The 144,179-nt window shown below is 37.0% G+C and overlaps 1 pseudogene; it reads right to left on the bottom strand.

Annotated features, from left to right (window-relative positions):
• Positions 1–13,589: 13,589 nt before the first annotated feature.
• LOC145009940 (uncharacterized) lies at positions 13,590–16,275 on the bottom strand (annotated as a pseudogene).
• Positions 16,276–144,179: the final 127,904 nt, after the last annotated feature.

Here is a 144,179-nt window from a genome sequence, read left to right as displayed (position 1 = left end):
ATTTTGGTTTTGATTTCAGGTACCTCTTCGTCGAAGGGGAAGGAGCCGGCGGTGTAGCAGCGCAACACACACACATGTTTCCGCAAGAAGTTTTTGGGACAGTACTATGATTTTACATACTTATGATGTTATGGTTTGAAACACAACATTATGATTTTGTAATGAAATGTTTTATTAACAATGTTTTGGTAAAATGTTTATTAAAAGCATTAATTCAAAAATGAAATTTTTGGCCTTGAAAATTGGGTCGTTACATGTTGTTACAAAGTTTGTCAAGTTGTATGAAACTCTTGGTCCGGAGGTTGAGAAGATGGTTGTTGATGATGTTCAAAGTTTTTCGAATATTAATCAGTTGTTGGTTGAGTCGAAGGGTCTGGTGCTAAAAACAAGTCTAGTTTCATAATTGTTAATAACTCCTGAGCTTCTTTCACAGAAGTTTTCTTTGCTTGAATTAACTATTCAAAAGGAGTTAGCCCCTCTGTCGAAGTTGCTAACTATTCTGCCAACGGATGCCCTACCTGTTTCCACAGAGGTGTAATGGGGATAGAAGATTGGTGTTGGCAGGGGATCTGTGTTCGGAACTTGTGGTAGCTCTTCAAAGAAAAATAACTAAGATGCGGAGGTATTGGGAAAAGTTTCTTCAACTGAAATTCCTATTTCATTAGTAACTGTTTCAACAATTTCGACTTCCACAACAACAACAACAAGGTCTATAACAAAAGAAATCGTTATTGGTGGTTTTGTTGCTAGAGGATCAAGTTCAAAACCTCCTCCTACCACATGACAGTTACAAAGTAAAGGGAAGGATGTCTTACATGAACCCTTAGCTGGAAAGAAGAAATCTGTCATAGAACAAGAAATGGAGAAACAAAGGTAGACCCAAATCATACTTCGAATTAGAGAAAATGATCCTCTTGGTATGAATAAAGGTGATACTGCTAAGTACTACAACCATGAATACATCAAAGCCACAGTTTTTTCGGGTGAGATGCATTCATTTAGCAAAATACCTAAAAAAAGTTATGACATTGAGAACACTGAAACCAATCAGATAGATTTCCCAATAAATCTGATGATGTTTCGTGATGAGTAATTCGAGCTTGAGAACAATTTCAAGGATAAGGAGGAGTTTAGATGCTTGAACTATCGATTCCATGTTGTGTTAGGAAAGAATGAAGATGCAGTTTGGTCCTCAGTTAAAATTGTTCGAATTCTTAACATAACCAAGGGTATGTTAAAGAATTATCGATATGTTGTAGTAAGGGCAAACAATGTGGTGTTCGACTTATCAATTGCTGACTTCCCACTGATGAACCTATATGCTTTTATTAATTGTTGCGAATATCTTGAAGTCAATTGATTATTCGAAGATGCAAAAAGTAAACAAGGAAGATTTCATGATAGGTTTTGAACACCTGAGGTATTAATTGATGGTTACTATAGAGCCCCTAGCCATAGCTGATATTGATCTTGCTACAACATTAGGAAAGGAAGTTACAGTTCGCAAGTCAATGATCAGAAATCAGTCTTTTCAAAGGATTACGAAGATAGGGAGATTTTCTTGAATCCCTATGGATTTTTTCGTGGGAAAGAATAAGAAGGGTACAAAGACAAAATTTATGTTTCAAATAAACGATATTGAAAGATACACTTCTTCACACTACACAAATTTGCTGATTCGAATGAGAAGCTGTGCAAAGAATAATAACTAGGAGAAAGCATAGATTCAGAAGATTGTCAATTGGTACACTGAGATAAGGAGGGTGTTACATCAAGCTACTCAATTGTTCACAACCTATATTCAAGACTTATCACAAAGGGGGAGAATGTTGGGGTTCGAAGGTTGTGATGTGTCGAAGGTGTCTAAGTTGTTTTGTATTGTCGAACATTTGAGTGTATTTTATTTTAAGGACATACATTTAGATTTGAAGCATTAGTGTCGAATGTCCTTATACTTTTTGTGCTTTCAGTTTTCCCTATAAACATGGGAAGGATACAATTAGGGGTTAAGAACATTTTTCTGATTGTAATATTTTTCTCTCAACCTCTTGTATTCAACTGTCAAAACAATAGTATCGTGAACAGATTATATTTAGATTACGTGTTGTAAATCATTGCATACTCTGATTCTAGTATAATACTCGATTCAATCATCTCATCACTTTATGCATGCAAATTATACACATAAAAGAATCAAATAGACTTTCGAATAATAGATCCTACCCTAGGACCACAACCAAACAAGGAACAGGAAAAAAGGCCAAATCAATCATTCTAAGGCTCTAAGCTCCTAACCGTACACAATTTTAAAAGCGTACACATAACAAGATCCATACAATTATCATAACTCAAATATCAGTATAACTTGGCTAACATGTTGGGGAACTACTTACTTGGTTCGGCCGATCACGCACGTTGCATTCTCCCCTTTTCCCATTCTTTAAAAGTTTTAACTTTTATTTTTATTTTGAAAACAATTTTACCATTTCCTTAATTTGAGTCCCGACATACCCCAGGGTGTGCCTGAATCCCTCAAACCAAGGCTCTGATACCAACTTGTAACGACCCAATTTTCAAAAGAATTTTTTCATTTTTGATTAACTAAAATACTTTCCACAAACCGTGAAATCCCAAGTACAATTGTTTTCAAAATTCTTGTCAAGTACAATTTTATTTCAAATCATCAAAGTGTCCCGTGAAAACGTCTATGAGAGAGTGCACATCACGCCATCAAGCCTTGACCTTTCCCTTGGCTCAGATGTACCTTAAAAAAATCCATAAACTGTAAGCTAATGCTTAGTGAGTTCCCCAGAGCATACCCCACACACAATCCACATAACACATATCACATTAGCTATAAAAGTTATATAAATCACATAAGTCATGCATATAACATATAAGGAATCCATGGAAACCCTCTAGGGTCTTACACCTAGTACCACTAGAACCCCCAAGTGGTCTTACTACCTGCCATGGGATCCCCCACATGGTCTTCCTTCCATGGGAACCCACACATGGTCTTCCTGCCATGGGAACCTCCACATGGTCTTCCTACCAAGAAATATCATACTAACTAATCATGCAAATATACTAGGATGCCATGGAAACCCTCCAAGGTCTTATATCAAATGCCACGGGAAACCCCCCCCCCCCCCCGGGGGGGGGGGGTCTTCCATACAAATATCATACTAACATAACACATAATCAATCGACAATCCACATATCATAAAATGGGTCGGCCTTGGTGCCCTAGACCCATTGGTATGGTGAGAAGACTTACCTCACGAATGTTGAACTGATAAGCTAAGATCAGATATATCTCATGCACTTCTCCTCCTCAGCTACCTATATTCAACATGTGATTAACTTGTCACAATCCCATAAATACCCTCAAAGGTAACCCTGGTCAACCCCAGTTAAAGTCAAGGTCAACAGTCCATGTCAACCTCAACTCGCTGAGTGCATCCAGCAACTCGTCGAGTTCCTCCCGAGTCCATTCCACTGAATCCCAAGTCAACTTGCTGAGTTATCATAGTGACTCGTCGAGTCCATAAAATGTCCAGAAAACATAAAGTCAATTCAGACAAAAACCCCAATCCTAAGTTGTACTCAATCAGAACTCAAAAACGGGTAAACCCTACCCCGACTTGTCGAGTCAACTAAGGGACTCAACGAGTTTCCTCAGCCACTTTTATGTTCAGCCCTTTTCAGTGAGATGATCTATGGTCCCAAACTTCAAATCCAACCTCTCCTAGTGTAGATACCACGTAAAGTTGCAAACTTTACGTGCATGCAAGTTTCTCCAAGGTCATAACATCAAAACTAAGCTTCCTACATGGTTTTAGTGCATGGAAAGGGCCTAATTTGGATAAAGTGAGCAACTTTATGGAATTAGGGACCTAGAGAGGTCCAGATCTGGAGCCATATCCTTGTGATAAGTCCATATCCGAGTATGACTCTATTTTGCACCCAAAAGTGACCATATCCTTCCATGAAATGAGATATAAGAAAATAGAGATCAAGGTGGTAACTTTTTACCTCTAAATGGATGCTCACAACCAGTAGATGCTGGATCCCAAGCCTGCTTTTCTCTTTAAGCTTCTCAACCTTCATGTTTATTCCTCAAAAGCACAAGTTCTACTCTCTAAGACTCATACATACTCAAGGAAGCTCAAATATGCAGCTAGGGTTTCTTTATGGGTTGTAAAGATGATGGGGGAGGCTACAAATAAGCCATGAATCCTTTAAATATGGTACAAACCCCTAAAAATTAGGGTTTCTCTCTACAAAGCCTACTTGTAGAGTCGGGGCTTCCGACTCGTCGAGTAGGATTCAAATCCCGCGTCCTCCTAGTAGTCCCTACTCGAAGAGTCAGAGCCCTCCCACTTGGCGAGTCCATGCACAAACCCTAAAATATTAAATAATTTAAGCAATACATGGGACAGGCGTTACACATCGTCTTATGGAATCTCGTTCTCTCATGCTACATATTTTACCATCCTTGGCTACTCTAACGTTGATTGGTCTTGATGTATTGAAACTCGATGCTCCACCTATGGTTACTCCATATTCCTCGGTGGCAATATTGTCTCATGGAGTGCAAAGAAACAACCAATCGTGTCTTGTTCAAGCTGTGAGTTTGAATACATGGCATCAGCTAACACTGCTACTAAAATAGTTTGGGTTACTCATTTACTTTGGGAACTTTATGTATTATCAGTAGGGCGTCTTACTCTCTTGTGTGACAGCCATAGGGCCCTCTTCTTAATCCAAAACCCAATCTCTCATAATTTATCCAAGCACATCAATGTTGATTACCATTTCATGCGGGAGTTAGTTCTCTCAGGAATGCTTCACACCCGATACATTTCTACGCATTTGAAGTTAGCTAAATATTTTTACCAAGAGTCTTCCATGTCCTCTCCTTGAAGACTTTCAGTCCAAGCTTCATGTTGGTCCTCCTTACTTCGCTTGCGGGGGGTAATAGGAATGATTCAAACGAGCCTTAGATAATAAGATAATAAGATGGGATTTTATATTTTTTGTTTGTTAAGTTTGTTGTATTTGTATTCTATATGAAGATTAATACAAATCTCTCACAATTAAGGTGTGATTTCATAAAACCTAATACATATTAAGGCATAAATGGATTTTGGATCCATGCATTCCGGTTCTTTCTAACCTTAGCGTTTCCAAACCAAACCAACTAAAAGAAAGTGCAATGATGTTATAAAAAGTGCAAGGTTTTTGATACTTGGGTTGACTAAACAACAATGTGTACCGATATGTCCAAAGAACCCGATTGACTGTCTAGAAAACTGAATCCATGGTCACATGCATCACATGAGTTGTAGAAAGACCATCAATCCACTAAGTCATATCCACAAAAGAATCAAACTCATGAACAACAATGTCCACCGCAAGCAGCCACTCAAATTTACACCTCCCCATCTAAAAAAATACCTGAAGAATAGATGATTAACATCTTTTTCATCCTCTCTGCAAAATAGGCACAAAAGATAGTCAATATAAATACCTCTTCTATCAAGATTCACCCGCGTATGAATATGATCTAACATAACCCTCCAAATAAAGACATTAATCTTTATTATAATCGACCTATTCCACCGAGTAACAAAAATTTATACATGAAGATTGGTATCATCAATATGAAATCTGGTTGACTGAACTCGGAAATCTCCAGTAGGGTCTAGCTCCTATCCCTACCTATTTGGTGTCAACTGCAACTGAATCAAGTCCAATATAGGAAGAAAATATGAGAGCTATGTAGACTTAACTTATCTTCTAATCACATGACACAAAATAAAACTCTAAGTGTGAGTACTCTAAAATTGTTTTACCAACCCTTGATGATTGTTCAAAACTGTATACAATCTAGGATGAATAACACCACTATCATGTAACTAATTAATAGAGTTGACTATATTAGACCATGCACCACTACTAATTCATAAACTTAACACCAACATCAAACCACCATCCTTACCATACAAAACTTTAATGAACCTAACTTATATACATTTATTATTGTTAAAAAGACGCCACCTCCACTTATACAATAATACAAACTTAAATTCCTTAAGACATCTAACATCTTGGCCACCATTTTGTATAAAATTAAGAAAAATGCTCTATTTCAGCCTAACTCGTTTGTTTATCATGACTATCTGATCCCTGAAAGAACTGAGCTTTAAAAGCCTCCAAAATTCACCCCAACCCTACAAACATTAAACATAGACACATAATAAATAATCAATCTTCCCAAGACGTACATAAGAAAATTCAAATGCCTACCCATTGAAAGCATTTTATCCTTTCATATGGACATTCACTTTGAAATATATCCATAACCACCAGACGTACTCTCACACGATCCATATTAGTTCCCGCTAGATGCCCCAAATATATAGAAGGAAAACATAGCACTACAATCAGTAAATGAATCTAAAGCATGTATAGAAGTTGAATCAACTCCAACACCCTAGTAAATTTGATTAAGGAGATTAATACTTAAATCAGACAGTATATAAAAACACCCAATGATACGAATGAGTTTCTAAACATTATGTTCATCCCATGCACCAACAAATAGAACGTTGTCATCATAGAATAACTGAGACAATACAATCCTCTCATTCCATATACTCGTACCTTGAAACAATCCGTAAAAAATGGCACCCTCCATAGCAATGTGCCATCCCTCCATAACAATAATGGAGAAAAAGAGACTACAAATCTCACTGTCTCAACTAACTATAAAACTAAAATTCCTCCTAGGACTATCATTCAAGATAACAAATTACCAAGCTTCTCAACAAGTAGCACAAATGCAAGACCGCCACACATCACCAAACCCAATAAATTGTAAAATTCGATCCAAATACTTCCAATTTAGTGAGTTATATTAAAAACCACTTTAAAAATCATAAGTTTCATCCTCTTTTCTTATACCAAGTCACCGTCTAATTAACCATCAAAGGCCCATCCATAATATGAGAACATTTAATAAAGGTTGACTTCTCATACCGAACAACCTTATAAACATCCTTAACAATCATATTAGCTAGAAGGTTTGCAATTACATTATATTGTAACCTAATTATATTGATATGATGATAATCCTTAATAAAAGGAAGTTTACCTGGCTTTGGAATAAGTGTGCCAAATGAAGAATTAAACCATATGGTTATAAACATCATGTGAAAGAACTCATTCTTAAAAGCAATGACATTGTTACTGTGACAAATAGAAAAAATAGGACAACGTTCATCGGTTAAACCATCATAAGCCTTCTTGTAATAGGACCTAATGTACAATCTTCCATAATTTTTAATGCAAATGAAGTTATTACACTTAGACTTGCATGCGAAATACCATTTTTGCCTCCAATGAATTTTAGTCACTAATGAACGTAACACTATTCATAAAATATGAGTATTGATTTTTTTAACCTTAAATGAGCACTTAGTTATCACAGTACAACAAGTAAGAAGGCAAACGGGCAACAAGTTGCACCGCTAAGCCTTTTCGTATGGTAAAACCAATTGTTTTGAATACTACATATGTAGCACCCCGACTCTCCGGTGTAAACTTTACAATGTTATTTTCAATTTGAGAGGTCTACTCAATGAGTTGGATGTCCTGAATCATTGAGTAGGAACAGATTTTGCCACATAATTTAAGTGACCAACTTGACGAGTCGGAGTACACGACTCGACGAGTTGGAGTTCGAGGATGAAACCCTAATTTCCAGGGTATTGCACCCTATTTAAAGGATCATTTTCCCCTTTAGCCTCCCTTACAGTCGCCTCTTGAGTCCAAAAACCCTAAAATCGTTGCTTACTCTCCATTTGTGTGATTTTAATCTTTAAAGGTGGTTGTGGAAGGAAGATCTTGAAGCACTAAAACTTGGAACAAGGAAAAGGTTGCGGATCCGAGTCCTACTTCATCTTAGCATCATTTTTGAGGTAACATGAAGTCCAAGAAAGGAAAGAAAACCTTAAGTCAAAGTGGTCAACTCGTCGAGTCTAGGGAGGAACTCAACGAGTCCGAGCGGGATCCGGATCGAGGAGTAAGTGACCGACTCGGCGAGTCGGAGAATGGACTCGGAAAGTCTGGTCTGAATGAGAAAAACCCTAATTCGGGAGTTTTCACCCTATTTAAGGAACATTACACCCTTTCCCCAGACTCTTTACTCCTCTTTGAGATCCAGAAGCCCTAGAACCGTGAGTGAGAGCCATCGGAAGCAAATTGGGGCATTGTTAAGTGTTTTGTGAAGAAATCTTGAAGATCAAAAAGCTTGGACCAAGGAGTTTCATGGAGATTCGGATTCCTTTTCAGTAGGAGGACGTTTTGGAGGTAATGAATCATTATCCTTGGCTTTACCCTTTCTTGATCCATCTTTCATAGAGTTTTAGGGTTTCTTTGAGAGTATGTGATGAGAATTTGGTGCACAAGTTATATTTGGAGTTGAAACTCCAGATCTGAGATCTATTTGGATCATAGATGCAGAAAGCCCTGTTAGTTGCTATGCAAAAGCCATCCCCCATGGGTTAAGTTTCTTTCTAGATTAGTTTTTGGTATTAGGGGTCAAGAAGCACATAAAGGTAGCAACTTTATGTTGCTAATGGACTATAGAAACCCAGATCTTTGGTTTGGAGCAAAGGAGTAGCTCTGTAACTCGAGATTATAGGGAAGCACGTATGGACTCGGTGAGTCAGGCTAGATATCAGACTTAGAGTCGCGTAGGAACTCGACGAGTCACATGGGTGGACTCGGCGGGTTGGATGAAGTTAGGCAGCAACTCGACGAGTTGGAAGCACAAATCGGTGAGTCTGTTGAAGATTGCCTTGGACTCGACGAGTCTGTTCTTGGACTCGGCGAGTCAAGTCGTGAAACCCCAAACCCTTCAAGTTAAGACTCAGATCAGTGAGTTGGGCAGGTCAGGACTCAGAAATCGGTAGACTCGGCGAGTCAAGGGATGACTCGGCGAGTCGAGTCGTGAATGAAAGGATTCTGTGCTAATAAACTCGGCGAGTCAGCAGGCAGACTCGATAAGTAGGGTTGACCTGGAAGGTTGACTTTGACCATAGTTGACATAGTTGACTTTTGGAGATCAGTTAAGTTAAGTGGTATATGTTTTGATATTCGTAGCTCAGGGAGCTAGTGGAGCAGCGGTTCAGGGAATTATCAGTCAGTATCCAGAGGGGTTACTAGCAAGTTCAGCAGTACCAGGTGAGTTTCCTTCCAGTAGGAACGAGTCTAAGGCCATAATGCCAGCCCGTTTAGCTAGCAGTAGTTTCCGGACTCCGATCCGATGCAGTAGTTAGTATGTTTGATGCCTTCGTGGCTCATACAGGATTTATGTGTTATGTGTTCCTGGCTATGGCCCGATGCAATATGCGCTATATGTGTGTTCATGCTAATTGATATGTTTATGTTATGCTATGTTCAGTTAGTTCCGAACTTCGGTCCGATGCAGGGGACAAGGTCCCACTCACTTTCCAGACTTCGGTTCGATGCAGGGGGCAAGGCCCCAGTTAGTCCGGACTTCGGTCCGATGCAGGGGACAAGGTCCCAGTCAGTTTTCCGGACCTTGGTCCGATGCAGTGGGCAAGGCCCAGTTTGTGCTTTATATGTTACTGTATGATATGTGGTAGTTTGGGGGAGCTCACTAAGCTTCGTGCTTACGGTTTCAGTCTTTGGTTTCAGGTACTCGATTTTCAAAGGAGGAGCTCGGAGAGAATGCAGTACACACACCATAGTCAGCTAGCCTGGGAATGTTTACTCTGATAATAAGATTATGTTTTGGATTAATACTCAGAAATTATGTTATGACTTATGATGCGGTTTTTATAAATATGGTTTTAGTCATGTTTTAAAAGAATTTTTTAGTCGTAATTTTTGGGACGTTACATAACAAGTCATTACCTTAACCTTCCTTTAGCTAGATCTATTCATGTTTGAGATTTAGGGCCATTTTAGCAATGTTGATGATTCATTTTGGGTATTGGGTATGATATGAAGTCGCAACTTCAGATCTAGACTCATCTTGGCTCTTAAAGTCATAAAGCTTCAGTCTTTAATAAGTTAATGCCTTTTCCTTACTTAGAACGTCATCTTTAGCTTGATCTTGGCCCTTATCACCTTGCGTGTATGTATAGTTTGCAACTTTACGTAAAAAGTATATTTTAGGAGCTTAGATCTACAATATGGAACTTTGGGGTGGCTCATAAGCATCTGAACGAAGAAAGGACTGAAGGGACTCGACTAGTTGCATGGCCAACTCGGCGAGTTAGATGAATATTAACCTTGAGGACCTCTGTATGGACTTGACGAGTCAGCGAGACGACTCGACGAGTCAAGAAGGGTTTTCATGACAATTGGACACGCATGAACTCGACGAGTTGCCTGGGAACTCGGTGGGTCAACTAGGGTTTTCATGACTACTCAAGTTCTGGAAGGACTCGACGAGTCAGTGAGCTGCACTCGAGGAGTTGGGTCAACATGGACTGTTGACCTTGACCGTTAACTTTGACTTTGACCAAGGGCTGACCAGTTGACTTCGGGGGTATTATGGTAATTTAGGAACTTATGGAATTGGATCGTTGGTGGATATAGGCGTTGGTGTTGGAGCTGTATTTGGAGGAGATTGATACTATCATTTTGAGCTACTTGAGAGGTGAGTTGTCCTCATTACACTAACAGGGTCGAAGGCACTAATGCTGACCCTTTTCGGATTTGTATTCGGGTTATTGCATGATATGCTTATTGATTTACATCCTGGTAGTTAGGATGGTGATATGATTAGTGACCATGTTGGGTCAGTATCCTGGTATATATGATGATGCTATGTTAGTGACCGGTTAGGTCTGTATCCTGGTTATAGGATGTTGTTATGATTAGTGTTTTGTTAGATCAGTTTGACTGTTATATATGCTAGCATATGATATTTATGTGCACATGTTTGTTTGATTGGGGTTGGGTTGATACGGTCCTGCTTTGTGCTGAAGGCCAACATACCCAGGGTAGTCTGGATAAACTAAAGGCCCTGCAAAGGGATTCAGTCAGGCGGAAGGCTCGGTGAGTGGTCTGGATAGGCTGTAGGCCCTGTGAGGCGGTCCTACTTCATCTTAGCATTATTTTTGAGGTAACAAGTCGTTACCTTGACCTTCCTTTAACTAGATCTATTCATGTTTGAGATTTAGGGCCATTTTAGCAATGTTGATGATTCATTTTGGGTATTAGGTATGATCTGAAGTTGCAACTTCAAATCTACACTCATCTTGGCTCTTAAAGTCATAAAGCTTCAGTCTTTAATAAGTTAATGCCTTTTCCTCACTTAGAACCTCATCTTTAGCTTGATTGTAACACCCTGTTTACTTATTATATAAATAAATAAATTAATGAGTGAATGGTAGCCCTAAAATAAATAATTATATATCAAAGGATGGTCTTGAAGAGCTAATTGGCATAATTTATAACTTGAGGGTTAAAAGTGTAAGTTACAGACTCAGTTTATAATTATTTATGACGTCAACGGCTCCGTGGTAATTATTTGTATTTAATTTAAAAGGAAATGAGGTGGAAGGGCTAATTACGTCATAATTAAGATATCAGGGGCTGTTTTGTAAATCACGAACTTAATTAGTAAAGATTTTAAGGGATAGGGTTTAAATGGTAAGTTTGAGGCTTAATTTGTAAGGATCGTATGGGGTAGGGACCAGACTTGTAAATATGCTAAAGTTTTAGAATGGTCGGGGTTTAATACCCGCCACCCTCATCGTATCGAACCCTAAACCTAAATGATGCAATCGCCGACCTTATGACTCCCCCTCTCTTCGGGAAGGCGAAGGAGTGATCGTACCACTCCTCATATTTTATGATTTTTATGATTGATTCTAGGATACTCTAATATTATACTATTTTGGAAACATGTTTTGTAATAATCTTTGGTTTTGAAAATGTTTTTAAAAGTTTAAATTTGGCATATTTTCATGAGTGTTACAACATCTATAGATCCAGGGGATATAACATTGCTATGCATGATTTATTTTACTCTATTAAGAAGCTCCACAACACCCGGCACGAGGAAACCAAACATAGGAAACACAAATATTATGCACACATGTTGATTTTCCATGCACAATGTTGGTGCATGGAAATGCTCCACAAATAATGAGTGTTTATTAGCTTGTATTTTCCCTTTATTGTATTTATGGTGTAAATACTCTCCCTCCTATATAAAAGGAGAGTTGGTCATTTCTTACTTTAGCTAGCTCACTTTTTCTTAGTAAGAGATTAGAAATGCACTTCTCAACATGTAATCTCTATAGAGAGAAAGTTGGTGGGTTCTCCCACCCAGGGAGACTTTCTCTCCCACCATGTTATTCATGAATATTAGTATTATCTCTTTTTGTTCTTAGTCTTCTTCAACGAACTCATAATATGTTCTTCGTGTTCATTCTTACAAAAACACAATTAATCTCGAGATATCTTACTTCCGCATTCACGGTTCGTTATAAAATGGGTCTCTACAATTGGTATCAGAGTCGTACCTTGAAGATCTCACGATTAGTTCAAGGGAACGACTCCCGTTCGGTGATTATCTTGTGATTTTTCCGTGTTTTTGCAACAAAATTTTTCGGGTTTCAAACCGGATTTTTTTTTTATAAAGTTTGTTCTTAGTTCTATTTTTCTGGGGTGATTCTATCTTAGTAAAAATAAAATGTTGATGCTGCTGCTCATTCTATTTGTTGCTGAAAAAAGATGTTCTTAAAAGTTATTATTTTTGCTGTTGAAGAAATGAAGAAAAATGGGAGAATAAATTAATTTTGTGGTCTCTTAAAAAGTTGAAGATGTATTCGAGGGAATTCTTTTTTCCTTGGATGAGAAGATACAAGATAAAAGAAATATAATAACTACAGATAAAAGATAAAATCTTTTTGTAGTTTTAATTTTTTGAAAAATAATAAAAACAGAAAAATAAACAAGAATAAATGAAATTAGTTTTAGAAACTCTAGAAATAAATATAAAAGAGAAAATAAATCAAATAAAAAGCTTAAAAGAACGTTTACAAAGTAAGCAGCCGAAACCAATCCTTTAAATAAATGAAGCGAAATAACCCGAGCGTTGAGTTCATTCCGGTTCCCGAAAAATCCGGAGCCGAAATAAGCCGAGCGTTCGGTTCATTTCGGTTCCTGAAAAATCCGGAGCCGAAATAAGCCGAGTGTTCGCTCTATTTTGCTTGTCTTAATTTTTAGTGAGTGGTTAGAGGTTTCGGTACCGACTCTGCTTCCATCATCCCTAAAACTTATAAAATTTTATTGAAGGTTGTTTCTGGTAAGGCTTTTGTGAAGATGTCAGCAAGTTGATCAAAGGACAAAACGAAATGAACTTCCACGTTTCCATCTTCAACATGGTCCTTGATGAAATGGTATCTTAGTGCAATATGCTTTGTCTTTGAGTGTTGCACCGGGTTGTGACAAATTCTTATTGCGCTTTCAGAGTCACAGTAGAGGGGTATTTTATTCATACTTATTCCATAGTCCCATAATTGGCTTTGTATCTAGATTACTTGTGAGGTACATGATGCTGCAGCTATGTACTCAGCTTCGGCTATTGAAGGAGACACACAAGTTTGCTTTTTAGATTGCCAGCTAACAAGTTTGCCATCAAGGAATTGGCATCCAACAGTTGTGCTCTTTCGGTCTAGAATGCATCCTCCAAGATCGGCATTAGAGAAGGCTTGAACAAAGAATCCGGATCTGGCAGAGTACCAAAGACCGAGAGACGAGGTTCGCTTCAGATAGCGAAAAATGTTTTTCACAGCTACCATGTAAGGTTCTCTTGGATTTGCTTGAAACCTGGCACAATAAAAAATAAAGAACATAATATCTGGTCTACTAGCCGTTAGATACATAAGAGACCCTATCATTTGTCGATAGAGTGTTATGTCAACAACAGGTTTCGCTAGGGATGAAGTTAACTTCGTGCCAAATTCCATGGGAACCTTCACCTTCGAATCTCCCGTCATACTGAATTTTGACAGCAAATTTTTCGTGTAAGCTTCCTGGTTGATAAAAATGCCTTCTGGTCCCTGTCTTATATTCAATCCAAGGAAAAAATTAATTGGACCCATTGCGCTCATTTCAAATTTAGTCTCCATCAGCTTCCTGAACTCAACTATTAAGTTAGGATCTGTGGAGCTAAAGATGATATCATCGACATAAATATGAACTATCATTAAATGTTCGCCCTCTTTCTTTCGAAAGAAGGTTGGGTCAACCGAACCTTGCTTGAATTTTGACATTTTAAGAAAGCGAGTTAACGTTTCATACCAGGCCCTCGGTGCTTGCTTTAGACCATACACAACTTTATCCAACACATAGTAGTGATCATGGAATTTCTCGTTCATGAACCCAGGAGGTTGTTCAACGTACACTATTTCTTCTAGTTCTCCATTTAAGAAAGCACATTTTACATCCATCTGGAAAACTTCGAAGTTTTTATGTGCAGCATATGCCATAAATATTCTAACCGATTCCAAGCTTGCCACCGGATCGAAGGTCTCCTCATAATCTATTCCTTCTTCCTGACAGTATCCCTTCACCACTAGCCGAGCCTTATTGCAAATGACGTTGTCCTCTTTGTCCAGCTTGTTCCTGAAGACCCATTTTAAGCCGACCACAGAAGCATCATTTGGAGTGGGAATCAGCCTCCAAACTCGATTACGTTCAAACTCATTGAGTTCATCTTGCATAGCTTTTACCCAATCAACGTGATCAAGTGCATCATTAATCGTATTCAATTCGATTTTGGAGACAAGCGAATTAAACATGCATAATTCAACATGAGAGAATAGAGCTGCTTGTTTCGCTTTCAATTGAGAGCGTGTGAGAACTCGCTCAGATGATTTACCAATAATTTGTGTTTTGGGATGATCCTTTGTCCACTTTGTTAGAGGAGGGTAATTCGGGTCATAGACAGAATCCAACTCTGCGTTTACATCTTCTTCAAATTATGATCGATCATCTTCGTCATTTGATTTTTCATTCTCCCCCTCAAATGGCAAAGCGTAGTCCTTGTCAGGTTCAAGATCCTCACATTCGGTTGGAGTTGGATTCTCCCCCTCGGTTGATAATCCAGTTGTATGAGATACAGATGAACCCTCCCCCTTGAATACTGAGCTGTTATTTGGAGGGTCAGGTGAGGATTGATCATCAGTTGGTTTAGAAGAAATCTTTTCCATGTCTTTCGCAGCATCATCGGTGATCCTTTTCAGATGGTTGATTTTGTTGTCTGATGCATTCACCTCTGAGTGTATAGCCTTTTTTGGTTCATCAAATAGCCTTATGTACTCTTCAAATAAGTTGGAAATTGGAACCGAGACTTGTCCTGATTCTGGAAATATTTCTCCCATGGTATGTCGCTCAGTTGAACCTTCTTCATATAGTTGTCATCAAAGGTTACATACTAGGTTTCTTCAATACGTTTGGAGTGTTTATTCAAAACCCTATAAGCCTTTGAAATGAGTGAATAACCAAGGAAAATTCCCTCATCAACTTTAACGTCGAACTTGTTTCGGTTCTCTTTGGAATTGAAAATGAAGCACCTGGAACCAAGCACATGGAAAAACTTAACCTTGGGCTTTCGATTATTCAGAATCTCTTACTTAGTGATGGAGAATCGCTTGTTAAGTAAGTGTCGGTTCTAAGTCTAGCATGCAGTTGCAACAGAATCAGTCCAGAAGTATAGTGGAAGAGAAGCAAAGTTTATCATGGTTCTAGCCGCCTCACATAAGGATCGGTTTCATCTTTCAACAATGTCATTATGTTGTGGAGTATAAGGAGCAGAGAAGTTGTGAGATACTCCCTTTTCGGCAAGAAAGTCTTCAAAATATTTATTCTTGAACTCAAGCCCATTATCGCTTCTAATGTTCCTCACCACCTTTCGCAGCTGCAATTCCACTTGCTTGATAAACACCTTCAACTTGGGAGTTGCTTTTGATTTCCGTTTAAGAAAGTAAACCCAGGTGAAGCGTGAAAAATCATCTACTATGACAAGTATGAACTTACTACCACCGATTCTTTCAATAGCCGAAGGTCCACACAAGTCAATGTGCAGAAGTTCAAGAGCTTCAATGATCTTGGTATTGATTCATGTAGGATGGCTCTTTCGGCTTTGTTTGCCCATCTCACACGCTGCACATAGGTGTTCCTTATCAAACTTGAGAAGAGGGAGGCCCCGAACATGATCACCAAGCACTAACTTATTAATATCTTTGAAGTTCAGGTGCGATAGCTGTCTGTGCCATAACCAACTTTCGTCAGAGTTTGCTTTTAACAAAATACATATTGCTGGTTTCCCTCGAATTGAATTGAGATTTAAAGGATACATCTCTCCTTTGCGTTCAGACTTCAACAAAACCCGTTTAGATTGCTTTTCAATAATTTCTGATCCCTCATCATCGAATGAGACTTTCAGTCCTGTTCCCACAACCAATTGAGATACACTGACGAGGCTGTGCTGTAAACCTTCCACATATGCCATTTTTCGAATTGTGAACTCTCTGTTGGTTATCATTCCATAGCCTTTGATAGTGCCATAAGAGTTGTTGCCAAACTTCACACATCCACCATCCTTAAGGGACTAGAACTCCCTCAACTCTTCCTTCCTTCCTATCATGTGACGTGAGCAACCATTGTCTATGTACCATTCGTCATTAAATTGCTCGTCACTTATAACCTGCAAATTCAAGCAGATATAGGAACCTAAAGTCTCTTGGGCCCTGGTAAGTCTTTTACAGAAAAAGGAATAGCAATAGATAAATCAACCAAATAAGTTCTTTTTATTAGAGTGGTTTCATCTTTCCTTTTCATAGTATAAACTTTTATTTTATTTTTGTCTTGTTTAAACTGTAATGTTTTAGATGGTGTTTTGTTAGTTGATTTTGGGATATTGTTTTGAGTTGTAGAGTTAGCTAACTTTTTCTTATTATTGATGTTAGAGTTTGAATCAAGCTTTCCCTTTCCTTTAACATCCTTCGCAGAATAAGGATTTTGTTGACTAAGTGAATGACTAAAACTAGACTTTCGGTTTTCAGCCTTGGTGTTGGGACTGAAACTTGAAGTTCGCTTCTGAGATCTGGTGTTGGAACCGAGACTGGATGTTCGGTTCTCAGATCTGGGATTGGAACTGAGACTAGATGTTCGGTTCTGTGATAATTTGGGACTGAGACTGGGCTTTCGGTTCCGAGAATAGTAAGAGTTTGGACCGATACTGGACTGTCGGTTTGACTTGTCATTTCATTTGACATTTGTTTCTTTCTTGTACGGAACATAGTTAGGGTTTTGAGACTGCCAAAATCGTTTCCGCTCATGCATATTTTTCATGTATCTCTGATTTCTCTCCCGATTCTGTTCAACCAACTGATTTTGAGATTTATGAATATTGAAGCTTGACTTTGGCTTCTCCTTGTGAGCTTCGATTGTCTTGGCGGTTACATTGGATGCTTTCTTTAATTCTTCTGGTATCTCTTTGGTTCCACTTGAGCTTGGTTTATCAAAACTTGAGGGTTTGTTGATGGGTTCAGCCACATACCTTCCCCTTACCCTCCACGATGTTCGCTCTGATAAGCCGACAGTTTCATGTGCATTATCGATAGGGGCGGACCAGAAGTAATCGTCACACCCTTCGGCATTGTCTGTGTCAACCAAAATTTTCAATTCTGTTGTTTGTTTTTCTGTGACACCTTTAACGACATACACTTGATCTGGCACCGTTTGAACCTTTTGATAGACCATTGCTTTTTCTTTAAGTTTCTTTGATTTGTTATTAGACAAGCGAGCATATTCAACCGAGTTTTCAGATATGAGGGGTTTTTCAGTCTTGGTTTCGCTCTTCAAAAACTCATAACAATCAACCACATCATCCACTGAGATATCACTCATCTCACTTTCCTCTTTAAATTCAGACGTGTTTTCTACATTTATTTTATATTCTGAACATAATTTGGCATTTGACGAGTCAAATGTTTGTATAATCTCAGACTTAATTTTCAACCTATCATTTTCATCCAAAAGATTTTTAAGCATACATTTGTGCTCCTTGGAGTCAATGAAGGTCTCAATCTTGTTTAGTCCATATTTGTAGGCGACCGAAATCTCATTTGAGGACATTAATGATTCACATTCAGTAATGACTTCATCCTCCTTAAATTCAAGGAAGGGTAAAATCATTTTATGAATACTTTTCCTTATTTCACAATCTAGGTGCAACTGAGTTATATTGGTATATAAATGTTTTGCAATCAAACAAAAAACATTTTGTTGTTTCAAAAAATTTAAGTTGTCTCTTTGTAAATAAATAATCTCATCCCTAGTTCTAACTAACTCCTGCTCCTTCAGCTGTATCCATGCCCTCCTTTCCCCACTTTTGGAAGATTCCCTGCTAAGTTGGTTAGTTAGGTTAGAATTCGCTAGGTGAGTTTGCATGAGACTACCGCTTAAGTTGGAAAATTCAAATTTTAGTTCTATTAGTTCTTCTTCATAATTAGTGACATGAACTTTAAGTGATTCAAGGATCGTTTGTACCTTTTTGATTAGCTGGTCGCAGTCGTTGATCCTTTCACTCACGGGCTTGGCTGCAAAACACTTATCCTCAGTCAGGTTCGGCTCATTATACTCATCTTCGGATGATCTTCCAGCAGTAACCATTAGACATTTCCCAGCCGAACTAGTAGCTTCCTCTCTTGCCACATATGCTCTTCCATGTGAGGGTTTTCTCACTTCTTCATCCTCAGAATCGGTTGACCAGACTTCAACGCCACCAAACTCATCTTCATCCACATTTTCCTGCACAATCAGGGCATTCATTGAAACATTAGTTACCTTTTTTTTCTTTAGTTCTTCCAACTTTTGCATGTAATAAGCTTCATCATCTTCACCATCCCTTTTCTCAGCCATCTTTCTCATCATACAGTCCTTGGCAAAGTGGTTCTTGCCATGACAATAGTTACAATCATACCCTGAATCTCCCATAAGCTTGCTTTCTTTCTTTTCATCTTCCTTCTAAGAATTGCTCTTTGTCTCTTCCTTCACATTCTAAGAACTATAACTTATTTTCCAGTTTATTGGATGGAAGCTTCTTTCGAGCAAACTTCTTTGGGTTTGACACCATCAATGCGTACTCCTCATTGGTTAGATCACATTCTGACTTGTCAGATTCTTCTTCTTATTTAACAACATTTTTTCTTTGAAAGCAGAGCCAGAGAACCTACACCTGACGCAATCTTCGCTTCTTTAGTAACTGTGCTTTCATGTGATTTTAGGATGCCCATCAGTTTCGCTAGTGAGTATGATTTAAATTGTTCATGAGCCTTTACTGTTAAGACCAGTGCCATCCACTCAGGTCTCAAACCATTCGATAACGTTACTTTTTGTTCGATCTCCTTCCTTTCAATACCATGCTTCATCATTTTACTCAGTAGATGATTGTAACGATCAAACGTCTGAAGCAGTGTCTCTTCAGGTTTTTGTGCAAATGCTCCAAACTCAGAGAGCAATAGGGGTTGGATCGAATTCTCTACATCCTCGTCGTTTGAATACAGTTCTTTCAGCCTATCCCATATCTCATTAGTGGTGGTGCATGAACTTACCAGACGGAAAGTATTTGCTTGTAAGGCAAATCTGATCACCCTCAAGGCTTTGAGATTACACAACAACTTATCTTTTTCGTCTTGTGGTATCTTATCTACGTCCACCAAAAGCTGATTATACTTTTTTGAGTCTTCACTGTCCGGTTTGTTCCAACATGAACAAACGGACCAACCGTGATAGCTTCCCAGACGAGATAACCATTATCTTCAGATCCAATTACGTAATCTTCAAAGTGATATGCCCATACTTTGTAATCTTGGGTGTAGAGAATAGGAACCCTTGTAGTAGATCCAATGCTGTTTGAGATGTTAATGGGATTGGTTTGAGAATTGTCGTGTGACATGATGAACTTATTCCTTATATCTGCTAGAATCAGACTTGTAAACTTGTGATTAGGGTTTTATTAAACACTAGAAATACCGTCGACAAGAAGAAGACAACTTTAATATATTTGACAAAAGCGGAAACCCTAAAGTATTCTTCACACAGAAGGAATGTGTATGAGTAACAAAGTCTCCTGCTCAGATACCAATTGTTGGAATGATATTCCTTAGAGATTGATAGATTCAAGCAGAATAATGAACGACAAAGCAATAAATAACAAAATAAAGAAGACTGAAATGGTTTAACCGGTGTTGAATGATTAAACTTTAACACCTCAGAAGAGCTCGATTAAGAACTTCGACTGTAGAGGTGTTTAGGGTTACAAAGCAATAATGAGAATAATAATGACCGTCGTATCTAAGGAATACATGCATGCACTATAAATAATGTAACCCTAATCTAAAATCACGGATGGACAAGTCTAATCCGGATATACAAAAATGAGCCCATGACGCAACACTAAATACCCAACATGCTTGATGAAGAATGTTATTTTACAGTGGGGCCTTGATAAACAGGCATATTTTGAGACCTTGAGGTAGAGATTGTGCGAGGATCCAATTCTCACTCTTCCCGAGTGTACGGATGGTTTTGTGGTTTATTTTGACACATCGATTTTGGGATTGGGAGCAATGCTCATGTAGAGGGATCATGTGATTGCTTATGTTTCAAAACAGTTGAAGCATCATGAGGCGAACTACCCTACACATGATTCAGAGTCAGGGGCTGTAGTTTTTGCCTTCATGATTTGTAGGCATTACCTATATGGGGTCGGGTGTGCTATTTATACCAACCACAAGAGTTTGAGGTATCTGATGGATTAGCCAAACATGAATATAAGGCATCACAGATGGTCAAATGTGGTGAAGGATTATGACTGTGAGATTTTGTATCACCAGGGGAAGGCTAATGTTGTGGACGATGCCTTGAGCCGCAAAAAAACAAGTGAACCTATTAAAGATCTGTGCCCGAGGATGGTTATTCTCTCATCTTTGTTAGAGTTGATAAAAAAGGAGCAAGTAGAAGGGTTAAAGAGGAAAATTGGAAGGAAGATAGGATCAGGGGTCATATTCAGTTATTTGATAGGGATATTCATGGGTCATTGACTTAATGTGGTAGGGGTTGGGTTCTGGTTGTTGGTGGGGTTAGACAAACATTATTAAAGGTGGCTCATTATTCAAAGTTTTTGACCCATTTGGGAGTCACAAAAATGTACAAATACTTGAGATTAAGTTATCGGTAGCCATGTATGAATAGGGAAGTAACATGGTTTGTGGAGCAGTGCTTGACTTGTTGGAAGGTCAAGATCGAACATCTGAGACCCCATGACAAGATGCAGTTGTTACCCATTATCATGTAGAAATGGGAGGAGATTGCCATGGATTTTATCAAGAAGTTACCTAGGACAACACATGAGGTTGATTCGATTTGGTTCGTTGTTGACAGATTGACCAAGAGTGCTCATTTCATCCCTATCACTAAGAGTATATCTGCTGAGAAGTTGGCTGACATCTACATCAGTGAAGTGGTGATTCAACATGAGGTTCCAGCTTCAGTGGTTTGTGATGGAGACATTCGCTTCACCTCCCGATTTTGGAGGAAATTTCATGAGGAGTTGGGTACTCAGCTACATTTCGACACAACATACTACCCCCAGACTGGTAGACAGAGTGAACAAACTATTTAGACACTTGAGGATATGCTTAGAGCATATGTGATAGATTTTGGTGGAGGTTGGAATACTTACCTTCCATTAGTTGAGTTCTCTTATAACAATAGTTATCATAACAATATCAATCGACCTCACTTCTACATGCTTTACAAGAGAAAATGTCGAACCCGAGTTTGTTGGGGTGAGGTCAGACATCGGTTTATGGGGAATACAAAGGTAGTACTTAAGACCACCAAGTTGATTCAATAGGTGTGAGGTCAAATGTAGACAATGCAGAGTCGCCAGAAGAGTTATGTTGATCGTCAATGATCAGACCTCGAGTTTCAGGTGGTGGAATATGTGATTCTAAAGTTGTCACATAGGAAAGGTATCATCTGATTCCAAAAGCGGTGCAAGCAGTGCCCCGGTATATTGGCCCCTTCAGGATTACTGCTCGAGTTGGAAAGGTTCTTTACCGATTGGACCTTTCTGATGAACTCAACCAAATCCACAACACATTACACATCCCTCAGTTACAAAAGTGTCTAGCTGATGATTCAACAATGGTTCCATTGGTTGATATTTAAGTCGATGAGCACCTGTACTATGTAGAGAAACCAATTTCTATCCTTGATAGGAAGACGAAGACCTTGGGAAACAATGTGATGGGCTTAGTTAATGTGTAATGGCAGCACCAGAAGGGTTCAAATTGGACATGGGAACCTGATGAGGAGATGAGAGAGCATTACCCTAAGTTATTTGCACCTATGGACTTTGAGGATGAAGTCTTATTCAAGTGGAGGAGAACTGTAACATCCAAATCCATAGGTACATTTCATTCATTTAAATTTGGATGTTTGGAGTTGCCACGACGTGGTGGAGGTACCATGACGTGGCGAGTAACTTTTGGAATCAAATTTCATTTAGTCAACCACGAGATGGCATTCTATGGGTCACAACATAGCCACCACTTAGTGGTTTAAACCCCAATTTTCCGACTTTGCACCCCATTTAAAGGAATGAAGAGGCTAGGGTTTTTCCATCTTCAGCCTCCATTACCCTCATAAGCACTAAAGAAACCCTAATTCATTTCCTCTATTGTTGAAGCTCATTTTGGTGCTTTTGGAAGACATTGTAGGAAGAAGGAAGATGAAGTGGGCCAAGATCCAACAAGCAAGTTTCCATTCCTTATCTTAGCACACTTATGGACCTCTTTAAGTATACAAGACTCCACCTTTATGTTATAAGGTTTCTAGATCTTTAGTTTTGCCCCATATTCTTCTTGTTTTTGTTACTTTGGATGTTGTGATCCTATAAAGTTTTCACCTTTTATGAATCTCTGGGATGTTTGCAGTGTCTGATGGTTTGGATCTGAAGTACGGTTGGATTTTTGAGCCATGCATGAGATTTTTGGTCATAATCCTTATTTTGACCTAATATGAGTTTAAGACATGCATTGGACTTACATGTATATAAAGCACCAACTTTTAGGTTAGTTTTGGTGGTGGAAAATCTTCTGGAGTTGATGAACTAAGAACTTTAGAGATTAAGTGCTTAATGGTTAAGTTCATGTCATATTTTGCCTTTATTGGACTTAGGGTTTGAGATCTTGATCTCTTGGAGGGTCTTAGGGGATAAAGTTGGAAACTTTATCAATCTAGATCATACGAAGGACCATATATGAGCTTTGGAGCTATTGGGATTGAAGGAAACAACTTAACCCATTAAGCTATTAAGAACCTAGTGTAACAATCTATTATTTTGACTTTATGTAATAGTATATATCAATAATAAAGAGAAATTTTGTATACTATGTGCATTTACATATCGACCATCCAAAATGAAATATTAAACAAACTTGCTTTGGATGAACATAGTGGTAGAAATAGTGTCAAGGACTCCAAAAATATAAAGAACACCCAATTCCGAGTTATAACGAACAAGTTATGACCTATCGAAAATCCGCGACAAAACCGACAAAACAGTGTTTAACATAAAAATTGAGTTTTCAATAAAATACTTTTTAGCCTTAACTAATTAAATGAAACTTATAGTATACGTTAAACTGTGAATGTCCATAGAAAGAACGTTCAAATATGACTTCGTATGAAGAAGTTATGGTTTTTCTAAGTTTCAACATAGCGGTACACTGCCTGAAATTCGAAATAAAAATTGAACGATATTTAGCCGACACAACCTAAAAGAGAATCGAAGGTCTTGTCAATAGTAGTACAATAGTAAAAAGACAGACGAAAACGGACTTTGGATGAAGAAGAGATGATTTTTTAACGAATTTCCCTGTCCCGTTCTGTTAAAAATAATAATATTAAAAATAAAGTCAAAATTAGCCGACGAAGTCTAAACGATAGTTGTAGATTATATTCTCGCCTACGCGTGCATCTAAAGAACGTCAAAAACGGAGCCTGCATGCGAAAGTTATGAATTTCAGAAGTTTTGACTCAAAAATCGAGAAATCCTTGAAAATAGGATAATTTTACATGAACATTAACTGCCATGTCACCTCGCACCCGCATCCGCCTAGTGTTCGCCTCGTGTAAGTCGTTGATTTGTCCGAAGCCGAGGTCCAATGGGAAACTGACACGCCTCGCATCGGCGACGTCTTCCGAGCTCGGACGCGTGTGCATCCCTTCTGTCTGACATGTACTCCCTCCCTTCATATGCAATCTGACGCATGGCCTGCCCCTCTCTTCTGATCCGAAACTTAGGCCCCTATAAAGGCCCTGCGAGATCTCCAGGTTCTTAACTCATTTTCACACCAAATTTCCTTTATTTTCACAATTTTCACCCCTTTAAACTTCTTTACACCCCCTGAAGACCCAGTATCATATCTAACACTCAAATAACACCCCGAGACGCCAGAAGTCTGCAAAAATATAGTCTTTCGGTTTCTAAACCTGAACCCTCGCAAGAAGTGTACTCAATTCTTCACTACTATCAAGTGAGTTCATAACACCGTATTTACATAGTTTTTATAGTTTATAGGGGGGGGGGGGATACAAGTAAAACACAATAAAATTGTGTTAATATCATAAAAGTTTTCAAATGTTTTTAGTACTTTTAAATTGTTATAATTGATAAAATTACATATTTATATATGTGTAAATTATATAATTTGGATTCAAAAGATTCATAATATGTAGTTTGACTCCATTTCCTGTTCCTTGTTTGGTTGTGGGCTTGGAGTAAAGTTATTTAATCGAAGGTCTAATTAATCACAATTATATAAATATTACATTTATATAAATATAAAATGGTTTACAAACTATTTGATAATACATGGGTAGAAACAGAGAATTTCATGGAATAACAGTATTATAGATTCTTACAGTAAAACAAACAGCTAAACTATAATAGGTATAGTTTAGAGGACTCAATCATTGGTTTTCAAATATCAAAACACATAATAGGAAAATTAACATAATACATAACATAATATAAATAGAAAACATGATGGAAAACAAACAGAGAACATTATTAGAAAACAAACAAAATACTTTACTAAGAAACACACATGTAAACTATATTTTATATAGTTTATGAAACTTACATTCAAGTATAGTTATTACAAATTAACTTTTTGTTCTATATATAATCATCGATATAGCACTTGTGAGACACGCTTCAAGTACTTATTTAAGTATAAAACAAAAGTCCTAAAATTTAGAACAAATTACTGAAATCGTCCCTATGGTTCGGTAAAAATCACTAGTATGGTCCCTAATTTTTTTTTCACTCGGACCGTCCCTAGGTTTTGGTCTTATTACGTCTTTCATCCCTATTACACATGAAAAGACTATAATACTCTTTTCTATTTTCTTTTTCATTCATTTATTTTCTTAGAGTTATTTATATTATTCATACTTTAAATAGGTCCCACCTAATTATATCCTTACACTTAACATCCCCATCACCAACACTTCTAACCCTAACACCACCATGGAAATCAATTCTAGATTCTCACTTCTCCGGTGAACAACCATACGCCACCACCCTCTCCGTCGAAAAATCTCTTGCCTCCGGCAAGACCACAACTCCAAGGAGACTAGAACACCGACAAACAATAGATTTCACTCCTATTTTTTCTTCATGTCCATTATCAAGTCTGATGATAGAACACCACACGCCACCACCATCAAGTCTGATGATAGAACACCCTCATTGTGATTTTTTCCCTCTGGTTCCTCCATCGGACTGCCAAAGGAGATCTTAAATCGAAAATGGAGATCTACAATATAAGATCTGGAACTCAAATCAAAGATCTTCACTGAACTTGTATCTCAAATCTCATATCACCATCACCGTCTTACGGAAGTTAGAGCCATCACCACCATCGTGTTATTGACCGGGTGATTTTCTGAAATAGGAATCATCACCGCCATAGGTGGAGCAAGGTACCAGAGAATGAGAAAATCGAATTGCTTCCTTCCACCACTGCAGGCGGTTGTTTCCTTCCACCGTCGCAGGAGGTTGTTTCCTTTCACGAGCACCGCCATTCCCTTAAAGAAATTCCAACCACCACCATCTCTTTCACTGCAAACCCCTCCCCCGTCATCTTCATCAAAAAAAACTTTGAAATTGGACTGCCAAATCAAAAATCACAACGAGCATCGTTCCCCATTTAACGTCGTTTATTCCGAAATCGTCTTTCATTTTTGGGATTTCATATGATTTTTCTTTCATCAACCATTTTAGGGTAGGTTTTGGGTTTTGATTTTCTGATTTTGGGATTTGATCTTGATCTGTTTTTGATTCTTATGATTTAATCTTTGGATCTAAACTGATGAAACTGATGACGTTAACGGTGGTGGTGCTAGAATAAATGGATGGTGGTGGTGTTGGTGACCGGTGTGGTGCTGGAATAAATGGATTGTAACGCCCGTAGATCCGGACTAGTCAATTTAGAGATAATAGGGGTCGAAATCGACTTTTCGAAAAAAAGATTATTTAGAATAAATAATCTTAACCAAGTTGTAGAATATGTCTCAAGGGTTCCGTACATACAAAGAGCGCCGAAATCCGAGTTATAACGAAGAAGTTATGACCCGTTGAAGTTTCGCGACGGAACCTGCACGACACCGGGAAGACGTAAATAGTGAATTTATGATAGAGTGACTTTTAGCCTTAGTAATCTAAATGAAAGTCGTAGAATCTATTAACCTGAGAGCGTCTATAAAAAGAACTCCCAAATCTGACTTCTTATGAGGAAGTTATGATTTTTCGAAGTTTCGAGTTAGCGGTGTACAGCCAGAAGTTCAAGTATTAGATCGAACGGTTTTTAGCCGACACAACCTAAATGAGAATCAAAGATCTCGTTATTAGTAGCGTAATGATAAAAAGACAGACGAAAATGGACATCAGATGAAGAAGTTATGAGATTTTAACGGACCAATCCTGCCCCGGCCTGTTAAAAATAACTTTAAAAATAAAGTCAAAATTAGCCAACATAGTCTAAACGAAAGTTGTAGAGTACGTCTCCACCTATGCGTGGATATAAAGAACGTCAAAAACGAAGTTCGTATGAATGATTTACAAATTATAATAGCATATTTATGTATTAAAATAAAGTATAAATCATATATACGTAAACATATATATACATATATATATATATATATATATATATATATATATATATATATATATATCATTAGAAAGGTATCGACAATGCGGTTATTATAAGACTAACGTTGAGTTCTTTCGACATTAGTTTAGTACAAATATTGTTAAATCTATTTAAAATAGTATTACTAAGGGGTGTTTAGTTGTTTATATAACTAAAAGGTCATTAAGTAATTATGGAGGGTAGTTTTTGAAAATTCAATTAGTATAAATAAGAGCATTGGGCTGTCATATTTCTTGCACCATTCTTTTGACTCAAGCGTCTTTCTCTCCTTATCCACCGAGCATTTCGGTCCCTCGTGATTCGACTTCTCTTTCTGTAGTTTTTAGTATAGTAAGGTGAGCGTTGAAGCGCTGCACAAATCTTTCTTAGAAAGATTCAGCGACGAAGTTCTGCCCCTGCAGAGCCCGACTCCTAGCTAACATCCTCTTGTAAGTAAGTTATGCTTACCCTATTTTAAATATAGTTTATATTTAAAATTAGTATTGTTATTATAAATTTATAATAAATATTTGAGCTATTATTATGACTTATATAAGTGTCGTTATAATATCTTTTTAGCTACTCGCGGTACGAGGAATCTGGTTCAAAGGGCCGCATAGGATTGTTGGATTTCAGAAGTGCTATACGCCAAAATGGTCCTGCCCTCCGGTGTTTTGTGTCTGGCTCCTGTCTGTACATAGTAGTTGGAAAGTATTGTTTAAACGCTTATATAATAATAACAATAATAATAAGACTAATAATTAGTCACGGTAAATATTAGACTAAAATCTAGTGGTAATAATACTAGGTTTCGTCGAAAGAAATTATTTTAAAGTAAATGAAGCGCTGTCCGAATACCGAGTCACCACCTTCTTAGGTGAGTGCATAGTTACTTTCATCTTACACATAGATATGAAGTATTTTATATAAACTACGTGCTATGTGTGCATATTATATGTATATTTGTTGTCTATGCTGGATGAACGTTTTTTTATACATGTTTTAAATGATTTGAACTGTATGCGTATTTTAAATATACAAGTATGTTGTGTATGAGATGGGTAGATGAATGATGAGAGATAAAAGATGATGTGAGTAAACATTGGTAGCTATAGACTTAGTGCCTAACAAATAACATCGATAGCTATGGACTTAGTGCCTATTGGATAAACACTGGTAGCTATGGACTTAGTACCTATTAAGAATTGGTAGCTATGGACTTAGTAACTATTAGATAAACACTGGTAGCTATGGATTTAGTACCCGACAGCTATGAAATTAGTGCTTTACGAATGAGCATTGGCAGCTATGGATTTAGTGTCAGTCCTATAACTCTAGAAGCAAAGGACTTCAGAATGAACGAATGCGGGATGGGTGACTCTTAGGATAGATCCTTAAGAGTAAAGAAGATAATGGGGATGGGTAATTGGGTTGATTGTTTGATTGTTTAAACATAATAATTATATTATTGTGGGTTGAAAACCCTATGTACTCACCAGGTTTCCCAACCTGACCCACTCAGTTTATTTATATTACAGGTGTTGAGATGAAGTCACATTACACTGAGAGATTAAAGAGATGTAGATTATTAGTGTAAATAAATGTAAGTTCTGTTTATGCTTATGTTTCTGTATTGACGATGACATCCCAAATGTTTTAAAACGAATTAAAAATACTTTTCTTCGGAAATGCTTTGATAACGTATTTATCATGTTTTACTGGGAACAAATTACGCAACATTTTTATTAAAAGAGGTACTCTGATTTTTATAAAGCATAAAAAAATCGTTCTTTTCTGGCCATGAAAATGGGGATGTCACATGGATGGTGCTGGTGTTGGTGATTACCGGTGAGCAGTGACCGATGGTGGTTGTGCTGCAAGTGGGAGTTGGGTCCTAATAAATCACTTAATTGATTTTATTAAATCAATATATAATTAACAAACAGAAAAAAGAAAATGCAAAGGGTAATATAGTCTTTTCAATTCTAAAAGGGATGATATACCTAGGGACGGTCCGAGTGCAAAAAAAAAAACAAAAAACTTAGCGACCAAACTAGTCATTTTTACCAAACCATAGGGATGATTTCAGTAAATTTTCTAAAAATTATAACCAGAGTCTCCTTGTGTGCGAGCATGACATTTGTTTTTAAATCTATACGGGACTGACAATCCCGCACCTAAGCTGCTTGCAACTGCTAGGCTGGCAAGCCTGTGGTGACAACTGTCGTACCATATTTCGATGCCTGACAAATGTCGTGTTTTAGGCAATCCTAAGTCATCAAGCATAGTTATGTGTAGTGCCTAGTTCCTGGTATGTAAATCTTAATTGAGTATTTTTCTTTTTTTTTAAGCCTTGGACTCGGCGAGTCATAGGTCCGACTCGCCGAGTAGAGATGAGACCCGGGACACGTTTAAGTTGGTGACTCGGCGAGTCCATATCCTGGACTCGGCGAGTCACCGCTGTTGGATGAAACCCTAAGTTTCAGGGGTTTGCACCCTATTTAAACCTCATATCCGCCCCATGCCAGCCCCCATTCACCCCCAGAACTCCCAACCCTCGTTCTAAGCTTGTTCCTTGAGAGTTTGAGGCTATTGTGTGTGTTCTTGAAGGCTTTGAGGCAAGAAGGAGAAGTAGATCAAGAGGAAGGAGAGCCATCCAAGCATCATTGTGTTCTTTCAGTAGTTTCATTGAGGTATACCCCATTTTCCCCCTGTTTCTATGCTTAAGGTTTCATTTAAGACATTCTTGAGCCATTCCCTAAGCTAGTATGTGCATAATGTTTCGTAATAAGTTTTTTGGCCTCTAGATCTAGGCAAGATTGAGCTCCAGGAGCTCAGATCAGTTAGCCTTATGGACCCATGTGGCTTGTTCATCCTAGATCTACCCTTTTGAGGCATTTTGAACCCTAAAATCCATATTGGTGAATATCTACACGTAAAGTTGGAAACTTTACGTGTGATTCGTGTCCTAGAAGCCCAGATCTGTGAATGGCATGGACTGGAATCGAACAAATTGGTGTAATTAATGGGTGCATGGCAACGACTCGGCGAGTCGTTCATGTGACTCGGCGAGTCTGCTCGCGAGTCTTCGAGTTGTCCCCTTTTTGCTGTATCGAGTTTGAGCAGTGAGTCACAGGGTGTGACTCGGTGAGTTGGAAGCTGAACTCACCCATGGTAGGACTCGGCGAGTCATGGCCTGGCTCATCGAGTCCAAGGCAATCTTCATAGATCAAGAACAGACTCGGCGAGTTGTTCATACAACTCAGCGAGTCTAAGCATGAGTGTTGATCAGATGAAGATGAACTCGACGAGTTGTTCATACAACTCGGCGAGTAGGATGAAGGACTTGAACATCAGTTTGGATGGAGAACTCATCGAGTCAACGCCTAACTCGACGAGTAGGAACAGAACCCTGGATAGTCGTTTGGACATGGACTCGACGAGTTGGATAGCCAACTCGGTGAGTCGGGTCAACTGGAAGTTGACTCTGACTTTGACTTAGGGCATGGTGGGGGGTAAAAGGGTCATTTCACCCAAAATGGTAGTAAATAGTGATTGATTGTGTATGTGTGGGAATTACATCCGGAGGATTTCCGGAGTAGCAGCAGCAGCAGACAGTCGGTTCCCCCACACACCAACAACCATTTCGAGGTGAGTTTCCTTTCAGTAGTAACGGGTCTAAGGCACCAAGGCCGGACTGTATAGACGAGACGTTAGTATTAGAGTGTGGGCCGAGCCCGTATCTCTTAATTGAGTGATTACGATATATGCTAGTATGATAGAGCTATTTATACTTGTTGTCTATGTGATACTTGTACGATATGAGTTGGCGGTTGAGTGTGGGCTAGGCCCGTATCTCTCCGAGAGTGGAGTGTGGGCTAGGCCCGTATCTCCCAGATAGTGAAGTGTGGGCAGGGCCCGTATCTCCATGAGTGTGGGCGTGGCTCGTATTTCCCAGATAGCGAAGTGTGGGCAGGGCCCGTATCTTCACGAGTGTGGGTAGGGCCCGTATCTCATAGTTGAATGTTGTTTGTTATATGCTTGCATGGTATGGGGTATTATGGGGGAATTCACTAAGCTTTGTGCTTACGGTTTGCCATTTTGATTTCAGGTACATCTTCAGCTAGGGGAAAGGAGCCGGCGCGGTAGCAGCATATCACACATACGCCTTTTGTTTCCGCATTACATATTTTCTGGGATGTACTCTGAATTCTGATTATGATGTCACCGGTTTTTCAGACATGGATTTTTATCATGAATGTTTGTAATGATATTTTACGTTTTCATCTAAATTAAAAATGAAAATTTTAACCGGTAATTTTTGGGGCGTTACAAGTTGGTATCAGAGCCCTGGTTTGAGGGATTCGGACACACCTTCGGGGGTGTTTGAACTCAAATTGAGGGATTAAAAGATTTTGGAAGGAGAAAATGTTTCTAAAAGGGTTAAGTAAAGGGTTTTCAGAAAGAATAATGTGTGTGATGTGCGCAACCGGCCGAGCTCAAGTAAGTATTCCCCAAAATACCCATACAAGTTTATGTTATGTTTATCAGCTTTTGTAGAATAGCATGCTAGAATAGGAATAAGGATCTAGGAGTGATGACCTTATGAGCCTGCTTTATGTGCTTAAGTATATGAAAGAATTGCATGCTAGGTTTGAGTAGACAGCAGTAGGGTAGCCTGTTGAGGTTATTCCTAATAGTACAAGTTTAGCATTGTATGCTAGTTTAGTGCTCTCGGCAAGGATAGAGTGGCTTGAGAGTATTTTCCTTATGTCCAAATGTTGTTTGCTTTGTGCTATGTGGGCCTTGAAGTGATGGGAGTTAATTGTTAGGTGAATACGCTAAAGTCACATGTGATCAGGGTCGTATAAACTCAGAGTGTTGGATTTGACCCTATTGCGTAGCTCTTGTTTGAGTCTTAACCGTTGTAGGGATGAGTCCCTTACTCAAAGGATTATCCAAGCCTCATCACATGTGATTGTGTTCAGGTAGTAGTTAATTGACATCACCAAGAGGCCTTCAACAACTGAGGACTGGTTTGGGTGAAGTCAAAGGTTTCCTAGGGTAAGCCTAGGATAAAGAGTAACAGTGATTAGCAGTAGTGGAAGGGACCTGGTGGAGTTAAGGCAGTCCTTGAAGAAGGTACGGATAGATGTGGAAGGTAGTATGGGCCCGTACTACTGAAAGCAGAGGATCCGCACCCGAACCAAGGAAGGCCAAGATGAGACCGGGAAACTTGTAGTGAGTAGGATCCCTCCAGGGGTATTAGTATCACTAACAATTGTTATTTCTTGCATTTCAGAATGGTGGTACTATGCCCGAGGCCAGCGGTTGGCAGTTCAGGAGAGGGGTCGAGTTCGGGATCAGGTTCCGAGCCAGTTGATGAGAAGCTGCGCGAGTTCATCGCGTCTGAGATCACCAGGGGTATCCTTGAGTCGACCCCCATTATCTTCGGGTCGATCAAGGAAGGGATCATCGAGCTGATGGAGGATCGCCTCAGGGCATTTAGGAGCGACATGGCATCCGGCCAGTCGGGATCTCGCACACTGTCCTTTAAGGACTTCTGGGGCAGTGGTGCGCCGGATTTCCACGGGGTGAAAGACCCCATTGCCGCCAGACGATGGATTGCAGACATCGAGTTTGCACAACTGACTAGTTTCTGCCCTGAGGGGTCGAAGGTGAGGTATGCAGCAGGGTGTTTGCGGGATCAAGCTCGAGACTGGTAGGAGTCAGTGGGTGACTCGTTGGGAGCCTCAGCTATCGAGGCTATGACCTGGTCGGACTTTGTGACCAGGTTTAGGGCAGAGTTTGCGCCGGCGGTCGAGCTTCAACCGCTGGCCAGGGAGTTTTTGGATATGAGGCAGACGACTGAGACTGTGGCGGAGATCACCGCCAAGTTCCGAGAGAGGGCCTTGTTGGTGCCCCAGTATGCAGGTGACGAGTATATGAGGAGGACCCGTTATCTTGATATGCTCCGGGCTGACATCTGAGAGCATGTTAGTTTTTTAGCTTGCCCTGCCCTGGAGTCCATGATCACTAGGGCGAGGGAGAGGGAGATTGATTTAGAGCATATTCGGAAGAGGAAAGCAGAGGCGGGTCAGGTGATTGGGACTTCAGGAAAGAAGTCCCGAGGATCAGATGGGAGGCCGAAGGGCCAAGGGGGACCGGGCCGCTGCGGGAAATGCGGCAGGACACATGAGGGAGCATGCCAGCGGGGATCAGAAGGCTGCTACAAGTGTGGCAAGACAGGGCACTTTAGCAGGGATTGTACTACTCCCGTTGCGGCGATACGAACATCTGAGTTACTGTGTTTCCACTGCAACCTGAGGGGCCACAAGAAGGCCGATTTCCCCCAGTTGACAGGTTCAGCGCCGGTAAAGGCGCCAGCTGTAGCGACCCTACGGATCACAGATGGCCGACAGGGCAAGGCAGAGGCTCCAGTGGTGAGGAGCCGAGCATTCCAGCTGACCACCGAGGAGGCACGCGCAGCACCCGATGTGGTGACGGGTATGATTCTTTTCCTTCTTGTTTATTTATATGATGTTATGATATTGAGATGTGCCCGGTATATGTATATGTGTTAGGATCGTTCCATGTGAATGGTATCCCAGTCCAACTGTTGTTCGACTCGGGTGCATCCTGATCGTTTGTGTCCCTTGCGCTTAGCAAGAAGTTTCCTGAGTCTTCGGGCATGCTGGATTGCCCTTTGGAAGTAGAGATTGCTGATGATCGATCGGTGCGATCATCGATGGTATTTCGGGACTGCGTATTGCGGTTGTTCGAGGAGCACTACTTGGTGGATTTGGTTCCCATTCCGTTGCGTGGGAACAAGGTGATCATAGGTATGGACTGGTTGAGCCCTAATAGGGCGGTGATAGATTGTGCGCAGCGGCTAGTGCGAGTCAGGACCCCGGGTGGGGGAGAGTTAGTGATTCATGGCGAGAAGCCATAACGCGGACCCGCTGTATGTTCAGCAGCGAGGGCTAGACCTTACCTTCAGCAGGGATGTGCAGGATACGTTGCGTACGTAATGGATACTCGGGAGGCGGGTAATTCGACCGTGAGCAAGGTTCCGGTGGTGCGAGATTTCGCAGATGTTTTCCCAGAGGAGCTTCCTGGGATACCTCCCGAGCAACAGGTGGAGTTCAGGATTGACCTTGTTCCTGGTGCGGCCCCGATAGCCAAGGCACCATATTGGTTGGCTCCTCCTGAGATGCAGGAGTTGTCTACGCAGCTGCGGGAGCTGCTAGACAAGGGATTCATTAGGCCGAGCAGTTCACCCTGGGGAGCCCCGCTTCTGTTTGTGAAAAAGAAGGACGGGTCGCACCGGATGTGTATAGATTATCGGGAGTTGAATAAGGTAACGGTGAAGAACCGTTACCCACTCCCGAGGATTGATGACCTTTTTGACCAGCTTCAGGGAGCATCTTGGTTCTCCAAGATTGATTTGCGTTCGGGTTATCATTAGATGAGGGTCAGGGAGGAGGATACGCAGAAGACCGTGTTTCGGATGCGCTATGGTCACTATGAGTTCGTGGTGATGCCGTTTGGGCTCACCAATGCTCCTGCCGCATTCATGAACCTCATGAACCGCTTATGCAGACCGATGTTGGATCGGTCTATGATAGTCTTTATTGATGACATCTTGGTTTACTCCAAGACGCAGGAGGAGCATGAAGAGCAGCTGAGGGAGGTTTTGGAGACCCTAAGGAGGGAGAGCTTGTATGCCAAGTTCTCCAAGTGTGAGTTTTGGTTGCGCGAGGTGCAATTTCTCGGACACCTTGTCAACCAGAACGGGATTCTGGTCGATTCGGCCAAGGTCGAGGCCGTGATGAGATGGGAGGTTCTGAATTCTCCATCTGAGATTCGGAGTTTCCTAGGATTGGCGGGCTATTATCGGAGGTTCATTCGGGATTTCTCCAAGATAGCTGTACCCCTATCGCGGTTGACGAAGAAAGTCGTGGTCTTTCGGTGGGGACCCGAGCAGCAGGCAACATTCGAGACACTGAGACAGAGATTGTGCAAGGCGCCAATCTTAGCCCTGCCAGAGGGCGTGGAGGACTTTGTGGTTTACTGTGACGCGTCTATTTCAGGGTTGGGCGCGGTATTGATGCAGAGAGGGCACGTCATTGCCTACGCTTCGAGGAAGCTCAAGCCTCACGAGGCAAACTACCCGACGCATGATTTGGAGTTAGGGGCAGTGGTTTTCGCCCTCAAGATTTGGCGGCATTACTTCTACGGGGTTTGATGTACCATTTACACGGACCACAAGAGTTTGAGGTACCTCAGGGATCAGCCAAATCTAAACATGAGGCAGCGTCGATGGTTGGACGTGGTGAAGGATTATGATTGTGAGATCCTTTACCACCTGGGAAAGGCCAACGTGACGGCCGATGCACTTAGCCGCAAGGCGGCACCGATCAGTGGTATGTGCATGAGGATGACTGTGGTGACTCCCCTGTTGGAGCAGATCCGGGAGGCTCAACAGGAGGCTATCAAGGAGGAACATAGAAAAAGCGAACGTGTGGTGGGTCAGGTTTCCTCCTTCGATTATGATAGCCGAGGACTATTGACACTGCACCGCAGGGTGTGGGTGCCGTATCATGGAGGCGTGCGTCAGATCTTGATGGTGGAGGCGCACAAGTCCCGATTCTCTATTCATCCTGGGGTGACGAAGATGTATAGGGATCTTCGTCTAGATTATTGGTGGCCCTGCATGAAGTGGGATGTGGCATGGTACGTCGAACGGTGCTTGACTAGCAGGAAGGTCAAGGCCGAACATCAGAGACCGCATGGGAAGATGCAGCCGTTGGACATCCTGTTGTGGAAATGGGAAGACACCACGATGGATTTTATCACAAAACTTCCCAGGACTGCGCGCGGAGTAGATTCGATTTGGGTCATCGTGGATCGATTGACCAAGAGCGCCCATTTTATTCCGATCCAGGAGAGCATCTCGGCCGAGAAGTTGGCCGATATCTACATCAGGGAGATAGTATCGCGGCACGGGGTGCCGGTGTCAGTAATATCAGACCGAGATGTGCTATTCACTTCCAGATTTTGGAAGAAGTTTCATGACGAGTTGGGCACTCGCTTGCATTTTAGCACCGCCTTTCACCCGCAGACGGATGGTCAGAGCGAGCGGACCATCCAGACTTTGGAGGACATGTTGCGGGCATGTGTGTTAGATTTCGGTGGTAGCTGGGATACCTATCTTCCCTTGGCATAGTTCTCATACAACAACAGCTACCACGCGAGTATTAACCGACCACCATTCGAGATGTTGTACGAGCGGAGGTGCAAAACCCCAATATGTTGGGGTGAAGTTGGCCAGAGAGTCATGGGAAGCACCGAGGTGGTGCTCGAGACAACCAAGAGGATCCAACAGGTTCGGAGCAGACTTTAGACTGCTCAGAGTCGGCAGAAAAGTTACGCCGACAAGCGTCGATCCGACTTGGAGTTCCAAGTCGGGGATATGGTTCTCCTGAAGGTGTCGCCTTGGAAAGGCGTCATTCGATTCAGGAAGCAGGGCAAATTGGGCCCGAGATTTATTGGACTGTTCAGGGTGGTAGCCCGGGTGGGCAAAGTGGCGTATAGATTGGAGCTGCCAGTCGAGCTCAGCCAGATCCACAACACTTTCCATGTTTCTCAGCTGCGGAAGTGCCTAGTGGACGATTCAGTGGTAGTGTCGTTAGAGGATATTCAAGTTGATGACAGCCTAAATTACATTGAGCGCCCAGTCGCAATCCTTGATAGGAAGTCGAAGGATTTGAGGAACAAGAGGGTGGAGCTAGTGAAGGTGCAATGGCAGCACCGCAGGGGTTCGGAATGGACTTGGGAGCCGGTGGACGAGATGATGGAGCATTACCCCGAGCTGTTCCAGGATCGAGCAGCAGACTTCGAGGACGAAGTCTAAAATAAGTGGGGGAGATTTGTAGCGCCTAGTTCCTGGTATGTAAATCTTAATTGAGTATTTTTCTTTTTTTAAGCCTTGGACTCGGCGAGTCATAGGTCCGACTCGCCGAGTAGGGACGAGATCCGGGACACGTTTAAGTTGGCGACTCGGCGAGTCTATATCCTGGACTCGGCGAGTCACCGCTGTTGGATGAAACCCTAAGTTTCAGAGGTTTGCACCCTATTTAAACCTCATATCTGCCCCATCCCAACCCCCATTCACCCCTAGAGCTCCCAACCCTCATTCTAAGCTTGTTCCTTGAGAGTTTGAGGCTATTGTGTGTGTTCTTGAAGGCTTTGAGGCAAGAAGGAGAAGTAGATCAAGAGGAAGGAGAGCCATCCAAGCATCATTGTGTTCTTTCAGTAGTTTCATTGAGGTATACCCCATTTCCCCCCTGTTTATATGCTTAAGGTTTCATTTAAGACATTCTTGAGCCATTCCCCAAGCTAGTATATGCATAATGTTTCGTAATAAGTTGTTTGGCCTCTAGATCTAGGCAAGATTGAGCTCCAGGAGCTCAGATCTGTTAGCTTTATGGACCCATGTGGCTTATTCACCCTAGATCTACCCTTTTGAGGCATTTTGAACCCTAAAATCCATATTGGTGAATATCTACACGTAAAGTTGGAAAGTTTACGTGTGATTCGTGTCCTAGAAGCCCAGATCTGTGAATGGCATGGGCTGGAATCGAACAAATTGGTGTAATTAATGGGTGCATGGCAACGACTCGGCGAGTCGTTCATGTGACTCGGCGAGTCTGCTCGCGAGTCTTCGAGTTGTCCTCTTTTTGTTGTATCGAGTTTGAGCAGTGAGTCACAGGGTGTGACTCGGTGAGTTGGAAGCTAAACTCACCCATGGTAGGACTCGATGAGTCATGGCCTGGCTCGGCGAGTCCAAGGCAATCTTCATAGATCAAGAACAGACTCGGCGAGTTGTTCATACAACTCGGCGAGTCTAAGCATGAGTGTTCATCGGATGAAGATGAACTCGACGAGTTGTTCATACAACTCGGCGAGTAGGATGAAGGACTTGAACATCAGTTTGGATGGAGAACTCGTCGAGTCAACGCCTACTCGACGAGTAGGAACAGAACCCTGGATAGTCGTTTGGACATGGACTCGACGAGTTGGATAGCCAACGCGGCGAGTCGGGTCAACTGGAAGTTAACTCTGACTTTGACTTAGGGCATGGTGGGGGGTAAAAGGGTCATTTCACCCAAAAAGGTAGTAAATAGTGATTGATTGTGTATGTGTGGGAATTACAGCCGGAGGATTTCCGGAGTAGCAGCAGCAGCAGACAGTCGGTTCCCACACACACCAACAGCCATTTCGAGGTGAGTTTCCTTTCAGTAGTAACGGGTCTAAGGCACCAAGGCCGGCCCGTATAGACGAGACGTTAGTATTAGAGTGTGGGCCGAGCCCGTATCTCTTAATTGAGTGATTACGATATATGCTAGTATGATAGAGCTGTTTATACTTGTTGTCTGTGTGATACTTGTATGATATGAGTTGGCGGTTGAGTGTGGGCTAGGCCCGTATCTCTCCGAGAGTGGAGTGTGGGCTAGGCCCGTATCTCCGAGATAGTGAAGTGTGGGCAGGGCCCGTATCTCCACGAGTGTGGGCGTGGCCCGTATCTCCCAGATAGCAAAGTGTGGGCAGGGCCCGTATCTTCACGAGTGTGGGCAGGGCCCGTATCTCATAGTTGAATGTTGTTTGTTATATGCTTACATGGTATGGGGTATTATGAGGGAACTCACTAAGCTTTGTGCTTACGGTTTGCCATTTTGATTTCAGGTACCTCTTCAGCTAGGGGAACGGAGCTGGCGCGGTAGCAGCATATCACACATACGCCTTTTGTTTCCACATTACAGATTTTCTGGGATGTACTCTGAATTCTGATTATGATGTCACCGGTTTTTCAGACATGGATTTTTGTCATGAATGTTTGTAATGATATTTTACGTTTTCATCTAAATTAAAAATGAAATTTTTAACCTGTAAATTTTGGGGCGTTACATTATGATAACTCACAATTTGGTATTGAATAAAATGATTATTATCTGAATAAGTGACACTTCATATAGTTTTATTAAATTATAAAAATATCTTACAAGTATAAACGTGTTATACTATTTCAATTTAGAGAAAACATACTCTTAATGGCCTTATGAGAACTAAAACCACATTTTACAAGTTGTTATTACAAAAATCATTATACATCCTGCTTATAGCATAACATAATAGAAAATATAGCATTTTTCGGGAAAAATATATTCACTTTATCAATACACAAGAAAACATATTTCTAGTTGCCAACATACTTATGAACTCACCAACTTAATTGTTGACACTTTTTCAAAAACTACTTGTATTCTCTGGGAAACAGTGATACAGGTACAACCACAACTTTTTGAAGACGGAGATTTATAAACTCGTGTCTTTTAAACTTGTACTTTTGAGTTCATATACATTATATGCTGAACACAGATGTAAAGTTATATTTCATGAATGTAATGAATGTTGTACTATGATTACTATTGTGCTTTGTTGTGATACTAAACACGACGTCCTCCGCCCCCGAACGTTTTCTGTCGTTTCGGTTTTGGGGTGTGATACCTAGTTCCCACGACGTGGCGTTTGGGGAATCATCAACTGTTTTGTAATTAGTGGGCCACAACATGGTCATGGATGGCCACGACATGGCAATCGATTGAAATCATCTTTGATCGTTTACTTTGATCATTGACTTTTTGACTTGAGTTGACTTTTGGTCAAACTCCTGGTTTTGGAAAGTAGGCTATGGGTTTACCTTGTGTGAATGCATAGGTGGTGTATAGCATATGTACTTTTAGCAGTAAGAGCAGTAACAATTGATTATCGTTTGAGATGTGAGTCTTCTCACTATACTTATAGGTCAACGACACTAATTTCGGCCCACTGGATTGTGTTATGTAGGGTTCTAGTTGTCTTTTTTAATACTTGCATGGAAGACCCCGGGGTAACCCATGTTATTTGTATGAAAGACCATGGGAGTAGCCCATTGCACTTGTGTGTAAGACCTTGGGGTAGCCAAGGAACTTGAAGGGAAGACCATGGGGGCAACCTATGGAAATGGTATGAAAGACCATGGGGTAGCTCATGACAATTGTATCCAAGACCATAGGGGTAGCTCATGGAAATTTTTGTATGATATGTGGTATTTTGGGGAACTCACTAAACTTTGTGCTTACGATTTTGTGGTTTAACATTTTCAGGTACTTACAGTTCGAGAGGGAAGAGCCCAACATGATCGCACAACATCCCCTTATGATTTCTGCATCGACAATCATTTTGCTCCGATGTTTTTGATATATTTGTTTTATGATGGTTTTGAGACACATGATGTATTGTTTTAACAATTTTAAAAATGAAAAATTCTATCACTAGTTTTGAGATGTTACACCATAATTCTCACACAGTCAACATAAACTCCAAGTATCCATATCTACCTAACAATTTGTCAAGTAGTATAATACATAAGCATTATCCATTACATTTACATCCTTCACAACCTTTATATTTCCAATCTTCCACTCCCATCTATCTTTGATAACCATTCTCGATTGGAAATCCAATCAAATGACCCGAGATACGATGTGCTTTTCTTTCCAATCAGTCTCGATGATCATCCCCCATCCCTATATTCAAACCACCATAAGGTATTTTATTTGTAAACAAGTAGTCAAGTATAATAACCACAACCCCATCCCACTGGAGTTACACTGGAATCCAAATTTAATGTTGAGAAAGCAAGAGTCGTTGAGGTCTAGGTTTTTTATCTTCTAGTTTTTAAAACTATAATTTACAAAGATCTAATATATATGTGTGTGTTCTTGTATTCTTGAGTTCAGATCTTCATATTCATCAAGTTCGGATCTTGATTTTATGAGTTTTCTGTATTTGGGTTTTGTATTTAGAGCATCTTGTTCAAACACACAATCCAAATCTAGGTTTGTTCTTCAAAGCATCTCGTCAACACATACAAACATGCAATCACAATTTGGGTTTCCTTTACTCAACACCACATTCCTTGAACGATTCCTTCTCTTAACACCAATGACAAGTCTAAATTAGAAAACCACGTGGTTCCCTAACTTAGCTCAACCGGGTCGGTTCAAGAGAAAATCGACCTTAATCGGGCCGACACAACTAGAAAAATAATAATTTCAATATGTATAAAAGTTAGTAGTGAAAGGACCACGGTCATTCTTTAATTTTATTTTTTACTAAAACCAATTTATACTTGAAGTAAGATGGTCTAAATCACGCCTTATCAAAGCTTATAGTGTGAAAGTATGAAAGATCAAACATATATATATATATATATATATATATATATATATATATATATATATATATATATATATAATAAAAAATCATCACCACTTTCTTTTTGAAATTATGTGGGACTCCGTCATGCCAAAAATATGATATGCACTCTCTATATTTTATACCTCATTTTTCTTTCATTTTTTCGCCAAAAAGTTAAGATACTTCAATCAAAGTATTTAAAGTCGGCCCTAAATATTTTTTTTATATAACATATTATAAATATGTTTAATTTTGGTGAGTCAAGTGACCCACCTTATCACAAAGTAGCCTCTGACCCTTTGCTCAACACAATGAACACACGATTTTCTTGTCCTTGTTCTTCAAAAATCGATTTATGGGTTTGTTCTTCATAAGTCACCAAATAATCGAATTCTTCATCCCTTTTAATCGCTACATTGGATCAGCTTCAAGACAAGAATGAACAAAGAACATGAGATTATTTTATTGCCAGAAAATCATGTTGGTCGGAGATTTTCTGAAGAAAATGACCGGATAATCGTTAGAGATGTCATTGGATGTGAAACAATTTGTTTTACCTAATGGTATATTGTGAACATCATAAACAAATTCAATGATAGATTGTAAAAAAAATATAATGATATATGTTGAAAACCATAGACAAATTCAATAGTAAGAAGCGTACAAAAAAAACTTGAAGTAACTAACTATATTCATATAATATTCTTATAAGTGAGTATCCTTGTTTTTATTATTATTGACATTTAATTCTATTATTATTGACTATTAGTTTCATTTTGTATCTATTCAAGGTATTCATTCTATGTATTCGTTATGTAATTTTGTATACTACTTTCTGAATCTCACAAAGATTGGCCATTTTACTTCAATTATGAGATATCATTGTTTCATTTTTCCATCAGACTTCACATGTATATTTGGTCTCACATGTTATGTGTTTATTTTTCCTATACTAGTATTTATTAACACAAATTTATTGATGTACAATGCACATGCAAATTCCACTGATTAGTGGGATTTACATGTGATACTGATTTTGACAATTAATCCTTATTTTCATGGAAGCTTCATGTGATATCATGCTCTAATTCTTTTAGATCAAAATTTAATCTGATATTATAACATATAATTATTACTATATAATTATTGAAATTGAAAAAAAATGATCAGAATTACATATTTAATTATCTATAAACACAAAACTACTAATTAAATCAAATGTTGATAAAACAAAAGATGAATCGATACGATCCAAAACTTAAAATACATATTTTATAGCATTAATTGTTGTTATTCTTTAATATCATATAAAAATAAATTATTATTTATTCAATATATATGACTTACACTTCTATAATACATGTTATAAAAAAACTCTACCATAAAAAATTTAAGATTATATAATCTTCTACTACACACAACCACATAGTTATTGCTAAACAAGATTATAAAATATACATACATTATAAAACACATAAGGTTCGGACACAAATTACATTTATAAGTTATAACACAAAGAATTAACAAAAAAAGGCAAGCAAAAGAATGCACAATCCAACAAATGGAACCCTTAAATTTGTACTCGAGTGAAAAGAGTTGATCACAACAACCATTTAACAAGATTCTCTCACTAGAATTAAGAAAAAGTCTACAAATATATCTTTAACAAATATTCCTACGCATTAAATTGCGAAATAGTCATGAAAATCAATTAATTTAAGCTCGGTGGACTAACTCAAGTATTCGGCATATTTTCATGATAAGGTATTGTCCGGTGACAAAAAATCAACTCTTAGATATTGTTTATTAAGTTTTAAAAGAGGTATGAAAAAAGTAACACGTTGTGTGCATATACCAAAAAAAATATGATACATAAGGTTCAATTCGATACATCACTTGTGAAATTTTACATCCTTACCATCGTAACAAATACGTAAAAACCAAAATTTTGATTTTTAAACTATACTAAAACATGTTTATCATTCAAGGAAACCCATTTAGCTAATAAAAACATATTATAGTTCCACCTTTTAAGCAAGAAGTCTTTGATTAGAAGCAAAGGTAAGAATGCTAAATACCGAAGAAAGTATGAATATTTCCATTTTTTTCATATAACTTCCCCTTCAATTGATTACTTTTTCCAAATGGGGAAAAAAGGAAAGAAAAAGCATGGAACAAGAATTCGATTCTAACTTTATATTATAAACAAATAGATAAATAGAATGGGAGTTATGCTTGGAACTTTCTTGAGAATATCAAAATTACCACATTGTTAGTATCTTAATCTTAATTAAATATCCTTCTATTTTTTCTTTTTTAATTATCTTCGTACCTATATTTCTATAGAGAAATTAAATACCATCCTACCTTTTGTTCATACTTTTGTTCCTATCTATTTAAGATGATGATAAGTGTATAAATTCATAATCTCAATCAAATTTAAATTAAATTTAATGACACTTATCACCATCTAAAATAGGTAGGAGGATATTAGGAACAAAAAGTAGGAAACTATTTAATTTCTCATTTCTATATTTTCTTGTGATTAAACTGTAAATTTGGTCTCCGTGGTTAGCAAAAAAAATATATGAATGAAATCCAAAATCTTTTTGACTTGCATTACTGTTTTAAAATCCGAAACTTCTTGTGGTTTTGATCATTGAAAAAGTTGAAAAATACTATTTTGCCATTCTATTTTTTTTTTAGATTTTTTATATTTCGTTTAATGCAATTTTAATTTATAACTAAAATAAAAGAAGTTGGCCCTACCCTACGTAGTGGCCGACGTTGTGAGCCGCAAGGCGGTAGCGGCCCCAATTCGAGACATATGTCTGAGGATGATAATGATTACCTCATTGCTGGAGTAGATCCGAGAGGCGCAAGTTGATGGCCTGAAAGAGGAGCGTCGTAAGTGCGAGCAGATCATAGGCCAGGTGGCCTCCTTTGATTACGAAAATCGTGGATTGTTGACCCTGCATGGGAGGGTCTGGGTACCGTACTGGGGCGAAGTACGAAAGATATTGATGGATGAAGTCCACAAGTTCAGGTTCTCCATCTATCTCGGGGTGAGAAAGATGTACATAGATCTTTGTCCCGATTACTGGTGGCCCTACAAGAGCCGGATGTAGCCTGGTGCATAAAGAGATGCATGCCCTGCATGAAGGTCAAGGCAGAGCACTAGAGGCCTCACGGCAAGATGCAACCATTAGACATCCCCGTGTGGAAGTGGGAGGACATTACTATAGATTTCATCACCAAGCTTTCTAGGATCGCACGTGGAGTTGATTCGATATGGGTCATCGTTGATCGGTTGACCAAGAGCGCTCACTTTATCCCGATCCAGGAGAACATATTGGCCGAGAAATTGGCCGAGATTTATGTGTGAGAGGTTGTAGCACGACATAGAGTACCTGTCTCGGTGGTGTCAGATCGAGATGTACGTTTTACTTCCAGATTTTGGAAGCGGTTCCACTATGAGATGGTACTCGTCTCCACTTTAGCACCACTTTCCACCCCCAGATAGACGGACAGAGCGAGAGGACGATTCAGACTCTCGAGGAAATGCTTCGTGCATGTGTTTTGGATTTTGGTGGCATTTGGGATACGTATCTTCCGTTAGCGGAATTTTCGTATAAGAACATCTACCACTCTAACATAGACCGACCTCCCTTTGAGATGCTCTACGGGAGGAAGTGTATGACCCCAATCTGTTGGGATGAAGTCGGTCAGAGGGTCATGGGGAGTACTGATGTAGTACTCAAGACCACAGAGCGGATCCAGCAGGCTTCAGATTGCTTAGAGTCGGCAGAAGAGCTACGTCGACAAGCGGCGTTCAGATTTTGAGTTTCAGGTGGGCGACATGGTCCTCTTGAAGGTGTCACCTTAGAAAGGTGTCACCCGGTTCCGGAAAAGGGGAAAGTTGGGTCCCAAGTATATCGAACCCTTCAGAGTCATATCCCGGGTGGGCAAGGTGGCGTGTCGATTGGATATTCCAGAAGAGCTCAAACAGACCCACAACACTTTCAATGTTTCCTAGTTGTGGAAGTGCTTAGTGGATGAGTCAGCGATTGTACCCTTAGAGGATATTTAGGTTGATGACAGCCTGAATTACATTGAGAGACCGGTTACGATTCTGGATCGCAAGACGAAAACCTTGAGGAACAAGGTTGTTCAGTTAGTGAAGGTGCAGTGGCAACACCGTAAGGGTTCATAGTGGACTTGGGAGCTTGAGAAGGAGATGAGGGAGCACTACCCGGAGTTGTTTCTGATGGGTTTTTTCCATAAGAACATCCTATGTGCTCATACAAAATCTAATGCTTGGATGTAGGTTTCTCTATTGTATATGCAATTTATCCAAGACTATAACCCTAATTCTAGCATATGATAATCGACATGAACATGATGATGGGTTTAAGATGTTACCTTGACTATTATGTAGCAATAACAATCACAATTCCTTCTTGTAATGACTTTAGAAAGCTTAGAGTCACAAATGTCACTCCTCTAATGGTTCACAAACACCAAGAGCAAGAGGATGAAGAAGAGAAGAGAAGGAAGCTGCCCAAAACCCTAGAAGGAAGCTTGTCCACGTTTTTGGGGCTTAAGGGTGCTATTTATACATGTAGGCTATTAGGGATTTAAACTAGGAAACCCTAATCTGACTGCTTAAGCCCTAAGCAGCCCATGGATTCCTTTCCTTAAAGCCTTGGATGATTTCTAATGGGTTTCCCCATAGAATTCATCCAACCTTATAATATAAGGTAATCCATAGCCCAATTGCAATTATCTTATAATTACAATTCCAGTCCCTTAAGTTCGATTAATCTCTTTTAGTCACAAACTTAATTCTTATTAATTCTTGACTAATATTAATTAAACAATATGATTTCTCCTTTAATATATTATTCCCATAATATATTAATAAATCATATTTAATCCTTTCTCTCCATTATTCATCCTATCAAGTTGCTTCGGTGAAGGCAACCCAAAAGGACCATGCACCATCGGGTCAAGTACATACCAAAATAGTTATGGACTTAGACACTAATCCAACAGTCTCCCACTTGGATAAGTTTAATAACTATTATGGATATGACTTCGGATCCTGATCTGCAATCATAGCTTTCCAAAGCCGTTGTCAACTCTGATCCTATCAGATACGCGTGTCCTTTAGATAAGGGATCATATATTCCTCTATTCTAGATATCGTAAGACATGATTTCTAATCATTATCTATGTACTATATCTCGACTTCCGATTTATGACGACTGACTAATTGAACAAATCAAATTAGCCCTAGCCCGACCGAGCATTTACATTTGTCATCACTAAATCATCGAGGGGCCCAAAGATATCGCTTTTATTATACTTTGGATAAAAGGAACGGATAAACTTTGACTCAATGCTTGCTTGCACTCACTCACCGAATTACACACAACAATATGTTTTATAACACCAAGTTACTGGTGCGTTTACATATCATCAATATGCAACCAACTCGCAAGATACAACTCACACATCTCGGTTTCAAGAATATAAGATGTTATCGTCTCACCAATCACTCGTGATACAATTCATAGAGTGATCCAAGTGAGCGTGGGTTTAATCCAATGCTCAAATCATATTCATAAGCACTCATGAACGTTGCAGCAAACATTTGCTTATATCTAATGCTCTTTAGTCAATCTACACACCAATTCACGACAGTCTTCATTCATATCTACTTTCAACATATGAACGACTGTGGCCCGTTTGAATAATTTGACTGTTCTTAACCAATTAAATTATTCAGGAAGTCAAAACATGCAAAGTGAAACACAAGAATAATACTAATCACATATGGCCTCAAACCTTTGAGTATAAATAAAACACCTTTTATTTATCACCATATCGATTACTGATTATTTGTCGTTTCGGGTAATCAACTTCTTACTTGAATTATAATACTTGCCCATGCTCTCAGCATGCACACAATGTTTACCTATGGTTCTTACTTTGTGAAATAGATCAAATGAACACATTTGCAATCATACTCATTTCACAACTCCAAATCCTTTTATTTTCATAAGTGAAAGAATATCAAATTCTTGCCACTTATAGAATATGTTAGATTTTAACATTTTATGCAATGATCCTTTTCGTAATGTCATAGCACAAAAGTCATAAAGACTATTGCCAATGATATTACAAAGTCCTCTATCGGAGATTGTTACAAGACAATTTCATAAATGTGATGCCTCTCACTCAAAGTACATTTCTTTGAACATCCTTTTGCATAAAGTTTCTAATCTAGACATAGATTCTCAATATCTAACTCCCAATATGGAAACCTTTCCATACTTACCATATGACAAATTATTCTTAATAGAATCTTATCTATTATAATAAAGTCGATATACTCCATCCAATAGTATACTTCCAACTACTCACAAGCGACCAATCCTCGGCAAACTTTGGATTGTCCTTTGATAGTTGTTTAATTATCTTAGTCAAAACCGATTCTTGTCCTTTTTCCCTCTAAATGCGCTAGACATTTGGAAAATTTTAGAATGGTCAAATATTATAGTATTTGCAATCGATCCTATACCCGAAGCGTATGGGACCCGATGCATAACGTCTTACATGAAGATTTGATACTTTATCAATCTTCTAACATAATATTTTATGTGCTACGTTCTCAAATTTTGAACTATGAAGAGGAATGCCGTAATCATAATCGAAATTTGTGAACACACTATGTTTGCTTGAATAAATTATTAACATTCCACAACCTAATCTTTTAGATTTGAAATGAAGTAAAATATTCTCTCCCTTAATTATAGCAAAACAACTATTCAACTCTTACAACTTTGCAAGGTATGACTCTTGTTTTTTATAATTAATATTGCTAACTTGCAATACTTGCCTTAATAATCATACAATCATAACATTTATGCTCCCACTATCTTGATGATTATTATAAACATAACACTTATGATCCCACTAGCTTTGACATGTATTCAGAAAACAGCTTAACTTACAGAAAAACAATGCCTATTGAATTTCTTAAGTTCATGTTTCTAATACTTAATGCTTTGATAATCCTTTATCAAGGCTTCTTAATCTCACACACCTTTATCTAAGATATCTCATATGCGTCTTAAACAATTAAGACTAATTGCCAAATCTCACAATTCGAATCATGGAGAGGGATATCGTAACCATAATCAAATTTGAGAATACAATTTTACAATTGCTATCTTCTTAAAATCTCTCTTAGTGAAAGCATTTCCTCACAGTCATTTTCATGAAGGAGGGAATCTTATGACACTTAGATTTTAATTGTGTATGTGTGTGTTCCTATCCATGTGAATTTGTCAAAACCAAAGTTTACGACAAATTCAAACTCATATGGACCGAACATTCTCAATGTTGATTTCTTGCTTTATGGTAACACGGCTGCCCACCATGTCTTCCAAGCAGTTAAGCAGCTCACCCTTTCCTGTCAATGTACTTTTCATTGATTAAGGTCCTTGCCTTTTATGCATTCAAATGAGAACTCATAGAACTCACATGCATAATTAACTCAATTGGAATGGCACAGAAACGAAATAACGTCAACACGATAGGTTATAAACCTCAAGTCGTGTGCTAGTGATGATCAATGAGGTCTATTTTGAGTTGTTTTTGAAACCTTTGAAGATCATTAAGACTCCCACTGACTCTTCGACATATAAGATTGTCTTGTCTATAAACATTTCTTGACAAATATTCAAGAGTTAGTGTAGTTTTTATCAAAACACTTCATAAATAGGTCCTAGTTGATCTTTGTCTTATCCAAGACACAACTTTCCTCATTTGATGAATGTTATAAACCTTCTTATTACTCAATGTCACAAGCTTAACTCTAAGACTTGTTTTGGAGTGAAGTATGATTGACTTCTTGATTTAATCATTTCTTCAATTCTTGATTCCTCTTCTTAGACAAACAACTGTACTAATACTTACTTAGAGGATCAATTGAGATATGGTTCTTAATCATTAAGACTTATCATAAAGCCTAAAAGGTACTCTCCGTTCTTCTTAGAATAGAGAAACTTTTATATTTCTGCATAATTGATTCTTCTTATTCATTTTGCTTATTGATTTAAACTTTTAAAATCAATTCAGAATTATACTTAATCTTATAAGTGTAATCATATTTGCTAAACTTTTAGTAATTCATGACGAATATCTTTGTTACTCTTGTGGTGGACTTGATCAACACATAACCTTGTGACTCGATCTCCTAGTCCTTCACTTGACACTTTGTCAACGAATTAGTCTAATTTCCAAATGTGAAAGTTTATTCATTCATCATACAATTCTTGTTGTACGATTCCAAATATCTATCCAATAGAAACTTGGGCGATGAGAAACTTTCCTATTTAGTAAATTTCCACAAACAACATAATTAAGAATCACATCCATTTGTTGTAAATATACGAACATCAATTTTTCATAACGATTTCATTGCAAAGAAATAAATAAATAAACACGTCAAACAAAATTTATTTTATTTATAAAGGCAGCGGAAAACATTTCTCCTTACAATGCAAAATCAACTGAAAAACTATGTAATAAATATTCCTAACAACTCTATCTAAGCTCAAAATCTAATCTTCGAATCCATGTCTTCGCGATTAGATTCATCTTTCTATTTCATCAAGCTTCCTCTCTTTTCATCGATCCTGCAAAACATTCAAATGCAATCTTATCACATTATGTATTAAGAATCAACGAATAGGAACTTAATCGAGTTAGATAGTGGATTTTACCTGAAGTACAGCCATACTCTTTGACTCTCCCATCTTCTGGACTCTTCAGGCTCTTAGGGCAGACTTGTATCCAACGCCCTTTCTCTTGGCAGCAAACGCAAGTTGGTTCACCTAGAACGTCCTCGGAAGCATGGTTGGTTGACTTTCCCAACAAATACACTCCATTGCTTTGCCAAATCATTTTTGATTCAACAGCAATGAGCATGTAAGTTAGGTCAATGAGGCTTTCATCATGATCCATCATATAATACTTTCTTTTGAACTCATTATATGATTCGGGAAGTGACTGCAGAACCCAGTTCACAGCCAACTTATCCGGGAATGACACACCTAACATTCTCAACCTATCAATGTGTGATTTCATTCCTAGAATGTGGGCACACACGGGTTTACCATCTTCATGTTTCATTTCCAATAGGCTTTAGTGACATTGAAACTTTCAATTCTTCGATCTTGTGGGTTAGGGAGAACAACGGGAGGAGGAGGAGGAAGTGAAGCATGATTTCTTGTTCCTAGATCGAATCGTGGAATATCATCTTCATGTGGAAAGCTTGTTCCATGGGAATTAGGAAGACCATAGTTGTCGAACTTTGACATCTACAAAACGGGAGAAAATAAATTCAAGTTAGTTGATTGATTGAGTCCTTAGTAAATCACCCAAATGGGATACTAAGGCTAGGAACCAACACAATACGCTACAACCTAGAAAAGGGATGTCGTAATCTAGTTGCAGAATATTTGAAGGTAAGTGAATGACGATTCACTAATTTCCACCTCAAAAAACGAAAAAGAAATTTAAGTTTTAAATTTATGAAAACTCCTAGATCCTTTGAGATTCATTGAACATTTCAATGGCATGTTTAAATCTCGATATGCCCCTCTTGTTTGTGTTTGGGATGCCGAGGATCACAAAGCGGGTGTGAATAACCATGCAAACTTACATGGTGCCCTCACATGTTACGATCAACTATTCGATGTGCCGGTAAACCATACACGCTCCACCGACCTATGAAAAACATTGAGTCACCCTTTTGTTGGATTAGTTTCTAAGTCCATAACTATTTTGGTATGTACTTGACCCGATGATGCATGGTCCTTTTGGGTTGCCTTCACCAAAGCAACTTGATAGGATGAATTATGGAGAGAAAGGATTAAATATGATTTATTAATATATTATGAGAATAATACATTAAAGGAGAAATCATATTGTTTAATTAATATTAGTCAATAATTAATTGGTAATTAGTTCTTGTGACTAAAAGAGATTAATTAAACTTAAGGGACTAGAATTGTAATTATAAGATAATTGCAATTTGGGCTATGGATTGTCTTATATTAAGGGGTGGACGAATTCTATGGGGAAACCCATAAGAAATCGTCCAAGGCCTTAAGGAAAGGAGTCTATGGGTTGCTTAGGGCTTAAGCATCCAAATTAGGGTTTCCTTGTTAGATAACCCTAATAGCCTCACTATATATAGACCCCTTAAGGACCAAAAACGTGGCTAAGCTTTGTTATAGGGTTTCACACGTTTTTGGGTAGCCTCCATCCTCTCTCCTCTTCATCCTCTTGCTTATGGTGTTTGTGAACCATTAGAGGAGTGACATTTGTGACTCTAAGCTTTCTAAAGTCAATACAATGAGATTTGGGATTGTTATTGCTACATAACAATCAAGGTATGATTTTAAACCTATTCTCATGTTAATATGATTACTTGAATGCTAGAATTAGGGTTTATAGTCTTGGATAACTTGCATGTACAATAGAGAAACCTAGATCCAAGCATTAGGGTTTGTATGAGCACATAGGATGTTCTTATGACCAAAACCCATCAGTGGTATCAGAGCCTAGATTGGTTTCTATTGTATTGATGCCTTGTATGTTGAAAAAATTCGATTTTTGTGGTTCTGCATGATGGACTCGGCGAGTCCCACTGTGGACTCGACGAGTTGCCCCCTACTCGGCGAGTCCATGGGGGTACTCGGCGAGTTCGAGCGTCAGATGGAGCTATTTTCGGGATTTCTTGCTGTTTATCTTTGAAATACTTGCCTTTATCATATTAGATCAATATAAATCCGATTTTATGATATGTATGAGTATATTCTTGATCTAATTGAAGGTATTTATCAATTAATAAAATATTTGTTTCCTTATGTGATAATTGATTAATTATTTTGATTAAATTGGTAAATTGTTTTGCAAGAAATCATTAAATAAATCAAATATGGATAACTATGTGATTAAATGTTAATTTAGATTATTTGTTATTTGATCCTTGTTGTTATGAAAAGTTTCATATTTTCCCCTTTAAGTTTTATAGTTTATATTTTAACTCAAAAGTTTTATTGTTTTGAAATTTAAATAGTTAAAACCCTAATGTTTTGAAAAGGTTTCAAAACTTACCCTCAAGTTTTGGAATTTAATTTTTGATTAATAGTTTAATTTTGATGAATATTTAAATTCTAAACCCTAATGTTTTGAAATGTTTCAAAACTTGCCCTCAAGTTTTGGAATTTAAAAGTTGATTAAAAGGTTTAATTAGGAATGTTAAATTCTAAAACCCTAGTATTGTTTTGAAAAAGTTCAAATCACATCCTTATGGTTTTATTAATTAATTAAGGTGTATAATTAAAAGAGGTATAATAAATCCATAATAGTTTTGGTTTACAATTTAATTGAATTAAAGGTATAATTATTAAATTTGATCACCTAGTATTTTAAAAGTATAAAATACACCCTATACTATATATAACATTAAAAGTCTAACATTATATATATGTATGAGTAAAAGTCAGTCTTTCTGTTAGTAGGCCTCATTCACAAAGCCGGTCTATGAGCGGCGTTTAAGGAAATTGCCTATAAAATGGCGATTGAATGGGTATCCACTCTTACCCACCGCACTCTTGACTAGTGGAGGGTCATTAGCCGAACGGGTAGGATAGGACGAAACCTTCCATTATAAGTATAATAATTTCTAAAGTAACTAAATGTTTTTCAAATTCCCAATCTTAGTTACTTAGGCAAAGTGAATTGATGCAATTCCATGAAATTACACTTTGTGCCCTTGCAAAGACGTTAATGGAGCGTGTGTGGTTTACCGGCACACTAAACGGTTCTAAGCAAAGGTAGCAAAGGGTGACTCAATGTTTGCCATAGTTCGCTGGAGCGTGTGTGGTTTACCGGCACATCGAATAGGTGACTGTAACATGTGAGGGCACCATGTAAGTTTGCATGGTTATTCACACCCGCTTTGTGATCCTCGGCATCCCAGTCACAAACAAGAGGGGCATATCGAGATTTAAACATGCCATTGAAATGTTCAATGAATCTCAAAGGATCTAGGAGTTTTCATAGATTTAAAACTTAAATTTCTTTTTCGTTTTTCATGGTGGAAATTAGTGAATCATCATTCACTTACCTTCAAATATTCTGCAACTAAATTACGGCATCCCTTTTCTAGGTTGTAGCATATTGTGTTGGGTCCTAGCCTTGGAATTTCACTTGGGTGATTTACCAAGGACTCAATCAATCAACTAACTTGAATTTGTTTCTCGTTTTGTAGATGTCAAAGTTCGACAACTATGGTCTTCTCAAATCCCGTGGAACAAGCATTCCACATGAAGATGGTATTCCACGATTCGATCGAGGAACAAGATATCATGCTTCACTTCCTCCACCTCCTCCAATTGTTCTCCCTAACCCACCAGATCGAAGAATTGAAAGGTTCAATATCACTAAAGCCCTATTGGAAATGAAACATGAAGATGGTAAACCCGTGTGTGCTCACGTTCTAGGAATGAAATCACACATTGATAGGTTGATAATGTTGGGTGTGTCATTCCTGGATGAGTTGGCTGTGAATTGGGTTTTGCAGTCACTTCCTGAATCATATAATGAGTTCAAAAGAATGTATTATATGATGGATCATGACGACAACCTCATTGACCTAACTTACATGCTCATTGGTGCTGAATCAAAAATGATTTGGCGAAGCAATGGAGCGTATTTGTTGGGAAAGTCAACCAACCATACTTCCGAGGACGTTCTAGGAGAACCGACCTGCGTTTGTGCCAAAAGAAAGGGCGTTGGATAGAAATCTGCCCCAAGAGCCTGAAGATTCCAAAGATGGGAGAGTCAAAGAGTATGGTTGTGCTTCACGTAAAAATCTACTATCTAAATTAAGTTCCTATTCGTTGATTCTTAATACATGATGTGATAAGATTGCATTTGAATGTTTTGTAGGATCGGTGAAAAGAAAGGAAGCTTGATGAAAGAGCAACATGAGTCTAATCACAAAGAAATGGATCTCGATCGCATGAACTTGAAGATTAGATTTTGAGCCCAGATAGTTATGATAGAGTTGTTAGAAATTTTCCTTTTGAAATACATAGTTTTCAATGGATTTTGCATTGTAAGGACAAATGTTTTTCGTTGTTTTTATAAATAAAATAAATTTTGGTTTGACTTATTTATTTATTTGTTTATTTCCTTGAAATGAAATCGTTATGAAAATTGATGTTTGCATATTTCTACAACGAATGGATATGATTCTTGTTTATGTTATTTATGGAAATGTCAAGAATTTACCAAATAGGGAGAGTTTCTCATCGCCCAAATTTCAATTGGACAGAAATTTGGAATCACGCAACTTGGTTGCATGATGAATGAGAAATTTCATATTTGGAAATTAGACTAATTTGTTGACAAAGTGTCAAGTGAAAGGACTAGGAGATCGAGCACACAAAGTTGTGTGTTGATCTGTCCACCACAAGAATAACAAAGATATTCGTCATGATTTACTAAAGGTTTAGTAAATATGATTATACTTATAAGATTAAGTGTAATTATGAATTGATTGAAAAAGTTTAAATCAATAGCAGCACGGATAAGAAGAATCTAGTAGGCAGAAAGATAAAAGTTTCTCCATTCTAAGAAGAAGGGAGAGTACCTTTTATGCTTTATGATAGGTCTTAATGATTAAGAACCATATCTCAATTGATCCTCTAAGTGAGTCTTAGTACAATTGTATGTTTAAGAAAAGGAATCAAGAATTGAAGAAATGGTTAAATTAAAAGGTCAATCATATTTCGTTCCAATAACTAGTCTTAAAGTTAAGATTGTGACAATGAGTGAAAAGTATTAAGAAGGTTTATAACGTTCATCAAATGTGGAAAGTTGTGATGTCTTGGATAATAGAAAGACCAACTAGGACCAATTTATGAAGTGTTTTGATAAAATCTACACTAACTCTTGAATATTTGTTTGTCAAGAAATGGTTATTGACAAAAGAATCTTATATGTCAAGGAGTCAATGGGAGTCTTAATGGTCTTGAAAGGTTTCAAGAACAAATCAAATAAACCTTATCATTCATCACTAGCACACGAGTTAAGGTTTACAACCTATCGTGTTGATATTATTTTGTTTCTGTGCTGTTTCCAATTGAGTTAATTATGCATGTGAGTTCTATGAGTTCTCATTTTGAATGCATAAAAGGCAAGGCACCTTGATCAATGAAAGGTACATTGATAGGAAAAGGTGAGCTACTTAACTACTTGGAAGATGTGGTGGGCAGCTGTGCTACCATAAGGCAAGAAATCATGATTAAGAAAGTTCGGTCCATATAAGTTTGAATTTGTCATAAACTTTGGTTTTAACAAATTCACATGGATAGCAACACATACACCGTTTAAATCTAAGTGTCATAAGATTTCCTCCTTCATGAAAATGATTGTGAGGAAATGCTTTCACTAAGAAAGATTTTAAGAAGATAGTGATTGTAAAATTGCATTCTCGAATTCGATTATGGTTACGGTATCCCTTTCCATGATTTGAATTGTGAGGTTTGGCAACTAGTCTTAATTGTTTAGACACACATATGAGCTATCTAAGGAAAAGATGTATAAGTTTAAGAGGCCTTGATAAAAGATTATCAAAGCATTAAGTATTAGAAACATGGACTTAAGAAATTCAATAGGTATTGTTTTTCTGAAAGTTAAGATGTTTATGAATACATGTCAAAGCTAGTGGGAGCATAAGTGTTATGTTTATAATAATCATCATGATAGTGGGAGCATAAATGTTATGATTGTATGATTATTAAGAAAGGTATTGCAAGTTGGCAATATTAATTATAGAAAACAAGAGTCATTCTTTGCAAAGTTGTAAGGATGGAATAGTTGTTTTGCTATAATTAAGGGAGAGAATATTATGCTTCATTTCAAATCTAAAGGCTTAGGTTGAGAAATGTTGATAAATTTAGTCAAAGGTACATAGTGTGTTCTTAAAATTTCGATTATGATTACGACATTCCTCTTCACAATTCGAATTTTGAGAACATAGCAAATAAAACATTATGCATCGTGTCCCATACGCTTCGGTTATAGGATCGATTGCAAATGCTTTAATGTCTGACCATTGTAAAATTTTCAAAATGTCTAGCACACTTAGAGGGAAAAGGGGCTAGAATCGGTTTTGACTAAAATAATTAAACAACTATCAAAGGACAATCCAAAGTTCGACGAGGATTGGTTGCTTATGAGTAGTTGGAAGCATGGTATTGAATGGACCATATCGACATTATTATGAATAGAAAAGATTCTATTAAGAATGAGTTGTCATATGGAAAATATGGAAATGTTTCCATATTGGATGGACCATATCGACATTATTACGAATAGATAAGATTCTATTAAGAATGAGTTGTCATATGGAAAATATGGAAACATGTCCATATTGGGAATTGAATATTGAAAATCTATGTCTAGATTAGAAACATTTATGCAAAAGGATGTTCAAAGGAATGTACTTTGAGTGAGAGACATCATATCTAAGGAATTGTCTTGTAACAATCTCCGATAGAGGACTTTGTAATATCATTGGCAATAGTCTTTGTGACTTTGGTGCAGTGACATTACGAAAGAATCATTGCATAGAATGTTAGAATCTAGCATATTCTATAAGTAGCAAGAATTTGATATTCTTTCACTTATAAAAAAGGATTTGGAGTTGTGAAATGAGAATGATTGGAAATGTGTTCAATTTGATCTATTTCACAAAGTAAGAACCATAGGTAAACATTGTGTGCATGCTAGGAGCATGGGACAAGTGTAACAATTCACGCAAGAAGTTGATCACCTGAAACGACTAATAATGAGTAATCGATATCGTGATAAATAAAAGGTGTTTTATTTATACTCAAAGGTTTGAGGCCATATGGGATTAGTATTATTCTTGTGTTTCACTTTGCATGTTTTGACTTCCTGAATAATTTAATTGATTAAGAACAGTCAAATTTTTCGAACGGGCCACAGTCGTTCATATGTTGGAAGTAGATATGAATGACGACTGTCGTGAATTGGTGTGTGGATTGTTTAAAAGAGTATTAGACATAAGCAAATGTTTGCTGCAACATTCATGAGTGCTTATGAATATGAATTTGAGCATTGGATTAAACCCACACTCACTTGGATCACTCCATGAATTGTATCACGAGTGATTGGTGAGACGATAACATCTTATATTCTTGAAACCGAGATGTGTGAGTTGTATCTTGCTAATCGGTTGCGCATTGATAATATGTAAACGCACTAGTAACTTGGTGTTATAAAAGAAATTGTTGTGTGTGATTTGGTGAGTGAGTGCAAGCAAGCATTGTATCAAAGTTTATCTGTTACTTTTATCCAAAGTAGGATAAAAGCAATATCTTTGGGCCCCTCGATGATTTAGTGATGACAAACGTAAATGCTCGGCCGGGCTAGGGCTAATTTGATTTGTTCAATTAGTCAGTCGTCATGAATCGGAGATTGAGAAATAGTAAAAAGAGAATGATTTGAAATCATTTCTTATACGATATCTAAAATGGAGGAATATATGATCCCTTATCTAAAGGACACACGTATCTGATAGGATCAGAGTTGACAGCGGCTTTGGAAAGCTACGATTGTAGATCAGGATCTGAAGTCATACGTAGAATAGTTATTAGACTTATCCAAGTGGGAGACTGTTGGATTGGTGTCTAAGTCCATCACTATTTTGGTATGTACTTGACCCGATGGTGCATGGTCCTTTTGGTTTGCCTTCACCAAAGCAACTTGATAGGATCAATTATGGAAAGAAAGGATTAAATATGATTTATTAATATATTATGAGAATAATACATTAAAGGAGAAATCATATTGTTTAATTAATATTAGTCAATAATTAATTGGTAATTAGTTTTTGTGACTAAAAGAGATTAATTAAACTTAAGGGACTGGAACTGTAATTATAAGATAATTGCAATTTGGGCTATGGATTGCCTTATATTAAGGGGTGGATGAATTCTATGGGGAAACCCATAAGAAATCGTCCAAGGCCTTAAGGAAAGGAGTCCATGGATTGCTTAGGGCTTTAGCATCCAAATTAGGGTTTCCTTGTTAGATAACCCTAATAACCTCACTATATATAGACCCCTTATGGACCAAAAACGTGGCTAAGCTTTGTTCTAGGGTTTCACATGTTTTTGGGCAGCCTCCATTCTCTCTCCTCTTCATCCTCTTGCTTATGGTGTTTGTGAACCATTAAAGGAGTGACATTTGTGACTCTAAGCTTTCTAAAGTCCATACAAGGAGATTTGGGATTGTTATTGCTACATAACAATCAAGGTATGATTTTAAACCTATTCTCATGTTAATATGATTACTTGAATGCTAGAATTAGGGTTTATAGTCTTGGATAACTTGCATGTACAATAGAGAAACCTAGATCCAAGCATTAGGGTTTGTATGAGCACATAGGATGTTCTTATGACCAAAACCCATCACCTTTGCTACCTTTGCTTAGAACCATTTAGTGTGCTGGTAAACCACACACGCTCCACTAACGTCTTCGCAAGGGCACAAAGTGTAATTTCATGGAATTGCATCAATTCACTTTTGCCTAAGTAACTAAGATTGGGAATTTGTAAAACATTTAGTTATTTTTGTACTTCATTATACTTATAATGGAAGGTTTTGTCCTATCCTACCCATTCGGCTAATGACCCTCCACTAGTCCAGAGTACGGTGGGTAAGAGTGGATACCCATTCAATCGCCATTTTTTAGGCAATTTCCTTAAACACCCCTTATAGACCAGCTTCGTGAATGAGGCATACTAACGGTAAGACTGACTTTTACTCATACATACATACATATATATATATATATATATATATATATATATATATATATATATATATATATAATGTTAGACTTTTAATGTTATATATAGTATAGGGTGTATTTTACACTTTTAAAATAATAGGTGGTAAAATTTAATAATTATACTTTTAATTCAATTAAATGTAAACCAAAACTTTTATGGATTTATTAAACATCCTTTAATTATACACCTTAATTAATTAATAAAACCATAAGGATGTGATTTGAACTTTTCAAAACAATACTAGGGTTTTTAGAATTTAACATTTGTAAATTAAACTTTTAATCAAAATTTAAATTCCAAAACTTGAGGACAAGTTTTGAAACATTTCAAAAACTTAGGGTTTAGAATTTAAATATACATCAAAATTAAACTTTTAATCAAAATTTAAATTCCAAAACTTGATGGCAAGTTTTGAAACCTTTTCAAAACATTAGGTTTTAACTATTTAAATTTCAAAAACAAAACTTTTATGTTCAAATTTAAATTATAAAACCTAAAGGGGAAAATTGAAACTTTTCATGACACAAGGATCAAATAACAAATAATATAAATTAAACAATTAATTTCATCATTATCTATATTTGATCTAATTTCAATTTCTTGCAAAATAAGTTACCCAATTAATACAAATGATCAACTTTAATCATATAAGGAAGTTATTATCTAATCAATTGGTAATTATCTTGTGTTTTGGCAAGTATATTCATTAAGAAACACTAAAATTCATATTTTATAGGTTTAAAACGAATATGGTAATTATCCTTAAGCAAAACAGCAACAAAATCCGAAAATCCCTCTGTCTGACGCTCCGACTCGCCGAGTCACACTCTTGAACTCGCCGAGTAGGGCTGACTCGTCGAGTCCAGGTAGTGACTCGCCGAGTCAGGTCGAACAGAAGGCCAGAAAATGTTTTTCAGCAACATAATACATCAATACAATAGAAACCAATCTAGGCTCTAATACCACTGATGGGTTTTTGCCATAAGAGCATCCTATGTGCTCATACAAACCCTAATGCTTGGATCTAGGTTTCTCTATTGTACATGCAATTTATCCAAGACTATAAACCCTAATTCTAGCATATGATAATCGACATTAACATGATGATGGGTTTAAGATGTTACCTTGATAGTGATGTAGCAATAACAATCACAATTCCTTCTTGTAATGACTTTAGAAAGCTTATAGTCACAAATGTCACTCCTCTAATGGTTCACAAACACCAAGAGCAAGAGGATGAAGAAGAGAAGAGAAGGAAGCTGCCCAAAACCGTCCAAAACCCTAAAAGGAAGCTTGTCCACGTTTTTGGGGCTTAAGGGTGCTATTTATACATGTAGGCTATTAGGGATTTAAACTAGGAAACCCTAATCTGACTGCCTAAGCCCTAAGCAGCCCATGGATTCCTTTCCTTAAAGCCTTGGACGATTTCTAATGGGTTTCCCCATAGAATTCATCCAACCTTATAATACAAGGTAATCCATAGCCCAATTGCAATTATCTTATAATTACAATTCCAGTCCCTTAAGTTCAATTAATCTCTTTTAGTCACAAACTTAATTCTTATTAATTCTTGACTAATATTAATTAAATAATATGATTTCTCCTTTAATATATTATTCCCATAATATATTAATAAATCATATTCAATCCTTTCTCTCCATAATTCATCCTATCAAGTTGCTTCGGTGAAGGCAACCCAAAAGGACCATGCACCATCGGGTCAAGTACATACCAAAATAGTTATGGACTTAGACACTAATCCAACAGTTTCCAGATACAACAGACTTTGAGGACAAAGTCTAAGACAAGTGGGTAAGAATTGTAACGCTCAGTTCCGTGGTACGCATTTAAACCCTAATTTATTCATTTCTACAAAGCGACTAGACGAGTTGGTATCCCTAGACTCATCGAGTAGAGACAGAAAAGGGGCGCGGGTTTTGAAGTCTACTCGACGAGTTGGGTAGCCCTGGCTCGACGAGTAGGTCTGCTAGAAAGAAACCCAAATTTTAAGGGTTTGGAACCCTATTTAAAGGAACATAACACCCACTATGGCCTCCCTTATCACCTCCTATTATCCAGAAAACCCTAACTTGCCATTTTGAGTTATGTGTGTGTGAGTGCAACTTTTGAGTGTTTTTTTTGTGATTTAAGCTTGTAAGGAGAAGGAGAAGCTTGAGGAGCTCAAGAGGAAGATAGTGGATCCAAAGGTTACATCTCATTTGCTACGTTTTTGGGTAAGCAAGCTCTAACCTTGCTCATTAGTTCGCTAGCTAGATCTCTTCTTTTCATCTTTATGGAGTTTTTGGCCTAAGAATCATGAACCTTGGGACATGGAAGTCCCAACTGATTTACCTTTCAGATCTAGAGTCTATAAGGGGTTCCTGATGGGTTTTATGCAAACAATCATATGTGTACATGCAACCCTAGAATTGGATCTATGTTTTCACTATTAGATACACAACATTATGAACACATAATAAAACCCTAATGAGTCATACTATTTTCTAAATTCACTAAGAAGATTAGATTACATACCTCTTGTTGTTATATAACAATAACAACTCAAATCCTCCTTGTAATGGCTTTAGAAAGCTTAGAGTCACAACTGTCACTCCTATAATGGCTCACAAACACCAAGAGCAAGAGGATGAAGAATGATAAGAGAGGAGGCACCCAAATAACATGTGGAAACCCTAATGAAACTCTTAGCAACGTTTTTGGTGCTCTAGGGATCCTTAAATAGTGAGGCTATTAGGGTTATCTAACAAGGAAACCCTAATTTGACTGCTTAAGCCCTAAGCAACCCATGGACTCCCTCCTAAGAGGCCTAGGACGATTTCTAATGGGTTTCCCCATAGAATTCATCCACCCCTCTAATATGGAGTCCATTAGCCCAATATTCAACTATAACACAATTGACATTTCTAGTCCATTAAGTTTAATTAATGTCTTTTAGCCACAAAATTAATTCTTAATTAATTATTGACTAATATTAATTAACCAATATGATTTCTCCTTTAATATATTATTCTCATAATATATTAATAAATCATAATTAATTCTCTCTCTCCATTCATCCTATCAAGTTGCTTTGGTGAAGGCAACCCAAAAGGACCATGCACCATCGGGTCAAGTACATACCAAAATAGTTATGAACTTAGACACTAATCCAACAGTCTCCCACTTGGATAAGTCTAATAACTACTATGCATATGACTTTAGATCTTGATCCGGAATCGTAGCTTTCAAAAGCCGCTGTCAACTATGATCTTATCAGATACGCGTCCTTTAGATAAGAGATCATATATTCCTCCATTCTAGATATCGTATAGACTGAGACATGGATTTAAATCATTCTCTCTGTTTATGTGTTGTTTCCAGATTTTCGATTTACGACGACTGACAACAAACTACAATTGAACACATCAAATTAGTCTCGGCTTAGCCAAGCGCTTAGGTTTCATCACTAAATCATCGAGGGACCCACAAATATCACTTTCATCCCACTTTGGATAAAAGGAACATATAAACTTTGATTCAATGCTTGCTTGCACTCACTCACAGAATCACACACAACAATATGTTTTATGACACCAAGTTACTGGTGCGTTTACATATTATCAATGTGTAACCGACTCGCAAGATACAACTCACACATCTCAGTTTCAAGAATATAAGATATTATCATCTCACCAATCACTCGTGATAAAATCCATGAAGTGATCCAAGTGAGCGTGGGTTTAATCCAATGCTCAAATCATATTCATAAGCACTCATGAACGTTGCAACAAACATTCACTTACGTCTAATACACTTTAGACAATCCACACACCAGTTCACGATAGTCTTCATTCATACCTACTTCCAACATATGAACGACTGTGGTCCGTTCGAATAATTCAATTATTCTGAAATAATTAATTATTCAGGAAGTCAAAACATGCAAAGTGAAACACAAGAATAATATTGTAACAACCCGAAATTTCCGTATCATTTTACTGTAACTTTTTCGTAGTACAATTCGCGCAACCAATCGTCGTTTCCATTTCGATTTCCGATCTTCCATTTAATTAAGTCATTATTTAGTACACATTTAAAATGACTTAATGGGTGTCTTAATACATTTAGAAATCATTTTAGCACCCAACTTTAGTGATCGGAATATTTCTAGAAATTACCGTATCGGGTTATGGTAACTAAATCGGGTACGACCAAAAGCCTCGTCTAACACCGGTATCGGGTAGAATTCCACCGTGTCCAAAACTTAAACACTATATAAACGTGTTTAAGACTTCATTTAAAGCCTTTGGCCAATTTCTCACTAAACTCTTACAACCTCTCTCCTCAAGCTAGAATTAAGATCCAAATCTCAAGTTTAAGGCTTCAAATCTTTAAGGTAACCTCCCTAACATGTTATTCAACACCTTTAGCCTTCAAATTGATGAATTAATTGAGTTTTGGGACCAAGAACTTGAGTTTACAGCCAAGGAGCAAGCTTGGGCCGTAAACTCCATTAAATGGGGTTTTAAGCCCTTAAACTCCTTCCTAAACTCAATTGGACTTTAGATATGGCTATGGGACTTCAAGATATGGACTTAGAACATTTGAAACTTTGATTTTGAGCCATTTGAAGGAGTTTACGGCCAAAGCATAAGCTTAGGCCGTAAACTCATGTAAAAAGGGGTTTTTCATGCCCTAAAACCCTTCCAAATCACTTCTATGGCTTAGATATGAATTATAGGACCTTGGTTTAAGCATTTGGACACTTGAAACATGAATTTTGGGAGACTTATGTGAGTTTACGGCCAAGGTATGTGCTTGGGCCGTAAACTCCCCAAAATTAGACATAAATCCAATTCTAAGGTGTTAGAATGCCATCCAACACCACCAAAAGCCTTGGAATAAATCAAGGGACCAACCAAAAATACTTTAAGGGCCTAAAACACATCATTTGTGGGATTTATAAGAGTTTACGGCCAAGGCTTGTTCTTGGGCCGTAAACTCCAAGATTTTTGGTGTTAGAATGCAAACTAAACACCCCTAAAGCCTTTAGATGAATTTTAGAAGTCCTTCTATGCAAGTTTTAGACCTTGAAACACTTTGTATGACCCTATATAAGAGTTTACGGCCATGAGGAGGGTCTCATGGGCCGTAAACTCCATAACACCTCTCAAATGTCCCATAAAACTCATGTAAAGTCTTGGAATAATCCTATTAATCACATGTGATTTGTTTTAACAACATTTAACACCATTTTCATGAAGATTAATGAGTTTACGGCCAGGAGCCTATATTAGGCCGTAAACTCCCATAAAAATAATCATTTTGATGATTTAAATTCATTCCAAGTGTTCCAAGGCAATTTAGATAATCCATTCTAGCAACCCCTATGTCCATTTGAGCCCTTAAACCATCAAAACCACACCCACATGAGTTTACGGCCGTAAACTCATGTATGTGTGTGTTTTATGGTTGTAAACTCTTTAAAATGTTTACTCTTGGGGAGTAAACTCAAGTCCCAAGTACCTAGTGCCATTACAAGTCCGAAGATGTCACCCGGGTCACTCCGAACGCTCGTTTTGAGGTGTTTAACCTCATTGGAGTGTAATGTCCCATATGATTAGTGAATGTATCTCTAATTGTATATATATGGACATTATATCATTTTCCATAGGATCATCGCGAGTAATCAAACCCCGAACCAACATCTAGCATTCAAAACCGACACGTTTCTGAGTCCGGTGAGTTCATACCCCTACCCTTTTTCATTGTTTTCCACTGTTTTCAGGGGGGGGGGGGAACACAGGCAAAGTACAAGGGAATTCTTGTACTCAAAACATGTTTTCAAATGTGTGTTTCATATTCTTATGCTTTTATAACTGATATTACAACTGATAACAGATTGAACATACAGATCACGTAACATATATTTGTGAAATAAGTCTTTAAACTAGTATGTTTTACATGTATTTCACAAATGGTTTTCCACATTTTATCAGTTAAAAGCACGACATTAAAACATTTGAACATAATACCTGTACACTGTTTTGTCCTCGGTAACACTCCCCACACATATACGAGTGGAGGACTATCATATTATTACTAGTAAATTTGTTATTCCTGTATGATTGGAGACACGTCCTCGGAGAACACTCCACCCAGATTACGGGAGTGGAGGACTACACCCATAACTAGAATCTCTGGTATTTAGAGAGCGTGACTTGAGTGTATAGATCTATACGGGGCTGACTACCCCACACCTGGCTGCTAGCTACAGCCGAACCGAAATGGTTCAAGGGTGACGAAAGTCATAAGTATGTGGACGACTTATTGCCACATGTGGACTACTTATTGCCACAGGTTTCAGTCTATTGTATGGTTATGGAACTCGCAATTAGGATAACAGAGATTTACTTACAGTAATAATGGATTACTTTATACATCGTTTACATCTTTTACTTACTGTAACCAACATTCAGGAAGGTACGGGACTTTCCTGGGGAAAACATAGAACCTAATCACGATTACATCTTTTACATCTTTAACATCGTTTACATTAGATACATACATGCAGGAAAGCATGGGGCTTTCCTGGGTAACATTTACATAACTAGAAAGAGTAACAAACTGGATGACATTACATCTTTTACAATTTGTAACTTACAATAAGGAAAGTATGGGACTTTCCTGGTAACACATGATAAGTAAACAGAACAGTTCAACCAGTCAGATAACCAACTATACATTTTCACATGAATAAACATATTTTTAGTATACAAACTTACTATACTTTACATTTGCGAAACAATAACCAACGTTAAGAAAATACGGGATTTTCTTGGTGAACATAACATTTCAGATACAGAAAGGAAACCGATACATTTTCATAAAACAAAACCGCTTATGAACTCACCAGCTTTATGCTGATTTTCAAACCGCTTGTGTTCTCAGGTCAGCGTTAGAACAGGTACCTGAAGATCCTTTTGCTCAAAGACGGTGTACATGAAGATCCGTTCCTTTTGTTTATATATATAATGTATCACAACTGTACAAACTTTACTTTTGAAACAACTATAAAACTTTTATTATGTAATGTAATGGTTGTTTTACTTTACTTACTATGTGCATTGGATTTGATACTCAACGTGGAGTCAACCCCGGAAATGATTCCGCCTTCGGTTTTCGGGGTGTGACAAATACTAATCCTATATGGTCCCAAACCCTTGAGTATAAATAAAACACCTTTTATTTATCAGCATATCGATTACTCATTATTTTTTGTTTCGGGTAATCGACTTCTTACTTGAATTTTTACTACACTTGTCCCATGCTTTCAGCATGCACACAATTTTTACTTATGGTCCTTACTTTGTGAAACAGATCAAATGAACACATTTCCAATCATACTTATTTCATAACTCCCAATCCTTATCACAAGTGTAAGAATATCAAATTCTTGCCACCTATAGAATATGCTAGATTCTAACATTTTATGCAATGATCCTTTCGTAAAGTCATAGCTCAAAATCATCAAGATTTGGCCAATCTCTATCAGAAGCACAATTCTATAGATATGATGTCTCTCACTCAAAGTACATTCCTTTGAACATCCTTTCTTGCATAAAAGTTTCTAATCTAGATATAGATTCTCAATATCCAACTCCCAATATGGAAACATTTCCATATTTTCCATATGACAACTCATTCTTAATAGAATCTTATCTATTCATAATAATGTTGATATGGTCCATCCAATACCATACTTCCAACTACTCACAAGCGACCAATCCTCAGCGAGCTTTGGATCGTCCTTTGATAGTTGTTTAATTATCTTAGTCAAAACCGATTCTTTTCCTTTTTCCCTCTTAATGCGCTAGACATTTGGAAAATTTTAGAATGGTCAAATATCATAGCATTTGCAATCGATCCTATACCCGAATCGTATGGGACACGATGCATAATGTCTTAAATAAAGATACGATACTTTATCAATCTTCTACCATAATATTTAATGTGTCATCTTCTCACAATTCGAACTATGAAGAGGGATGCTGTAAGGTCGAACCTTATAATATGATGATGTTTGAAACTGATCACTCAGCATCAACATATATTTCAGCGTCAACATCAGCATCAGTGTTAGCATAAAAGTTGTTCAGTATATATATTCTCTTATATGTAACAGATTTAGTATTTATCTTGTTTCCATAGTTATCATATATTAGTTAGCTGGAACTAGGGATGAAAGTGGGTCCAAACCCGGACCGGATGGACCCGGACCCGGAAAACCCGGAACCGGTTAATGGGATTTTGTAGAACCGGAAACCGGACCGGTATATTGGAACCGGTTCCGGTTCGGTTCCGGGTAAAGTGGGTCTAGAACTGGAAAACCTGGAAACAATAAAGTGGGTAGGTTGGAACCGGATAAAGTGGGTTTAGAACCGGAAAACCCGGAAAAACCGGAATTTTTTTTGTAATTACTTACTACTTAGCGGATTAAACTTTGAAAATTTTCATATTGATATCCCGACTTTGGGGGACTGTAACTCATTGAATAAGAAACTAAAATTAACAAAATTATAGTCTAAAATGATGTACAAACTCTAAAATACACTCTGGAAAAAACCGCATGTCAATCCGAATTTAAACGAATGAGAAATGCATGTGTTAACATTTTCACATAATACAAAGTACAAAAACAAATTGCTGAAAAGTTGAAAATTTTCAGTTTTGAAATCCCGAATTTGGAGGACTGTAAATCATTGAATGTTAAACCAAAAATGACAAAATTAAAGTCTAAACTCATGTACAAACTGTAAACTACAAGTTGCAAAAAACCACATATCAATCCGACTTCAAACGAATTAGATATGCATGTTTTAAAACTTTCACCGAATACAAAAAAACAAAAAATCTAAAAACTTCCAGCTTTGATATCTCGACTTTGGGAGACTGTAAGTCAATGAATATTAAACTAAAAATGGCAAATTTATAGTCTAAAAACATGTACAAACTCTAAACTACATGTTGGAAAAAACCGCATGTCAATCGGAGTTGAACGAATGAGATATGCATCTTTTAAACGTTTCACAAAAACCGGTTCCGGCCCTAAAAGTGGTTCCGGTTCCAAACACCGGTTCCGGTTTTTAGACCCGTTTTACCTGGACCCGATGGACCCAAACCCGGATTACCCGGAACCTGGATAAAGCCAATTTTTAAACCCGGAACCGAAACCGGTTTTATATATTCCGGTTCTAACGGTTCCAGTTCCGGTCCGATTCCGGTTCCGATCCGGGTTTCCGGTTCTAAATCTCATCCCTAGCTGGAACATCCCTGATTTGTAGGGATTGTCTATAATAGTTCTATATAATCTTTTGTACGGGTTTGTGAAGGGGTTGTCTTTCACAAACCCTAATAGCTGCTTTGTGCGAACAATAATCTTTTTGTGAGATTATCATTCTTAGTGAAAGTTCTTTGTGATATTTCGTTGTTCTGTTCTTATTATTAGGCATTGTTTGATAAATCGATTGATCTAAGATCCTTTCAATTGGTATCAGAGCAGGTTTCTTTTATCAAACAAATGGCTTCATCCTCTTCTTCTTCAAACTCATCAAATTATCCTTCTGCTAAAATTCCTGCGTTTAATGAAACAAATTTTGCTATGTGGAAAATAAAGGCTCTTTATGCATTAGAGTCGGTAGATGAAGACATGTTGGACATCATCGAAAAGGGTCCATATGTTCCGATGTATCAGCCCCTGAAAAACAACGTTCCTGATGGTTCCATGAAGAAAACACCTAGAGAAAACTGGATGGAAGATAACAAAAGAAAGAATGGTCTAGATGTTCGTGCTCGGGCTGCAATCAGCTATGCTTTGCCATACAATATCTTTCGGCTGGTTCAGAATTGCATCTCAGCAAAAGAGATGATGGATACGTTGACTGTATCTTTTGAAGGAACTGAAGAAGTCAAGGCTACTAAAATAAATGATCTAAACAGAAGGTATGAATATTTTTTTGCAAAGAAAGGTGAAACCATGACTCAAACCTTTAACAGGTTTAATACTCTTGTTAATGATATGCGGAGACTAGATCAGTTAAAGCATCGAACTGTTCTAGTGCAGAAGTTTTTGGATTCTCTGGGTGCAGGTTGGGAGAACCATGTTGATGTGCTGAAAAATAGTGAGAAGATCAACACTATGGACTTACAAAGTCTCTATGGAAATCTACGATACTATGAGGAATCCAAGCTTTAGAGAAAGGAGCTAATGAAGGATTCTCAACGTGAGTCATCAATAGATTTATTCTCAAACAAAAAGCAAGTGTCAGAGTCAGACACTGAAAACCATTCAGATACTGATTCTTCTAAAAGTGACACTGATGACTTTTGAGAAATCAGGCCGAAATTTCTCAAAGTTTCAGAAGATGATGAGTGGGAAATTTTCAAAAAGATCAGACGTTGATAAAAAGCATGGTACTGAAAGGAAAGGGAAAGCTCAATGCTTTAACTGTGGGAGCACTGATCATTTTGCAAAACAATGCAAACAAAGAACCTAAAGCTCAGATGAATACTGGAAGCAGAAGTACAACAAGCTGGTTGAGAAACTGAAAGCAGAGAACTTGGGACATAAAGTTCTTTTCGTTGAAGAAGAAAAATGGAAGACTGATGAGGAGTCATCAGATGATGAAGTTAAGTGTCTGATGGTCAAGATAGAAGACACTGATGTATGTAAATTCAGCAACAATTCATTTGATGCTGATATGTCTGATGCAGTGGAAAACTCCAGGAAGCACAACACTGATTCTCTTTCAGTGTATCAGGGTCAGGTGCATCTTTGGTACTTAGATAGTGGTTGCTCAAGACATATGATAGGATCCAAGTCTCTCCTGGAAGACTATGTCAAGAAAACTGGTCCTGCAGTAACATACGGAGACAATGGAAAGGGGTTCACTAAAGGATATGGAAATATCAAGTGCAATAACGTGGTGTTTCAGAACGTTTCATATGTAAAGGGTCTCAAACACAATCTTATCTCAATCAGCCAATTGTGTGATGCTGATTATGAAGTTCACTTTACAAAGAAGGAAGGAAGAGTTGTTAACACTGACAAGAACATCGTACTTTCAGCAAGTATAAAAGATGATATATATGTTCTTGACATGTTCTCAAGTGACAAGGCGCTGATGCAATGTTTCCTTACAAAGTCTCAAACCAATCTCAGCTGGATTTGGCACAAAAGGTTATCTCATTTGAACTTTAAGAATCTATCCAAAATATCCAATCAAGATCTAGTGAGAGGTCTCCCAAAACTCAGCGTTGTCAAAGACAAGATGTGCTCAGCGTGTGAACAAGGAAAACAAACCAAGTCATCATTCAAACCCAAGTCATGTTCTAGCATATCTGTTCCTCTTCATTTACTACACTTGGACTTGTTTGGAACCATTCTCTGTGCTAGATTCCAAGCTAATCCCAAGGAGTCTCATCTCATTGCAGTCAAATGCATCTTTCGATACTTAATGGCCACTAAGAACTTGGCACTGTGGTACCCTCGTGACTCAGCGCTTGAACTCTATGGATACATTGACTCCGACTATGCAGGTTGCAACTTAGATAATAAGAGCACGTCAGGTGGATGTCACTTCCTTGGAAATCGACTAATCAGCTAATCCAGCAAGAAACAAACCTCAAGAGCTATCTCCACTGCAGAAGCTGAGTATGTTGCAGCTGGGAGATTTTGTGCTCAAATCCTATGGATTCAAAATCAAATTTTAGACTATGGGCTTAAATTCACAAGGACTCCTATATTCTGTGACAACACCAGTGCCATTCAGATCACACAGAATCCGGTTCAGCACTCAAAGATAAAGCATATAGAGATCAGACATCACTTCATCAGAGACAATGTTAAGAAGGGCAGGGTTGTTTTACAGCATTTCAAGAATTCCGATCAACTAGCTGATTCTTTCACCAAGGCCCTGGACACTCAAACTAATGCTCACATCATTGGTGAACTTGGAATGATCACTCTCGATTGAAAAATTGTTTTACTAATGTTTGTTATTGTCTTATACACTACTAATTTTTTTTTGTACTGATGATGATGCGCTAATGATGTTTAGCATGCTGAGTACACTGTATGATCTCTTATCTCTTTCTCTTCTACAAATCTTCTAAACTAAAGTTGAATGATTCACTGTATTAAACCATACACTGATAACAACTTGAAACTCTTTGCCGATGGTTAGACAAAACACCAAGTTCTATCACACGCAACTATCCACTCTTACCAATCTTACACTGATTCTGTGATTCGGTGTGACAAAACACATGCTGATGAGAATCTAACAGTCTTTGCCGATGGTTAGATAAAACACCAAGTTCTATCACCTACAACTATCCATTCTTACCAATCTTACACTGATTCTGTGATTCGGTGTGACAAAACACATGCTGATGAGAATCTAACAATCTTTGCCGATGGTTAGACCAAAACACCTGTGTCTATCACACGCAACAATCCTCTCTTCACCTTCTTCTCACTCAGTGTCTAATGATTCAGTAAGAAATACCACTCACTGATAAATACTCGACACTCTGTGCCGATGGCTAGATAATTAAACCAGTATATATCACACGCACCAATCACCTTGCTAACCCTAAAGAAGCAAGTTGTACCTTGAATTGACGACAGACTATCTTTCAGCATGTAACTTTCCGTGATAGCAATCTCAGCGCTTCCGCAGTCATTGATTGTCGTTTCCTCTTTGGTACAACAACTCTATTTACCCAACGGCTATTTTTTGATTTGACAGTCTGGCAAGATACGCAGTTATTTTCGCTAAAGATAATCATTACTTTTTATCGTTTCATTCCCTATTTAAACCTTTTCACCTCTTCCCCAAACCTGTTTACCTTCCTCCAATCTTCTCTCTCTCTTTAAAAAAAAAAAAAAACAAAAAAAGGGAAACCCTAGAATCCTAAACTTTTTTAATGGCGGCATCATTGTTCACCTTCTCCTCCACTTCAAGAAGAGTCGTCCCAACTCCAAACTCTCCTCCTCTACCCATATACATCAAAGCCACCAATGTAGTTTTCAACCCTGATATTCCAGATGTTCATCGAGGTCTTGGACTTGATGATTTTGTTAATTTCTTGGTCTCCTGCTGACTCCGATACGCAATCAGTGACGTTCCATCAGAGTTCTTTCCCGAACAATTCTGTGAGTTCTACTACTCTGCAACAATTAATGATGAAAACAACATCATCTCCGGGACTATTGGCCGTGGAAGACACTCAGTCTTTGTTACCACTGACCTCCTCAGTGCTGCGCTCAGGTTACCAATCTTTGAACCCTTCTCTGAGCTTCCACCTATTGAACGTTGTCGACGTCTCTTTGATCAACTAGGATATGATCACTCAAAGGCTGGTACTCGATCAGCTCTCATTCTGCGTCAATGTATGACTCCAGGATGGAAGTTCTTCACTGGTGCTCTGTGCAAATGTGTGGGTCACAAACCTTGCAGTGGTGATCAACTGAGCACTTATGAGCAACAAGTCGTCTGTTCCCTTCTTCTCAACAAACGACTTGATTAGGGGGATTTATTCTTTGATCAGCTTGTTCAACTTCTTCGTGCAAATGTACGCGCTGATCATGTCCCCTTTCCACATTGGATTGCTCTTGTGCTAGATAAATTTTTCGCTGAAGCTTACTACTCCCACTCTGGAAACCCCATCCAATGCCCATGCATGTCAGTATGAATGTATCAGGATGATCCGTTGGAAACTGACATCGGCATCTCTAATCGGATGAGAGAATGGATTGCAAATCCATATACTGTTCCTTCACAAACTGCTGATACTGATGAAGGAGCTGATGGTAACAACGAAGATCATACTGATCAAGAAGCTGAATCACAGGATGGTGGTCATCTCTCCCCTCAACTTTCTCATCATACTCTTTCTGTCGCTGAGAGAGTTCACTCAGCTCTGGGGGAGCAACCATCCCAGGGGGAGCACCATTCTCCAGGGGAGCAACCATTTCAGGGGGAGCAACCATCCCAGGGGGAGCATCCTTCTCCGAGGGAGCAACCTTTCTCCCAACAAGTTCCAGGTACTCAATTCCTTCATATACCGGCCTCAACATTCAATGAGCTACTTACACTGACTCGGGACATGAGTCAATGTCTTTTATGAATTGAGGCTGATGTCCATCAACTGAAGGGAGTTCTTTTGCCAACTCCTTCCCCTGGCCCACAACATGATGATGGTCAAAAAGGGGGAGAAACTGATGATGATGATGATCCAAAAGAGGGAGACACTGAATCTGTTGAGCTCGGATCTGAGGATAACACCTTAAACCAGACTGAGACATCACAGCCTGTGCATGAGTCTGATAGACCAATTGCTGAGGAGCATGATAGAACAGCAGATACTGAACAGCTTGCTGAAGATAGTGAGCATGATGATGATCATGATGATGAGTGTTAGATGTTGTACATGAACTTCATTGATCCCACTATTCCAGTTCAAGAGGAAGCCTCAGATAATGATGAAGATGAACATGATGATGAATGTCAAATGCTAGATATGAAATTCATTGATCCCATTATGCCAGTCCAAGGAGAAGATTCAGATGTAGCTAGTGAGGATACTCAACCTCTATCTCGCAAGTGCAAGCCAGCAGATACTGAATTGGCTTCTTCACACACTGATACTTCTCTGCCTAGCAAGAAACCTAAGTTCATCGTCAGCTTATCCAACTTGGCAACTGAATGGAACATGTCTCCTGATCAAGTCAAGGAAATTCTTGATGAAGCCAATCAAGCTCAGCTTCTAAAGAATATTGCTCAAGCTGATGAATCTGTCATTCAGCATCAACTTCAGGCCAAAGGATCCTTTGAAGCTCAGATGCAGAAGTTCTTAGAATATCAGTCCAAATCCAAATCTTCCCAGCCTCCTCCCAGTAGCAGCAAGTCAAGGACTGAAAATGTTCTAGACAGGATTGATCGAAAGAGGTTTCAAGATGTTCTTAAACGACGAGTGAGCAGTGATAAAATCGTCAAAGTTAAAGCTTCTAAACCTCGTAATGAGAAAACCCTTACATTGCTAATCACTCATCAAGGTCCTCAACATCCATAAACTGAAGTTGTCAAGAGGGATGAGCTGATTAGATACGGATATTCTGAATGGATGGAATTGCTCGAATTAGCATCCAAGAAAACTTCAGCTCTCTCTTCAGAACTGACATGTGCTCTCCATCTACTAATCAAGAAAGTTCAACGCTTGGATCTTGTTCATATACAACACTCTCAACAGCAAGGCCAAAGTTCCTCAGTTCCTAGAATCTGAAGGACCAGATTTCAAGTTGATGGTGAAGATGTGTTGGTTCTAAATTTTGGTGTTGAAGGAATAAACAACTCTCTTCCTATCGGTTTTGAGCCGGTTCAACATAAGTTCATCTCTGTTCCTGAACATGGAATGTTTTATCTCGATAAAAACAGAAGAATGTGCTTTCAGCGCACCACAGAAATTCCAAGAGCTCCAACAACATATCTTGTTGGCTTAAGACAAATGTGCATGAGTCATCAAGATCTATCTGGAGAGTTTCACGTACTGATTGCTATGGAGCTGCTGAATAGAAGACAGGAGCTGTTGGATAGTCCTTACTGGCTTGTGAAAATAGAAGCTGAAGCTGAGTATGAAGAATTTTTGTCCAGAGGTGTTCTCGTATAGCTGTTGTTTTGAACATCATCATATTGGGGGAGATTGTAAGGTCGAACCTTATAATATGATGATGTTTGAAACTAATCACTCAGCATCAGCATATATTTCAGCGTCAGCATTAGCATCAGTGTCAGCATAAAAGTTGTTCAGTATATATATTCTCTTATATGTAACAGATTTAGTATTTATCTTGTTTCCATAGTTATCATATATTAGTTAGCTGGAACATCCCTGATTTGTAGGGATTGTCTATAATAGTTCTATATAATCTTTTGTATGGGTTTGTGAAGGGGTTGTCTTTCACAAACCCTAATAGCCGCTTTGTGCGAACAATAATCTCTTTGTGAGATTATCATTCTTAGTGAAAGTTCTTTGTGATATTTCGTTGTTCTGTTCTTATTATTAGTCATTGTTTGATAAATCGATTGATCTAAGATCCTTTCAGATGCCATAATCATAATCGAAATTTTGAGAACGCACTATGTATCCTTGACTAAATTTATTAACATCCCACAACCTAAGCCTTTAGATTTGAAATGAAGCATAATATTCTCTCCCTTAATTATAGCAAAACAACTTTTCAACCCTTGCGACTTTGAAAAGTATAACTCTTGTTTTCTATAATTAATATTGCTAACTTGCAATAATTACCATAATAACCATACAAGCACAACTTTTATGCTCCGGCTATCATGATGATTATTATCATATAAGCATAACACTTATGCTCCCACTACCTTTGACATGTATTCAAAAATAAGCTGAACTTTCATATTTCTGATACCAGATGCCTCGATAAGCCTTTATCTAAGCTTACCCCTTTTCCTAAGATAGTTCATATGTGTGTCTAAACAACTCAGACTAATTGCCAAATCTGACAATTTGAATCATGGAAAGGGATACCGTAACCATAATCGAATTTGAGAATTCAATTTTCACAATCACTATCTTCTTAAAATCTCTCTTAGTGAAAGCATTTCCTCACAGTCATTTTCATGAAGGAGGGAATCTTATGACACTTAGATTTTAATGGTGTATGTGTTCCTATCCATGCGAATTTGTCAAAATCAAAGTTTGCGACAAATCCAAACTCATATGGACCAAACTCCTAATCTTGATTTCTTGCCTTATGGTAACACAAGTGCCCACCATGTCTTCCACGCAGTTAAGTAGCTCACCCTTTCCTATCAATGTACTTTTCATTGATCAAGGTCCTTTCCTTTTATGCGTTCAAATGAGAACTCATAGAACTCACATCCACAATTAACTCAATTGGAATGGCATAGAAACAAAATAACGTCAACACGATAGGTTATAAACCTCAAGTCGTGTGCTAGTGATGATCGATAAGGTTTATTCTTGATTTGTTCTTGAAACCTTTCAAGACCATTAAGACTCCTACTGATTCCTTGACATATAATATTCTCTTGTCAATATATATTTCTCGACAAACAAATATTCAAGAGTTAGCTTTTATCAAGACAAAACACTTCATAAAATTGGTCCTAGTTGGTCTTTGTCTTATCCAAGACATCACAACTTTCCGCATTTGATGAATGTTATAAACATTCTTAAGACTTGTCACTCAATTTCACAATCTTAACTCTAAGACTTGTTTTGGAACGAAGTATGATTGACTTCTTGATTTAACCATTTCTTCAATTCTTGATTCCTCTTCTTAGACATACAATTATACCAAGACTCACTTAGAGGATCAATTTAGATATGGTTCTTAATAATTAAGACCTATCATAAAACATAATGAAAGGTACTCTCCTTTCTTCTTAGAATAGAAAAACTTTTATCTTTCTGCCTACTTGATTCTTCTTATTCGTTCTGCTATTGATTTAAACTCTTTCAATCAATTCAGAATTATACTTAATCTTATAAGTATAATCATATTTACTAAACCTTTAGTAAATCATGATGAATATCTTTGTTACTTTTGTGGTGGACTTGATCAACGCACAACTTTGTGTCCTCGATCTCCTAGTCCTTCACTTGACACTTTGTTAACGAATTAGTCTAATTTCCAAATATGAAATTTCTCATTCATCATGCAACCAGGTTGCATGATTCCAACTTTCTATCCAATTGAAACTTGGGTGATGAGAAACTCTCCCTATTTGGTAAATTCTCGACATTTCCACATAATTAAGAATCAAATCCATTATTGCTAATAATAGAAACATTCAAAACATCAATTTTTCATACACGCCATCGCAAGGATAAATAATATAAAATCAAAATTTTATTTATTGCGGAAAAAATTGTCCTTACAATGCAATTCTTTGAAAAACTATGCTAATACATATTTCTTAGCAATCTTATTCTAACTCCAATTAGTAGCTCAAGAATCTAATCTTCAAGTAATGTGATCGAAATCCATTTCTTCACGATTAGATTCCGCTCACTTCTTCCCTTAAGTTTCCTCTCTTTTCTTCGATTCTACAAAACATCAAATGCAATATTATCACATCATGTATTAAGAATCTAGAATAGGAACTTAAAAGAGTTAGTTAATGGATTTTACCTAAATTAGAGCCATACATTTTGACTCTCCCATCTATTAGATCTCTTAGGTAAATAGGACAACTGCGTCTCCAATGCCCCTTCTCTTGGCAATAAAAGCAAATGGATTCCTTTGGAATGGCACATGGAACTATCTCAGAATCTACCTTTTTCTAGATCTCCAATGTCACCATTTTCAATATCCATTGAAGGTTGGGAGTTTTATTTACCAGACAAATTTGCTCGACCAGCTCGACAAATCATTTCTGATTTAGCAGCTATAAGCAAATAGGTCAAATCAATGAGGGTCACGTCATGACCATCATATAGTACTGTCTAACGAACTCACTATATGATTCAGGAGGCGACCGAAGAACCCAGTCAACAACCAACTTACCTGAAATCTCGACACCCAACATCCTTAACCTTTCAATGTGTGACTTCATCTCTAAGACGTGTACACACACAGGTTTCCCATGTTTACTTGCCAAAAGGGCTCGAGTGAGCTTGAACTTTTCAAGCCTTCGAACTTGTGGGTTATGGAGAATAATTGGAGGAGGTGGAGGAAGTGAAGCATGATCTCTTGTTCCTCGATCGAATCGTGGAATATCATCTTCATGTGGAAAGCTTGTTCCACGGGATTTAGGAATACCATAGTTGTCGTACTTTGACATCTACAAAATGGGAGAAACTAAATTCAAGTTAGTTGATTGATTGAGTCCTTAATAAATCACCCAAATGAGATATTAAGGCTAGGACCCAACACAATACACTACAACCTAGAAAAGGGATGCCGTAATCTAGTTGCAGAATATTTGAAGGTAGGTAAATGATGATTAACCAATTTCCACCATGAAAAACGAAAAAGAAATTGATGTTTTAAATCTATGAAAACTCCTAGATTCTTTTGAGATTCATTGAACTTTTCAATGGCATGTTTAAATCTCGATATGCCCCTCTAGTTTGTGACTGAGATACGGAGGATCACAAAGCGGGTGTGAATAACCATGCAAACTTATATGGTGCCCCCACATGTTACAGTCACCTATTCGATGTGCCAGTTAACCACACACGCTCCACCGAACTATGACAAACATCGAGTCACCCTTTGCTACCTTTACTTAGAACCATTTAGTGTGCTGGTTAACCACACACACTCCAGTAACGTCTTTGCAAGGTCACAAAGTGTAATTTCATGGAATTGCAACAATTCACTTTTGCCTAAAGTAACTAAGATTGGAAATTTTGTAAAACTTTTAGTTACTTTATACTTCATTATACTTTTAATGGAAAGGGTTTGCCCTATCCTACCCGTTCGGCTAACGACCCTCCATTAATCAAGGAAGCGGTGGGTAAGAGTGGATACCCATTAAACGACCATTTTATAGGCCATAACCTTATACCCCCTTATAGATCGACTTCGTGAATGAGGCCTACTAACGGTAAGACTAGCATTTTAGTTATACATATATAGTATTAAACTGTAAATGTTATACATAGTATAAGGGTGTATTTTATACTTTTAAAATACTAGGTGGTTTAAATTATACATTTAATTAGCCAAAATCATTATGGATTTATTAACTCTCTTTTAATTATACACTTAATTAATTTAATAAAACCATAAAGGTTTAATTTGAATTTTTCAAAATTAGGGCTGTGGAATTTAGACTTTCAAAATTAACTTTTAATCAACAATTTAAATTCCAAAACTTGAGGGAAAGTTTTGAAACTTTTCAAAACAACTAGGTTTTAATCTCACTTAAAATTTTCGAATTTAAGACATTTAAATTAAAATTTTAAATATTAAAACTCTTGATTTAATAATTATCTTGAATTAGACTATTAGTTTTAATTATTAAATCATAAGGGATTATCTAAATCATGAGGATAATTACCATTTATACATTTAAGATATCCTAATCCCTTAAAATTCTACATAGATTTCGAAAACAAGGGATGAGATATCCCAAAATCTTTAATTACCATATTTAAATACTAGTTGTGAGACCCGTATAATATACGGGTTGATTAAAACAAAATGTTAAGTACGAACGATTAAATAGAAATTTTATTTGAATTTGAAATTGAAATAAGTGAAAACTATGAGAAAAAAACATGCAAAGAATAAATTAATTAAAATTATGTGTTTAGTGTACTAAACGGGTTAATTATAACAAAATATTAAACATAAAGGTTTAAACTGTAAATTTATTTGGAATTGAATTTGAAATTTAAAATTTAAAATTTAAAATTTAATAGTCATTATGGTAGTTTTAATTTATGGAAAGTAAATTAATGATATATTGAAAATGAAAATTAAAGTAATGACAAGTGGAAAATAAATATATCTCAAATTATGATAAAATGACATGTGGCTAATCTTATGAGAGAAGGACATGTGGCAAAGTTATTTTCATTTATTATAGTAGATTAAAGGATAATTACAAGATATGGGATAATCCAAATCCCTAAAATTTAGGATCTTATCTTGGGGAGGAGGCTAATTTCAAAAATCATGGGGTTTTGCAAACCCTGGATTTGTAAATCTTGGGGCTTAAGGAAAGGATTTGAAAATCTTGTTCAAATTTTCGCATATTAGGGTTTGTAAACCCTAATCTCGAAAATTCTATCCTCCTAGGGTTTATTGGCAATAAACCCTAATATGTCAAGTTCATAATATTGTATAATACTAATTGAAAACAAGTTAACCAAAGGCTCTGATACCATTGATGGGTTTTATACAAACAATCCTATGTGTGCATGCAACCCTAGAATTGGATCTATGTTTTCACTATTAGATCCACAACATTATGAACACATAATAAAACCCTAATGAGTCATACTATTTTCGAAATTCACCAAGAAGATTAGATTACATACCTCTTGTTGTTATATAGCAATAACAACTTAAATCCTCCTTGTAATGGCTTTAGAAAGCTTAGAGTCACAAGTGTCACTCCTCTAATGGCTCACAAACACCAAGAGCAAGAAGATAAAGAATGATAAGAGAGGAGGCACCCAAAAAATGTGTGGAAACCCTAAGGAAACTCTTAGCAACGTTTTTGGTGCTGTATGGATCCTTAAATAGTGAGGCTATTAGGGTTATTTAACAAGGAAACCCTAATTTGACTGCTTAGCCCTAAGAAACACATGGACTCTCTCCTTAGAGGCCTAGGACGGTTTCTAATGGGTTTACCCATAGAATTCGTCCACCCCTCTAATATGGAGTCCATTAGCCCAATATTCAACCATTACACAATTGACAGTTCTAGTCTCTTAAGTTTAATTAATGTCTTTTAGCCACAAAATTAATTCTTAATTAATTATTGACTAATATTAATTAACCAATATGATTTCTCCTTTAATATATTATTCTCATAATATATTAATAAATCATAATTAATCCTCTCTCTCTATAATTCATCCTATCAAGTTGCTTTGGTGAAGGCAACCCAAAAGGACCATGCACCATCGGATCAAGTACATACCAAAATAGTTATGAACTTAGACACTAATCCAACAGTTCCATGGCATAAAGGTTCAAACTTTATGACCATGGAAGCCCCATGCAAGCTTAAGGACTTTATCATGGTCTTTTTAGCCCAAAATGGCCATTCATGGATGTAAAGTCTGAGTCTTTACGTGCTCATTGGGCATTTAGGACCTAGATCTCAGTTTCCACATTTTGGTTTGGAGTGATAATGCCTTTGGATAAAGATTTGCAACTTAAGGAATTAGGGTTTGGGGATAAACCCATTAAGACGGGTTATAAACTGGTAAAGCTGGAAACTTTACCCTTAAGAGGATAGTCCCATCATGTAGAAGTAGTATGAAGCTTGAGACTAGAGTGTAGGGCATTAATCTTTTAAGAGGGACCAAACAAACAGAGGGACTCGTCGAGTCCATAGAGGAACTCGACGAGTTGAGACGTATTGTCCTGCATCTGAGCATGCTAGAACTCGACGAGTCTGAGGGTGACTCGACGAGTTGATTCGCTAAATCGAGATGAGCAGTTGGCGATTCATGGGGTTGACTCGACGGGTTGGATTGTGGAATCAGGGTTATAAAGACTTAGAACTCGGCGAGTTGATAGGCTGACTCGGTGAGTCGAGTCAACCAGAATGTTGACTTTGACCAGGGGTAAAATGGTCATTTTACCCTAAGCAAGATTATCAGATTTTCTAATTAAGTATTATTGTATAGTATATATCGGACTTAGGTCTGATGCCGGGGTTAGCTTGATATACCTTACATGTTCTGGAATTAGGTCCAATGCCGGGGCAAGCACGGTGAATGTTTGTATGCTTGATGTCATCATGATTCTTGCATGTACTTGTTTATGTGTTCCGGATTTCGGTCCGATGTCGGGGTAAGCCTGATGAAGGTTTAGCTTATATGTTATGTGTTATGTGTTATGGACTTCGGTCTGATGTCGAGGCAAGCCCGGGAAGCTTTATATGTTTATGTTATATGTTTATGTGTTACATTCTTGTTGCTATGTTATATGTATACCAGACTTTGATCCGATGTCGGGCGGGGCTCGATGCCGGACTTCAGTCCGATGCCGGGCGGGGCCTGATGTAGTGGGCAAGGCCCAATATATGTTTTATGTGTTATTTGTATGGTATGTGGTAGTTTGGGGAGACTCACTAAGCTTCGTGCTTACACTTTTTCAGTTTTGGTTTCAAGTACTTCAGGTAGCAAGGGAAGAGCTCGGGATGACTACATGGCACACACCACAGTTTTCTAGCCTGGGATATTTCAATATGATATTTTACATGATATGTTGATACATTAACAGTTGTTATGGTATTTTTGAGATACCTGGTTTATGATGTTTATATGATGATGATATTTATGGTTTTAATAATGTTTTAAAAACGAAAATTTTGGACCGTATGTTTGGGATGTTTCAATTTATCGTTGAGATTACTTATAAATTAGTTTTGTAAAATCAATAAATGAATTTATTCACATGAATCTGAATTGTATATAATTCTGTTTTTTAGAATTTACAATGTGAATTTAATTTACTATTATTTACACTGTAAATCTGAGCTGAATATAATTCAATTTTCAACAGATTCACAATCTGAATCTGAGCATATTCATATGTAAATCAAAACAGGTTCAAATGTGAACCTAATATGAAATTACGAAAAAAAAATATTTTTACATTAATATTAATGTATGTTTAAAGAGTATCAAAAAAAAAAATATGAATTTTGATATGTTTATTAACTTTTTTCGATAAAAAATAGACCTTAACTTTAAAAAAAAATGAAGTGAGTTTTTTTTTTTTTGGGAAAATAAGTCTATTTTTTATATATCAATATATATCTCTATTTAAATAGAATGAAAAATTATGAATAATGATATATTCATTTTTTTTCCGACAAAAAACACCACCTAAAAAAATAAAACTAAAATAAGAAGGTGAGTTTTTGGTATAATATGGTGAATGCGCATCCAATTTATATATCTACAACCCTTCATTTTATCGTTGATCGCCTTAAATTTTGACGATGTTGATTGTTTTTTTGGTTAATTGGTTCATTGATTAATAATGGTTTTCTATTGAACTTTTTCGACACACACACACACACACACACATATATATATATATATATATATATATATATATATATATATATATATATATATACCAAATCAAGGTGGATTAGATTATTTTGTAAAATTTGGATTCAAGGCCTGGAATAGGAAATTAGGAATAGATAAATAAAAAAAGAAGGAACTCCACACACTATTACTGTCCAAAAGTGCCAAAGTTTGATGAACCAAAGACAATCCATCACATCTGCTTTTGAGAAACAAACTACTTTACAAGAGAAAGAATATCGTATTCGTTTGAATGCTTCAACTAATTGTGTTAGGTTCCTACTCTGACAAGGGTTAGCATTCCGTGGTCATAACGAGAAAGAAGACTCGGGTAATAAAGGTAACTTTCTTGAACTATTATAGTGGTTAGCCGATCGATGTGATGTTGTAAATCGTGTTGTGTTAAAGAATGCCCCAAAAAATGCACAAATGAAATGCGGTGAAATCTAGAAAGATATTGTGCAAACATGTTCAGATGTAAGTTTAAATGTTATTATGAGAGAGCTTGGAAATGATTTTTTTTTCAATTTTAGTAGACAAGTCACGTGATGTGTCATGTAAAGAGAAAATGGTATTGGTTTTGCGGTTCGTCAATAGAAAAGGTGAATTTGTAGAAAGGTTTAATGGCTTTAGAAATGTTGATGACACTTTAGATTTGTCACTAAAGTCTACCATTTATGATATGCTTTCAAAACGGAATTGAGTCCTAGTAGGATTAGAGGACAAGGGTATGATGATGCTAGTAATATGAGTGGTGCATTCAATGGATTAAAGACTTTGATTATGAATGAAACAAAATTTGCACACTTTTTTCATTGTTTTGCTCACCAATTACAGTTAGCCTAGTGTTTGTTGCAAAGAATCACACGACGGTTAATGATTTTTTTGATGTGGTTTCTCGGCTGTTAAATATTATTGGATCTTCTTACAAATGACGAGCTAAGTTAAGAAAAAAACAAGCAGATAAAGTTATGGAAGCATTGGCTGAAGGTATGGTTTATTTGGTTTATTTTCATTTGTTTATGCTAATTATTCGACTAATTCATTTCTTATGTGGTTTATTTTAGGGGAGCTTGAGAGTGGTACCGGTTTGAATCAAGAAGTCGGTATTAAACGAACGTCTGATACTCGATTGAGTTCTCATTTTGCATCTTTATTAAATATCCAAACCATATATGTTTCCATTTGTGATGTACTTGAAGACCTTGGTGAATTTGATAGTGATCGTGATTGTAGAGCTGAAGCAATTCGCATCTTAAAGTGGTTAAAATTGTTTGATTTTGTGTTTTGTGTACATTTGATGGTTGATATCGTGGGAGTGACGGATCATTTGAATACAATACTACAAAGAAAAGACTAAGATATCATAAATGCCATGAATCGAAGTAAGTAGTTCAAGAAAAACAATTCAAGAAATTAGGGATGTAGGATGAAAACCACTTTAAGAGAAAGTTACTTTGTTTTGTGCTAAAAACGAAGTTAAAGTTGTGGATTTGGAAGATGAGTATTTTAATAGATACAGTCGTCGTAGAGGTTCACAAGTTAGTAATGTTTCTTATTACCAACTACCATATTCATTTACAAATTTATTGTGTTTTATCATTAGTTATTAATATATATATATATGTGTGTGTGTGTGTGTGTGTTAGTGTGTGTGTGTGTGTGTATTTTTAAGGTTAACAACTTGCATCATTATCAAGTTGATGTATTTAATGAGGTGATTGATATGCAACTTTATGTAAACACGAATTTACTTCTTTGTATTGCGTGTTTGTGCCCAAGTGAATCTTTCAAAGCCTTTGATTTAGAAAAAATAATGAAAATGGCTTCACTTTATCCGGAAGAGTTTCTAGCAGAATATGATCTTCGAGTTCTTCAAGTGGAACTTGGAAATTACATTAAAGATGTGCGAGAAGATGAATGATTTAATGATTTGAAGAGTATTTTAGACCTTGCCAAAAAGATGGTTGAAGAAAAGAAGCATATAATATTTCCTAAGATTTACCTTCTTATGAAACTTGCATTGATTTTATCCGTAACAACGACAAGTATAGAACACGCATTTTCAGCAATGAATTTGATAAAGACTGATATACGCAACAAAATGAGTGATCAATTTTTGAGTGATAGTTTAGTGTTGTATATTGAAAAGAATGTTTTAAAAGGTATTGGTAACGATGCAATTGTGACAATGTTTCAAGATATAAGATCTCGTAAGGTTCAATTGTAAGAACTTTATTATAACTATTGAACTGATGTTTAAATATTTTTGTCATACAACCCGACCTGTCACCGCTAGTATTTTTTACACTTTCATGTTTTTTAGTTTTATTTACATAAAGAACCACGTGGTTTTTGGTTCTAGATTTGCCACTATTTATTAAGGTATTAGTTGTGAGACCCATATATTACATGTGTTGATTTAAAAAAAAAAATTAATATAAATATCAAAATATTTAAAAATTTTGAATTTATAAGAAAATAAGAAAAATAATGAATTATTGTAATGAAAATGTTTTTTATCTTTTAAATTTAACTAAACAAAATAAATATATAATACTTATATAAATATATAAATAATTTTTTGTGGAGGCTTTGTTATCACATTTAATATAATTAATACTTTTGATGTATGATCATGTGAAATAAATTGGTTTGTAATATATGAAATTTTTATTAATGAAAATTGAAAAAACCACGTAATAACGTGTGAAATTATAATTAAATTAAAATTCCTAAAACATGACATTTGTTAAAATGAAAGGTAAGATGACATGTGACAATAAAAAATTATTTATTAGGGTACTAGTTGTGAGACACATGTATATTTATTGTAATTATCACATTAAAATATCATGTGGAATTTAATAAAATAGAAAAACTCATAAAATGACATGTGTAAAAAATATTCAAAATAATCACAAAATAATATTTGATAAATTAAATGAGAATGTCACAAGGGAAAAAAAAAAAACATTTATTTATTAAAAGATGTGTATCTTGAAATTTTTGTATGATTTTTGAATGTATGATACTTTGAGTATATTACATTGAAATGCATTAATACTATGTATGTCATGATTCTTAATTATGCTTATTTTGAAACAGTGGTAAATGTAACGTGCGTGGCTTGATAGATGTTTTACTTGTGTAATTTTGTATGTTATACAATTTTAAAATAAAGTACGCATGTGTAACATGTTTTTCTTGTTTTGAACAAGTAATTCTTTGTTTTCAAAAAGTTTTTGCATGTATAGTGTTTATAGGTGAAAAAATGTTTCTTACAATATAAAGACGCGTATAATATGTATACATCCATGATCATGAAGAAACCGATCGAAAAAATTGATAATCTGTAACGTCGATGTTCTATAGCTAAGAATTAATAGTATGATGTAATAGGTTCTTAAGCTAAGAATTATTAATTAATAGTATGATGTAATAGGTTCTTAAGCTAAGAATTAATAGTATGATATAATAGTTAGGGTCGATAATTGTAAAACTATTTTGAAGTAATGAAGAGAAATTATTTGAGTATTATATGAATTATGTGATTTTATGTGGATTACACTTGCTATTAACGATGTAATAAAATAAAAATAAAAATAAGCGTCAAAAATAAAATAATAGATAGACCCAATTTCTATAAAGAAAGTTGAAGTAGTCATAACAAGGATTTCAGGGATATAAGAAACGTAGAAATCCGACTTATAACGAAAAAATTATGACCCGATGAAGTTTTGCGACAAAGCCGACACGACGCTTTGACGTAAAAAGTGAATTTTTGATAAATTAATTTTTAGTCATAACGATCTAAACGAAAGTCATAGTATACGTTAAACCGAGAGCGTGCGTAAAAAGAACGTTCAAATCTGACTTCGTATGAGAAAATTATGGTTTTTCTAAGATTTAGCATAACGATTCACATCCCGAAATTTGAAATTTAGATTGACCGTTTTTAGCGGACACAACCTAAACGAGAATCGAAAATCTCATTGATAGTAACTCAACGATATAAAGACAGATAAAAACAGACGTCGGATGACAAAGTTATGAATTTTTAATGGACTTTATATGTCTAAGCTTGTTAAAATATAACATTAAAAATAATGTCAAAATTAGCCGACCGAGTCTAAACGAAAGTTGTAGATTACGTCGCCACCTACGCGTGGATATAAAGAGCGTAAAAAATGGAGTCGTATGCGAACGTTACGGAATTTAGAAGTTGTGTATATGCTGATGCGTTGAGTGACACGTAGCTGAATCTGGACCATTGCTTTCTCCCACGGTCTCGCATGCGGAGCTGATAGCTGCTCCCTTGTATGCAAAGCGTACTCCGAGGCTACGCCCAACATAGTCCGAAGCTGCCCCTATAAATAGATGTGAGGATTCTCCATATTCTTCACACCTTTACCCTTCTTTCTCTCTCAATACTCCCAAACTCTCCCTCCCCTTCCCTAGTACTTCCCAAGTGCTAGAGACGAGTCCCAGAGCGCCAAAAGGCTCCGAGAAGAAGAGCTTTCGGCTTAGAAGTTCTGCCCCCGTAGAGCCTGGTTCATAGCCAAACCCCCTTGTAAGTGAGTTATGCTTACTCTACTTTAAGTATAGCTTATGTTTAAGTTCAATATCGTTATTATGAACCTATAAACAATATATGTGCTAAGTATTATAAAATATAAAGTGTTATTATAATATCTTTTAACTGCTCGCGGTCGCGGTACGAGGAATTTGGTTTGAAGGGCCGCATAGGGTTGTTGGATTTAAGAACAACTTTAATGCCAAAATGGTCCTGCCCTCCAGTGTTTCATGTCTGGCCCCTGTTGTTAAAAAGTATTGTTGAACACTTATAAAACAATATAGCTCGTAGAGTGAAAAATTAGTCGCAATAAATATTAGACTAAGATCTAGTGATAATGATACTAGGTTTCATTGAAGGAAAATAAAATTGTTAAAAGCGAAGCGCTGCCCGAGTTTGAAGTCATCACTTTAACAAGTGAGTGCATAGTTACTTTCAGCTTACACATATATATGAAATATTTAATATAAACTATGTGTTATGTGTGTATGTTATCTGTGTTATTGATATTTATGCTGGATGAACAAAATATACATGTTTTATTTGATTTAAATTGTATATGTATTATAGATATATAATTATGATGGGTAAAGATGGGTAGATGATATAGATGATGAAATAAATGATGAGAGGCTTCGATGTTTAACATGATCCAGTCATCTAGCGGAGTATAGATGATGACCACGGCCTATTCTAGACAGTCTAGTGGAACGCTGGCAGGCTCGCAACCTGTATAGGTTTTTGAACTAAGTGTCCACCAGGTGTACTCCATCCCCTTCATGGTTGCCTTATTTGACATATATTGCTGAGGAATCCCCTAAACAGTGTTGTCATCCCGATGAAAATCCTTAGGCTAAGTCCCTTGAATTAGATGCTTTAGGGACAGAAAGTGAGGATAACAAGATCGGGTAATCGTGTTGATTAACTGATGTAATTAATAAACTTAGTTATAGTGGGTTGAAAACCCTATGTGCTCACTAGACTCCCAAACTTGACCAACTCGGTTTCTTGTATTACAGATAGTGGCACAAGAGCATAGATGCGATGATTTGACGAGAGATTATCGATTATAGGCCAGTAGAAATAGATAGAATGTTGTAAGGCCGATGTTGTTTGTGTTTATGCTTTTGATCTGTACTGACAGTGGAATCCCAAGGTTTTTAATATAATGAAAATACGTTTCTTCAGAAATGCTTTTGGGAACAAATTCCGCAAATATTTCTTCAAAAACATATTCTGATTTTCAAATAAAGCATAAACAAATCGGTCTTTTCTTACCGTGAAATTAGAGATGTCACAGTTGGTATCAGAGCATTAGTTTAAGCGCACTAGGAATTTGTAGGATTTCTAGATTTAAACTTAGAATGCTAAGCGATGATTGTCAGATAAGTGTCTACTATATTTTAAACACAAGCACTAGCTTATTTTAGGAAAGATGCCTAAGTTGATTTTATGTGCTAAATGATTTATGTTATAGCTATAAAGATGTCTTATATGCTATTATTTGATTGCATCTATGGTCTATTGCCGACTGGATCTGGAAACTTAATGTGTTCAGATTTCTAACCGTTCAACTACGATATTAGAACTGGTATGTAACTTTTTGGAGTAACAAGGAGAATTAAACATCTATCAAAAATAAATATCTGAATTCTCCTACTTTGGTGTATAGATAAACATGGCAAGAACCCAAAGCGGATTCATAAACGCTAGAGGAAATGCTAATCATCAGCCTATGATTGAACGTGTACCGGAAGTAGCAGCTGCACCCGAACTAATCACTATGGAAGGAGTCCAAGCAATGATTATGGCTATGATGGACGAACAAAAGGAGGAGATGAGACAGATGTTTCATGATAGGGATGAATCTATTGTACCTGTTGAACAACCTGAGCTGAACCTTGAACAATCAGATGAAGGAAACAATAGTCAGAATGTCAGTCAAAATGAGCCACGAGTGGGTAGATGAAACCATCCCAATGGAGGAAATGATGGAAGTGGGTGCAATTACAAGGATTTCATGACATCCAAACCACTAAGTCTTTCCAGAAGCCCAACACCGGCGAAGTCATGGATTAGATCTCCAAGATGGAGATGATGTTTGAAAGTTGTGATTGCAGCAACAAACAGAAGACCGCTCTCGCGGTCACACTATTAAAGTCAGGAGTACTGAGCTGGTGGAAGCTACTGGCTGATACCATGTCCAAGGGAGAGGCTAGCAAGATGTCTTGGGAATACTTTTTGGTGCAACTGAAAATGCATAACTACTTTGAGCAGGATCTACTAAAGATCAACAACGAGTTTCAGAACCTAAAGAAGGGAAGAATGAGCATCACCAAGTATGATGAAAGTTTTATGAAGAAGATGAAGCTCGTTTCTTACTTAGTTCTGATTGAACTCTCCAAGGTTAACAAGTTTGCTAATGGATTGCCAGCAGACTTTGGACTGATGGTTAAGAAAGCAAGCACTTTGAAAGTCGTCTTCTGGGTAGTTAAGAATGTTGACACCCAGATAAAGGAAAATGGTATGGAGAGAGCTGAGGTTGGTGAGAAAATGAAGTTTGATGGATCTTCAAGGCACAACAAGAAAATCAATTTCTCGAAGTCTGGTTCTAAGAAGTTTGGAGGAGGAGGAGGAGGAGATGAATCAAGATGGTGCGAGAAGTGAAAAAAAGAAGAACTTTAGAAAATGTGATGGGGAAGTGACTTGTTACAAGTATGGGAAGACTAGGCATTACACCAATGAGTGTACATCCAACAAGAGGGTGTGTTATGGGTGTAACGAAGAAGGGCGTAGTGTAATGGACTTCTCGAAGAAGAAAGAGGCATCAATCCCTAATGTTCCACCGAGGCCAAATGCAAGAGCATTCCAGATGACCCTGGAAGCAGCAAAGGATGCATCAGATGTCGCTTCAGGTACCGTTCTTGTAAATGGATTGGGCGCCAACATATTTTTTGACTCTGGAGAAAATTACTCCTATATATCACACAAATTTGGTGGAAGACTAGCATTGCATATAGATAAACTTGATGATGATTTAGTTGTAGAAGTTTTCAGTGGCAAATTCACACCAATTAGTGATCGCATTAAAAACATCATCATTGACTTGAACGAGAATAAATTCCACGGGGAGTTGTAGCCCACTAAGTTGAACGGTTTCTACATCATACTGGGAATGGATTGGCTTAGTGCAAACGATGTCGAGATACTATGCAGGAAAAAGATGGTGAGAGTGAACCCACTTGGAAAAGAGTCATTTACGGTGTACGGGGACAAACGTAGAGTGAATTTTGGAATCATTTCCCTAATGAAAGCTAGAAAATGTTTGTTGAAAGGAGGCACATCATACTTGGCATTTATGATCGACGCAAAGAAGGATAAGAAAGAGATACAAAGAATACCATTAGTGTGTGACTATCCGGAAGTCTTTCCCAAAGATCTTCCTAGATTGCCCCCTAATAGACAAGTGGAGTTTTGAATATACTTGTTGCCAGGATCGACACCAATAGCGAATGCACCATACCGGTTAGCACTGATAGAGATGAAATAGCTTATGATGCAACTTCAGGAGTTTTTGGACAACAATTTCATTAGACCTAGCTCATCACCGTGGGGATCTTTGATGTTATACATGAAGGAGAAGGATGGAAGCATGATCATGTGCATAGACTATAGAGAGCTGAACAAGGCAACGGTAAAGAATAAGTATCTATTGCCAAGGATTGACGACCTGTTCGATCATCTACAAGGTTCGAGCTATTTCTCAAAGATCAATCTTAGGTCAGGATATCATCAACTGAAGGTAAGAGGGCAAAATATTGAGAAGACCACAATCATTACAAGATGCTTACACTATGAGTTCTTGGTTATATTATTTGGATTAACCAATGCTCCAGCAGCATTTATGGATTTGATAAACAGGGTTTGTAAACCATTCCTCAATAAATCTGTGATAGTGTTCATAGATGAAATTCTGATTTACTCAAAGAGCCAACAGGAGAATGGCAAGCACCTGTGAGAAGTATTAGAAGTTATGAATAAGGAGAAGTTGTATGTAAAGTTCTCAAATTGTGATTTTTGGATTTGAGAAGTCCAATTCTTGGGTCATGAGGTTAACTAAGAAGGGATAATGGTTGCCCGATAAAGATTGAAGCTTTGATGAAATGGGAACGACCAAAAAGTCCCACTAAGATTCGAAGCTTTCTAGGATTAGCTGGATATTACCAAAGATTTATCCAAGGCTTTTATTCGATAGCTACTCCATTAACATCTTTGAGCCATAAAGGAACTACCTATCCATGGAGTGAGAAACATGAAGAAGCATTCGAGAAATTAAAGAAGAAGTTGTTTGAAGCACCGATTCTTTCTTTACCTGATGGAGTTGAAGACTTTGCAGTCTATATCGATGCCTATGGAGTTGGGTTAGGTTGTGTTCTGACCCATAGAGATAAAGTGATATCACATGCATCTCGACAACTGAAAGAACACGAAAAGAACTACCCCACTCATGATTTAGAGTTGGCAAAAATAGTATTTGCATTAAAGATATGGATGCATTATCTTTATGGCATGAAGTACAAACTCTTCACTTATCATAAAAGTATTCAGTATCTCTTTGATAAATAGGAACTGAATATAAGGCAATGATGCTGGCTAGAGTTCCTCAAGGATTATGACTGTGAGATACTTTACTACCCTTGTAAATAAAATGTTGTAGCTGATGCTCTAAGTCGAAAAGTAAACATGGAAATAAAGAGGCCAAGAGCGTTAACAATAGAAGTTGTCTCAACGATTGTGGAAATCATTAAGAAAGCACAAGAAGAAGCTTTAGAGAAAAATGACCTAAAGGAAGAATGTTTAGGAAAAACTTTGGTATTAACTAGGATTGGGACCGAATTTGGGTTCAGGACTGAATCTAGGTCGAGGATCGAATCTGGGTTTAGGACCGAAACTAGGTCTAGGACCGAAACTGGGTCGAGGACCGAAAGTGGGTTCAGTACCGAGACTTGACTTTGGTTCTGGGATTTGGAATAATAGGAATTTGGACTGAAATTTTCCTTCAACTTTTCCTTTCCTCTGTCCATGGATTCTTTCCTTGGAGGCTTATAGTTGGGATTTTGAGAATTCCAATGCCTTTTCCGTTCATTCAGATTCGTGGCACATCTCTGATTTCTCAAGCGTTTCTGTTTAGCTAGCTCCTTATGAGATTTGTGGACATTGAAGCTTGCCTTTGGTTTCTCCTTCTGAGTTATAGTTGTCTTACCTTCCATTTTAGATTATGTACTCTTCTTAGTTTGAACTTTCGGTGCTTCCTCTCTCTTAAGTAGAACTTTCGGTTCTTCCCTCTTGATTGAAACATCAGGTTTAACTAGGGGTGTAAACGAGCCGAGCCGAGCCCGAGCCTGACAAAGCTCGAGCTCGGCTCATTTAATTTTAGGAAGCTCGAGCTCGAGCTCGAGCTCGATTCGAGCCTTAAAATGAAGCTCGAGCTCGGCTCATGAACAATTTAGTGGGCTCGCGAGCCTAATCGAGCCTAAACGAGCCTCTATGTGTGTGTGTGTGTATATATATATATATGTGTGTGTGTGTGTGTGTGTGTGTGTTTGTGTATGTATGTATGTGTGTGTGTGTGTATATATATATATAGGCTCGTTTAAACTCGTTTAGGCTCACGAGCCCATTAATTGAAGCTCGGCTCGCAAGCCTAAACGAGTGACCCCAATCACAATTAATGGGCTCGTTTAAACTCGTTTACCCCAATCGCATCTGCATCTTTCAGCGTTATCTTCATCAACTATGATTCTTAATTCCGCCGTTTGCCTTTGAGTGACCCCAATCACAGCATAAACCTGATTTGGCACGGTCTGAACTTTTTGATAAACCAAGGTCTTTTCCTTGAGTTTTGGTTTCTGTTCTTTTGACAAACGAGCAAACTTAACCGAGTTTTCTGATATAAGAGGTTTTTCATTCTCGGTTTCATTTTTCATAAACTTAGAGCAATCAACTTCATCCTCTACTGAGATTTCACTCATCTCGCTTTCCACATCAAATTCAGACGAATTATCTAAGTTTATTTTATTATCTTTAACAATTTTGGCATTTGACAGATCGAATGTTTGTATGGTTTCAGTTTCAATCTTTAGCCTATCATTTTCATCTAAGATATCTTTTAACATACTTTTATGTTCCTTAGAATCGATGAAGGTTTCTATCTTATCCAAACCTAGCCTATACGACATTGATGTTTCTTCAGAGGACACTTCTGATTCACATTCTGCTATAACTTCATCTTCCTTAAATTCAAGAAAAGGAAAAATCATTTTATGAATTTTCTTTCCAATTTCACAGCTTAAATGTAATTGAGCAATATTAGTATAAAGACGCTTAGCAATTAAACAGAAAAATTTCTTTGTTTTAATAACTTTAAATTGTCTCTTTGCAAATAAATACTTTCATCCCTAACTCTAACTAACTCCGCTTCCTTCAGCTCAATCCAGATTCTCCTTTCCTCACTTTTTGAAAAACCCTGCTGAGTTGGTCAGTTAGGTTAGAATTCGCTAAGCGGGTTTGCATGAGGCTACTACTTAGGTTAGAAAATTTAAAGTTTAATTCATTTAATTCTTCTTGATAATCAGTTTTTGAAATTTTAAGAGACTCAATAATAGAATGTACCTTTTTGATCAATTGATCGCAGTCGTTGATCTTCTCACTCACCGGCTTGGCCGTAAAACACTTGTTTGCTGTCAGGTTCGGTTCCGTATCTGCACTTTCGGTTGATGGACCAGCAATGATGATAAAGCACTTTCCACCCGAACCTTCATTCTTTGCCACATATGCCTTTCCATGAGTGGGTCTTCTAACCTCTTCGTCTTTAGAGTCGGTTGACCAGACTTCTACGCCACCGAACTCATCTTCCCCAGCATTCTCCTGTAAGATTAAGGCATTCATCGAGCTGTTGGACGCCTTTTTCTTCTTGACTTCTTCTAATTTGCGCACATAATACGCCTCATCATCTTCACCCTCTCTTTTCTCAGCCATCTTCCTCAACATGCAATCTTTGGCAAAATGGTTCTTGCCATGACAATAGTTGCAGTCGTATCCAGAGTCTCCTCCAAGCTTGCTCTCCTTTTTCTCTTCGTCCTTTTGAGATGAGACTTTCGATTCATCCTTCATCTTATCAGAACTATAACTTCCCTGCCAGTTTCGGTTCTTGCTGACGGGACATTTTCTCCTTGCAAATTTCTTTGGATTTGTGATCATCAAGGCATACTCCTCACTTGTAAGGTCGCATTCTGACATGTCTAACTCTTCTTCTTCTTCTGCAGTACTTTTTCCTTTAGAAACAAGAGCCAACGATCCCACACCAGAGACCACTTTCGCTTCCTTGGTTACAACACTTTCATGGGACTTTAGTATCCCTACTAGTTTCGCCAGCGAGTACGATTTGAACTGTTCATGCGCCTTCACAGTGGAAACCACAGCCATCCATTCTGGTCTCAGCCCGTTCATGAACGTTACTTTCTGCTCGATCAGCTTCCTCTCTATCCCATGCTTGATCATCTTACTTAAGAGATGATTGAACCGATCAAAGGTCTGTACAAGCTTCTCTTCAGGTTTCTGTTCGAAAAATCCAAATTCTGACAGTAGCAGAGTTTGAATGGAGTGTTCTAGATCTTCATCAGTTGAGTAAAGTTCCTTCAACCTATCCCAGATCTCTTTAGTAGTTGTGCATGAACCTACTAGCCAAAAGGTGTTAGATTGCAGGGCGAATCTTATCATTCGCATGGCTTTAACGTTACACAAGATCTTGTCCTTCTCATCCTGTGGCATCTTCTCAACATCTGTCACCAACTTGTTGTAATCCTTTTGCGTCTTGACAGTTGTGTTTGTCCCCGAATGTACAAACGGTCCAAGAGTGATAGCTTCCCAGATGAGATAGCCATTGTCTTCAGATCCAACCACATAATCTTCAAAGTAATGAGCCCACACTTCGTAGTCTTTAGTATAGAGTATGGGTACTCTGGTTATTGATCCGATGTTGTTTGAGATGTTAATGGGGTTTGTATGCGAATCTTCGTGAGACATGGTGAGCTGCTAGAATCAAACCTGTAAACTTGAGATTAGGGTTTTATCAAAAATAGAGTTGTCGTCGATATGAAGACGACGACTTCTATTTATACGATAAAAGCGGAAACCCTTAAAGTATTATGTATACAGAAGGAATGTGTATTGATCACATAGTCTCCTGCTCTGATACCAATTGTTAGATCAAAGTTCTTTTAGGATCGTATGATTCTAAGCATGATATTAAATAATGACGTAATAAAGAACACAAGAATGGCACTGAATATGTTGAATGATTAATGCAATAACACCTCAGAAGAGCTCGATAAAGAACTTCAATCTGTAGAGGTATTTAGGGTTACAAGAATCAACGTAATTAACAACTTCTAATATATGCATACATGCATGCATATATATACTATAACCCTAATAGCTAATCTAGATAACAATGAAACTAATCTAGATAGACACGGATGGACAGGCCCAATCCGGATACAAAATATATGTGGCCCAAGACGCAACACAAATGAACTCAACACATTTCCCTAATGAAAGCCAAAAAGTGTTTGACCAAGGGATGTATATCATATTTAACATTCGTGATTGATGCTAAGAATGAAAAGAAGGTGATGCAGAGTATTCCAGTGGTATGTGATTATCCATAAGTATTTCCCAAAGATCTTCCTGGATTACCACCTGATAGACAAGTGGAGTTCAGAATAGACTTGCTACCAGCGACCACGCCAATAGCAAAAGAACCTTATCTATTAGCACCGACGGAGATGAAGGAGCTGATGATGCAACTTCAGAAGTTATTGGACAAAGGTTTCATTAGACCTAGTTCATCACCGTAGGAGCTCCGGTGTTATTCGTGAAGAAGAAAGATGGAAGTATGAGAATGTGCATCGATTATGGAGAGCTGAACAAGGCAACAATAAAGAATAGATATCCATTGCCGAGGATTGATGACCTGTTCGATCAACTACAAGGTTCAAGTTATTTTTCAATGATCACCTAAGGTCAGGATATCATTAGCTAAAAGTAAGAGAGCATGATATCGAGAAGACTGCATTTAGAACTAGATATGGACACTACGAGTTCTTGGTTATGTCGTTTGGACTAACCAATGCTCCAACAACATTCATGGATTTAATGAATAGTGTTTGTAATCCGTTCCTTGATAAATTCGTGATAGTGTTCATAGATGACATTCTTATTTACTTGAAAAGCCAAGAGGAGCATGACAGACACTTGTGAGAAGTGTTAGAAGTCTTGAAGAAGGAGAAGATGTATGCAAAGTTCTCCAAATGTGATTTTTGGATTTGTGAACTCCAATTCTTGGGTCACGTGGTTAACCAAGAAGGGATAATGATTGATCCAGCAAAGATTGAAGCTGTGATGAAGTGGGAACAACCGAAAAGTCCCACGGAGATTCGAAGCTTTTGTAGGATCAGCCAGATATTACCGAAGGTTTATCCAAGGATTTTCTTTGATTGCTACTCCATTAACAACTTTTACCCACAAAGGAGCTACTTATGCTTGGAGTGATAAGCATACAGAAGCATTCGAGAAGCTAAAGAAGAAGCTATGCGAGGCACCGATACTTTCTTTACCCGATGGAGTTGAAGACTTCGCTGTTTATAGCGATGCGTCTGGGATTGGATTGGGTTGTGTTTTGACACAAAGAGAAAAGGTGATAGCATATGCGTCTCATCAGTTGAAGGAGCATGAAAAGAACTACCCTACTCACGATTTGGAGTTAGCAATCGTAGTTTTTGCTCTGAAAATATGGAGTCATTACCTCTATGGCACGAAGTGCAAACTTTTCACTGATCATAAGAGTCTCCAATATCTCTTTAATCAAAAAGAGTTAAATATGAGGTGACGACGTTGGCTAGAGTTACTCAAGGACTACGACTGTGAGATACTTTACCACCCCGGTAAAGCTAATATTGTTTCTGATGCTCTCAGTCGGAAAGTCAATCATGAAAGAAGGAGGCCAAGAGCGTTGAGAATTGAAGTTGTCTCGACAATTTTGGAGAGTATAAAGAAAGCTCAAGAGGAAGCTTCTGAGAAGAATGACCGAAAGGGAGAACGTTTGGGCAAAACATTGGTGTTCAGTATAAATAGTCATTGAATGAAGGTGTTCCAAGATTAGATTTGGATACCTAAGATGGGAGGAGTCAGAGATATTCTGATGGAAGAGGCTCACAAGACCATGTACTCGATTCATCCTGGTAACACTAAAATGTACAGGGACCTGAAACCCTATTAGCGGTGGCCGACGATGAAGCTTGATGTTGCAAAGTATGTGGCCGAGTGTGTGACTTGTGCTAGAGTCAAGACACAACATCAGAAACTACATGGGAATCTAAAACCTTTACCTGTGTCTATGGGTAAATGGGAAGACATTGCTATGGATTTTGTCACTAAACTGCCCAGAACAAAAAGTGGTCACGACATGATTTGGGTGATCGTTGATCGATTCACTAAGAGTGCGCACTTCATAGTAGCCAATGAGAAATGGTCTATGGATAAGCTTGCGAATTCTTACGTGAAGGAAATTATGAGGCTTCACGGTGTTCCGTTAACAATTGTATCGGATCGTGATAGCCGTTTCACCTCAAGGTTTTGGAAAAATCTACAAGAGGAAATGGGTACCAAGTTATGTTTAAGTACAACTTACTATCCGCAGATTCATGGTCAGAATGAAAGAACGATACAAACACTTGAAGATATGCTGAGGGCATGTACCCTAGAATTCCTAGGTAATTGGGATGAACATTTACCTTTGGTAGAATTTTCCTACAATAATAGTTTCCACTCGAGCATAAAGATGGAACCTTATCAAGCTTTGTACGGACAAAAGTGTCGTATGCCGTCTTGTTGGCTTGAGGCTGGGGAAAAGCAGTTTATGGGTCCCGAGATGGTCCATCAAACCGCTGCAAAGTTGAAAATAATTAGAGAAAGAATGTTAGCAGCTCAGGATCGTCAAAAGAGTTATGCTGACAATAAGCGAAGGCCGATGACTTTTGAAGTTGGAGATTCGGTTTTGCTTAAAGTCTCGCCATGGAAGGGACTTATAAGATTTGGTAAAATGGGAAAGTTGAGTCCAAGGTTTATTGGATCGTTTAAAGTTCTTCAGAGAATTGGGAACCAAGCTTACAAGCTCGAATTACCCGAAGAACTGAATGGAATTCACAACACTTTTCATGTGTGTTATTTGAGGAAGTTCACGGGAGAAGTTCCTGATATAATTCCAATTTCTGAATTGAGAATTGATGAAAATAAGAGGTTAATTGAAGAACTAGAGGCAATTGTTGACCGAAAGACTAAGAAGCTTTGACGCAAGATGGTAGAATTAGTGCTTGTCCGTTGGAAACATTCGAATGGGCCAAATCTTACTTGGGAAACGGAGAGTGACATGTTGAGTTGTTATCCGCATTTGTTTGTTGAAGTGTGATTCCGGGGACGGAATCATCCTAAAGGGGGAGGGGGAAAATTGTAACGACCGCGTTTCTAGGCTAGGAATTATCATTGATGTAATAGTCTAGGTTAACCCTTGTAACTCTTTTTGGAGTATTAATGATGAAATATTTGAGTATTATGTGAATTATGTGAATTATGTGTTTATTTTCTTAATTATTATAATTTAATGAATTAAGAATAAAATAAGCGTCAAATTTAAAGTGTGAGATAAACCCAATATCTTTGCATAAAGTATAGTGGTCGAAACAAGGATTCGGAAGATATAAAGAATGCCGAAATCCGAGTTATAATGAAGAAGTTATGACATGTCGAAGTTTTGCAACAGAACCGACAACGTTGAATGACGTAAAAAGTGAAATTTACGTTAGAGCGATATTTAGCCTTAGTGATATAAATGAAACTCGTAGAGTTATAAACCAAGAACATGCATAAAAAGATCATCCAAATCTGACTTCGTATGACGAAGTTATGATTTTTCGAAGTTTCGACTTAACAGTATGCAGCCCGAATACTCGATTTGAGATCGAGCGGTTTTTAGCCGAAACAATCTAAACAAGAATCGAAGATCTCGTTAATAGTAGTGAAACGATAAAAATATAGGCGAAAACGGACGTCGGATGAAGAAGTTATGATTTTATAACGGAGTTTTCCTGTTCCGGCTTACTAAAAATAAATAATAAAAATAAAATCAAAATTAGCTGATGGAGTCTAAATGAAATTTGTAGAGCGTAGTCTCACCTACACGGGGATATAAAGAACATCAAAAACGGAGTTCGTATGAGGAAGATATGAATTTTTGAAGTTTATTTAATAATTTCGGTATTTAATTTAAATTAAAAATATCTGATATTATCCAGGGGGGGGGGGGGGTCAGCCATCCTATTCAGGTTACGCCTTGCGTACCTAGATTTATGCCCAACGTAAATCGAGGATCCAGACCCTATAAAAGGAAGTCGAGTGCAACCGATTCTTTTGCTCAATTTCTCTTCTCTCTCTCCCGTTTTACCTCGTTTTTCGTGCAAAAATCATCGCGAAGCCCCGGTATCATTCCCGAGACCCGAAACAAGTCCTGAAGCCCCGAAGATCCCGAGAAGTGAGATTCCCGAGCCGAAGCTCTGCCCTCGAGAAGCCCAATTTTTGTGAAGATCTTCCAGATTTACCGAAGAATACTACTTCTACAAGTCATAGTGTTGTCCGATCATCTTCTGATCAATTGAGTGTGTAGTCACTTTCTTGTAACACATAATTATGAAGTATTTTATACGAAATACGTATTTTGTGTATATTTTGTTGTTATATTGTGAATGTATATTCACTTTCTTCTATCTCATAGATATGATTTATTCTCTATAAAATACGTGTTATGTGTATGTGTCTCATCTGTTGTTTGGAATATGTAATGAATTAGAATGCTATACAGGTTTTAAACTATGTATAAAAAAAATATATTTTTATCTACTAATATGTTGGGTAGAACATGGGTAGATAGTTGTGTGATAAACAGATGCGAGGCCTCAATATTGTTTTTGATTCAGTCATCTAGCGGAGTTTAGATGACGACCACAGACTTTTCTAGACAGTCTTGTGGAACACTAGCAGGTTCGCCACCTGTAGGTGTTAATGAACTTGGGTGTTCATTCGTTGTACTCCATCCCCCTCATGGTTGCGTTATTTGACATATATTGTCGGGAACCCCTCGAATGCATGTGTTGTCGCCCGATGAAATATTCTAAGACTAGGTCCCTTATGTTAGTTGTTTTAGGGACGTAAAGTGAGAATAACGGGAATGGGTAGTTGGGTTATTGTTGGTTGGTGGAATTAAATATAATTATTTATTGTGGGTTGAAAACCCTATATGCTCACCAGGCTCCCAAGCCTGACACACTCAGTTTCTTTGTATTACAGGTAGTTGCGCCAGAGCATAAGTTGGATGATTTGTCAGGATATTTTGGATTATAGACCTATTGTTGTAAATAACTATTGTAAGGTCTGTATTGAAATGTTTATGCTTTTGGTCTGTTTATCGGAACATGACATCCCAAGTATTGTAATATAATGAAAAATACATTTGTTTAAGAAATGCTTTGGTAAATCTTATTTTTATCATATTTCGTTTTGGGAACAAATTCCGCAACTGTTTTAATCAAAGGATTACTCTGAAATTATTTTAAAAGCATAAATTAAACCGGTCTTTTCTGGCCGTGATTTTGGGGATGTCACACTCCTCGAGTGAACTGACCAAGCCATGCATTTGAACATTTTTCCCAAGCCACATGCGTACAATCTAGACGGCCAAGCATACATGGAAATCCATGCCTCTCTTCATGAGCCAAATATAATATCTCAATATCACTTTGAGTAGGTTTGCACAAATATTGTTCATGAAAAACCTCATACACACATGCAGAAAACCAATCTACACATTCAACTGCGGTCCTCTCAGATACTTTTAAGTATTCGTCAGATGCATCAAATGTTATACCGTATCCCAAATACCTAAGGGTAGCCGCACATTTTTGTATACTACTAAAACCCATTCTTCCTCTGGCATCATGTTTTTGTTTATAAAAATCATAACAAGATTCTAAAGCATTACTAATACGTAAAAATATAGCCTTATTCATACGGAAACGACGTTCGAACGAGTCGTCATTATAAAGACAATTATTGGCAAAGTAATCACGCAACAATAAGTCATGTGCGGCTTGGCGATCACAATTGACGACCGCCCTTGTACGAGCAGCATTTGAACTTTCTTCGTCGTGAATGTGTTGCACAACGTTAAAGAATGTCTCGACGAATCCTACGTTGTCATCCGAGTAAAAAAATTTAAAAATTCCATATGTTTTGTGAAATCTATGTGTATGTGTTTTGTGGTTTTAGAGAATGAAGGTTTTGTGAGAGAATGAAGGTGTGTATTTGTGAAAATGGAAGGTTTATTTATTTTTGTATTGAATTGAGTTTGAAAAAAAAAAAGAGGCCAAATGACCGTTCAACGGTCAACAAATAAATAACCAATCATCGATTCCATTTACATTCGTCGTTGGGACACGAAGAACAACGACCACGCCCGACCACGGAACGTCGGGGTGGTGGCACAAAGTTTTCTCGTGGCCACCTGGATCACGACTCGTTTCGTGGTATGTATACCACAAGGCCTTAGAATTAAAGGGAAACGAAAGTTTCAAGGCTCTAAAAGAATCACATGTGATACAAAGTTATTTTCATTTATTAGGTTATATATATATATATATATATATATATATATATATATATATATATATATATATATATATATATATATATATATATATATATAAGAGAAGAGAGATAGAGAGAGGTTTTAGAAAACAAAAAAAAAACCCTAAAATCATAAAAATGTATAAAAAAAATACTTAGAGATCATAATTTTTTTTTTGAGTTTATATTCTTAAAAATTGCAGGTTTTATTATAAACTCGATGAAATTTGTTTTTTGAAAAAAAAAATGATTTTTTTAATTTTTTCTTTCAGCGAACTCATAATAAAACATGCGATTTTTAGGACTATAAACTAAAAAAAATTGTGACATCTAAGTATTTTTTATGCATTTTAATTATTTTTAGGGGTTTTTTTTTCCATATAACCCTTCCCCCTCCTCCTCCTCCTCCTCCTCCTCTCTCTCTCTCTCTCTCTCTCTCTCTATATATATATATATATATATATATATATATATATATATATATATATATATATATATATATATATATATATATATATATATATATCATAAAATCTGAGTATTTGGAAATAAACCCGGTTTTTATTTTGTTTTTACCCTATTATAAATAACTCGAATTATTGATATGTATCAGACATCAAACTGTTTTTTGTGACAGTTTTCAGACATACAACTGTTTGGTGATAGTTTTCTAATTGAAATGTTACTTAACTAATTTTTGGTCTTCATTTGATGGTAGGCACGGAATTCATAACACGCAGATTCTCTATTCTTGCTCTCATTTCGAGTCTTATCCAATTAAATGTTAGGAATATCACCCAAATACTTTAATCTGAAAATATATACTCAATTCTCGGGATTTTCAAGCCTATTATTATCCCAAATTTGTAACATAATCCGTTATAATAGGTAATAATTGGATGAAAAGGACATCAAAATTCCTTTTGATTTGCTACATATATTTCTTTTTGTGTTGTTGGAGAAAGAGAACATCGATGTCACGATGAATCACAAGGAAAAGGAATGGATGGGTCATATATATTTACCTAATAATAGTAATAATAAATATAAAACTTAGGTTATAATGGTCATTTCAGCAAGGATTAACGGCGACCTTCAAACAAATTCGGTGAGAAGGACAAAAATAGTAACAAAATAAACTTTTAGGTAGCATCCAAGCGAAAGAAAATAAAAATAAATAATATGGATGAAATACGGATTACCCCCAAATTAATGCATGGACGATTTGTTATAATTAAATCTTGAATTTATGAAGTTGATGTTGTTCTATACTTCTATTGAATTATATAAAATTACATAAATGGTCCTTATGGTTATCTAAACGTTGCATTCTGAGTCCAACTTTTTTTTAACAAATTTGTACCTAAAGTTGAGTTTTGTTTTTGTTTTGCTCCCTCTTTTAAACTCCGTTAGATTTTACTGTTAAACTCAATGTAACCCATTTTACCCTTATATTTTATATATTTATAATTTTGATTTTGATTTAACCATAAATGATCGAACATCCTTTTCGGTCGCCATCTTTGTTTCACAACAATCATTATCAACAATACTGACACTAACTTACAAAAAGGATTATCGGATTCAATTTTAAAAAATGAAAATTTGAAAAAGCATCGTAATCAACGCAAAAAATACAAGTATTTGATTGGCCTACTTAGAATTGTAAGGTTGATTTTTTTTTCTAAATTTCTAATTTCTATGTTTTTTCATAACACACAATAGTTTTATTTTTGGATGAAACTAGAAGCAACATCAATGAGATTTGTGATACTACGTGTGTACTATAACATGAGCAAAACACATTTGTCTTATTTTTGGATGAAACTAGAAGCAACGTTGATGAGATTGAGATACTATGTGTGTACTATAACATGATATGAACATCACTGAACCTCATCCCTGGACACCATACAATTGTATGCAATAAAGATCCCCATCATGCACTCGAGAAATCTAATATAAATTATTCGAAATAGAAATTCCAATCGTTCAACCAAGAAACAAGGTATAAAAAATTAAAAATCCATAATTCTCTCTCTCATTTGCCAAAACTGAGATGTGATGGAGGTCGCCAGTTTCAAATGTGAGGAAGGGTGATGGGAGCCCCTAGAAGACTAGAAAAAATGAGTGAAGGTGAGTTATTGTTGGCAAAGAAGAGGGTTTTTCGACAACGAGTGGAAGAAATTCTTGAAACTGTCTACATTCCTGAATGATGGACCATCACCGCCAATAAAAGAATAACATGGGAAAGCCAACGATATTAGATTTTGGAGAGAGAACATGTACAATGAAAAGATTGTGGGGATGATGGCAAGATAGTAGTTTTATCATGTACTTAACAACAACATTTAACAGAATTATAGGTAGGGATCAAAATTGAAACAAAGTATAAAAACATGGACATAACTGTTATTAGAAAAAAGAAGGTCGGACGCAACCTTTAGACAACGACAAGACCATTTATGCAATTTACTTGTTCAATTATTTAAGTGTTTATGGACTACACCTACTACTTGAGTAAAAGGATATTGGTGACCAACCCCAAAATATCTGTCGACATTAGACAATACCGACATAATACCGTCAGATTTCCAAAAGAATAAACAACTTTAATCTTCAAGTATTTTGTGACGTTCGACTGTTACCAATAAGTTCTGTGTCCGTCGACAATTATTTCTAAAATTGTCCACGGATTTTAATAATTTAAAAATCTTGGCTAATATGAAAAGTTTTTCTTGTCGATATCGACGCCTTTGCTTAACTTTATAATCAAACGTGTGATATTAATATTTTTTTGTTAATTAAGATAAGTTGGTTAAGGTATCTAGTTGTAATTACTAATATTACTATTGTTAATTATAATAATAATTGTTATTATTTTAATACTAATAATTCATATACCTATTAATATTAATAATATGTAGAAATACTATTATTATTGATTATTGTAATTACAAAGAGTCTAATGGTTGCAGGAGGCGAGTTGGTTTTGGTAGCTCTGACGTTGTTGTCCGGTATCAACGTGAAAGCAATTCCTGGCATCGAGAAACGGAGGGAGAGGGTTTCTTTGGGTTCATAAACATCATCCCTATTATCCCTGTTATCCTGGTATCGAGAAGTGCGACTTGATATGGATATGGTTTGGACGGGCTTGTCTGTTCCCTCCCCCCTAGGGACCGGTGGGTTTGGTGTGTCTGGGAGAAACGGTTCCTCCATCATTTTGAGACATCATTCAAAATTTTGCATTTTAATACAAATTTTTAAATAATAATAATAATTAAAAATAACTAAAAAATAAAATAATAAATTAAACAAGTAAATGAAAACAAATATAATAATCATTTTAGTTCAAACAAATATAATAATCATTCTACTTATTAGTTATGAAGAAAAGTATATAATTAGATTACATTAAATAATTTAATTAGTTAGGCAAAAATATGATGTTATAGGTTAAGTCGGTAATTTAGATATAACCTAGTGTTAGACTAAGAATTAATCCAATTAACTCGTTGATGATCATAATTATTATAAAATATAAAGGAGACTAGTTAGTTATGTTCATTTGTCGACTTGATAATTGCATAAGATTGGAAGCTAGTTACTCTCTTCAATAATACTCCCATTTAAAATAAAATAGAAAGAACGAGAGAATCGATGGCGATTTTCCTACATTGAAGGAGAATTATGAGATTGAAATGTCTTACACGAAGGAGAGCTAGAACAATCACCCTAGGACCGTTAAAATGTAATTTTTAATGTATTTTTCGTTAGAGTTACATAATTTCCTTAAAATTCATTTTGTTGCCTGTCTGTGACATCCGCCAAATTCTGGTCAATTTAAAGTCAAATAAAGTCAACAAGTCAAACCGGTCAACTCAACTAACCCTTATGTACTAGGGCTTACGTTATGTATTTACTAAACAACTCGCTATTCTGATGAGAAATCATAAATCGAAAAGTACGTACAACTCGATCTCCTTAACCTAAAACTGTGGTAAGTGGCAAGCCAAACCGATAAATCAATGTTGCATACTCATCGGGAGTATGTAAGATCCTTAATCAAGGCTTAACAGGGTTTACGGACCCATCATTGCGAAGCCGGGTACTCAAAAAGGTCACAAATGAAACATCTCCCAATCGTTTTCACTAAATCTCTCTCTAATATCTCTTTGTATGAGAAATCTCTCCAAGAATGTCAAATCTCTCCCAAATTTCTCCAAGTATGTGAAATCTCTATCAAATATCTCTTTGTATGAGAAATCTCTCCAAGAATGTCAAATCTCTCCCAAATCTCTCCAAGTAGGTGAAATCTCCCTCAAATATCTCTTTGTATGAGAAATCTCTCCAAGAATGTCAAATCTCTCCCAAATCTCTCCAAGTATGTGAAATCTCTCTCAAATATCTCTTTGTATGAGAAATCTCTCCAAGAATGTCAAATCTCTCCCAAATCTCTCCAAGTAGGTGAAATCTCCCTAAAATATCTCTTTGTATGAGAAATCTCTCCAAGAATGTCAAATCTCTCCCTAATCTCTCCAAGTATGTGAAATCTCTCTCAAATATCTCTTTGTATGAGAAATCTCTCCAAGAATGTCAAATCTCTCCCAAATCTCTCCAAGTAGGTGAAATCTCCCTCAAATATTTCTTTGTATGAGAAATCTCTCCAAGAATGTCAAATCTCTCCCAAATCTCTCCAAGTAGGTGAAATCTCCCTCAAATATTTCTTTGTATGAGAAATCTCTCCAAGAATATCAAATCTCTCTCAAAAGTTCCCATAACTTTTTGGAATCATTCGGGTCATTCCGACCCTTAACCGAGTCAAAAACGACTTAAAACGGGGTAAAAACGAGAAAAACAGACTTAAGGAGCCGAAACCCCTCTCAAGGAACCGAAACCTCTCAAGGAACCGAAACCTCTCATGGAGCCGAAGCCCTGAACAACGGAAACCCCTTGTAGCCGAGACCGAAACCGAGACCTGGAAGCCTCTCGGACCGAATCTAGGAAGAGGCGAAGTCTCTCGGGCCGAAACTGGGATGGGGCGAGGTCACTCGGACCGAACCTCACTCTCGGTTCCGGCTTCTCAACCACTCTCGGTCCCTTCTCTTCTCTCGGCTCTCGGTCCCTTCTCTTCCCGCCTCTCGGTTCCTTCCCTTCCTTATTTCGGTTCTTCTCCCTACCTCTCGGTTCTACTTCTCTTCTCTCGGTTCCAACACCAGAGGACCGAACCTGCGGCCAGACTTCGGATTTTTGACGCTTTTCACCCATTTTTGATATTTTTAACATTTAAGCCCGTTTTTCGTGATTTTAACGCGAGATTTTCTCCAGAAATTATATTTTAACATAATAAACCCTAAATATTCATAATTTAATCATATTTTCATGAAAATCCCTATTTAAATAATAAAAGCTAGTGGGTAAAGTACAAAGAGGTGGAGTGTTTTTGCTTTACCTTATGACGCAAGCAACCACTCCCACACCCACTCTATGACTAGCCACACCTCCCCACCTTATCTAGGTTACATCAATGTCCTTTCCACTCAATTAACACCCTTTCCCACGTTTTTGAGAGCTGAACATTCATCCTCTCTCCTCACTTCTCCCATTTTCTCTCATTTCATCAAGAAGATCAAACTCTTTCCTCTCTCACTTCCTCTCTCTAGAAATTCGGGATTCAAGGGCTGATCTTGGGTTTTCCTCCACAATTAGTAAGCATAATTCATTCTCCTTATGAATATCTCACTTCTTTCTACTCAAATCATGGATATCTTACACAAACTCCATCATATTTGTGTTAGAGCTTCGAATCTTCAAGTGATTCTTCAAGTGTTCTTGGGTTGAAAACTTCTCTTCTTCAACACTTATCTACTAAAATCACATAAGGTGAGTTCATACCCCCTACATTTTAATGTTTTCTCAAGTTTTTAAGGGGGGAATACTAGTTAAAACACCAAGAACATAACTAAAATTTTCTAACAGCCTTCATCAGAAAAGTTCAACTCCATTCACGGACTATTTTGGGCAACTTAAACATTTTATTTTTCAAAACTGTTTTAGGTGCAAGTAGTTCCATTTCTTAGCTTTAAAATGACTACTTGCACATCTCCACACGATTTTTCTACAATTTATGGTGATTTTTACAAAACGACTTGTCTTTTCAAACACAAATCCATACCAGTCTGTGAATATGAGTATATTAATACAAGTTAAAGGCTTCCAAAAATCATGATAAAAATTATGAGTAAACTAGACTCATTTTAGGAACTCTCATAATTTATGGATCTAGTTTTTGACTTCGTATGATTTTTCTATGATTTTTCTAAAACAGTGCAGAAATGTTAAGAATTAGTTAACAGCTTCTAACTATCAAAACACTTTGTAACATGTTGAGCAAAGTGTTAAATCTTTGATAATTTCATATATTACATGTATTTCTTGTTATGATATATTTGTATAATAGGAAATTACTTACTGAATTTATAAGAATCCTCCATCATAATCATTAGTACAAAACAAAGCAAGTTAAACATAGCTATATTGTACTATACATTTGACTTACATAGAATGGGATTCTTAAACACCACAAAGAAACATACTAAACTATAATAGGTATAGTTTGGGTACATATACATTTCAAACATTTTAATAAACTATAATAGGTATAGTTTATGATCATTTACATAACACACTCGTACAAAAAGAAAGGGTACAAATACAAAGTGTCGGGTTTATATACAAAAGGGGGTACAAATACAAAGTACCGGGTTTTTATACAAAAGGGGGTACAAATACAAAGTACCGGGTTTTTATACGAAAAGGGGTACAAATACAAAGTGCCGGGTTTATACACAAAAAGGGGTACAAATACAAACTACCGGGTTTTTATACAAAAAGGGGTACAAATACAAAGTGTCGGGTCTTCATACAAAAAGGGGGTACCGATACAAAGTACCAGGTTCACTTAAGATAGTTATTATGATATTAAAACTATATTTCATCTAGAATTGTTAGACTTCAACTATAATCGCTGAGCGTATATGTTTGAGTCATATAAGAATTTAGTCTCGATTGGCTTAGAATTGGTGGGGCCCGACTCATCTCCTGTTCCTCGTTGGGTTGTGGACCTAGGGCAGACGCACTATATTCAACATTTTGTCTAATTTAAACCTTATATAACTTATATACGCTGGACGATTATAGAGGAACTCTACGGGTCATTCTAGGGTTCATTAATGCATCATATAGGAATATTTCTATTCACACTTAACTAAGAAAATATTGGATTTTCTGGAAATCAAACTATATCGATTTTACAAGGAAAACGGTTTCGACTTCAAACAAAACTCTTATGAACTCACCAACTTAATTGTTGACACTTTTCAAAACTACTTGTATTCTCAGGAAATCAGTGAAACAGGAAAACTTCAGCGCTTTGAGGATGGGACGTTAAACCGTCAACAATTTGTTTTTGTCATCATAATGTAAATGATGTTTAAACATGTAAACATATACTTTGGTGTAACTTTTTCAATTATATTTATAATGGTTTTATTTACTTTGAGCACTATTATACACGTTGTTGTGATACTATACATGAAGTCCTCCACCCCCGGACGTTTCCGCCATCCTTGGTTTGGGGGTGTGACAATGTCTAGGTGTTTTGATGGTGTTACTAAGCTAGATTTGTAGCATGTCCAAGCTTAAGTTAATTATTAGGTTTGTTTATTAAACGAGTCGACTTCAAGCCAGTGTTAGTATGTTCGATTAGTATCGCGAGCCTAAACGAGCCTTTATATATATATATATATATATATATATATATATATATATATATATATATATATATATATATATATATATATATATATATATATATAATTTTGTTTTTTATTTTTTTTACATTAAAATAAATAAATATTTAATAAACAACCTTTAAGGGAATTAGGGTATACCATATACAAGCTGAACCAAAGTCAATCTTAAGGTCATATAATTCTTCACAAGTAGATCTTAAATTGGAGCCCCAAAAACAAACGGATCCAGTATGAGCTTGGTTAAGCTCGGGCTCAACTCGATTCGTTTCCACTCCTATATATAGCCATTAGAACATAAATCTTACTACTTCACTTGTTCCACTCTAACTAGGAAAGTTTCCCCCCGCGTTGCAGGGGTTAGAAGGTATTCCTTTGTAAAAAATGTTATTGATCGAGTACTTAAAACATATTGTTAATGCATTCAGGTCTTTCTCCTCTCCATACCTTCTCACATTGTTGCTCTGGTCAACCTGATACTTTGTAGTAGGAGTTTTGTCACATGACACCATAAAATGCAATAAAAATGAGATGATTTTACTTTTTACAACACAATACAATACAAGACATACAATATACATCAAAATGTTTCAACTAAGAAACAAACCGTTCAATCAAGTCAGCTTCATCCATGTCAAAGTAACATAGAAACCAAAGGAAGGCTTTCAACCACTTATGTTCCCTGAATACCATTAATGACAAAAGCACCCAAAGCTAAAAATATTTATTCATATATTTCCGATTTTATTTTATAAGTATCTATCCTCCACATCTAAAAATCCGTTAAAAAATCATGTATAACAATATTGACATTAACAACAGTTTGGGTTTTAAAGTATCTCAAGAAAAAGGTGACAAGCCCTAAGATTAAGAGGGGTTTAGGCAGGACTATAAGTATAAGTAACCCCATAAGAATATAGGTCAGTATCACAGGGGTTTTGTATGTCCAAACCAAATTTAAGACCGAAGAATTCACACACAAACACACACACACACACAAAAACTACAGATGTAATTTCTTTAGCACAATAAGGATAATTAATGCAAGCAAATGCGTCCCTCCAAATGTCATGTAGAACTTACTCACACACTTCATTAAATAAATAAGGATAGCATATGATCTAAGAAATTGTGTATGTTATTAAATATAGTCTATTTTGTTGTGTAAAGAAATATTTTCATCAAATTCTTCTACTTCCCTTTGTGTCTCACCAGTTACATAGAATGAAGTAAAAGAACTTAGCAAGCTAGTGCAAAGACAAGGGTTGACCTGTCATTTTGAATTTGATCCCCATGTCCAAGCTACCCCTTCTACATAAACACATGATCCTGTAGTATCAAATGTCAAAATACCAATTTTTGAAATAAGTAAGTCATGTCCACATTTAGTCAATTAATTAAAAAAGGAGCAGCATGCTATCTTTCTGTCCATGTGTATTGACCATGTTGAGCTCATTTTCCTTCCATGGAATGAATATAATCTACAAAAATTAAAAGAATATAAAAGATTGGTGCTTAGGAAAAAAATCTAAAAAACAAAAGTCTTAAAAAGTTGAAACTCACATACATACAAATACGTTTGTATGCTTAACAACAAAATGATCTTATGGTAGCATTTAATTACGGATGATACTTATAATATCATGAAATTACTAAAAAATTGCATGAAATCGGAGTTCAGATAAGAGGCTATCTTCATCTATAACATCCATCTCATCAACAACCTCAACCCTTAGTAAAATTTTCCACTAAGAATTTGATAATTGTAATCAGATAACTAAGTTGCTGGAAAAACGAACTATCCAAAATAAATTAAATTTTCTGATGTACTTGTAACCCTAAATCAAAGTAAGTATAGAACACAATAGGAAAAAAAAATAAACATCAATAACCTGTAGAAGAACGCATCCAACAACAGAGAATTTGAAGAAAGCGAAAGCATGAGAGCAGATAAATTCTTGAGCCAGAAACCGACATCCTTATGGATTAAGAAATATGCATAAGTAAAATTAGATACTTGAAATCTGGAATATACTGATAATTGTGATAGATCGATGTGTGCGAAGTTTAGCCTCACAATACTAGTTCAAAACCTTTACTGAGGCTTAAGTAGTAATTCAGCCTGATTATGGCTGAGTTCTACAATATTGGTCATTATTTTCAGTTCTCTTAATGATTTTCGTACTCGTTCCATGAAAAATGAATTTATTGGCCTTTATCTGATTTTTTTTATAGAAATTTGATTTTAAGTTGAGCTTTGAATTCACAAAATTAGATTAAATACCAAATATTTATTTAAGAGTAAAAAAAAAGACCAAGTATAGTTGTTTATTTGGAATAGGGATCAGAAGTGGTACATCACTTTAAAACAATGTCTGAAACTTCAAGTGAATTTTTGTGATAAAAATTATAAAGCACAAATATACTAAATGACCAAAACTATAATTTATTGTATTCTTATTACGAGTTTGAGTTGCAACCAGACATTGCAAGTTTGATACTCCTTTGATATAACATGCTAGTGACTTAAAGCCTTATGAAAGATGATTTTAAAGAAAAAATGGCCTTTTTACATGAATTTTAACACCCACGGACAAAGAGTTACCAAAGATGATTTTAGGGGCACAGTTGTCATTTTACGTAGACGCAACATTGTAGGGACATAAAGTGTGAACCAATGTTGTTTTAGGGGGAAAATGGTAAATTTAAAGGGACATAAGGCATGAGGAACGAAAAGTGTAATCAAAGGTGGTATTAGAGGCACAATGGTCATTTTACATGGAGTTGACACTGTAGGGACAAAACCTGTGACCAAAGATGATTTTAGGGAAAAAATGGTCATTTTACATGGACATGATACCTGAGGGACAAAAGGATCAAGTAGTATCTTTGTTTTCAATTAAAAAATATGGTATATAAGCAAAAGTTTCCATAGGTGTAACCTATAGGTTTAGATCTGCAGGAATGTGTGATTCCAATAAAATTACTAACATGGTTAAGTTATAATAGATTATGAGATTAATCTATTAATGCACATTAGTCATTTTTATTGTAGAATGATGATTTACAAATATTAGGCTTATCGAAAACTTGAATAAATCACCACTAATGTAAATACAAATTATAATGTGTCATATGCTAAAAATTGTAATCAACAATTGGTGAAAGACTTGACAAAAAATGTAATCAACAGTTGGTGAAACAGAAACAATTAATCCCAAACTTTCTGAGAAAATAGAATTAAGCATTCCCAACCTTTGAAAGCAACCAACACACATTCATATTACAAATTTTGGCAGATATGTGATGAAAGGGTTTAGGCTTTAAAAATCAAACATATATCTAAAGAAAGTTGAGCATATTGTATCTTTATTATCTTCTAGCAGGTTCATTCGTTTCTTAGCCAATTGTTGCCTGCGAAATTGTGGAGCTATTATAACTGCAATGAATGAGCTTTTCAGCAAACAGATATCTGGTCAACAAAATAAATTAAAAAAATCATTGTCATTCTATTTATCATATAATTGAAAAAGAGATCTTTCCTCATCTACCCACCAATAATGAACATGTTGTTTTCAAAATTACTTACAAACATCATAGTAAACATAAGAGTAAAACGGTCATTTATTCCAGACAAACATTGTTTATCCACTGAGAAAAAAAATGGGTTTTGAAGAAAAGATTCGCATACCTGGAGGCGAGTTGATACATTTTCCCTAGTAATTCCATCCAAATATCATCAAATCAAGATTCCTTTTAGGCACAACTTCTGCATAATTTAGACCAAATATACCAACTTTTAGTCAAATTTTATACAAACCCAACATGTGAAATTATGAAAATGGAGTCATTCTCAATCCCTAATTAACAGAAGCAAGAAACTAAAAGAATCAATTTTGGGTGAACAATCTCCCCCAAAAGTTTTCGTAGCTTTCTGCGTATAAGAAATTCACTGTTAAAAAAATGTAACATTTCAAAAAAGGTTTGTAATTAAAATTACATAAAAAAGTGTTAGAATTTATAAACTTGCCTCTTAGATGATGGATAAGCTAGGATCTCAACAACAAGGTCAATAAGGACATTTTCTCATCTTATTGCAACTGGTTAGTTGCATAATTTCTTTAGTGTTAGAAAATTTTGAACATCTTATTTATATAAAAAAAATTATTATTATCAATACAATAAATCTCTTCTTACTTGTGAGACTTGAATGCTTCAAGAGTCATGATTTATTTCCTTATTTGGATATACTTTTATTTCACTACAAAAAAAAAATTCATATATGCCACCATTTGTCCAAAACTGCAAGTCTAATATGGTTGGTATCAGTAAATCTGTAAATGTAAACATGATCACAAGTACAGTATCATTTGCGGCACTATAATTTATATCTAGAATGATCCGTTAAACGTTCTTGATTTTGTTTAGCTAATTCCCTTGCAAAAGGTTTCACTAAACTTGAGGTTCTTGGAAAACTTGGTTTCCAACCTAATTTTGTCTTAGATTTATAATTATCATTTCTTGTTGGTTGTTGCCTCTGGAAGGTTTACCGATAGTAATTTTTGTCTTAGATTTACAATGATCCTTTGATTTGAACAGATAAACTAAAAAACCCTAAAATAAAACTGAAAAGATAAGTTGAAATTAGTTGTTGCTTGTAGATTTTTGGCCCTAATTATAGCCTAACTAAAAACGACTCATAAAATAACAAAATGAAAACTTGAGTAGAACAGGAATGTACTTACTGTGTTATTGATGTCTTCCAAACATAAGTAAACCTCAAGTAAAGCCAAGGGTAAGGTCTGAGCATTGTTCCACTACTTGTAAATTATGAAAATAAATATTAATAAAGCTTGCAAACCTTCAATTGAGATGTTCACCTATAAAAAACGTTGTATTATACTTACATGGTGCTGGTTAAGAAGATCAATCAAGTTTCTGACACGACTTCAAAACAAATTTTCACCAAATTTGAAGAAGCCCTACATGAAAAAAATATTCACCAAACCACCAAACGAAATTCACAAAAAAATACTTCATTTGACAATATCAACCCTTGTCGATTGTCAAAGTTGAAGCCCCAAACCTACCTGGTGCAAAAATACAAATGAACGATCAAAACCACGTCCTATATCATAAATCACAACTTAGAATCCAACAAAATATGATCATATAACCCTAAAAAATTGAAAATGCCAATACATCGCTTTAGGAAGAAAGAAATGGGGAATTTGGATCATGAAAAGTAGGTAACCCAAAGAAGTGTATGTTGGTGAAACCATGTACTTGATATCACACCACAATGAATGATCTTCTTACAGTCACAGGATGGAAGTGAGAGGGCGCCAGGGAACATGACTAACATGAGAAACAAACAGGGCAAAAAATGTACAGAAGAGGATAAAATCATGACGAGACCAAGAAGAGGATAAACGAACCTGAAGAACAAATGTTGCACTCATGTTCATCCTCATCAATTATGACAACCCGAACCTTTTTCCATTAAAATTAGCCGTTTTCTGTTAAATAAATTTCACATTTTTATTCGTTCCATTAAATTTCTATGGTTTGGAAAATCATTTAAGTTTTATATAATTAAATTTATATATGATTCGGAACCAAAAATCGCGAGAAAAACTCGTGCTTCGTCAAAAAAAAATCAACAGTTTCCGGCCTGACTGGTGTTCACAGCCGTGAACCCGATCACGGCCGTAAAACCGTTCACGGCTGGTGGACCCCACTACCAACCATGAACCCCTATATATATGTGCCTCCTACCCTCATTTACACTTTTCTGGCCGAAAACTTCCCCATTCTCTCTCTAACTTTCAACAGCAAACATCAAAATACCCTATTATGTTCCGAAAATCTTCAAGAATCACCTTTGGGCGTTATTGTGGAGCATCTAAAATGCGTTTTTCGTCGGATCAAGCATCGTTGTTTTTGAGTTCACGGCTGTACACCGTCCAAATCTTCAAACCTTCAAAGGCCGCAAACCGTTCACAACCGTGAACCCTTTAAGAATTCATATTTCCTACAAGAACACCGTTCACGGCCATAAACCCTTCAAGGCGGTGTTCACAACCAAGAACAGTTCACGACCGTAAACGTCTTCACGGCTGCAAACCCTCCCTAAGTGGTGTACTTGACTGAAAATACGCTTTCCCCGATTGAATCAAGTCCCGGTAACATTCATAAACCAAAAGCTAGTGTTTTGACAACACTATAAATAATGGTTTCGCTAATAAAATACATATATGTATTTAATTATTATTTGGATCCCGTTAAGTTCCACGTACATCAATTCGAGGGTCTTCATTTCAGTTTCATTATTCGACATTTCACGCAACTAACAGTGAGTTCATACCCCCTATACTTTTATGATTTTAATGTTTTCAGGGGGAGAATACAAGCCAAGCACAAATAATTTGTGAATTTATACAAAAGGATTTCTAAGAACTTAAAATTGATGCATTGAATATAGTCATACGGTTTCCACTTTTCATAGAATACTTACATATTTTATCCATTTGTATTATGCTGAGCATAGGGGACGTTTTCGACTTACTGCCAATTTCATAGTTTTTAGATCAATTCATGAACCGAATACATAATATTCATGCAAACTATAATAAGTATAGTTTGGGGTTTCAAAATACAACATTTCAAAATTTAAAGTTTGTACATTGTTAAACATATAAACTATGAAAGATTTAGTTAATGATATTCTCGGGTAACAAGGATACTTTATTACATAATTATTTAAGTATAATTATTACTCTATAAAGTATACACATGGGTAAATACAATAGATCAATACAGAACTGTAAGTAAACTAGATTATACAGAATTGTGAGACTCTACTTCAAAACTGTACGCTTTGGTGTACCGAACTAAATCCTATCATAGTATAACCAGAGTCTCCTGGAGGGAGAGCATGGGATTTGTGAATAGATCTATTCGGTACTGACAACCCACACCTGAATTGCTAGCTACAATTAGGCAGGCATACCTGGGGTGACAAATGTCATATATCCGACACTTGAAGAACGCCGTAAAGGTCTCTAGGTCATATCAAGCATGGTTATATGACTCACAATAGTATAAACTAACCATTTGTTTACGGGATTTCAATTCTTCAAATAGTTGTATTTTAATTAATAGAACTATCATACACTACACTAGAGGATTCCAGGGATTTAAGCACATTGGTTTTATTCAAAGTAATAAAACTACTATACAAACTGGTGGTAGCCAAAGTTTTCATAAAAGAACATACTATACATTACTGGTGTTAGCTAGGGTTTTTATAAAGTACATTACTTTACATTATTGATGGTATCCAGGGATTTCATATACAATTACAGAATTCAGTAACAAACATACATTATGGTCTTAGAGTTTAAGACTACTTTTCAATACTAAGAAAATATATGATTTTCTTGAGAACATACAAACATTTTCACTAACTCAATGACATGTTTTCATTACAAAAACATGCTTATGAACTCACCAGCTTAATGTTGATACTCTTTCAAAATCGCTTGTATTCTTACGAAATCAGTAGATAGGTATCTCAACAGACTTTTGAGAAGACGAAGCATATAGAGTCACGTCTTTATATTTTATTATACTTTTGATGTATATGAATATGAATCAAACAAATGTAAATACCTTTTTATATATTCAATGTAATGGTTGTGTTTACTTTGATTACTATGATGCAATTGTTGTGATACTATACATGACGTCCTCCATCCCCGAACATTTCCGCCGTTTTGGTTTGGGGGTGTGATAGATTGGTATCAAAGCTATTGTTTATAGTGAACTAATTATACCAAACCTTACATGGTATACAACTATAAACACTAATGGCCGAAGTGCTCTAAAACGAAAAGTATACTTTAAAATATAAGTATTTTTCAAGAAGTATACAACAATACATAGGTACAAGAAGCTACAACACAGTAAGAACTGCATAAAAGTATTTAAGGCGAGTTGGACACTATGTTTAAACTTGAATAGTTATGTAGTCATATTTGGGGCCAGTATAACCTGATCAACTATATTTGTCCGAGATATGACCAACATGTGTTTGGGAGTGATTGTGGTGTCGTGACAAGTCTAAAACATACCAAATCCGATACTAATGAAGCACATAGTTAAAATACTACATAAGTATTTTATAACACTATATCACTACACATGGTCGTTACAAGTAGCACATATCCTCACAAATGGATGACATGCAATTCCTTGTTTATGCTCTATTGTAGATATTTGTTATCGTTGTAGGATTAAGATATATCTTGCTCGAAAATATCCGATTCATGATTAGTATAGAAGGCTTATAGACATTTTTCTCTTGTATATTTTAGAAAAAGATGCCTCCCAGGAAGAGACCCAATAGAAAGAACAACAACCCTCTGATAGATCCTTAACTACCACCTCCTCAGTTCAATCCTGCCATGTTCCAGGCAGCAGTTACAACCGTTGTGGCTGCCGCAATGTCGCAAATTAATTCTGGCGGCTCTAGCGGGTTGGGAAGTGGTACCCATGCCCTTAATCTTGATGGTGGTCAGGGACACCAGAAGGAGTGTTCCTATAAAGACTTTATGAATGTGAGACCTAAATACTTTGATGGAAATGGAGGTGTCATTTCCCTCGCTCGTTGGTTCGAGAAGATCGAATCAATTTTCGAGATCTGTGCTTGCCCCGAGGCAAGCAAGGTGAAGTTCGCCGCCTGCACCTTCACTGATAGAGCCCTGACTTGGTGGAATAGCCGAGTAAAATCCCTAACTCTACCGGTAGCAAATGCCATGGGTTGGGAGAATTTAAAAGAACTTATGCTTGTTGAGTATTGCCTAAGAGGAAAAATGTAGAAGTTGGAGCACAAGATTTGGAACCTGAAGATGAAGGGTTCCGACATTGCCACCTATACAACTAGATTCTACGATCTGGCTCTTCTCTGTCTGGGGATGATCACCCCGGAAAGCAAGAAAATAGAAAGGTATATTTTGGGATCAACACCCCCAACTCAAGGAAATGTTTTGGCTGCTAAACATCCCACATTCGACAGCGCCAAGTGTTTATCGCAAACTATCATAGATCACGGGGTTGATCTTGATGCAGCGACAACCATTCCCGAACCACAAAAGGCGAGTGGTGGGAACAAAAAGTTTTGGAATAAGCGTAAGGGACAGTCTTCGTAGGAGCCCTCCAAGAATTTCATGTCTTTATATTTTGTTATACTTTTGATGTATATGAATATGAATCAAATAAATGTAAATATATTTTTATATATTCAGTGTAATGGTTGTGTTTACTTTCATTACTATGAGGCAATTGTTGTGATACTATACATGAGGTTTTGGTTTGGGGGTGTGACACCAGTCTTCATCTTTATCTGGTTGGTTCTACACTTAGGTTTTGATGATGAAGATGGTCGATGAAGTGGTGATATGTGGTGAAGAAGAGGGGAAAACACATATGATGACCGCCATTTGAGGCCACCAATTGCTTGGGTGGCATGTAGGATTTGACTACTTAGATTATAGCCGGCGTCAACCAATACAGGTGGGAAGACGGTTGATGTAGGTGAAGTGGGTCAAAACAGAAAGGATTTCAACAATGAAGATAGATGAAAAAGTAGGGTAATGGTCAGTAGAGCGTCTTGTTGAATAAAACGACGGAGAAGGCAGCGACGATGAGTGGTGATTAGCATCGAAGGTCACATCACCATCTATAATTGCTAAAAAGAAATGAATAGAAAAACAAAGATGGTGGGGGAATATGTCAAAGCAGTCAAAGGTAGTGGGGTCAAAGGCGGTGAAGAGGAGAGTAAAAACACCCGATGGCAGGGTGCCTAAATGATAATTTTACAAACCTATGTGGCAAAATCAAATGGCTAAAAACAATTGGGGCTAAATTCTTCGGGAAAGGAAAAATGAAGAAACAAATGTGCCAAAAGTAGTAAAAGCAAAAAAGGAACTGTAGATAAGGCTCACCACATTTAATGTTATACTAGGAAAGTTTCCCCTCGTGTTGCAGGGGTTAGAAAGTATTTCATTGTAAAAAATATTATTGATTAAGTACTTAAAATAGATTGTTAAGTTGTCATGTCTGTAACATAGATTCCACATGTAACTACCATGCATTCAGGTCTTTCTCCTCTCCATACCTTCTCAAATTGTTGTTCTGGCCAACCTGATACTTTGTAGTTGCAGTTTTGTCGCATGACACCATAAAATGCAACAAAAATGAGATGATTTTATTTTTTACAACACAATACAATACAAGACATACGATATACATGAAAATGTTTCAGCTAAGAAACAAACCGTTCAATCAAGTAAACTTCATCCATGCCAAATTAACACAGAACCCAAAGGAAGGCTTTCAGCCATTTCTGTTCCTTGAATACCATTTATGACAAAAGCACCTGAAGCTAAAAATATTTATTCATATATTTATGATATTATTTTATAACTATCTATCCCCCACATATAAAACTCTATTAAAAAATAATCTATAACAAACTTAACATTAACAACAGTTTGGTTTTAAAGTATCTTAAGAAAAAGGTCACAAGCCCTATGATTGAGAGAGGTAATAGAAGGACTATAAGTATAATTAACCCCATAAAAATATAGGTCGGTATCACAGGGGTTTTGTATGTCCAAACCAAATTTAATACCAAAGAATTCACACACACACACACAAACTCACACGCACAAAAAAAACTACAAATGTAATTTCTTTAGCACAATAAGGATAATTAAAGCAAGCAAATGTGTCCCTCCAAATGTCATGTAGAGCTTACTCACACACTTCATTAAATAAATAAGGATAGCATATGATCTAAGAAGTTGTGTATGTTATTAAATATAGTCTATTTTGTTGTGTAAAGAAAACATTTCCATCAAATTCTTCTACTTTCCTATGTGTCTCACCAATTATATAGAAAGAAGTAAACGAACTTACAAAGCTAGTGCAAAGACAATGGTTGGCTAATCTTTTTGAATTTAATCCCCATGTACAAGCTTCCCCTTTTGCATAAACACATGATTCTGCAGTGTCAGATGTCAAAATACCAATGTGCAATAAGTAAGTCTTGTCCACATTTAGTCAAATAATTAAAAAAAGGAGCAACATGTTATCTTTCTTTTCTAATACATAACTCACCACCAAAAACTGCATGTCCACGTGTATTGACCATGTTCAGCTCATTATTCTTCCATAGAATGAATATAATCTACAAAAATTAAAAGAATATAAAAGATTGGTGCTTAGGAAAAAAAATCTACAAAACAAAAGTCATAAAAAGTTGAAACTCACATATCTACAAATACAATTGTATATTTAACAACAAAACGATCTTATGGTAGCATTTAATCACGAATGATACTTATAATATCATGAAATTACTAAAAATTTGCACAAAATCGAAGTTCAGATAAGAGACTATGTTCATCTATAACATCCATTTCATCAACAACCTCAACCCTTAGTAAAATTTTTGACTAAGAATTTGATAATTGTAATAAGATAACTAAGTTGCTAGAAAAACTGACTATCCAAAATAAATTTAATATTTTGATGTACTTGTACCCCTAAATCAAAGTATGTATAAAACACAATAGAAAACCAAAATTAAACATCATTAACCTGTACAAGAAAGCATCCAACAACGGAAAAATTGAAGAAACGGAAAGCATGAGAGTAGATAAATTCTTGAACTAGAAACTGCATCCTTATGGCTTAAGAAATATGCATAGGTAAAATTAAATATTTGAAATATGGAATATACTGATAATTGTGATAGATGGAAGTGTGCAAAGTTTAGTCTCACAATACTAGTTCCAAACATTTACTAAGGCTTAAGTAGTTATTCAGCCTGATTATGGCTGAGTTTTGTAATATTGGTCCTTATGTTCAGTTCTCTCAATGATTTTCGTACTCATTCGACGAAAAATAACTTTATTGTCCTTTAACTAGATTTTTTTTGAAATATGTTATTCAGGTTAGCTTTGAATTTACAAAATTAGATTAAGTAACAAATATTTATTCAAGAGTAAGAAAAAGACCATGTATAGTTGTTTATTTGGAACGGGGATCAAAAGTGGTACATCACTTTAAAACAATGTCCGAAACTACAAGTGAATTTTTATGATAAAAATTATAAAAAACATGTATACTAAATGACCAAAAGTATAATTTACTGTATTCTTATTATGAGTTTGATTTGCGACCAGACATTGCAAGTTTGATACTCCTTTTATATAACATGCCAGTGACTTAAAGCCTTAAGAAAGGTGATTTTAAAGGCAAAATGGCCATTTTACATGAATTTTAACACCTACTGACAAAGAGTTACCGAAGATGATTTTAGGGGCAAAGTTGTTGTAACACTCCAATTCATGTATTACCTTGAAGCCCTTGAGAATTTTAAATATAGTATGATAAGTCCCTTAAGTATACTGGGCGTACTCATGGGTATGCTTAGCATACTTTGCAAGAAGGATTGAGGAGGGATAGCACGTACGTTGGGCGTACGTAATGGATGTCCAAACCCTAATTTCTAGACTTGAGGCCTATTTAAACGTCCTTAAGCCTCTTGGACCTAACCGTAGACAACCTCCATAGCCTCTATTCGTCCTTCTACTCCATAGAGAGCTTGTGAGATCATTTTTGAACTTAGAGAGGGTATCCGTGGCCATTTTTAGTGCCATTCAAGAAGAATGAGTTCTTAAGCAAGCTTGGAGTGGCCTTGGACTTCAAGAACTTGTATCTAGTTTACCTTGAGGGGCTTCAGGAGGTATAAAGCTTATATCTTATCATCTTATTCTTTAGATCTAGTTAGGGTTTTCTTTATGGTCCATTTTGTTGGTTTTGGACTTCTCTTGAGAGTTTGAGCAACTCCAGAGTTTATTGAGGACATATCTGAAACCCTTTGGTCCATTCATAACATAAAAATGAAGTCTTGATGGGTGTTTTGACCTCATGCATGGATTAAGACCCTTGGAAAGGTCTTAATGGGTTGTTGGGAACATATGTGACATGAAAAGGCACAAAGTTGCCAACTTTATGCCCTAGGACATCCTAATGGTCTTAGATGTGACTTTTGAACGTGAGTAAACGGAGTATTAAGCACTTAATGGAATAAAGTGTTTAATATGTTAGTACGTTGGGCATAACTTAGCGTACACAACACGTAGGACCTAGGGACTCAGTACGCTGCGCGTACCAGGGTGGTACACAAAGCGTACGTACAACAGATGGACTTGGATTTGTTTTGGGACTTTTAACTGTTGGGCCTCAATTAGTCATTGGGCTTGGTCGTGTTTTGAGGTTGGTGGGCCAGTTTTTCTGTTGTGGGCCATGGATATTTTGATTGGGCTTTATTTCGCCATGAGGCCCATTAATGATTTTTAGACATGGACTTTAGGCCCATTAACAAAGGAAGACTATTTGGACCTGTATGAAAGGACTTGAGGTTTGGGTTTTCCATTTGATTATGTGAAGTCGTAACCTTAGTTAATGTTATCATTGTTCAACACGAGAGGTTACAGACAGTTAGGAGAACAACTTTTGGATTCTTTGGATAGAGGTAAGTCTTCTCACCATACCAATGGGTCTAAGGCACCAAGGGCATCCCATTTTATGTTATGCGGTACACTAGCTACAATAGAGATATGCGGTATAATAATTAGTTTTATGCTAAATGGTATGCTAGTGATTATATGATATTTTCATGGAAGACCCTAGGGGGAGCCCATGGAAATTGGATATAAGACCATGTGGGGTAGCCCATGGAACGATGGTATAAGACCTTGGGGGAAACCCATGACTTCCTTATATGTTTATATATGTGTTATGTAGCATGATAGATACTTCTGTGATATATGATATGCTAGTTGATTTTGTATGTTATTGCATGGAAGACCTCGCGGAGAGCCTGTGGCAGTTGGATATAAGACCATGTGGGGGAGCCCATGGCATTCCTAGGTAAAGACCATGTGGGGTAGCCCATGGCACGAAGGTATAAGACCCTGGGGGAGCCCACAACATCCTTACATGTTTATCAGTTTATGTATGCATGGCTTATGTGGTATATGTAGCTTTTATAGCTAATATGCTATGTGTTATGTGGATTGTGTGTGGGGTATGCTCTGGGGGGGGGGACTCACTAAGCATTAGCTTACAAGTTGTGGATTTGTTTTAGGTACATCGGATCCCAAGGGCAAGGGCAAGGCTTGATGACGCGGCGTGCACTCTGACACAGGCGTTTTATGGGAAACTCTGATATTTTAAATAAAAGCTATAATTGATATGAGTTTGAAACCAATTATATATGAAATGTTGTAATTTATGGAAATGTGTTTGGATAATCAAAAATGAAAATTTTCCTTTGAAAAATCGAGTCGTTACAAGTTGGTATCAGAGCCTTGGTTTAAGGGATTCAGGCACACTCTCGGGTGTGCCAGGACTCAAACTAAGGAAATGGTAAAACTATTTTCGAAAATAAAATAAAAAGATTTTAAAGAAAGGAAAAGATGAGAGTGCAATGCACTTGATCATCCGAGCCAAGTAAGTAGTTCCCCAAGGTGTTAGCCATGTTATACTGATATTTGAGCTTTGATGATCGTATGGAACTTGCTATGTGTAAGCTTTTAAAATTGTATACGATTAGGAACTTATAGCCTTAGAATGATTGGTTTGGCCTTATTTCCTGTTCCTTGTTTGGTTGTGGTCCTAGGGTAGAATATTTTATTCGAAAGTCTATTTGATCCTTTTCTGTGTATAATTTGCATGCATAAAGGCAACCAGCTATGATTGGTATGGGTAGACTAAATCTTAGGACAACCCAGGATTTGAGATGTATGGTAGTCTGTGGAATGTGAATTATTTTGGGACAAATTGAAGTTGTCAGGTAGAGCATGAGGAAAGGTACATGTAGGTGTGGAAGGTAGTATTGGGCTCCTACTACTGAAAGGACATGACCTGTAGTCGAACCAATGTTAGATCTAACAACTCCAAGGAGTACTGGTGTGGGAAGATCCCATTTATGAGTATCCTGATCATTATGATTTATGAAATTTCAGTTCTGCATGGTGGTGACACGATTTGGAGCAGGGGGATCGAGATCAGGATCTGGATATGGGGCTGGATCAGGCGACACTACTGATGTCATCGACAAGAGGCTGGGCGAGCTTATTGCAGTTAAGGTTATGACAGGCATCCTTGACGCTAACCCAGCCATCTTTGGTATGTTCAAGGAGGGTATGATGGAGATTATGGAGGAGAGGCTCAGGGCATTCAGAGCTGAGATTGTTGTAGGCCAGGTTGGGGCCCGAACTCCCTCATTCCGACAGTTCAAGGTTTGCGGGGCGCCATAGTTTTTTAGGGTCAGGGAACCCATTGTTAGCCGATGTTGGGTGGTGGATACTGAGAATGCCTAACGCACGAGTTCTTGCCCGGATGCGAAAAGGTGGGATTTGCTTCTTGCATGCTGAGAGACAGGGCCCGAGCTTCGTGGGGTGAGGTTACTAGCCATGTGGGAGTAGCCAGTGTGGTTAAGATGGCATGGGCCGAGTTTTTCCATCGATTTGACTTGGAGTTTGCACTGCCATTGAGGTGCAGAGGATGGTGAGGGAGTCCTAGGAACTCCAGTAGACCACCAAGACTATGGCAGAGATCATTGCCAAGTTTCGGGAGCGAGCATTGTTGATTCCACAGTATGATACCAATGAGGTTATACGGAGGACGAGATATCATTCCATCCTGAGGGGTGATATCCGGGAATTTGTGAGCTTTACATGGTGCAAAACCCTAATTGAGACGGTGGAGAAGGCCTAGGAATAGGAGATGGAGTTGGACTTCTGCACCAAGCAGAAGCCGGAGCAGGTACATGCAGCAGTGGGTCAGGATAAGAAGCCTAAGACCTCAAACATTTCCAGCAGGGGCAAGCATGGCCGTGGCCAGTGTGCCAGGTGTGATAAATCGCACGATGGAGCTTGTCGGACAACAGGCTTTGGATGTTACTCTTGTGGCCAGCATGGCCATATGACCAGGGATTACCCCAAGAAGGGCTTGATATGTTTCCACTACAACTACACTGGCCATAAAAAGGTTGAATGTCCGAGGTTGCAGGGAGGGGGAGGAGCAATGACGGCGCACGTACCCGCCATGATGAGGATTAATAGTGGCCACCATGCTAAGGCAGATGCTCCAGCGGTGAGAGCCGTGCATTTCAGCTAACTACAGAGGAGGCTTGGGCAGCACAAGGTCATGGGGAGCACTGAGGTGGTGCTCAAGACTACCAAGTTGATTCATCAGGTGCGCGACCGGTTGTGGGTCACGCAAAGCCGTCAAAAAAGTTATGTTGACCGGCGGAGATCGGATCTTGAGTTCCAGGTGGGGGACCTTGTGTTACTGAAAGTGTCACCCTGGAAGTGGGTTATCAGGTTTCGGAAGACGGGAAAGCTAGGGACTTGATATATAGGTCCGTTCAGGATTAAGGCCCGGGTGGACAGGGTGTCATATCGCTTGGATCTGTCGAATGAGCTTATCCAGATTCACAGCACTTTCTATGTGTCACAGCTTCAAAAGTATGTCACTGACGACTCCACAATCGTTTCTTTGGATGACATTCAGGTAGACGAGAGCCTGAATTACGTGGAGAGGGTCGTTGTGATTCTCGATAGTAAGACCAAGGTTCTTCGGCGCAAGGAAGTGAAGCTTGTAAAGGTGCAATATCAGCACCGAAGGGGCTCCAAATGGAGATGGGAGCTGGAGGAGGAGATTTGGGAGCATTATACCAATCTATTTATAGCTACGGAATTCGAGGACGAAGTCTAGTTTAAGTGGGGGAGAGTTGTAACCCTCCAAATCAGGTACTACCTTGAAGTCCTTGACAATTTTAAATATAGAATAATAAGTCCCTTAAGTATGTTGGGCATACTCTTGGGTACGCTAGGCGTACTCTTGGGTACGCTTACCGTACTATACAAGAAGGATCGCAGAGGGACAACACGTACGCTGTGCGTACGAAGAGTACATTGGGAGTTCGTGACGGATGTCCAAACCCTAATTTCTGGACTTGAGGCCTATTTAAACATCCTTAAGCCTCTTGGACCTAACCCTAGACAGCCTTCATAGCCTTCATTCGTCCTTCTACTCCAGAGAGATCTTGTGAGATCATTTTTGAGCTTAGAGAGGGTATTTATGGACATTTTTAGTGCCATTCAAGAAGAAGGATTTGTTAAGCAAGCTTGGAGTGGTAATGGACTTCAAGAATCTGTATCTAGTTTACCTTGAGGAGCTTCTGGAGGTATCAAGCTTAGATCTTGCCTTATTATTCTTTAGATCTAGTTAGGGTTTTCTTTATAGTCCTTTTTGTTGGTTTTGGACTTCTCTTGAGAGTTTGAGGAACTCCAAAGTTTAGTGAGGATAGATCTAAATCCCTTTGGTCCATTCATAGCATAAACATGAAGTATTGATTTGTGTTTTTGTTAGATTAATGTCTAAGCCCGTTACTATATTTGGTATGTACTTGATCCGGTTGTGCATGGTCATTTTGGGTTGCCTTCACCAAAGCAACTGGATAGTATCAATTATGGAGAGAGAGAGAGAGAGAAAGAGGTTATTATGGTTTATTAATATATTTTATGAATAATATATTAAAAGAGAAATAATATAGTTTAATTAATGTTAGTCAAGAATTAATTTTTTGGCTAAAAGAGATTAATTAAATAAAGGGGATTGGAACTGTCAATTATAAGATAATTCATTTTGGGCTGTGAATCTTTATGGATATAAGGGGGACGAAATTTAGAGTGGAAGACCACTCTAATTTCATCCAAGGGGCCTTGTTCCAGAAGGTTCTTAAAGTTGCTTAGGGCCTAAGTCATCTAATTAGGGTTTTGATTGAAACATTAGTAGCTCAGCTATTTAAGGACCCCTAGGGCTACAAATTTCAGCCACCTGAGAAACCCTAGAGTTACTATAGCCGAAATTGTGGCTCCTCACCCTCTCTTCTCAATCATCTTCTTGCCTTGGTGTTTGTAAGCCATTAGAGGTATTACACTTGTGATACTAAGCTCTTGAAGATTGCATATTCTTGCAACTATTGAAAGGTATCATCTAAACTTGTTTTTATTATAGATCTCATTTTCATAGTATGCTAGATTAGGGTTCTCAAGCTTTGGATAAAACTGCATGTACAATAGAGAAACCTAGATCCAAAGCTTTAGGGTTTTTCATGTGCACATAGGATGTTCTTTTGCTCAAAACCCATCAGTAGTATCAGAGTCTTGCTTGGTTTCTATTGTATTTGATTCCTGGTGTGTTTAATCATTGCTTAAAATCATTTTTATGCCATTTGCTTGATAGACTCGTCACGTCCTTCGGGATTTTGGCTTATTTTGACTTGGGATAGTTACCAATACTGTTTTTTATTAATCAAATCCAAATTTTATTGATTCTATGTGATTATCTTAGTAAAAATGAAAGATATTTATCATTTAATTAGATAATTATTGCCTTATATGATAAATTTTAATTATTTGAACTATTTGATCAATTATCTTGCATGAAATTGGATTAGATCAAAATTAGATAACGACCAATTAATTGTTTAATTTTTTTATTTGAATTTTGATCTAGATAGTTTTGAAATGTTTCAAAACTTTCCCTCAAGTTTTGGAATTAAAATTTTTCGATAAAAAGTTTAATTTTGAAATAATTAAATTCCAAACCCTAGAATTTTACAAGTTTAAAATTCAACCTATACTATTATAATATTATAAGAATAATTATTATATATGTATAAGATAAATGCTAGTCTTACCGTTAGTAGGCCTCATTCACGATGCCGGTCAATAAGAGGGTATAAGGTTGCTGCCTATAAAATGACATTTTAATTGGTGTCCATTCTCACCCACCGCTACCTTGATTGGTGGAGGGTCGTTAGCCGAACAGGTAGGATAGTGCAACTAAATCCTCATTAAAAGTATAATGATTAATAAAGTAACTAAATGTTTTTATAAAATTCCCAATCGTAGTTTCTTTAGGAAAAATGTGAATTTGATGCTATTCCATGAAATTGCACTTTGTACCCTTGCTAAGACGTTAGTGGAGCGTGTGTGGTTAATTGGCACACTAACTTGGTTCTAAGAAAATGTGGAAAAGGGTGACTCGATGTTTGTCATAGATCAATAGAGCGTGTGTGGCTAACCGGGACATTGATTGGGTGACTGTAACATTAAGGGAACCATGTACATATGCATGGTTATTCATACCTTGTTTGTGATCCTCAGTATCCCAGTCAAAAACTTGAATGACATATCGAGATTTAAACATACCATTGAAAAGTTCAATGAATATCAAAGGATCTAGGAGTTTCAAAAACGTTTAAAACTTAATTGCTTTTGTTTTTCATGGTGGAAATTAGTGAATCGTCATTCACTTGCCTTCAAATTATTTTGTTGTTTAGATTACGACATCCCTCTTCTAAATTGCAAATAATTTTGTTGGGTCCTAGCCCTAATATTTCATTTGGGTGTTTAATTGGGGATTCTTATCTAATCAAACTTTGTCTCTTTTCTTTTTCTGATGTCTAACCCGAACAACAACACTTTCGGCTCATACTCTTCCGATTCATTCTCACTCATGAATTTGTGTGGGAGGGTGATCTTCGAAGGATACAATTTTTAATGATTGGATCCACAAAATAAGGATGGTCACCTACTATGAGGAAAATGAGTATGTCCTCGACAAGGAGCTGAAGGAGGTAGATGTCAACACTGCTACTCCCGAGGAGATCGCTACTTTTGAGGCCCGTGAGCGTGATGCCATGAAAGTCCATTGCGTCATGCTAACGACCAAGACTGTTGAACTCCAAAAGTCCTACGAGGACTTCTACCCCTATGAAATGCATCAGGATCTACCAGACAGGTACCACCAGAGTGACAGGCAGGAGAGGTACAAGATCATCACTTCGATGATCACCACCAAGATAAGGGACAGAGAGTCTGTCACTGCTCATTTGTAGAAAATGCAAAGGTATGTCGAACGTCTATAGAAGTTAAATGTTAACTTCAATGAAGAGCTGGCAATTGATATCATTCTTCACTCCTTGCATCCTTGCTACAACCAGTTCTGCTTGACCTACCACATGAACAAAGCGGAGGTCACGTTGTGCAAGCTTCAAGGCCTGTTGAGGACTGCTGAGAGAAACCTAAAGGATAAATCGGTTTCACAAACTCCTACTGCTACAGATGCCCCCGTCTTGGATATTGGGCATGGGAAGGGTAAGAAGAGGAAGGCTCCTTTAAAGAGCCACCATAAGGGAAAATCCCATGATGGAACCTCTTCTAGTGGAACCTAGGCTGGTCCCGCTAGACCCACCTCCAACCTAAAGGATGCGGAGTGCTACTACTGTCCTGAGAAGGGGCATTGGAAACAAAGCTATCCTAACTATCTGTAGGATATCAAGGATGGAAAGATCAAGTCGTCCTATGCAGGTATTTATACTATTCAATCTAATGATTCATCACATGCTATTTCTTGGTTCCTCGAAATAGGGTGTGGTTTTCACATTTGTTATGATTTGTAGAGCCTAAGAATAAATAAGGATGTGAAGCATGGGAAGATATACTTGATAATGGGGAATAGAAGAGCATCACATGTCACCAAGATTGGGGTTTACTATTTAGTGCTTAGTAATGGATTAGGACTAGATTTGAATAATTATTGTTATTCACCTGAAATGGCAAGAAACATCATTTCTATTTGATATTCATTTGATAATGAGAAGGTTTCTCTTAATGCTTATATTAATGGTGTTTTCTATTTTGAAGCATTGCCTTGTATATGAAACTGTGATGGTTGTAGACAATTTCGGAAACGATGTGTTGTGTATCGATTCTTCCAATAGTTTGGATAAAGCATGCTTGTGGCATTACCGGCTTGGACATGTCAACAAGAAATTCATAGCCCAACTCCAAAAGAATGGAGTGTTGGAGTCATTTGACCTTATGGACGATGACGTGTGCGAATCTTGTTTGCTTGGAAATATGATCAAGTCACCCTTCACTAGTACTTGTGAAAGGGGTGATGGTTTATTGGATCTCATACACACCGATGTGTGTGGGTCCTTTAGATCCACCACAAGGGATGCAAACCACTTCTATGTGACTTTTACCGATGATTATAGTAGATATGGGTATATCTACTTAATCAAGCACAAGTCAGAAACCATTGAAAAGTTCAAAGAGTTTAAGCTGGAAATGGATAATTCTCTAGGCAGAAAATTCAAGATGCTTCGATCCGATTGAGGTGGAGAGTACCTAAGTCTTGAATTCCACGAATATCTCAAGGAATGCAGAATTGATTTGCAATTGATTCCACCTAGGACACGACAACTAAATGGTGTGGCTGAGAGGCATAATCGAACCTTGCTAGACATGGTTCATTCCATGATGAGTCGTGCTTTGCTACCTATCTCTTTTTGGGGTATGCCTTAGAGACTGCCGCCCATATCCTTAACTTAGTCCCTACCAAGAAGGTTGCCAAAACACCTCACGAGATGTGGACAGGGAAAGCTCCCTTGCTGGCACATATCAAGCTTTGGGGTTGCGAGGCTTTCGTAAGACGAGAGACTCACGAAAAGCTCAAACCTTGTAGTGAGCGATGTATTTTCATCGGCTACCCACATAAGTCTTTTGGATATCTCTTCTATAGACCGAGTAACAATGTTGTCTTCGTTGAGGAGAGGGGTTTTCTAAGAGTAAGAACTCATAAGCCAAGGAGACAGTGGGATGAAAATTGATCTTGAAGAGCTTCAAGATTCAAGTGATGAAGGAACCTCTAATGTTGGCGCTCAACCCGAGGAGGAAACTCTGGTTGAACCAATTGACGAGTCCTCACCTCTAAGACGTTCTAGTAGAGTTAGTGTTCCACCCGTGTTATATGGTTTTCATATAATAAGTGAAGGTGATACGTTTATTAGTGATAGTACACTAATAAATTTGGATGAGCCTAACAGCTACAAGGAATCCATGGTAGGCCCCGATTCTGCGAAATGGAAAGAGGCTATAGATAGCAAGATTCAGTCCATGTATGACAACCAAGTTTGGAATTTGGTTAAGAATGTACCAGTTTGTAAGACGGTCGGGTCAAGTGGATCTTCAAGAAGAAGACCAACATGGATGGGAAAGTTCACACTTATAAGGCACGATTGGTTTTGATGAGCTATACTCAAAATCCTCGGAGTAAACTATGATGAGACCTTCTCACCAGTTGCGAAGATAAAATCTATTAGGGTGATGCTAGCCATAGTTGCGTTTCATGATTATGAAATATGGTAGATGGACGTCAAAACAGCTTTCCTTAATGGAAAGTTGGCTGAAGATGTTTACATGAGTCAACGAAAGGGTTTTGTTGATGCAAAGCATCCTAATAGAGTGGATAAGCTTGAGAAATCCATTTATGGATTGAAACAAGCGTTTCGCAGATGGAATCTTTGTTTCGACAAGAAAGTCAAAGAGTTTGGCTTCCTGTGAAGCGAGGATGAGCCATGTGTATATGTCAGAGCCACTGGGAGTATAGTAAACTTCCTCGTATTGTATGTCGATGACATACTACTCATAGGAAATGACATCTCGACCCTGCAGGAAGTTAAGTTCTAGCTTGGGAAGTGTTTCGCTATGAAGGACCTTGGAGAGGCTGCCTATATTCTGGGAATAAGGATAGTGAGAGACATGAGTAAGATACTAATAGGACTTAGTCAGAATATCTACTTGGACAAGGTACTAAAACATTTTAGTATGGAGAATTACAAGAAAGAGGAGTTATCGATCCAAAGTAATGCCAAGTTGAGTAAGACTCAAAGTTCGAGTACCGAAGTTGAGATAGCATAGATGATCCGAGTACCTTACGCTTCCGCAGTTGGCTTGATCATGTATGCTATGACTTGTACTCGCCCTGAAGTGGCCTTCAATTTGAGCATGGTCAGTAGATATCAAGGGAACCCTGGCAAAGCACATTGGACTGCAGTCAAGAATATTCTTAAGTTCCTTTGGAGGACCAAGGAAGGGTTTGTAGTCCTCGGTGGGAGTGATGAATTAAGGGTGCGAGGGTATAGTGATGCTAGTTTTCAAACTAACCGAGACAACTACTGTTCTCAGTCAGGCTGGGTCTTTACCCTGAATGGAGGAGCGGTGACTTGGAAGAGTTCCAAGCAAGAGATCGTAGTTGATTCAACGTGCGAGTCGGAGTACATAGCGGCGAGAGAAGCGTCAAAGGAGGCGATATGGTTGAAGAACTTCATCGGAGATCTTGGAGTTGTGCCAGCCATAAAGGAGCCTATGGAGATTTTCTGTGATAATGAAGGAACGATTGCCTTGATTAAGGAACTGATGGATCATGGCAGATCCCGACATAACAACAATAAATATCACTTTATTAGACATAGGGTAGAAGAGGGACTCCTCGTAGTGAAGAGGGTATTGTCAGAAGAGAACCCGGTAGATCACCTTACAAAGGGACTGAGTAGGGTTAAGCACTTGCAGCATGCTAGGAGCATTAGGTTGAAGGATAATATTAGTCTAGATTAGATGATTAAATAAACGTGTATTATTTATAAGTAAACTTACTGTCTTATGTTAGTTATTTACCTATTGTTTCACGTTGCATGTTTTGACTTCCTGAATAATAAGGTTATGCGAACAGTCCACAGTCGCTTATACTTTGGAAGTAGGTATGAAAGAAGACTGTCATGAGTTGTCAGGTAGATTGTTTAAAAATGTATTAGACATAGCAAAAGTTTGTTGCAACGTTCATGAGTGCTTATGAATTAAGATTTGAGCATGGGATTAGACCCACGCTTGCTGGTAACACTTCATGGAATTTATCACGATTGATCGCAAGACGATGATATCATATGGTCTTGAAACCTAGATATATGGTTTATTGTTTGCAGGTTGGTTGTGCAATGATAACGCGTAAACGCATCAGTAACTTGATGTTATAAAACACATCGTTGTGCATGATTTTATGAGTGAATGGTAAATGCATATAAGTCGAAGTTTATCTGTTCCTTTTATCCTAAGAGGGTAAAAGCGATATATGGGCCCCTCGATGATTTCGTTTGACTTATTTGCCTGGCCCGATCACGACTGAATTGATGTGTTCAGTTAAGTTCTATGTCAGACAAATCTAAGATCAAGAAACAAACTATTAGACAATAAGTATGACTATCTGATACTGTACATAAATTTGACTCATTACGCACTAAGTTGAGTTCAAAAAATACTCTTAATGTTGAAAATGTATCTAAATTTGATGATGATAGTGACATGACTGAGATTCTATGGATGATGAGGTTGATTTCTCGGAACTTATAAAAAGTGAATATGAACCTAAGAAAAATATGATTTCTAAAAATTCAGTTGAGTATATTCGTGTTTTTAAAAACAAAGACTCAAATTTTTACAAGAAAAGGCAACAGTTTTTCCAGAAAGTTCAAACTATTCCGAATTAGGTATTCGCAACTTCTGGACTGAACAAAAATCAGACTTTAGAATTATCGTCCCTTGTAGAAGAAGACAATGATGAAGGATGTGACGAATTCTTTTGGTCTACTCCCATTAATAATGCCGATGAAAATAAAGGTCTTTCGGACACAACCTCTTGGAAAATGAAAGGAAGATACGTGGCAGAACCACTGAACAAGGTCAACTCAAGTTACGAGAAAGGAATTCTGAGTGGAACCAAAAATGTTCCAAGAGATACGTCATACAAACAGACTGAAACCCTTGTTAGAAAAATGAAACCTAGGGCTAGTATTCATAAGTCTGTTGAGAAGTTTGTTGCTCAAAAACGTCAACAAAATGCTAGATATCATAAAAATCTAAAAGTAAGAAAACATTTATAGAGATCCAAAAATTGCAATTTTGTCAATCAAGAAAGATCTGTAATCCCGAATGCGAATATCTCATCAAATGCGAATCCTAAAAGATTTTCAAAACCCCAATCTTCATCTTCACAAACCTCAAAACCAAAAGTTTTTCAAAAACCATCATTTTCAAAACCAACAAAACCTTTTGAAAAGGCCAAGCCTAAATTTTCTCCAAATCCTACTGTTTCATAATCTGCCAACACATCGAAAGATGTTAAGGGCAAAGTAAAGGTTGTTTCGGAATCTAATACTCTTTTCCAGAAGTCTGAAGCACAGTTTCAAAAGGAGAAAAAGGTTGCCAAGCAACAAATTAAAGCTAAGCAACGAAAAATTTATTTTAAGAATCCTAAAGATAACAAGATTATTGTTTTTAAAATTACAAAAGGAGAGAATTCCACTTTGGTAAAACAATCCTACTTAGTTGATGAAGCAATAACTCTCCTATTTCTATGAAAGCCTCACATGGACCCAAACAACTTTGGGTTCCTAAATCTCTTTAAATTTTGTAGGTGATTCGTGATGAGCAGTTTGACTCCGAAAATAGTGGCCGCCCGTGTCACATAATAGAAAGGAAGGAAGAATTAATGGAATTTAGATTATTGAAGGATGGTGGATGAGTCAAATTCAAAAATAACTCATTTGGAGAAATCAAGGGATACGACATGATTACGAATGGGGAGTTCTCCATTCGGAAGGTAGCCTATATGGAAGGCCTACAACACAACTGAATTAGTGTATCTAAATTGGTTGTAGGTACCAGATTGAAAGTGGCATTTGATGATGAGGGATCTGAGATCATAGAAAAGAGGACCAAAATAGTGCTTCTAAAGTCCAAGAGAAAAGGAGAGACGAATCCATTGAATCTGAATCCTATCAAAGGAAAGTCGACCATATGCCTTCTTACGAAAGCACCTTTAGATGAGAGTTGGCTCTGGCACTGAAGGCTCTTGCACCTAAACTTCAAGGATATCAACAAACTCGTGCTTGGTGATCATATGTGAGGTTTTCCACTTCTAAAGTTTGAGAAAGAACATCTATATGCAGCCTACGAACATGGGAAGCAGAGCGAGAAGAGTCATTCAACAGTTATAAACACAAAAGTGATCGAGCCACTTGAGCTTTTACATATAGATCTCTGTGGTCCATCTGTTATCGAGAGCATTGGTGGTAACAAGTACATTTTAGTTATTATTGATGATTTTTCCAGATTTACGTGGGTTTATTTTCATAAACAGAAACTAAAGCTACTTCCAGGCTTAAGGATTTTATCAAGCAGATTGAGCTTCAACTGCAAAAGCTAGTTCAGAATGTTTGCATCGATAATGGTTTAGAGTTCAAAAACCACGTGTTTGAATACTTTCTTACTATAAAAGGGAGTTTCTCACAACTTCTATGCTCCTTAGACTCCCCAATAGAAAAGAGTTGTTGAAAGACGAAACCGTTCTCTGTGCAAAGCTACGAGGACCGTGCTATCATTTGCGAATTTGACACTTTACTTCTGGGAATATGCTATTGGCATAGCCCGTTTTACTCAGAATCGACCTCTCCTTAATAAAAGATTCTCCATAACCCCTTATGAAGTTCTTAATAAAATAATACCTAACCTTAAGTTCTTTTATGTCTTCGGTTCCAGGTGTTTCATTTTCAATTCAAAGGAGCAAAGGAACAAGTTCGATGTGAAAGTAGATGAAGGAATCTTCTTAGGGTACTCTATGACTTTGAAGACATATAGGGTTCTCAACTAAAAGTCCAAAAACATAGAAGAAACCTATTATGTCACCTTTAATGACACTTATCTAAATAAGCATCAGAAGACTGACTCGCAATCAGAGGAGATTTTTCCTATGAAAAATCCGATGTTGATTCCTTTTTCCAACATTTATGAGGATATCATGAACTTGTTTGATGACCCAGAGAAGGCGATCGCTTCGGAATCCAAAGCAACTGATAACAAGGAAGATGAACTAAAGAAGATTATCGATGACGCTGTGAATAATCTTGAAAATGAGCCACCCAATCCGAAAGACTCTAACATTCCATGTTAACCACAAGCTACGAATGCTCCACTTTAGGGGGAGGGTTTCACATCAACCTACACTCTTAACACAATTATTTAGGGGGAGGATTCAACTCCTCAAGTAAACCACGAAAGTCTAATACATGGAGAGAATCCTATTTTGGAAGAAGAACCAAATCCATCATTCGAGCGGGGGGGGGGGGGGGGGGGAATGCAAATGCACATGATGATTCGTAAGCTTAGTCAGAATTTGATGACGTGACTACTGAATTGGATCCATACTATGATCTGAACTACCCTCCACTGAAAAAATGGACTAGATATCATCCTAAAATGTAAGTAATCGGATAAGCATCTTTAGGAGTTCTTACGTGAGTAGAACAAAAAGCAATGCAGACTGCATTATTCTCCAAGATGGAATTTTGCATGTTCAATTCATTTATCTCAAAGATTGAGCCCAAAAATGTTAAGAGTGCCCTTGATCATTCTGATTGGGTGCAAGCAATGCAGAAGGAGCTCAATGAGTTTAAACGAAACAAGGTTTGGAGACTGATTCCAACTCTGAAGCATGCATCTATTGTAGGTCTTAATGGGTGTTCCAAAATAAACTTGACACAGAGGGTAATGCGATATGAAACAAGGCTCGGTTATTCGTAAAATGGTATTGCCAAGAGGAAGGCATATACTACGAGGAAACTTTTTCACCAGTAGCAAGGCTGGAGTCTATCCACATCTTTCTGGAATATGCAGCTCATAAGAACTTTGAAGTCTATCAAATAAACGTCAAATGTGTATTTCTGAATGGAGAACTAAAGGAAACAATCTATGTGGAAAAACCACCTGGGCTCATAAATGAGAAATATCCGAACCACTTATATATTATGGATAAAGTTGTGTATGGTCTGAAGCAAGCTCCAGGAACATGGTATGAAACTCTCACTAGATCTTAAAATAATCTAAGTTTAAATAAGACTTGGAAGAACCAACCTTCTTTCACAAGAAAGATGGTGACAACTTGATGATTGTCCAAATCCATGTTGATGATATCATTTTTGGATCTACTAATCCTAGATTAACAACAGAGCTTCGAAAGTTGATGGAGACTAAGTTTGTGATGAGCACAATGGGCCCGATTAACTTTTTCCTTGGTTTGAATATTAGATAGAGTCAAGAGGGTATATTCATAAATTATGAGGCTTATACGAAGACCTTACTTGTGAAGTTCGAAATTATGGGAGATTTGAAAGTGAAGGTTCAAATGGCATTCAAAATGAAGCTAACACCTTCTTTGGATAAGCCAACTACTGATATGACTCTCTATCGACAAATAATAGGTTCATTGATGTATCTAACCGCTAGTCGTCCGACATCATGTTTTCTGCTTGCTATTGTGCTAGGTTTCAAGCAAATCCTCGTGAACCCCACGTGACTGCAGTAAAGAACCTCTTCCAATACCTTAAACAAACTTCCTCGCTCAGAATTTGGTACCCTTCTAGCTTAGGCTTCTTTATGCAAGCATTCTTTGATTCTGATCTTGGTAGATGTGGTCTTGATCGGAAAAGTACAACTACATGATATCAATTTCTTGATGGAAAACTCGTCAGTTGGCAATCTAAGAAGCAAACATGTGTCTCCCTATCAACTATTAAAGCTGAGTAAATTGTTGCTTCCTCTTGTAACTAACAAGTTATTTTGTAACTCACAAGTTATTTTGTTTCATTTCATTAAGGATCATGTGGAAGATGGCAATGTTGAAATTCATTTTGTGAGATCTGCTGATCAACTGGCTGATATCTTACGAAGGCCTTACCTGAACAAACCTTCAATAGAATACTTCAAGGATTAGGAATGATTGAAGCCAAATCCGTTCTAAACTACCTTCGTAGTTGGTAAGAATTCACTACGAATGGGTACAAATGCTTGGAATGGTTCGGATTCTATTGTTTATGCTATGAATCGGGGTGAACGCTCGGTGTGATTCGGAGTCCACTATTCATTCGAAGGTTCAGAATTTCATATATCCTTTGTATATATGTTTTCTTGGGTCTTTGTAAACTTGTGTTTTCATTTTTATTATTTTCTGTTTGTATTTCTTTTTCAGAAATACTCAAAAATACAAAGTTATTTTCTTTATTTTTGGTTTTGTTATTAAAAATATTAAAATACCAAAAATAATATATAATTGAGCAGGATTGAAGGAACATATCATGATACTCTCAAATTACGAATGATGGGGTAGGTATTTAATTACGAATCTTTGCACTAGATAAGGGTCCATAGAAGTATGTTGTTGCATGTTGTCTGAAGCCTCTAAGACTCTATTTTTGAAGCCTTAATGAATTGATAGTATCAATCGTTTCTTCCTAATTAGGATATAAATTCACATAAATCATTGAGCTACCTTACTCTTATCATTTTGAGTTAAGAGTTGACTGCTTGGTCATTCTTATATAGCAGAGGTACATTACTCTTCGGAACCACCTCCCACTATTTCTCCATCATGTTCGTTTCCAATAATGTAACCCTTAAGACTCTCAGATATTTCCACTGAGGTTTATGGTTACATATCTTCTGTGTTCATGATCTTAAATTTATTATCACCACGAATTGGGTGAAACCCAAAATCCAAAACCAATTTCTGAATTGAAGGTGAACAATTGATATGTTCTAGCTTTTCACCATGGAATTGATGTGAATCTTGATGGGTTTTATACATAGCAAACAATCCTATGTGTGCCTGCAACCTTAGTTTGAGGATCTATGTTTTCACTATTAAACATACAAGCATTGAACACAAAAACTAGAAACCATAGTAGGCACATGTAATTTTCAAAATTAACATATACTTAGGGTTAGGATACATACCTTTATTGTTATATTTTAATAACAAACAAATCCTAGAAGATCTTGAACTTTGGTAGCAAGCGCCACAAGTGTCGTGCCTCTAATGGCTCACAAACAAATCTAGCAACCAAGGATTACTATGGAGAGAGAGAGAGAGAGAAGGGAGGTGGAAATTTTTTCTCTAAGCCTTTCTTGGAGTGCATGGGACGAAATCCAACCCTATAAGGGTTTATATACATGATATGGAAGGTTTAGGATATGGCAGGTGTATCTTAGATAACCCTAATCCCATAACTTTCTCCCTAAGGCTTCCAAGGCACCCTTAGAGTCCAAGGAAACCCTAGGACACTCTAGATTTCGTTCCCCACCTCAAAGGGAGGTTCTAGAATGCTCAATGCTCAACTTTTGAACATTTTCACATTTAGTCCCTATAGTTTCAATTAATTCCTTTAATCCAAAAATTAATTCAAAATTAATTTCTGATTAAATATTAATTAAACAATATTATTTCTAAATAATATAGTATACCCATAACACACTAATAAATCATTTATCTTGACTTCAAATTAATTTATTAACCAAGTAATAAATTAATGAATCATTCTTCTCTTTGTAGCAGCTATCCTATTCAATTGCCAGGTTTGCAGGCAAACCATAAGGACATTGCTACTATCAATTCAAGTACATACCAATTAATCCAACATTCTCCCACTTGGATAAGTCTAATAATTATAGTTGCAAGTATAGCTTCAAATTTTGACCAACAATATTTAGTTACCAAAAGCTGCTATTGAACTCTTACCTAGTTAGTGGCATGTCCTTAGATAAGGGGTCAAATATTCATCCATTCTACAAGATATCGTATGGACATGAGACATGGATTATAATCAATCTCTGTCCAATAGTTCTTTCCAGATTTCCGATTTATGACGACTAACTAAGTGAACAAATCAAACCATTCCAGGCTTGGCCAAGCGCTTATGGTGTCATCACTAAATCATCGAGGGGCCCACATACATCACTTTTATTCCACTTTGGGTAAAAAGGAACGGATAAACTTCGACTCATATGCTTGTACTATTTACTCATCAAATCACACACGACAATACATTTTATAACATCAAGTTACTGATGCGTTTACGTATTATCAATGCACAACCGACTCATAAACAACTAATATGTCTCCATTTCAAGGATATAAGATATTATCATCTCATAATCACTTGTGATAAATCCATGAATTAATTTAAGTGAGCATTGGTTTAATACAATACTCAAATCTTATTTTAGAAGTAATCATGAACACAACAGCAAACTTGTGCTATGTCTAAGCACTTAGACAAACTACAGTCGGATTCATGACAAGCTTACCTCATTACTAACTTCTAAAGTATGATTGACTTTGGATGTTTGAATAATCCTATTATACGGAAAGTAAAACATGCAAAGTGAAACACAAGAATAACCTAATTCAATATGGTCTCAAAACGCTTGAATATAAATAAAACACTTATTATTTAATCACCCGATTAATTAGACTTTATTCATTGTATAATATTTCGAACAATCAACTTAATAGTTGAATTAAAACAATAGTCATCTCATTATCCAAGCATGCACACTATGTTTATCTATGGTCATTTCTTTTTGAAATCGATCAATTGAACACATTTCCAATGATGCTCATTTCACAATTCTGAATCCTTATGACAAGTGTAAGAATACCACATTCTTGCCACTACTAGAATCTTGTTAGATCTAAACTTACATGCAATGTTCCTTTTGTAATGTCAAGGCACCAAAATCACAGAGAAGTTGCCAATGATATTACAAAACATTCCACTAGAGATTTGTTACAGAACAATTCCATGGAAATGAAGTCTCACATTCAAGGTACATTCCTTGAACATCCTTCTTGCATAAAAGTTTCTAACTTACACATAGATTCTTAATATCCATCTCCCATTATGGAAACATTTGCATACATTCCATATGACTATCCATTTTAAATAGAATCTCATCTATTCAGAATTATATCAATATGGTCCATCCACTACTACACTTTCAACTGTCCCAAACAACCAATCTTTGGTAAACCTTAGATTGTCCTTGACAGTTGTTTAATAACTTTAGTCATATATGGTTCCGATCCTTTTTCCTTCTAAATGCCATAGGCATTTGGAAAATCAAAGCGTGTGAATATTATAGCATATGCAATCGATCCTATACCCAAAGCAAATGGGATACGATTCATGATGACTTACATAAAGACATGATACTAGACGAGTCTCTTCCTATAGTATTTCCATACATAGAATTTCATATGTTGAAACATTTCAACATGACATTCATATACGTTCATGACTAAGTTCTATTAAAATTTAAATCTAAACTTTTAGATTCGAAATGAAGTATTAATGCCATCTCCCTTAAGACTTAATATATCGAAACAATTTCCAAATTATGCGACTTTTCAAATTTAGAACTTTGTTTCCTATACATAGCATTGCTAACTTGCAACACTTAACATAATAATCATGCTCCCACTAGCATAATAATTATGTTCTTACCAACATATCAATTATGCTACCACTAGCTTTGACATGTACTCTAAAATCAAATGGACTTCTAGAAATCAATGCTTATTGACTTTCTTACCAAAGTGCAAATTTATGATACGTGGTGCAATGATAAGTCTTTACCTAGACTTCTCAAGCTCATACACCATTCATTAGATAACTTATGTGTGTGTAAACCCTTTCCGAACTGATAACAATAAGTCTCCAATGTTCAAAATATTGGCCGTTTCTCACAATTCGAACTATATAAAGGGATGTCGTAATCATACTCAAATTCGAGGATGTAATCATAACACTTGATAACTCTAATTATTTAAAATCTATAATTGAAAGCGTTTCCTCACAATCATTTTCATGAAGTAGAGAGAAACCTCTTATCACTAGGATTTTATGATGTATGTGTTCCTATCCATGTGAATTTTTCATTTCCAACCACTATCATAGGATAAGGTTCATGAAAAAATTCAAACTCATATGGACTGAACTTGCTTATTCTCAATTTCTTGCCATCTGTTAGCCCAAGGGCATGTTATTGCTTCCAAGTTATTTAGCAGCTCAACCACACTAATCAAGGTTATTTGCCTTATGCAATCAAATGAGAACCCATAGAACTCACATGCATATTCAACTTAACTGGAATGGGCACATAATCAAGAATATGTTAACACGATTGGTTGCAAACCTCAAGTTGTGTCCTAGTGACAAACAATAGGTTTATTCTTGAATACTTCCTGAAACTATTCAAGACCACTTAAGACTCCCACTGACCTCTTGACAATAATATTCTCTGTAAAGCAACATTCCCTGACAAAAAAATATTCAAGAGTTAGTGCAGATTCTTATCAAGAAAACACTTCATATAATTGGTCTTTATTTAGCCAAAACATAACAACTACCAATTCCAAATATGCAAGAGTAAGAAACATTTCTACTCCACATTTCATGAAGTGTTATAAGCATACTTAGAACATGTTACTCAAGGTATAACTTGGATTAACTCGAATATTACTCTAAAACTCATTTTGGAATGAAGTATGATTTATCCTTTTGATTTAATTATTTCAACAATTCTTGATGCCTCTTCTTAGCCATACAAATACACTAAGGTGTCCTTAGAGGATCAAT

The sequence above is a fragment of the Lactuca saligna genome, chromosome 8, assembly GCF_052625555.1.
Source record: "Lactuca saligna cultivar CGN05327 chromosome 8, ASM5262555v1, whole genome shotgun sequence".
In the NCBI taxonomy this organism is placed as follows: Eukaryota; Viridiplantae; Streptophyta; class Magnoliopsida; order Asterales; family Asteraceae; genus Lactuca; species Lactuca saligna.
This window is presented reverse-complemented; position numbering and strand designations above follow the sequence as displayed.